A 144,179-nucleotide genomic window follows, 5' to 3' on the forward strand; every position below is an offset into this window, starting at 1 on the left:
ATTTGAAATATATTGAGAGTTAGAGTGAACGTCCATTGATGTCCGTTGTAACTTCCTGTTTTAGTTAATTGATATTAAAACAGCAACCTTTGCCATCTTCCTGAGTTGGCTTGATTATCTGGTGTCAAAGTTATTCTGCATCCCCATCCATTGCATGCATGATACCCAAAGGGCTCTGCGCTCACTATTCCCACCCCTTCCCTCCTACTGACACAAAATACCTTTGGATATGCAGCACCCTGGTGTGAGGCTACGCCTCTTGAATGGGTGTGCTCATTTGATACCTGTGCACAGGTCAGCTGCCTGCTGTGTGGCTGTTTCTGGAGGAGGGGTTTACCAGCCCTCACAAAGAGAATCAAAGTGAGGCTGGGTCCTCTGGATTTCTGGCCTGCCATTTGGCAGTATTGGCTCGTCTGAACCAAATACACATTCCCTTCCACAGCAGAGCTGACTCATAAGTATCACCATGCACTATGCCTAAACTCAGGCATAGCTTATTCTTAGATATTATCCGGTGACCGGCATAGGGCACTCATGATCATCGTAGTTTGGGTACAGAGGTCATATCTTAAATGTCATCCCTGTGCTGCATTGACTTTGCTGTCACTGCAGCAGTCTAGTGGGCATCTTGTGACCTTTGAACCTGCACTGTGCCACAAGCCGAGCTGCTGCTACCGATCAGGCTACTGATGCAGCAGTGCACAAGTGCACTATTCTTTTGACATGGAGTTGCAACAAAGGGGAATCTGGTTAGCAGATTACTCCATGGAGAAGGAATCCCCTGCATCATTTTATGTACTAATAACAATAAAAAAGCCATGGCTTTGCACCCTTGCCAGATGGCAATTCCTCACATTGGCCCATTAACTATATGGAAGTAGGACTAAAAATGGCACAAACTAGAGATAATTTGATTCAGAACATTTCAGTCGTGCTTAGAGAAAGATGGATTGGAAAAGAGTAATCATTGTTCACAGAAGAAAGATGAGTTTTCAACAGATTACCTAGATATTTTGAAAATTGTATTTGCACAGCATTCTGGCCTAAACAAGACTTCTGAGTCACCACTGGAAGCTTTAGTGCTGCTTTTGTTTAAGGGCTACTGCCAAAGATTGAGCCGCAGCTGAAGCTGTGTGTCAATATGTGTGGGGTGGGGAAAGAAACCCATTGCAAAACTGGTGGTGGTGGTAAATGACATTGTTTATTGTTATGTTATCTTATGTTATGCTAAAGGATATTTATACCATGCACTATCACCACTGAGTGGTCCCCTGGTGCTCTGATGGATCTTAAAAGCAAGAGAGTAGGGTAAGCAAGTCGGATTGATCGTAAAAAAGCACAAGAGAGCTGTGATGTGCTGTTAGCAGTTTCAGCTCAGTTTACACCATTCGCTGAGCGTAGGTGTGGTTTTTTAGTCGATAGATGTCATGTGCTGTTGTGCAAGGCTATGTGTGGTTGGTTTCGTTGTTGCAGTCTAGTGAAGTGTGTACGGTTTGTTGTGCTGTATAGGTATGGTTGTGTTTTGTCAAGAACAAAAGACAGAAATTATTCAATGTAAAATAATGACTCTTCAACTGAAGTAGCAGTGGAGTGGTGAGGTGGTGTACTTGAATGTTAGAGGCAGGAGCAAGCAGACGAGAGGAGAAATGACTGTGGCACAGGAGGACGTATGGGGTTGAGTAGGTGGTGCCCATCACCAAAAAAGTATACAGAATTAATGTGTGAAGAATAACACTCTGTGCCGATATTGAGAACAGGAAGAGAAATGTGCACAAGTGAATAGCTTTGACTCAAACAGCATAAACTCAGGAACCAATACACATCTATAGATATAAAAGTCAAAATGTATCTGTGGGTTTGTGGCAGAATTTATGGGTTTGTGGCTTGGCAAAGCATTTTTCCTAATACAATTCCACACTGTTTCACCAATCCGCACCACATGTGGCTAAGTTAGCTGTTAGGACCCTTTTGACAATACTGGCTACATGACATTTGTACACCCTACCCCATTCCCCAGATTTCAGCATAAGTCAAAATGTGTTGGTTGGTTTGTGGCTTGGTGAAGCGTTGTTCCTTATACAATTCCACTTCCAATTTAGCATAGTTACCTGTTAGGACCATTCAGACATGTCTGGTATATGACATTTGGACACACCACTCCTTTCCCTGGATTTCATCAAAAGTTGAAATGTTTCGGGTTTTTGGCTTGGCGAAGCGTTGTACCTTATACAATTCAACACCGTTTCACCAATCTGCACCAAATTTATCATAGTTACCTGTTAGGACCTTTCGGACATTACTGGCTAAAGACATTTGGACAACCCACCTATTTTCACACATTTCAGAAAAAGTTAAAATGTGTTTGTGTTTTTGTGACTTGCCGATGAAGCCGTAAACGATTTCCACTGGGAAGGGAAACAAAAAATGTATGAGAGGCGAATGGACCTGAAGCAAAGGTGAAGGCAGGTAGCATTCAGAGTCAGACTGGCCTATAGGGCAATAGGCCCATGGCCAAACCAAAAACACAAAATGCTGGTGTGGGCCAGTTTTTTGGTCAAAGTGGGCCACCTTTCTGGCCAGTTTGATGAGTTACTTCACTATGCGGCTAGTAGTTTTGACCAGTGTTACTGAATAAATATTCTTTAACATGCACAATTTGCATCAGATTTTATCAAAAACCACTCCCTTGGTTACTACTCAATCAGCCTGTCGCCAAAGGAATGAATTGCCATTTGCAACTGTGGGCCACTTTTTCATTGGTGCCCGATACAATTGTATGGCCCAGTCTGACCCTGGTAGCATTCCAGGAGCTTCCAAGTTTTTGCTGCATCAAGTGAAGGCACTTTTCCAGGGATTTTTGTGAGATGGTGCGTGCCAGCGAAGCCATAAACCATGTTCAACGGGAAGGGAAACAAACTATGTTTGGGGACAATGCTGGGCGCTGATGCTGGCCATGTCTGCACACTGCTCCACTCAGCCTGCATGACATTGCTGACCATTCCCTGCTGTAATAACCATCAGGGTGGGTTCACAACAGGACAGTCACAAGCCAGCAGCCCCAACACAGGGGCTAGGTCAGTGGAAAGGCTAATATTGAAGAGGAGTTCCTGTCATGGATGACAACCTATTTAAGACAATCTTGCTGCAGTGTTTGATAGGCAAGTTCATCAGTTAAGTAATGATTGTGTCTGCATTTGTCCATCAATCTACCACAAGAGGAAAGCATACTTGTTCTTTTTTTCTATAGATACTTAACATGTTCCACTTGCCACCAATTGGATCAGAGAAAAAAGTTAATGATGATGTATTTTAAAGAAACACTTAAACATTTAGTATATTTCAAGACACAACTAATATGTTTGGTACAGTGGATCTATCTCCCTCAAATAACCAGTGGCCGTTGCAGCCTTAACTACAAATATGTTGACATAGTATGGACCAGCCATGAGTAATGTCACCTGTGGGCGCGGAGTTGCCCACCCCAATGTGTAACAAGCGTGCTAGAAAATATTTGGGCCCTGGCACTTATTTTTTTACAAATTAAACTATGAGTGTAATTAAATTAAAATTCCTCTCTGTCCTCATGGAATTGACAACACTTTCAATGTTGACCATGTAAATTATTAATTGCAATTTCACACCCTGGTAAACTGTCTCAGAAAGTTGCCTAAATCCTATGTGGATATCACTGAGGATTTTGTTTTCTATCCATTCTGTTAATCTTTCACAGATAATTTTCATGCCCCAGACAAAAAGGCAATCAGTCTGTATGAAACCGTAAATTTCCTGTCACCTTTTGTATGCATAATGACAACAATCCCCATCCTCCAGGTCAGAGTGTTGTTGCCAATGGTTATAATTGCATTAAACATCAGTGTAATAAGAGCTGTCTATAACAGTGGACCTGTTGTGTTAATGGCAATGGGTACCCCACCTTTACCAGGAGCCTTGAACCACTGCCTGCATGAAAGGGTCCCATCAACTTCTTTCCACGTGATGGGTGATATATCAACATACTGCTCTCTTCTTATTACCCTCATCTCCCTCTTCCCCAGTTCAAGTAGGATGACTCACATCAGAAGGATCCATGACATTATGCAACCCAGAATCTCGAGATGTATAGTGCTAAGAGGAAATCTCCCCCCAAATGTAACTAAACACAGAGGTATATCCACAGTTATCAACACAGTTTATTGCTACTCTTCTCTGTGATTATTTTCCAAAACTTAGTGGAGTCCTTTCATTTAGTTGCCTCAAGGAAATCTAGCCATAACATCTCATTTAGGGTTTCCCTTTTTTGTTGGAGTGCGTTTTCACAGCCAACTCTAGCTTGACAAGCTTTTTCATAGTCCACAGTCATTTGTTTTACAGATTCTAATAATCCTTTCTTCTTTGCCATGCACATTGGGTCTAGGCAGGAACCCGTCCCCTTTGAACATGTTGGCTCACCCGCTCTCAGTAATAACTTTGTAAATGGGATCATTAGTAGATCGCCCAAGGTCTTGGGTCTATCCCTGTAAGCCTTGCCTTCCTCTTCTCAGCCCTTACTATAGCTACATTAGTGTATAGTACAGATTGCATCTCCAGAGACCAGTGACATCTTCTATGATTGTTGCTTAGCTTTTATTGCTTCATGCAACCCACCAGATCCTCAAACTTAATCTGGGCTACATCCAAAGAAAGAAATACTGGACTGCGATTGCTTTTAGAGTGGGTATGATTTCAAAGGCTTGAATTCTACGCCAGTGATTCAGTAAGAAAACCATATAGGCTGTGGTAAAATTGTTATCTGCCATTGTTAAATGTGAAATGTATGGACATAACAGGTCAGCCATGTACTGCTCTTCAGCTAAATTCCACGAACAGCACCCAGACCATAACTACACATGGCCCTCATTATGACTTTGCAGGTGCAGAAACAATGCCAGAAAAATTGACGGTAATTCCGGCACCACCATTTTTTCCAGACCAGCAAAACACAAGTTTGCCGGTGGGGTTCACATATTTCCCAGCAGGCCTGACCTGCTGGTAGATCAAGCCCCTATCGGCAAAGAAATGCCTGAATCACCAGCACCAGTAATATGGAAACTCCATGAAATGGGAACTTACTGTCATCTCTACCGCCTGCATTATCCCGGTAATGCAGGGATATCGGGCGGCGGAGACGGTAGGGCCAGTCTGCTGCTACCCCACTGGAATTACCAAAAGGGTACCTGCAAGCTCATAGTAAATGGTAATAGACTCATCCTTATAGAAATCGAAAGGGAGATACAATCCATCCCCAAATTTCATGTTAAAATCCCCATCTATCTCAGAAACAATGTTTCTGGTTATAAACTGATCCACAAGTAGAAGAATATTTTCTACTTTATCTTTATTGTAGTCAAATATTTTTTTTATCAAAAATAACGAGTGCAAATTAAACATTATCTTCTGTCATCAGAACTGTCAGTTGAACATGTTTAAATATTGTATCTTATAGGTACATTTTTAAATTAAATATTGTCAATACATACGTAGCAAGAGCCCAAGATGCAACCAACTCCCCGCCCCCCCCCACAGTTTCTTTAGAGACCCGACTTTTAAGTTGGTGCACACCATGGGTTCTAATTCTGTCACATGTTTTTTGAAGTAATAAAAGAGGATCTTATCATTTCTGACAAAACTTAACCACTCGTCATCACTATTTACTATTTTACCAATATAAGAATTTGATTTTCTGAGCTCTGTAATGGATTTCTATAGATATAGCATCATCTTTCACCTGAGTGTTCTCAGGGTAGGCAGCATACCTGCCGCAATGCTGAGCAACAGCAGAGGCAATGACACTGAATACATCCATCTACTGTGTCATCCTTGGAGTCACTTTCCTCATTGCCGGCTGCATGGAACTACGCCCCTCATCCATTTAGTGAACTCCTGTAAGATCATCAAGATCCCGACCCTGAACTGCAGAATGGTGTTATCCCTCAGGCTTTCCTAGGGAGCAAAAGCATTTGCATATGTGGGTGCAATGCAGACTCCTCCTTGACTGCACCCATATATTCATCCTCTCAGCAAGTTAGTCATTGAAGGTTGCGCTAAATAATTGTCCTCTATTACAATAATTCAAAGAAGAGGTATTTAAAAGAAACCCAATGGCAAAAGGCCAATGGTTGATATGTTGTCCCTAGAGGGTCCAAAGGAACAAAACGTTCCACCACAATGCCAGAGGCTTGCAATGTCAGCATGTCAGTGTCACCAGAATATTGCTCCTGCCCCGAATTCACCCAACCTGAGCATTTCACCATCAACTTATCTTTGTTAAAATGCCCCGTACCATTGCACCTATCCATAATCAGGTGTAAAGTTTTATTCATTAATCAAACAGTATCTTCAATTTAGAAATCTCTAAAAGGAATAACATGAACCAATATGGCTGTTAAAGGGCTTGGGGTAGCTGTAATCTAATGATCTTCGAAATAATCCCCTCAGTAACATCAAGGGTGGTTTTTATTCCCACTCTTCTCGTTTCTCTCCATGGGGCCAACTCTGGGGGGCAAATTAATTATCTCTGGTAACATGGAAATAGTCCAAGTCCCATTCTTCAAAAAAGGCACCATCAAAATCAGGACCTGCTATGCTTTGCATATTATTACCATCTATGATGTATTATTGATCCCCCTTATTTCGGGAACTGTGGGTATGTTACTATTTACCCATGGTTGCCTTGCATATATTTCATCCCTCGCCTCCAATTCCTTTATTTTGACTTCCATTCTAGATAGTTGTTCCTTGATTTTAAAGATTAGGTTCTCAATAGTAGCTAATAATAGTATGTACTTTGGATAAGTCTCCATTGGGACACTTGCCTTTTTTCTCCAGGTTATCTGCCAGGCGCCTGAGAGTCTTGGGAGATTTTGCTCACTCAACAACCTTAGGCTTGTTCTTAATCAAACCCCTTATTATCAAATGGGTTCAAATAGTATTACCTGCTACCATGATCCAAGTACTTAGCTGCCCCCCAGGCTCCTCAGGGCCTCATCAGAGCACGTATCTCCTGCAATTAATTGATTTCCTTTTTCTGAGGAAGAATGCGATCATTTGCAAGATCTTCAGAGGGATTACTCAACCCTCAGGATTCAGTCTTCTAAATCAGCAACATGCCTTTTAAGATATATTTTACTCTCTCCAAATTGTTTTATTTTGCTTCTTACCACACTACCTGAGTCACACTCTACTGCCTTCCTCCTAGTCATTACGAAAAGATAATTAAATACATAACATGCTTGATAACTCAATGGGTCCAACTGGAACTCAATATTCCATCAATCAGACCAACTTAAACAAAGAAGATCTTTACAAAACATAGTTAATTCAAGTCGTGGATTAAACCAGCAAACAAGCATGCAGTGCACACAGACCTACTACCATCCTCCAATGTCTTAAAAACATATGATATCTATGCATGTAGGTATGTATGTATGTGTGGGATTTACAAAGTTACAGAGTAAACACCTATCTGGGAAGCAATGGAGCACTGTGCAAAGGGACCCATGGAGGAGCTACAAGTAGGATGCAGTGGTAGCAGAGGAGCTGAGATGGTTAGGGGAACTAGGAAAGTGCAAACTCCAGAGGAGGTGAATGGGTTGAGGGGAGCAATCAGTGATTGGCAAGATGTTCTTAGGAGAGTAGGGTCCTCTGAAGTGTAAGATGGAGGGTCTGTTTTCTCTGCATTGGTAACCTGTTACAGAGACAGGGTGCATAGTAGTAAAAGGCCTCTTTCCCAGTGTTTTCCCCCTTGCAGTCCTTGGTTTCCAGCATACTGTAAGTCGTTGAAATTACTCTCACCCCTGCTATGTGTAGCCCCAGGCAGGCACCTGTACTTGCAAAGAAGGAACCAGGCAGAATCATGCTGATAGCATACAAGGCCCAATCCATCAAGTGAAAGCCCTAGCATCCACATGATGAGACCGTGAGCAATTCACCAAACATCTTCCAGTCAGGATCCAAGTCAAGAGAAAATCCCTTGGCCCCTGGTTAGGAGGAGTTCAAAGGAGGCAGGCTCCAATACGAACCACAAACCACAGACGCCCAACCTGCTCACCACTCCCACGGTCTGTCCAACACTTTGGCCTCATTAAGAGATTGGAGGGATTTCAGAGGTAAATCATCTGTGATACCACCAAACAGATTTACAGTTACCACCACTTGGTCCCGTGCATTTACCACAGGATTAGAAGTGGTGGTAGGTCCATAGGACTCCGTTGGGGATGTTTGACATAGTTACCACTGGTGGAATTATGAGTGATAATTCCGCCGATTTTTGGGAGGAAAAGTGGAGGCTTCACCTTCAGCATCATGCTGGAGGTACACCCTCCACTTTTCTTTCAAAGAATCAGCGTAATTACCACTTGTAATTCCATCGGTGGTAATTCTGCCAAAACTGGTAATTTGGTGGTGCAGGAAAAATTGACATAACAGAATTACCTCCACTTTTTTACTGCATCACCAAACTTGTAATGAGGCCCTTTGTCCATGACAATGTAAGACATATAAATTAGATATATCATGAATAGGTGATTCCAAAGTTTCTCCACACGTTACGACTTTTGCCAAAGGGTTATACCACCAAAGCGTGTAAGGCATGTTCACATTAGCCGATGTGCTCACCATTACAGGATCCACATATGTACCAATGCTCCTGCGCTCATGAGCTCCTCAACACAATAGGGCTTTCTGTGTGCTACCATAGATTGTACTCTTGTGAACTTCATGCACTTTGCTAGGAAAGCAGTTTTTAAAGATCCTGGCTAAACTCCAGACTCTGGTAGCCCAAAATCGCGGCTTTCCCTGAGTCAAAAGACTTTTTTGTTGGGACAAACTCTCATTTGATAGACTTCACTTGCAGGCACTTTGTGTGCTTCCCTTGAAAACATTTTTTAAAGATGCTAGCTAAACGTCAGACTGTGCCAGCCCAGCTACCAGCTTTCCTTGCGTTCAAATACCACATTGCAGGAGCATACTTCCTTCTGCAGACTGCACTTATGTTCACTTCATGCATTTCCATAAGAAAGCAATTTTTAAAAACACTGTCTACACGTCAGACACTGGCAGCCTGGCAGCTCGGCAACCCATGGGTTCAATGACCTGTGTTTTGGACAAACTCCTTTATTGCATACTGTACTTGGGTGCATGTAGGACTAAACGCGAGACCCGGCAATGCCGAGATCTCGCAAGATTAGAAGCGAGAGGTGTGGAAGGCTGCAGGGAGAAGCATCCGCTTTAAGGAAGGATAGAGAGCCACGGAGCAGCAGTAGCTCCCAGCATTCCTCCTACATGAGGAGTCAGAGACTTGCCTCAGCTCCAAAGACTATGAGGAAGTCCAGAGACTTGGACATTACAATGCAGTGACTTTAACTGTGCTTTGCAACTACCTTTATTTATGCTGCCATCTTTTGCTGTTCAATAATTTCAAGGTCGCAACAACAATGAAGGTTTGCAGTTTTATACAACATAATTGGCGACAAGGATGGGATGGACAGCCCGCAACCCACCCTTGCCTTTTCTGCAAACTCCAGGTAGGCTTTCAATTTCATAGCCTCAATGGGAGCCTTTATTTACAACGTATGTGGATGCACTGGGAGGTACGGAATACTCGACTGCAAGGTGCAGGGCAATGCTTCTAAATGCATTAAGAGTATCAGGACAAAGAGTGTTTGCCAGTCTCACACCAGAAGCGGTGGCAGGAGATGATGATGTGTACAGGGAAGCAGTGAGGAGGAATGTAAGAGGATTCGCCAGCAAAGGAAATACAGTATTACATAGAATTAGGTTCTATGGTCACATTAAGAGGCTTTGGAACCTGTGGATGGTTACGTCACAAATCTATGTCAGTTGGCGGTCATGTGCAACTTTGGGAATAATGCTGAAAGCATGGTCTGCAACGTGTTGGCGGTACACAGAAATAGCTGGAAGGTGCATGACAAGTTCATCATGGAGAAAGAATTCAAGCTGGACAAGGCCATTGAAATCTCGAGAGCCGTTGAAGAAATGGCAGGCAGTTGCAAAGAGTTGTATCATAGCTTGAACACGCCAGAAGTCCAGGTCCTAACATTTAGAGGGAAAAAAGAGAGGAAACGAGCTGAACCAAGGAAAGGAAGCTGGGAGGAAGGGACCCTTCAAATGTCTTAGATCTACCAGCACAAAGCACTTGGCAAATGACAGGGAATGTCCCTCGAGGGACAAAAAATGCTCTGCTTGCAAAAGAATCTGGCATTTTGCGATTGCATGCAGGTGGCGCAACAAAAATTGAACACCGTACAGGCAAAGAAAGGTGAATAAGGAGACGCGTTGTCCGAAGAGGAAGGCAGACCCACTGTTATAATGTTCAGGCTCTGATTTAACAATACTCCCCATACACACGTAAAAAGAGATGATGGGAGGCGATAAAGTAGAAATACTCAGCACCAAACACAACCCCACGTTATTTGAGGGTGCCACAGGAAGTTTGTTGGGATACATCAACAGCGACTTCAAGTTCAAAGGAAGGGAGGCCAAGTCCAGAGTATATTTGACCAGGGAAGGTCCAGCTGTCCTAGGCTGGGACGATCAAGCCAATTTAATGATTAAGTTGGATCCCAGTATGGATGATCAAGTGTTAGCAGTCAATGCAGGAAGAGTGCTGGTGTCGAAAGAAGACTTCCCCAAACTGTTTTCCGAAGGGCCGGGAAAAATCAGAGGATAATGCTAAAAACCAACGCAGTCCCTGTGAAGCAAAAAGTAAGTCCTGTGCCAGCTATGGCTACAAACATACTAAAATTGAAATTGGAAGAAATTGTGAAAGAAGGCACCATCGAAGAAGTGGAAGCATCGGATTTGCTAAGCCTGATGGTGCTGATCAAAAAACAGAAATCAGAGGACCTGAGAGTGTGTGTAGAACTCTGTAGCTTAAACCTAGAGGTCATTACAAACAGCTATCCCCTCCCAAGTATAAATGAACTCATACTAATGATGAGGGAATGCCAATGCCAAGGTATTTTCTAAGCTGGATATGAGGGATGCCTATGACCAGATACATTTACATAAGGAATCTGCCCCTTACCGCATTCATCACCCCATTCGACACCTATCAGTTCACCAAGATGCCATTCGGCCTATTGTCAGCAGCCTCCACCTTCCAACGGATGATGGATTTGCTGCTGCTCGAGGTGAGCAATGTCTTGTATTTTCAAGACTGTATATTAGTCTGCGTTGAAGATGAGCATACGCATGACAGAATACTAAGAGAGGTTCTCCGCAAGCTATAAGAAGCTGGCATCAAGCTCAGGTACGGCAAGTGCGTGGAAGTCAAATATTTAGGATACAAGATATTCAGTCAGGGAATTAGTCCCAAGCAAAACCTGGTACAGGCCATTGTAAAAGCTCCAGAACCCACCATCAAGGACAAGTTAAGATGCTTTTTGGGTCTGGTGGAATACTACGCAAAGTTTATTCACAACTTTTCAGAGGACACAGCACCATTAAAATATCTACTCAAAAAAGGAGCCGAGTTTCCATGGTCCCAGGTGCAGAAGGAAGCTGTTTAAGCAAAAAAGGAAAGGATTGTGAAAGCCCTGTTCTTTCAACCATTCAATCCCAAGTGGGACACGATTGTCACCACTGATGCCAGTGCGTATGGTTTGGGAGCGGTGCTGACTCAGAAGAGAGGGGATGCAGAACACGTAGTAGTGTTTGCATTGAAGGCATTATACAAATCCGAAAGAAATTACTCGACAGTGGAAAAGGAGATGTAGGCCTGTGCATGGGTGGTGGAGTACTTCAGGACCTACATCTGGGGCACAAAATTCAAGCTGTTCACCGATCATAAATCCTTGGCCCACATTTTAAGCCCTGGAGGGACAAAAATGTCCATGCCACGGCAAGCGCGCATTGCAGCAAACCTCCAGGAGTACACAGTTGACATAGCGAACATAGCTGGGGGGAAGAACGCCCAACTGGACTGCCTGTCCAGGATACCAGGAAACAGTAAAAGGAAACCACGTTCTTAGAAGATGAATGCGTGCTAGCATCCATTCAGGATGTGAGTAGTGCTGAATTTCTTGAAATTAACAAGGACCACTGGAACGAGGAAGCCTGCAAAGACCCCATAATGGTGAGACTCAGAGAATGGGTCAGGAACGGGAAGCCCAAAGAAAGAGCCACTCCAGAAGCATGAGGCCTTATTGGAAAGTATCAGAGGAATTATTTGAAGCAGAACGACTGATCATCAAGGGCGATCAGGTGATTCCACCAGTGGGCATGAGGAAAGTCATCCTGTGTAGGGCCCACTAAGGACATTTAGGAAACACCATGATGCAACATCGAGTGAGAGTGGCCTACTGGTGGCCGGCCATGGATCAGGACATCCACATGATGATCAATAGATGTCATGAGTGCTTGAACATCGATGAGTGGTTAAAGACGAGACAGGCGCCACTCATACACACAGAAGTCCTGGAAGGAGTGTGGCAGAAGATAGGACTAGATTTTATTGGTCCCCTGGAGGTGATGTCTGCCGAGCACCGCTACGGTGTGTTCATGGTTGACTATTTGTCAAAGTGGGGGGAAGATGAATTTGTATCAAATATCAACACAGCAACTGTCATGAATGTTTTGACAAACATGTTACAGAGAGAGTGGCTACCCAAGGACATCATCACCAACAACGGAGTCCAATTAGTCTCTCAAGAAATGTAGAATTTCTTGAAGAGGAGGCACAACATACGACAAGTCAAAGCTGAGCTGTACCACCCCCCAGGCAAATGGGCTGGTGGAATGAGCTAATCAGTCATCAAGGGAGCAATAAAGCTGGCCACCGCATCCGGAATGGATCCCCTGAAAACAGTCAAGGTCCCCTGGAGGTGTTGTCTGCCGAACACCACTACGGTGTGTTCATGGTTGACTATTTATCAAAGTGGGAGGAAGACAAATTCGTATCAAATTCCACCACAGCAACTGTCATGAATGTTTTGACAAACATGTTCCAGAGAGAGGGGCTACCCAAGGACATCATCAACGACAATGGAGTCCAATTAGTCTCACAAGAAATGTAGACTTTCTTGAAAAGGCACAAAATACGACTAATCAAAGCTGCGCTGTACCACCCCCAGGCAAATGGGCTGGTGGAATGAGCTAATCGGTTCATCAAGGGAGCAATACAGCTGGCCACTGCGTCCGGATGGATCCTCTGAAAACAGTCAAAGCAGCCTTAGCAGCTCACAGCCTGACCCTGAACGGCTTCACACAAGTGTCATCCTTCCGCATGCTGAGGGGAAGGAGAGCAGCATCCACTTTGGTATCCCCATGGTTGGCTAGCGTGCGGGAAGATGAAGAAGTTAATATGGAAGATGTGGTATATTGGATAAAGAACAGTAAGGACCAAATGAAGAAATGGAATGATCAGAGGAGATCTGTCCAAAGACGAGAAGTCAGTGAAGGGTACTGGATCAAAATTCACCTACCAATTAAAGATCAAGTGATGGGATCTAAGTTCAGTCAGCCAATCAATGTAGGACACAAAGGCACCAACCAGGTTTGCACCCAGGACGGCTGCACTTGGAACATGGAACGTGTGGCATTGTTTGAGAGGCATCAGCCAGTGGAGAGGGCAAGCAAAGAGTCAAGCAGGCGAGAGCACCAAGAACAGGAGGCAGCAGAGGTGGAGGCACAGAGGGCCCCCATAGCGAGAGTGAGACAGAAAAATGAGCTACCAGAGATGACCTACGAAACTATCCACATGCCGGTCAGTGAATGCAAGAAGGAGGATCGGCCAAGGAGAGAGCACAGAAGACTGGTGAAGTATGATGACTATATTATGAAATAAAACTTTAATTGTGTTATCAAAGGAAGGTATGTAGGACTTCTCGCGATACGCCGAGATCTCACAATATTAGAAGCAAGAGGCGCGGAAGGTTGCAGGGAGCTGTATCCACTTTAAGGAAGGCTAGAGAGCCACAGAGCAGCAGCAGCTACCGGCGTTCCTCCTGTATGACGAGTCGTAAAGATTATGAGGAAGCCCAGAGACTTGGACATTACAATGCAGTGAATTTAATTGTGCTTTCCAACTACCTTTATTTATGCTGCCATCTTTTGCTGTTCAATAAATCCAAGGTCACAGCACTACTGAAGGTCTAAAGTTTTATACAACAGTGCAGTTTTAAGATTTCATGTATACATATTTCATATTTCATATTTCATATGTACCCAGTAGAACCAAATACACGGATATACATGTGGATGCCAATAATGCAAAACACATGTACCACCAGCATCATGATATGCGCGAACATGGTCACGAGTATGAATAGTGGGGAATTTTCTTAAGCACATGCAAACATCTACACTATTAAGGATGATGCATGCTCAAAACACACACACAGCACCAACAACCAGATTTGGCAAGAGTTGGCCAGAGATATGGATAATGCATGTGAACACACACAAGGTTTCAACCCAACTGGATTCTTCCAACATGTCCATGGATACCAATAAAAGACAGAGGGCCCATCCTGAGTTGGGCAGTATCTAGGAGCTAATTGCGTGGGGTGCCGCCAAACGCTATTAGCGCTACTGCAACTCGGTCCGGTGCAATTTGCACCAGATCCCGAGTTGAGGTGGGGAGGTAAATCCCCATTCGGTCCAGACGACCCAATGTCGGATTCTTGGCACTATTAGCACCTGTGCAATTAGCGCCACGCAAATAGCACCGAAAACAGGCAGAAAGGGGAGATTTTTACCTCCAGCAAAAAGATGGAGGTAAAACTCCTACTTTCCACCAAACTCGAGATTGGGTGCAGCGGAAAATGCAGCGGTAATAGCATTACCTATGCATTTTACCGCTCTGCCCAACTCAGGCTGAGGACCACAGTCATGATGAAAACTATGGACATAGGGAACAACCACAGATATTACACACTAACAAAAAATAAATAAGAGAGGAAATTAATTAAAAATAAATCTTTTTACAAGGTATTAAAACTCCAACTTAAAAACGTAAGTCTCCACACGTTGTAAATGCCAAAATAAAGATGAATACAAACACTCAGGGCTCCTTCTGAGGTGAGGATTAGTATTGTTTAAGCAGTAGAGTTTAGGAACATTGTGTTATGCCTCGATTGTGATGATGCCATTCGAATGAGCTCTTATTTGACTAGCATTTGTGTTATTTTACTCCACACCCTGAATTTTGCTCTACATTCTACAAATAACGAAAATGCTACTGGTGGTTCAGTCATTCAAAAACATTACAAAAAAGCATAAGCGTTAGCTCTTCTGTACACTACTTAAACTGCGGCATAAAATGCATTTAAGACATGCAACAAAAATACAACACAGGAAAGGTAGTGCTTGTTGAAACTGCAGGTTTGGTCAGTCATCGCTACCTGCCATGATTTTTCAAGAATGTACATGGGCCTGATGCATGGAATGTTTTCCTATGGGATTGCGCCATTATAAAACACTTCCATGAATCAGGCCCTAAATGTATACATGTAAGATGCCTGGTATCAGAGCAGACTAGTGTCTGAACATTCATCAAACAAACTTCTCGATTGCTATGTGCATTTTCAAACCGTAAAGTTCGCTACGCACAAAGATATTCACTTGTGCGAAAATTGAGGTAAAGAATATTAACTTCCTTTTACGCTCATGCTTAGATTAAGTGGGATATGCAAAACGTGTTGCACCTTACAACCACACTTCACATTTGCATACGGCTGTTGTCCAATTTAGGATGCAGTTGTGCACCAATTTTGATGCTGCTATTAAAGTCGGAGAAAGAGCTCGTGCTATAAATGGTGCAAACATTTTCTAAATGTGCTTTGCTGGTGTTGCTTGAAGAAAGTAGTGTCAATACTTTCGAAAATGTTAGAGAAATGTCAACAGTGATGTACCTATGTACCATCCAACTGCAGCAAAATAAAATACAATGGGCCTCATTACGACTCAGGCGGTAAGGGGTTTACGGCGGCGTAAACAGCGCCGACCCTTACCGCTTGATTCCGAGGTCCCTTAGCGCCATGGAGGTTTTAACACCTGCTTTTAGCAGTTGTTAAAATCCATGGCGCTAAGGGACCTTGATGTTAATTACGCCACCGTAATTTACGGTGGCGTAATTAACGCCTTCCCCACTCCCATTATGCCCTATGGGGCAAAAATGGGAATGGGGAAGGGTAAATGGGGATTGGGGACTTACCGCCCCGCCTTCCTCGGAATGGGGCGGTAAGTCCGCCAACCACCATGGCGTAAACATAGTTTACGCCATGGTGGTAAAGGTACGACCCAGGCGGTAACTTACCGCCTGGGTCGTAATGAAGCCCAATGACAATATAGAGCACAAGAATAATATGCAATACTTATTGGAACTGTGGTTTGGTCCTCCACTGTCACCTGCCCGGTGGTATGATCTTTTCACATATTTTAAGTGTGTGTTAAAAACGCAGTATGTGAGAACCGTGTTGGAACATTCTCTGATTAATTGGCTCAGATGAGGTCATTGAGTAGGAAACTTTAATTGCATTCGGGTATCCACTAATGTTTGCACTTACATGCTGTGAGGACCGTTGCAGGCAATTTTGAATTTTTGCAAGGCGTAGTGCAAAAGTGAAGAGTAAATATAGGCAATATCACCCTTACTCCTCATCTTAATTCGTGAATTAATCTTTTATAACACACTAATACCAGAGACCAGTCTCTATGCAGGGGACCAAGATTCTAACCTGTGCTGCTCTGCGTTGTCTTGCTTCGTTGCCACACAGCTACCCTTCTGGTCTTGTGAAACAAAATGATGCCTGCAAATTGCGCTTCACAGGCGGCATTAACCAATGGGTTCCTATGGAATCTGCCTGCTTTCAGCAAGTGCTAAATGTAAACGGATTCTATAGGAATCCATTTGTTTTACGCCAGCCTGAAAATCTAAAATGCTGGTGTCAAATTAATTAATTGATATTTGAAGGCAGAGGAGGAAAGCACAGCAGAGATCTCATGGTCCATGGGGGATCTTCAATTTTTCCCCAAAATTGGGGTAAATCATACGTATCCTCTTTTTCTCTTATAATTAGAATTGGCAGAATATGTGAAACTGCTGTATTACCCCAAGATCTTTCAATGTTTGTACTAACTCATATCTGGGCACGCAGTTGTGGTCATTTTGCAGTAAATGAAAATTGCATGGAGAGGACCACCAACATTTGCATTTAAGTGTTGTTGGATTCCCTGCATGCAATTTTCATCATTTGCAAAGTGTAGTGCAAGAGTGAAACCAGGCGAAATCACCTTTACTCTGCACTTTTACTCTACTTTGTACAAAATAGAATTCCTCCTGCAAATAATGCTTTGCAGGGGGTGTTTCGTTATGGATTCCTATGGAATCCCCCCTGTCTTTGTCAGGTGCTAAACCAAGGTATATTCCACAGAAAGCCTCTGGTGATATGCTCTTGTGCAAATATCCTGCTGGAGTAAAACTGAGTGCTTCTCCAAGACAGAGGAGGAAAGCTAAGGGCAGATGCAAACTCCACTTTATTGCAGTTTTATGCCTTTGAACGCCACACAAATGAGCGTGAGGAAAAAGCAAGTGTAAAAGCAATACGGTTCCATGGGCCTCATTACACGGTAGGAGGTAACCATGCCGCTATTAGCGGCATGGCTACTCCCTTACCGGGTACCGGGTACCGGGTACCGGGTCCAGGTAGGCGGTATGGGGACTTACCGGGCCATTCCGACCCTGGAGGACCCGATAAGTCCCCATTCCAAATACCATTTCCCATTCCCATTTGAGCCCCCATAGGGCTCAATGGGAATGGGGAAGGAGCTAATAACGGTACCGCAATTTGCGGTACCGTTATTAGCTCTGAAGTCCCTCAGCGGGTCCCGTCCTTCGTAGTAGGGCGCCAAGGGATTACCGGCACCGGTGACTTTACCGGTGCTGGTAATCCCTTAGCGCCTACCGTGTAATGAAATACAAACATAACTAAAACCTTTTCAGTGGAATTATTTTTCTCTTTTTTAATTTGGAGATCTCCCCAAACCCCCTGTCTACCCAGTTGTATTACCCACCCACCAACACCCCCACCCTTTTTAATCCCTCATCCCACCCCCATATATACTTTTACAAAAAATGTGACCTTCTTTCGTTATTTATGTTTCACTGAAAAAGCTATTTGTTATTTTTGTTTTCATTATAAACACTGTATACCAAGCAATCCGCCTCTCCTATACAAATTCATGTTCCACTCTGCTCGTTCTAAAATGCACTGCAGTGTTTGTATTAACTTCAACATTTCAGTAGTGTCCTTAATTCCTTGTGATTTAAAACAAAAATCTCTTTGGATATATATATTTAAAAAAAACTTTGCAATTGAAAGGAAACAGTGTAGCTCATAAGTGGTTTGGTTGCAATGCAAATCCTAAACAGCACAGAAATGTGCCAGTTATGGTAAACAATGCAGACAGACATGCCCCCCCACCATGCACTGCTCATGGCATCACATGCAACAACCCGAGTGGCCTTAACAGACCATACATATTCATTTCAAGAGACCATTTTCTTTGTGAGCTAGCACTACATGGAATGTTTACTGCACTAGATCGGAATGCTATTAAATCCTCTAAATGTAACTCTATATATAGGAATCGTGGGGGGGTGCTCGTATGCACCAGGTATGAATCTTTGCTCCAATGACAGCCTGTGGTACTGTGCCCTCGGAAAGGGCCATGGCCAGTATGCACTGTTCGTACACTCACTGGGCCTCATTACGACCCTGGCGCTAAGTGAAAAACGATGGCGGTAAATGGTTACCGCCATCGTTTTCCGCCAGGTCCGATCATGACCCGTGACCGTTAACTACGATGCCATTAGCGGCATCGTAGTTAACGCTGGCGCTAACTGCGCCAAGGGTGCGCGCACGCGACCGGCCACACCGTACTTAACGCCATGGCGGAAAGGTACGCAAATGCCGACCCAAGCGGACATGCACCTAACGCCATCACCCAGCCCGTTAAGTACCTTACCGCCATGGTGCAAATAACGCCATCGCGAACCAACCGTAAAGGGCCATGTTAAGTGAATGCAGCTGCCACAGGTGCACAGAAACAGCACAGGTGAAGGCAATACAGACTCAGGGAAGCACAAAAAGAGCACACCCCACCCCTTCCCACACCCAGTCACACTCCACAATGATGCCAATACGACTAGCAATGTTGGGGCTGGAGGACCTGATAGCAATGCATGTGCTACAACAGCAACAACAACAACAACAACAACAACAGGCAGCACAGAGGAGACGCAGGAGGAGAAGGAGGGCAAGGCAGGCCCAGCAAGCCCCACCAGCACAGCCAGTGCCACCACGCAGGCAGCCCCCAATCCCACGCATCAGAGCCAATCCATTCAACCTCACTGCTGAGCAGATCCACACCCTGTACCGTTTGGACCGGGACACCATCACCGCCATCGTAGACATGACACACAACGACATCGTCAGCATGATAGAAAGTCCAACCGCCATCCCCCCCCTACTGAAGGTAGTGTCTGTACTCCACTTCCTGGCCACAGGCACCTACCAGCACACAGTGGGGCACCTGCATGGCATTTCACAACCATTATTCTCACGAACACTCATCCAAGTGCTCGATGCCCTCCTCAAGCACACAGACGACCACATCTCATTACCACGGACTGCCCAGGAGATTGCAAACACCAAAGTGGGTTTCCATGCACTAGCCGGCATACCCGGTTGCATTGGTGCCATCGACTGCACCCATGTGGAATTGGTGGTTCCACGTGCCATGGAGGTACCGTACCGCAACCGGAAACAGTTCCACTCAATCAACGTGCAAATGGTCTGTGACTCCAACAAGATCATCACACATTGTTGTGCCCGATTCCCCGGATCAACCCATGATTCAATGGTCCTGAGGAACTCCACAATACCACGCTACATGGAGCGACATGCAGGCCCAAGATCCTGGCTACTCGGTGAGTCCAATGTCATGGAAGTGGGGAGGTGAATGACGTACCGATGCATACTCCACCTGGCAGAAAGGGGGGGGGGATGATGCATACTCCACCTGGCAGTAAGGGGGGGGGATGATGCATACTCCACCTGGCAGAAAGGGGGGGGGATGATGCATACTCCACCTGGCAGAAAGGGGGGGGATGATGCATACTCCACCTGGCTGTGAGTAACACAGAGAACGGAGACAGCGGATGGGCACTCACAATGCACACAACCCCTCTGCATACATTGGGTGATGGCATGCAAAACAAGCCATGGGAGCCATGAGAATATACTGGTTGCATTGTGTGAATCAATCAGTGCATGTAGAAGTGAGCCAAAGTAACAGTTGGATGCGAGCCATGGCGGAACATCATGTTCCTGATCAGACGTCATGACTGACACATACATTCTCACCTACATACAGGTGATGCAGGCTATCCCCTGAAGAGGTGGCTCCTTACACCAGTCCGGAACCCGCAGAACCAGCACGAGGAGGACTTCAACCGTGCACATACACGTACTCGTGCGGTCATAGAGCAGACATTCGGACTATTGAAGGCACGGTTCCGAAGCCTCAGCAGGTCTGGTGGCGCACTCCTGTATGGCCATGAGAAGGTGGCAAAGATCGTCATGGCATGTGTCATGCTACACAATATGTGCGTCAGACGGAATGTGCCCCTGCCCCCTGACGCAGAACTGCAACCACCTGACGATGAGGATGAGGAGGGTGCAGATGGGGCGGCACCCCATGGACGAGGCGATGCACAGGAGGGGCGTGCAATGCGCCAAAGTATCATCGACCACTGCTTCTAGCACACACGGCTGGTGTTTATCACATGGAGACTGCACTTGGGGCACTGTGTGTCTCTGGGACATGCACACTGTGGACTGTACACCAATAAAGCACACATACGCAATGAAAATGTCCACACATTACTTTTTTTGAAAGAATAAAGTGTATTGAAACTATGAAATGTCGTGTCACACCCCCTCCCACCTCCCCCCTGCACACCCCAACACACCCCCTTCCACCTCCCCCCTGCACACCCCAACACACCCCCTCCCACCTCCCCCCTGCACACCCCAACACACCCCCTCCCAACTCCCCCCTGCACACCCCAACACACACCCTCTAGGTGTCAACAGATGCCTGTGACAGTGGCCACAGGCTGTTACAAGCCCCCTCTCCCGGCCCCCGGGGCACCCCTGGCTGTGGAGCGCAGGTTACGACCGGAACGTCGCACGGGGCTGCTCTGCGCAGAACTGGCAGTGGAGGATGTCCCTGGCTGCCCCTGTGCATGCACGTCCTGTCGTGTGTGGGTGAGGCCAGTGACCGCACGACGCAAGGCCGCAAGTTCTGCACAGATGTCCCTGGACATGGCCTGCATGGCATCCCTCAGGGTGGCAGTGCTCTGCGCCACTTCCGCCCTTAGTGTCTCCGTGGCCTGTTCAATGCTAGACCTAGCCCCCACACATTCCGCGGCATGCTCATCCAGCATTGCGGACAGTTGATGCTGCCGTTGAGTGATGTCCTGGAGGGACTGCTGGCCATGCTGGCCCATGGCCAGTGCTGGTGGAGTGATGGAGGGGCTGCTCCCCTCCTGTGGAGTGTGGACAGGGCATGGGGTGGATGGCCACTCCTCTACCTCTGTGTGCCCCTGTGTGTGACCCTCATGGGGGCTGGCGTCTGAGAAACAGGGGGAATGTAGTAGGTCAGTGGGGCTTCTGACCTCGTGCTCCATGTCCGAGTGTGAACATGCAGCTGTTGCAGCTGTCTCCCCGATGTTGCTGCTGGCCGCTGACCCCCTGCCTCCTGTGGCAGGCAATGTCGGTGGAGGTGGAGCAGCTGCTGCTGGCCTGCTGCCAACAGGGGTGCTTGCCGGTGGGACCTCCGGTATGCCTGCAGTGGGACCTGCTTGTTGTGGGGTCTGCCTCACTGCAGCTGAGGTTGAGGGTGCAGGGCCGTTGTTGATGGCCTTCTTGGCTCTCTTTGGCGCAGGGGTGTCCTGGTCCTCTGGGTGTGAATCTGTGCCTGTGGTGGAGCAAAGGAGGGAGGGCGTTATTGATGGGTCTGCGTACTTTGGAATGAAATGTTTGACATTATTGTGGTCAGTGGATGAGGAAGATTTAAGGCAGTGCCATGCAGGTTGTCTCCTTTTGGTGTGGAATGTGGATGCAGGTATGCGGGTGCCAGCAGTGTATGCAGGGTGGTGCTCGCATGTGGCTATGGGCAGTGTTGATATGTGTTGCATTTACACTCTAGGGCAACCTTGTGCTACACATGATTGGACTGCTGTGACTATGGCATGTCTTGTTTGAGGCACCTACCTTCATCGCCTGATGTCGGAGCTCCCCTTTCCATCCCTCCGACGCCTTCAATGGATTCCATGCCAATCGTGGTTGCACAGATCTCCTCCCACGGTTGGAGTTTCAGGGGGGATTCCGACCCTCCACCGGTACCCATGGCAAGGTTGCGGTTTGCTGAGATGACGGCTCTGACCCGTATGCGTAGGTCATCCCAGCGCTTCCTGCACTGCTGTGGTGTGCGGGGTACGGTCCCCACCGTGCTGACGCGCTCAGCCACCAGGGCCCAGATGGCCTTCTTTTTCCCGATCGCTGTCCTGGTCATGTCCGGGGAGAAAACGACACCTGCGTTGTCTTGCAGGGTCTCCGCAAGCATGCAGAGTTCCTCCCGGCTGAATCTCTCCTGGCGCTGGCGGTCACATGCCTTTTTCACAGATTTAGGCATTTTCGGGTACTTGGATGGGTGGGTGGTTGGTTGGGACAGGTGTCAGGGTTGGGTCTGGTGTTGTTTGGTAGGATGGCGATGGATTGTGTTTTTCAAGATGGCCGACGGGCTGTTTCCCGTTCCGGCGCGATGACGCTATTTCCGGTTCGACTTTTTACGGCCGCCGCTAATTACGGCCGCCGCTACTTACGGTGGCCGCTACTTACGGTGGCCGCTACTTACGGTGGCGGAAGTGCACCTTGCTCGCTTAACGATGCCGGTAGGGGCCTTTTGCGCCATGGCGTTAATTGCATTACCGCCATGGCGTAATGCTTGTGCGCGATGGGTCGTAATGTGGCGCTCTTTACGCCATCGTCCCACGGCGTAAACGCTCATTACGCCATGGCGGTAATGATGGGCGATTAGCGCCAGGGTCGTAATGAGGCCCACTGTGCCTGGGGAATGGTTGAAATGTCCAGGCATTGCCACAGGCCATGCCCAGCAGACACAGCTGGAATGGGCACTGAGGCTGGAGCTTGGTCAAAATCCATGCTTCGGGCACAGTGTTTGTGCAGCAATAACCAGGGGGCACAAGTGGCATGCTTACTGTGCCTGAGTATGGCCGAAGAGCATATAAGACACTGGTGTTGTGCCGGTATGTTCATTGTACCAGGGTTATAGCCAAGACAACCCACTAGTGGATACGATGGGTGTGCCAGTCTGCTTGTTGTTCCTAAGGCATTGCCAATGGCCCTGCCTACGGCACAGTGACCGCTGGGCATGGTCACCCAGGCCCGTGGGCACTGCATGCACGATCCCTGTGCCTGATCTATCATTTCAAAATCCATGAACTACCACTAATAGAAGAATCAGGCAGAGGCCGCCAAAAAACATTCTTTGAAGGAGCAATATGGCTAAAATAAAAAAAAACCTAATACACACTAAAAGTCACAAGTCAAAGTTACAAAGCAACTACTCGCTCCCTGCCATGGGGTGCTTATACCATCACACATGACCTCAAAGACGACAGGGGCATCACAAAATGCACCACTAATGACATTATTGGAGACATCTTTACTTCTATTCACAATATGAGAAACATTATTTGTTTACAGGTATTTAAGGTTATTACCTACTAATACTAAAGTCTACAAACATTGATCATGCCAATGTTAAGAATACTACAGTCAGACCAAATGAAAATGTAATTTCACAGGTTTGCAAAATAGAACATTAACCCTTATGTTTGCATTACATGTTTGTACATTTTGTTTTTATATGTTATCAATATGTGTCAAGGCCCTGCAGCCACTGTGATTAGGCTTTGGCCTTTGAACATGCCACAGGCACAGGGACCCACCCCGAATTGCCCTCTGGAAACGGCCTGCAGCCCTCCCCATCAATCAATGTCACTGGGAAATGGCCATGGCTGTATCCCGGGCACAGCGATCCCCTCCCTACCACCCACAGGGCATGCCCCGCAGCCATGCCAGTCATCACTGTGTCTTGGTCATGCATAGCCTGTCATTAGGCCTGGATTAAATAGCTCAGACATACACTGAATCACCAGAATTGTGCGCATTTTTCATAATTGAGTTGTTACGAATATAATCAGTGGTTTGTGAAGTATGGTGCACATCATCCTTTAGGATGGGGAAGCGCCTGCGTGGGTCGGCCCATGCCTCCGAAGAAAGAAAGAAAGAAAGAAAGAAAGAAAGAAAGAAAGAAAGAAAGAAAGAAAGAAAGAAAGAAAGAAAGAAAGCTTTGTGAAATATTATTCAGATGGTTCACACTTCAATAATACACACATTGGCAAAGCCAACAGTTTTAGCTTTTGTGAAAGCATGGGATATGCATTTGCCATGCAATGCTGTAAGGGTTACTATCTGTCCATAAGTGGTCAGCAATTGGAAAATGGAGAGAGTGCCCTGATATTTGATATAGATGTTATGTTATGATATGTTACTTTGCATTTCTATAGCGCCTTATGTGCCATTAGTATGGTCTGAAGGCGCTGGTAGGTTGAACGCCCTTGGGAACCGAAGTTCAAGTCAGTAGAGAGAGTAGAGAGAGTCAAAGGTGCGTGTGAGCACCGGATATGTGTGCAGCTGGTGTGGCATTCGTGTAATAGCTGCTTCTTAGCGGTAGGTATGGTGGTTGAGAGGTCAAGAGTATGTGTTTGTTCTGGCAGGATTTATCCAGAACGATAGTGTGTGCGTTAGGCCTGAGGAGAACGCCTGGCTGGGGGGTGTGTAACCAGCAATGTTTAGTTAGAGTGATGGGGAGTATGAGGCAGATGTTGGTATGAGAACAGCTATCCCGAATGGTGTCATAGTATCGCTCTGTTCTATTTTAGTTGTGGTGTAAAGAAGAGAGTAAGCGTGGAGATGTGAATATGGTGGTTTACTTTAGGTGCTTGAGATCGCGTCCACTCCAATAGTTCCATGAACTTCATCCGTTCCATGTACTCCGACTGTTCTGTGCATTACGACTGTTTCAGGCACTCAGACCGTTCCTTTCAATGCTCTTTCGACGTTCCATGCCCTCCAAACCATTCCATGTACGTCACGCCATTCTGTGCACTCCCACCCGTTCCATGCACTCCCACCCGTTCCATGCACTCCCATCTGTTCCATGCACTCCCATCCGTTCCATCCACTCCCATCCATTCCATGTACTTTAACCATTTTATGCACTCCACCATTGTATGCACTACTCCTTTCATTCATTCTACCCACGTTATCCTTTCTCCATGCATCATCCATACACATGCATCATCCATACACATACACATCTTTACACTGATCCTTTCATTTGTTCTACCCATGTTATCCTTACTCCATGCATCATCCATCCACATGTCATCTTCACACGTTCCATTCACTTAACTAATTCCACCCATTTCACTCGTTCCATCCACTTCACTAGTTCCGCCCACTTCACCGGTTCGAAGCACATCACCCGATCATTCACCTACTTCATCCGTTCTACCATTTCACCCATTCCACCCACTTCACCCATTCTACATCAGTTCATCCGTTACATCCTCATACTTCACCTGTTCCATTGACATACTTCACCCGTTCCATCCACACACTTCACCCGTTCCATCCACACACTTCACCCGTTCCATCCAGATACTTCACGTGTTCCATCTACATACTACACCCTTTCCGTCCACATACTTCACCCATTCCATCCAAATACTTAACCCATTCCATCCAAATACTTCACCCATTCCATCCACATACTTTACCCGATATAGGGCATCAACTTCACCCGCTCACCCGATATAGGGCAGAATTTCTAGACTTTAGCACAGTGACGTTATTAGGGACACTGTCAAATTCCGCTATGCCAGAGTGGTGTTGTTATATACACTTCTAGAATCAGCTTTGTACCAAGAGGATATTAGACACACTTCTAAAATCAGCCAAGGCACGCTAATAGGTACACTTCTAAATTCAACCAGGGAACGCTATTAGGCACCCTTATAAAATTCAACTTTGCACAGAGAGGATATTAAGCGCACTTCTAAATTCAACCAAGGCACACTAATAGGTACACTCCTAAATTCAACTTTGCACAGAGAGGATATTAGGCAACCCAATTCAACTCTGCACAGAGAAGATATCAGGCACACTTCTAAATTCAACTAGGGCGCGTTATTTTGCACACTTCTAAATTCCTGGCAAATGCCTGGCAAGTGCCTATCTAAAGCCTCTATATAAGGAAAAACTGTATGCTTTTCCAAAGATGGCAAAAGCTGGAAAATGATGTCAGTTCTTGGTCATAGGATGGCTGTTCCTGCCAAATGCCTAGCTAATACCTATATGGACGCTATACCTTTTGGATTTGCCAATGCTTGTTTTTACATGACTTAAGTGCAAGAAACAGAAGTGAGGCCACACATATTGCTTATAAATAAAGTGGCTGGAGGCAAAATGGGTCACAACATTCTATCGCACCAGGAGAACATTTATAGTGGCAAGTAAGCTATTAACTCCCTAAAGGCTGCTCCGAAATCAAACTGGCAGGCACAATACAACACATAGTTTCAGGTAATTACAAGAGAGTCTTAGATCAAAGAGATCCCAGGAGTTTGTGTTTTCAGTGGGGAAATGGCAGGTAATGGATATCAACCACGCCATCCTCATAAAAAGGCTCCACGATACCCTCTCAGAGCGGACACTGGACTGGCTGACCTCCTTCCTCACTGAATGCCCTCCTAGGTTCTTCTGGGTTTTTCTCCTCTCCCGCCCCTATCTCCAACTGTGGTGTTCCCCAGGCCTCCAACCTTTCTCCCTGGCTCTTTAACATCTATCTTCCTCCACTTACACACCTAATTTCCATTTTCTCCCTTTACTTCCAGTGTTATGCAGATGACACACAACTCTTCTTCAAACTTCCCTCTGATCCTCTCCTTAATCAACCCCCATCATTCCTGACTGCCTATCTGCCATACAGTCCAGGTGTGCCACCAATTATCTCTGCCTCAACACCAGCAAGACTGATATCCTTGGGACTCTGGTACTCTCCAGACTGGACTACTGCAACAGCCTCTTCGTTAATCTACCATCCTCTTCTCTACGCCTCCCCCAGCTTATCCAGAATAGGGCTGCAAGATTTATCGTTGGCCTCAGGTCCAGGGACTGCATCTCTCCAGCCCTAAAATCTCTCCACTGTGTCCCGGTTGCTGTAACGATCACATTTAAATCCCTCTGCATCATCCATAAGGCTGTCTGGGGCTAGGGATGCCACTATCTACAACTGGCTCTCACCAAATACTCTCCCTCCAGATCTTTATGCTCCTCCGGTGCCAACTTCTGCGTGTCAAGCGCTTCTCCAAACAGCAAGCTGGTGGCTGCTTTCTTTCCTCGGCAGGCTCCCTCCTTTGGAACAGCCTCTCCCTTCCTCTCTGTTTTGAGCCGGATCTTCTCAAATTCTGCAAGCTCCTCAAGACTTTCCTTTTCACCTCCTCCTTCCTTCTTGAATTACCTTGCTAAATCCCACAGTTGCTGAGATGTGTGACCAGGGCACTTATGTGTCCTTATGGGTCCTGGCCTCTCCCCCCCCAATCGCCTTTAGCTTCCACCCACTCCCAGCACTTGCCTTGGGCACCCACTGGCCTGTGCTGTCTCACAGGCCTGCACTTATTGTATTGGCAGATGACCTCTCTTACCTAGTGATCTCTGATGGGTCTTATCAGCTGCTTGCAACTTACTCCCTAGCACTTCCCTCAATGGAACTCCTTGCACTTAATCCCCTACCCCGCCCATTCTCTCACTCGGCACTTGCACGTTCTGAATGCTCACAAGACCTAGTAGGACCGCCTCTTTCTGTCTCCTCATTCTTATTGTATTTGCCTTTCATTCCCTTGTTCCCTCCCTGCAGCCCTATGGGCGCTTTGAAACACAATTTACTTGCTGTAGAAGCAGCTTACAAATGCACAATAAATAAATAAAATAAATAAATGGTTACGGGGATTAGCATGGCTAAGGACAGACAAGGATTAAATAATGAAACAACGTCTGCAGACTGCATCATCCTGTCTCCAACCTATCTGTACTTGAGTGCAATATTTCTTGGTATAAGTACCACCTAGTTGCCAAAACTAATGCTTCGGAAGGTGTGGTTCAATTTTGGGTTCAGTCTTGTTAGGCAGAGGTTGAGGCAGGAGGTTGCCACATCAGTTGGGGAAATAGGGATTCAGGTTCCATTACCAGCACCGTGAACCCAGGTGAGCTGCAGGGACCCACTACCCCATTTCTTGCACCATGTAGCCTCGGACCCCCCCCCAACCCCCTCAGCCTGCTCTGATCCCATTCCCCGTGGCTTCCCCTTCCCCTCCCTCCGCCCGCCTCCCAGACCTCCCTCCCCTGTGATTGGCTGACTGTCTGGTCTTAATTGACCCAACCAAGGCAGACCTCTGCCTGGCAGCCCTGTGGCTAAGGGCCCTAAGGCAAAGGACGGCTCCTGCACGTATGGCTCCAAGATGTCTGCCGGTATCCACAGGGGAAGCAATGGAAGCCAGCAGCTAACAGACACCAACAAAACTGTAAGTGTGGCATGGGTGGGGGGTAGAGCAATCACTCTACTCCAGAAATCCTGTGCCACTCTACCTACCACTCCATAACGTTGACTATCATAAATGTTGCACTACACTATGCACTAATATACTGGCATTTGTATAGCGCTTTGTATATCATTGAAAGGTTTGCACAGCCAATGTTATCTAGTGCCAATGTTTACTAACCTATGGAGAACAGTCAAGATCAGCCTATGTCACCTTTGACAGGTGTGATAACGTTAGCATGCGCCACATCTAGATAAAATTGTAAATGTCAGCATATGCCGCACTTAGTTGGAATCTTCAACGTAGCCTGCCTCGCATCTTGATAAAATTGTGAATGTTAGCATATGCCGCACTTAGAGGGAACTCCTAAGCTTAGCATGCACCACATCTAGATAGAATTGTAAATGTCAGCATATGCCGCACTTAGTTGGAATCCTCAACGTAGCCTGCATCGCATCTAGATAGAATTGTGAATGTTGGCATGTGCACACACAGAGGGAACTCCTAAGCTTAGCATGCACCACATCTAGATAGATTTGTAAATGTCAGCATATGCCGCACTTAGTTGGAATCCTCAACCTGCCTTGCATCTAGATAGAATTGTAATTGTTAGCATATGCTGCACTTAGTTTGAATCCTCAACGTAGCCTGCTTCGCATCTAGATAGAATTGTGAATGTTAGCATGTGCACAAATAGAGGGAACTTCTAAGCTTATCATGCACCACATCTAGATAGAATTGTAAATGTCAGCATATGCCGCACTTAGTTGGAATCCTCAACGTAGCCTGCCTCAGATCTAGATAGAATTGTAAATGTTAGCATGTGCACACATAGAGGGAACTCCTAAACTCAGCATGTGCCACATCTAGATAGAATTGTGAATGTCAGCATATGCCGCACTTAGTTGGAATCCTCAACATAGCCTGCATCTCATCTATATAGAGATGTTATTCAATGATTGATATACGACTCTCCTGCCAAGCCTGGACCAAGTGTGCAATCATGAATCAATAACCAACCCACTAACAATTTCACTCCTCTGCATACACCTCTCAAACTCAAACCAAACACAACCACAAGCCTTAAAAGCAGCAAACCGCACAAACTTCACTACACTGCAACAACAAAACAAACCACACATAGACTTGCACAACAGCACACGATGACTAACAACCGAAAAACACCCCAAGCCCAGCCAACGGACCCACCGGGCTGATGCTGCCAACAGCACATCACTGCTATTGTGCACTTTTCCAGCTCATTTCACTAACTCACCCTCCACCTCCCTTTTTCAGAGCCGCCAGAACGCCAGAGGACCACTCCGGTGGTGATAGTGCGCAGCACAAATATCTTTTAACATTATTATTAACATTAACATAAGGGAGAGGTAGGAAAGATATGGGATTTAGTTGAGGGACAGGTAGGAAGCTGACATAGTATAGGCCATCTTTTGTCAGTTCATTACTAATAATGCATCTACATACTGTAATCAGTTCACCTTGCTTGAGATTTGAGACATTGAACAGGTTTCAGTGTAGGAAAGTCCACTTCGAAACGGATATGTGGACAAGTGACCAAAGCACTGATTAGATGGCTCCAATGACACGGTGGGTCACCTTTCCCTCTAATGGCGACACTGGCGAAAATGAAAGGTCATTACAAGAACAGCGTGTCATCCACCAACAAGCCATTTTGAGCATGCAAGGTTGTCATGCCATAAGCCATAGACATCTAAGATGAAATGATCCGGGTTGTGACAGAGTGGCTAACTCTTAGCTCTCTTTGGGCTGTGTGGCACTGGTAAATGGCCCCAATGTATTTTCTGTCTGAAGGCCGGGGAAACAATGCATGTGCCATGCTTTCTATATGATCCCTTTGTGATGACTCATTTTGTCAGCAATATTTCCCTTGTCCATGACATGCTCATCTATATACTTTTTGGAAGTGAACATGTCCAAGAAGGCAATGAAACATGAAAGCAGGGGCAAGTCTGACATTGTGCAGCTGGTGAGACAACTAATGTCAATATTTCTTGATATCCCACACATACTATGCATGTAGAGAAAACTGAATATCTGTTGGCATATTTCCTTGACCCCCTGATACCCATTAAGGTAAAAGTTGCTGATATCCATATTGTGGAAAGGAGTATGAACATCAAGAAGCCACAACTGAAATATTCAAGTTTGCACTTGAGAGGCATTTACAACAGCCAACAATTGCTTTCAGAGCAGAGGTACATAGGGCAGACAACAGCTGAGCATCCACATGAGCAAGCTTGAAGTCTGTCATTTGGTTGTCCCCTTTAGGGATGTGAGTGCAACATCCCAAACATGGAAAGAGGTTTAAATAGAGTGCATTCGATTAGCCTAGAGAGATGGTCATTTAGTATCAGCATGTTTGCCATTTGGTTTAGCATTTTCACACCCGTGCTAATTGTAGTTTGCTTCAAAACACTTTAGAGAGCACCACACAGTAAAAGGAGGAGCAGCAACAATGTTGCTCATCATGTTTAGAGTTTAGGCCCACGATAATGTAAGGGCATTGTAACTAGCATTAGTGAATTATGCTGTGTTTTGTTTGTATTTAGGGGAACTCAGAATATGTTGCTTTGGTAGTTGCTGAAAGGGTGGCTGAGGTGCCACGGAGTGCAACATTTAGAAGAATAGATGCATATGTTTAGCAACATGAAGGCTGTGGGCTGTGTTAGCACGAGTTCTGCCATTTTTAATTAGCCCCTGTTACAGTTTGAACCAGTAGTGTGGTGATAGTAGTGAGGTGAAGCTTCCATGTCACTGGGAAAGATGACATCATAAGTAGTAGTAAAGGGGTAGTATTGATTTGTGCTATCTCATCTTAGAATAGGAAAGACAGCACAGTAGTGTACGTGATGGTCCTGTATGGAAAGGACCCGGTATCCCTGTGTCATAGAGCGGAAGAGGCGTGAGGAGGGTTGAGTCCCCTCGTCTCAAGAGAAGGAGGCAGAGGAAGGGTCTATTCCATTGTGTATATACATGTGTTTTTATTATTGTTTTATGGTAACAGTTGTCGATATAGCAGTGTTTGGTGTGGGGCACTGGCAGCCCATTTGGTGGATATGGATTTTTGTGGTGGTTGTATTAATAGAAGTGTGTGTGAGGGGAGGCAGTGTGATTATTGATGGGGTAATGGTCAACTGGTTTTGTTAGTGTGTTCATTTGTTGAGGTAAGCTGCGGTGGGACCAGTGTTTGTGAGATTGTTTGATTTAAATAAAGTAGAATTTTAGAGGGAGTATGTGTACTCCGTTAGAACACATTTCCAAGGCACTCCCAGAGTATCGGGAGAAAATAAGTACCATCGCAAGTGTGTACAGGAGACTGAAGGCACAATGTTTAAAACTTGCCCAGAAAAAGACACAAATGATAAGGCTATATACATATTTGGCATCTACTTATAAAGGGAAAAAGTTAAAGACTAGGCACAGTATTCTTAAATTGTGGAAAATGTTTTTTTTTAAAACCTTTATTTTTGTTTTTGTAAAACAGAATACAACTACACACCCACATTAGGGTGGACTTAACTGCGCCGTGTCCCACTTTCCTTCCCTCCCCCTCTCCCTCCCTCCATTTCCCCTTTCAGTTTTATGACCTCATTTGTTTGTGCTGCCCTGTTCCAGTCCATTGCGTCATGGAGGTGATGAAGCCTTTCTTCTGTGTCTGAGGCCTTTCTTCTGTGTCTGAGGTGTCTGGTGGGTTGGAAGGAGCCTCCCCTGCTTCATTTAGCAAGAATATTACTAGTGGGCCCCAGATATCTGGTGGACGGGCATGTAAGGGTAGTAGTTTGACAAAGTCTGTTTCAACATCCTGGCAATAAAGAATGTCCTTGCGCCAGGCAGCGATTGCTGGGGGGGGGGGCCTCGGCCCCAAGTCATGGCCACTCTCCTACGGGCCAATGTCAACAGGAGTCCTACCAGTTTCCTTATCGGGGCAGGGAGTAGTTTTGTCATACCAAGTAGGGCTGCTATTTGGCTCGGCTGTATCGCTTCTCCAACTATTGCCGCGGTTGTCTCCAAGACCTGGTTCCAGAACGGTGTTATTTCGGGGCAGTCCCATGCGAGACGGACAAAGTCTGCTGAATGTGCCCCACATCTTTTGCATTTTGCCGCTGCCTCAGGGTGATGCTTGTTAGCTTTCGCTGGTGTGTGTTAGGTCGGGTGAAGGAAGTTGAAGTGGATTAGTTTAAAGCGTGAGTTGAGGGCGATTTTTTGTGTCTGTTTCAGGATGTAGGTCCAGTCTCCTTCTGATATGGTCATGTGTAGGGACTTTTCCCATCTGGTCTTTGCATGGTTGAGGTTGGGGGTCATGTCAGCGATGATAGATTTGTAGATTTGCGACACCAGCCTGCCTTCGCCTTGTGCCAGTATGGTGTTGTGCAGCAGTCGCCAGGTTGGGGGCTGACGTGGGAAGTCTGGCAGGAGTGCTTGCAGAGTGTACCGGGTCCTGAAATAGATGAATACGTCGAGTGCGGTATTGCAGCCTTTCAATTTTGCCTGTTGCGGCGTTATGAAGCCATCCTCAGTGTAGAGGTCTCCCAGGGTCTCTATGTGCAGCTTATCAGTCCATTGGTGGAATACTTTCTCGGACGTCAGCGGAACCCCTGGTATGAACTTGACGGGCAGAAGGGGGGAGTATCGCGTTTGTACCCCGTACCTTTGAGCAAGTTTCTTCCAGACTTTGTACGTCGAGAGCATTACATTCATGGTGGAGTTGGGGACGGGGGTTTGACTGAAAATGACGGCAGTTAGCAGGTTAGGTGTTGCCAGGGTGTAACGCTCACCTGGCTCCCATGGAGGCGCTGGTCTGGTCTGGGTTTCTGTGGCCTCTTCAAGCGTGATGCGCAGAATTTGGACCACCGATTGAACAGGACCCCCAAATCTTGCTTGTCTCGCCCGTAGGAATATCCTTCTGCAGATGAGAAAGGGGATTAACTGTCTGTTGAATATTGTGCTTGCTCCCCCCTTTTCCCTCTTCGTTCTCCTCTGACTTCCTCCAAAACCCCCGGTTTAAGCTCACCTTATGGTTTGGAAGGATGAACTCTCCATCCTGCTTCTGGTGCAGGGGCGTGCGTTCGTCCAGTTACTTCACTGGTATTCAGAATGGCGCTGGCAAATCCACTTGACTTTACTGAGCAATACGCCGTAAGTATGAAGATGCAAAAGTTCAAGTGTGAGCCTCCTTTTATGTTGTCTTTTTCTGTCCTTTATTTCAGGTGCAGAACAAAGGCGATGCGTTGAGGGGTTAAGTTGCCGGGGTAAAATCAGGTGAGTTAGTGATGAGGGCGACCCCTCTAAATGTCTTTATAATTCCCCATTAATGTCTTTTGTCCTTTTCCCATAGGGGCCGGGGTGCGGTACCTGCCAGAGATGTGGCGCCGAACCGAAATGTGGAATGGTTCACCAAGAATAGCCGGTAAGTAATATGGCTGAAAATCCGGCTTTCCTCTTGTGTTCCCTTGCTCACCTTTTGTCTCTTCTTCTCTCCCTTAGGTGCGGTGCAGAGATGTGGCGACCGGCGGTGAGATCCGCGATGGAGCCGGGCGGCGTCTCGGGAACAGGTGAGTGAAGCGCGGTGCTGCAGCGAGCAGCGCGGTGCTTTTAAATGGAAGTCTTCCTTCAGGAATGCTGGCGTGAAGATTCCGGATGTAGGTAAGAAGGTTGAAATAGTTCTTGGTTTTCACCTTTCTCTTCTCTTATTCCCTTACAGGTGTTCCAGGTTCGAGGAGGGCTTGGCTGGAGTCCAGGTGCAGGAGCAGACACGGTGAGCGTTCAGCTGCTGGGATGCAGAACAACGCGAAGCACGTGTGGCTGTCCGGGTGTGGCTTAAATAGCCTTGGAAGAAGTTCCAGGTGAGTATTCTTCCACAGCCCCACCCAAGTAACAAAATAGTTCCTTCAGAAAAATAGTCCCTCCTAACCCTCATTTGGCTTGGTTCTTCATGCAGCATGGTCTGCATCAGGTGAGTGTGCAGCATGGTCTGCTTCAGGTAAGTGCACCAAACACTTCCCCTTATGAGCCTGGCGCCTATGGCGCCAGGACTGATGTCCAACATGAGCCTGGCGCCAACGGCGCCAGGCAGAGTCCAAAAAGCCCCTATAAAGGGCCGCTGGGCTTTTACCCGGGGGCGTGATGCCTGCTCCCGGGGGTGCTGGGCCTGGCCTGGTGCTCCGGGGGTAGGCATCATGACAGCACTCCCCCCCAAGGCCCCTCCCAAGGCCGTTTCCCCAGGAGGTTTCGGTTTGTTCGGGAAATTCCAAAGGAACCTTTTTACTAGCTGAGGTGCATGTACGTGGTTGCTGGGTTCCCAAGATCTTTCCTGAGGCCTGTACCCCTTCCAATCAATTAGATAGAAAAGTTTTGATTTTGAGATCTTAGAGTCCAAAATGTTCTTCACCTCGAATTGAGGCTCCCCATCTATCTGGATTGGTTCTGGTGGCTTTATTAATCTGGTTCCTGGTTGCACTGGTTTCAAAAGCGACACATGAAAGACGGGATGAATCCGCATGTTAGCTGGTAGATCTAGCTTGACTGCCACTGGGTTAATTATAGCTTTGATTGAGTAAGGGCCTAAATACCTTGGATTAAAAGTCTGAGGTCCCTTGAGCGATAAGTGTTTGGTAGCCAACCATACTTGATCCCCTATTTGGTATGGAGGCGCCTCCTTGCGATGCAGATCCGCATTCTTTTTGTATTTCCCTTTCGCATGTTGTAAGTGTGCAGTAGCATCCTTGAAGGCTTGAGTAATCGTAGAATGCAAATGGTCCACTGTGGGCATTTCGAGGCTCAAAGGTGAGTCCAGGTCTGAAGTACGAGGGTGATGTCCATATAGGGTATAAAAGGGACTCTGACCAGTTCCAGAGTGTATTGAGTTATTGTATGCATATTCAGCCACCCATAAAATGTCCTTCCAATTACCCTCCGATTGGTGCAACATACAACGTAGATATTGTTCAAGGGTCTGGTTCGTTCTCTCCATCTGACCATCGGTCTGTGGGTGGTGACTGGTTGAGAGTCTTATGTCGATTTGTGCCAGTTAACAACACTTTTTCCAAAAACGAGAAACAAACTGGCTTCCCCGATCGGAGATTAGTATGGACGGGAATCCATGCAGACGGATGACATTTTCGAGGAATTCCTTGGCAAGAACAAAAGCTGAAGGTAATCCTTTCAACGGAATAAAATGGGCCATCTTGGAAAATAAATCCACCACAACCAGAATAGTATTGTATCCATTACAAGAGCGCAGGTCCGTGATACAATCTAGTGACAAGGTGTGCCAAGGTGCTGGTGGAATGTCTAAGGGTTGAAGTAGACCGGCGGGTTTTGTTTTTTTACCTTTGTTTTGGGCGCAAACTCCACAGGACATCACGAAAGATTTAACATCCTTTCGCCAGGACGGCCACCAGAATTGTCGTTTAATTTTTTCCTCTGTTTTGGCAATGCCAGGATGTCCTTCCATCAGAGTATCGTGATGACGGGAAATAACCAGTTCTTGCAATTCCTTTTCTGGCAAAAATAAACGTCCTTGGAAGTAAGGTAAGCCATCGTTGATTGAAAAGGCAGACCCCCTTTTGATCCAATCCTGCAAGGCTGAAGAGTCCAGGAATAGTTTTACCCATGCTTGAATGTCTTCAAGGGTTTGTAAAGTGGTTATCCCCAAGATTCTTTGTTCGGGAATTATCGGCACAGGTTCTGAGTTTGTGTCCATTTCTCCCATTCCAATTCGAGATAGCGCGTCCGCTTTGCCATTCTTACAGCCAGGACGGTAGGTGATTACAAAATCGAACTCAGTAAAGAATAAAGCCCATCGGAGCTGTCGTGACGACTGAGCCCTGGCAGTTTTTAAATATTGTAAATTTCGGTGATCAGTGATCAGGGTGATGGTATGCCTGGCGCCAAGAAGATAATGCCGCCAAGCCTTAAAGGCGGACTTAATGGCTAATAATTCCTTATCAGTGATTGCATAATTTATCTCCGGCGGCGAGAACTTTCTGGACCAAAATGCTACGGGGTGCAGTTGGTTGGTTTCAGGGTCTCTCTGAGACAGGACAGCTCCCATGGCTAAGCTGGATGCATCGGTTTCGACTATATATGGGAGATCAGGACGCGGATGTTTCAAAATAGGTGCGGGCGTAAATTTAGCTTTTAATTCCTGAAAGGCCTGTTCAGCTTCCTTGGTCCATTCAAAATGTTTATTCTTCTGCAAGAGTGTAGTGATGGGTTGCACCACCCGTGAAAATTCTGGGATAAACCTGCGATAAAAATTGGCAAAACCAAGCATGCTTTGGACACCTTTCACCGAACTAGGTGATGGCCATTTGAGGATGGCATCCACTTTCCGTGAGTCCATTCGGACCCCTTTAGGTGTCAGGATAAATCCGAGAAATTCAACCTCGGTGGTATGGAAAACGCATTTTTCCAGCTTTGCAAACAGTTTATGCTGGCGCAATTTCTCAAGGACGGCCCTGACATGTTTTCTGTGATCAGATTCCGAAGAGGAGTACACCAGAATGTCATCGATATACACGACAACACAGACGTCTATGAGTTCCCGAAGGACATCGTTCATGAAGAATTGGAAGGCAGCAGACGCGTTGCACAACCCGAAAGGCATCACCTGGTATTCGAATAGTCCATATTTTGTACGGAAGGCCGTTTTCCATTCGTCGCCTTCTTTAACTCATACCAGATGATAAGCCCCCGGAGATCTAACTTGGTGTATATGCAAGCGTCCTTCACCTGGTCAAGGAGTTCAGGGATCAAAGGCAGAGGGTAACGATTTTTAACAGTTATCTGGTTCAATGCGCGGTAATTGATACAAGTTCTAAGGTCGCTTTCTTTTTTTGGCACGAAGAACAAAGCCGAGGATGCCGGAGACTTTGACGGGCGAATGAAACCATTGGCTAGGTATTGATCTAAATATTGTCTCAAATGCAGATTCTCCGGCTCAGTAAGGGCATAAATCCTGCTACAAGGGGGTTGTGCACCGGGCACCAGATCGATTTGGCAATCGTACGATCTGTGAGGAGGTAACGTGTTGGCCTGTTCCTTTTGGAAGACGTCCTGAAAGTCTTGGTATTCCGGAGGTAGTTGCATGGAGACAGAGGTTACTGATGCTAGACTGACCTTCAGATTTTCTGGGTAGCAGGTTCGTGCACACTCTGGAAAGGTTATTCTCTTCGCTCGCCAATCAATTAGAGGATTATGTGTCTATGTGTCTCTAACCAAGGGATTCTGAGTATAACCTGAAACTGTGGAGCCTTGATTAAATCAAACACAACTGCCTCCCGATGGCCGTCCGGACCTACAAGTGTTACCTCAGCTGTGGAATGTGTTACCGGTCCCGAGGCAATTTCGGTTCCATCGACTGTGGTGATGACATCTTTGCTGGTTTTAGGACGCAGGGGGAGGTTAATCCTGGAGACCAATTCACGATCCACGCAGTTTCCTATAGCCCCACTATCGATGTATGCCTTTATTGCATGCAACCGCTTAGGCTGTTCCGGATCTACGAGGACCATTAGCACAGTGAAATGCGAGGTCTGAGAGTTCGTTTTCAAGCTCGGCAAACGGACCCCTACGCTTGTCGGGCGGGGTCGTTTCCCGATACAGAGGTTTCATGGATTTTTTCAGCGGCTCCTACCACCTTCCTGGGCGGCCTTGCCGGGCAATCTCGTAGAAAGTGTCCAGAGGATCCACAATAAAGACATAAGTGCATCTGCCGTCTTCTTTCATGTTCCTTTTGCGTTAAAGGTCCTTTAACTCCTCCGATTTGCATTGGCTCTGAGGCTTCAGCCCCCTTGAGATTAGCGTGGGTCTTGACTAACACCCGGGTCTCAAACTTGGACCGATCTGCTTTTCTGTTTTGCAGTCTGTGATCCAATTGGACCACTAAGTCTATATATTCTGAGCACTCTTGGGGCGGATTTACAACTTGGGCCAGGACATCTTTAAGTTCTCCGCGTAGACCTCGATAAAATAACGTGATTCTTTTATCCTTTGGCCACCCAGTTTCCACAATTAGTCTATTAAAGGTTGCAATGTAGGAAAGGAGGTCTTGATTGCCCTGTCGCAGAGATAGAAGTTCGTCATCTAGAGCCTGCCCCTGGGAGTGACGAGCAAACAACCTTTCCATTCTTGCTTGAAATCTTTGAAAATCACGAAGAATCGGGTCATCTTGAGTTACCAGTGGAACTGACCAATCGGCAGCACTGCCGCTGAGATATGACAATACAAAGGCTACTTTGGTCTGGTCATTAGGGAAGGCCCCAGGTCTGCACAGGAAATGCAAACGACACTGATTCATGAATACGGCGAATCGTTTGGGGTCCCCAGCAAAGCGTTCGGGTGGGGCCAGCGGCATGTTTCCAGGTAGATTAATCTGCACCGGGTTACTGGAAAGCACAGGAGCGGGGTTCCCTCCGGAACCGGGTAAAGGAGTTTGTCCAGCTTGACCTTGCAAAAGTTGTCTAGCCAGGTCATCAGCTCTTTCCTTTGTTACAATCACTTCCCTCCTGAGAGCATTAGTCTCTTGACGAGCGGCGTGTACTTCGGCCAGTAATTCCCCCAGTAGTTGGGCCAACTGGTCAGTCTCGGAAGTTTCCATAGCGCCTGGGTGGGAATTTGTAGGAAGGCTTTGCGTTCTGTAACGCTCACCTGGCTCCCACGGAGGCGCTGGTCTGGTCTGGGTTGCTGTGGCCTCTTCAAGCGTGATGCGCAGAATTTGGACCACCGATTGAACAGGACCCCCAAATCTTGCTTGTCTGGCCCGTAGGAATAGCCTTCTGCAGATGAGAAAGGGGATTAACTGTCTGCTGAATAATGTGCTTGCTCCCCCCTTTTCTCCCTTCGTTCTCCTCTGACTTCCTCCAAAACCCCCGGTTTAAGCTCACCTTATGGTTTGGAAGGATGAACTCTCCATCCTGCTTCTGGCGCAGGGGCGCGCGTTCGTCCAGTTACTTCACTGGTATTCAGAATGGCGCTGGCAAATCCACTTGACTTTACTGAGCGATACGCCGTAAGTATGAAGATGCAAAAGTTCAAGTGTGAGCCTCCTTTTATGTTGTCTTTTTCTGTCCTTTATTTCAGGTGCAGAACAAAGGCGATGCGTTGAGGGGTTAAGTTGCCGGGGTAAAATCAGGTGAGTTAGTGATGAGAGTGACCCCTCTAAATGTCTTTATAATTCCCCAGTAATGTCTTTTGTCCTTTCCCCATAGGGGCCGGGGTGCGGTACCTGCCAGAGATGTGGCGCCGACCCGAAATGTGGAATGGTTCACCAAGAATAGCCGGTAAGTAATATGGCTGAAAATCCGGCTTTCCTCTTGTGTTCCCTTGCTCACCTTTTGTCTCTTCTTCTCTCCCTTAGGTGCGGTGCAGAGATGTGGCGACCGGCGGTGAGAGCCGCGATGGAGCCGGGCAGCGTCTCGGGAACAGGTGAGTGAAGCGCGGCGCTGCAGCGAGCAACGCGGTGCTTTTAAATGGAAGTCTTCCTTCAGGAATGCTGGCGTGAAGATTCCGGATGCAGGTAAGAAGGTTGAAATAGTTCTTGGTTTTCACCTTTCTCTTCTCTTATTCCCTTGCAGGTGTTCCAGGTTCGAGGCGGGGGTGGCTGGAGTCCAGGTGCAGGAGCAGACACGGTGAGCGTTCAGCTGCTGGGATGCAGAACAACTTGAAGCACGTGTGGCTGTCCGGGTGTGGCTTAAATAGCCTTGGAAGAAGTTCCAGGTGAGTATTCTTCCACAGCCCCACCCAAGTAACAAAATAGTTCCTTCAGAAAAATAGTCCCTCCTAAGCCTCATTTGGCTTGTTTCTTCATGCAGCATGGTCTGCATCAGGTGAGTGTGCTGCATGGTCTGCTTCAAGTGCACCAAACACTTCCCCTTATGAGCCTGGCGCCTATGGCGCCAGGACTGATGTCCAACATGAGCCTGGTGCCAACGGCGCCAGGACAGAGTCAAAAGAGCCCCTATAAAGGGCCGCTGGGCTTTTACCCGGGGGCGTGATGCCTGCTCCCGGGGGTGCTGGGCCTGGCCTGGTGCTGCGGGGGTAGGCATCATGACACAGGGCTCGTTCCACTTGTACGTGAGGTCTGATTGTGTGAGTGGCGTACCAGTGACTGAGGAATTGTGCTTGCACCGCCCAAAAGTAGTTCTCCGGGTCTGGAAGGGCGAGACCTCCGCTCGTTACTGGGAGTGTTAGTGTTGCGTGCGCCACTCTAGCCGGTTTGCCCGCCCATAGTAGCTCGAGGACCAAGCTTTTCAGTCTTTTCAGAAAGGTTTGGGGTAGCAGTATCGGAATGTTGGTGAACAGGTATAGTAATTTTGGTAAGATCACCATCTTGACCAGGGAAGCTGTCCCCCAGAGTGTTAATGGTAGGGTCTTCCACCGTGTCAATTTTTCCTAGAGGGATTTGACCACCTCTTCGAAGTTATCTCGGAACACCTTGTGGTAGTTCAGAGACATTTGGATTCCCAGGTATCAGACTTTGGACGTTTTCCATGTGAGCTGGAAGTCGTCTGCAAATGGTTTGGTGGCTGGGGTCAGCGGGAATATGACGGATTTTGATTGGTTAATTTTCAGTCCGGAGGCCGTTCCAAATTTAATAACTTCCCTCATGACCGGGTTCAGATTGTCTTCAGGATCGGGTATGAACAGCACTATGTCGTCCGCGTATAGGGATATAATAAGCTTGTGTGGTCCTATAATGAGTCCTCTTCGTTGTCGTTGTTCTCTTAGATTGGAGGCCAGTGGTTCCATTACCAGAGCGAAGATCAGTGCCGAGAGCGGGCAGCCTTGTCTGGTGCCTCGTTGGAGTTCTATGGGAGCCGATTTTGCCGTGCCTACAATGATGTTGGATCCTGGCTTGTTGTAGAGTAAAGATACGAGTTTGACAAAGCGGGCACTTAGCCCCAACCTGGTAAGTACAGCGAACAGGAACGGCCATTCCACCGAGTCAAATGCCTTTTCGACGTCGAGAAGGACTGCGATTGCTTGATTTGAGGGGTCAAGTGCTTTGATGATGCTGAGCAGCCTCCTGATGCCGAAGGTCGTGTTGCGGCCTGGTATGAAACCAGCTTGGTCTGCTAGCACCAGGGCGGGCATCAGTGGCAGCAACCTGTTAGAGAGTACCTTTGCAAGTATTTTGTTGTCGAGGTTAAGGAGGGAGATGGGTCTATAGGATGCACAGTCCTCCGGTGGCTTGCCAGGTTTGTGTAAAAGGATTACGTTGGCTTCACAGGAGGAATGGGGGAGGTTCCCCTTTTCCAGAGCCTCTTCATATACTGCCACCAGGAGAGGGCCAGGGTGGTTTGGAAAGCTTTGTAGAATTCTCCCGTTAAGCCATCTTGACCAGGGGCTTTGGAGTTAGGGAGGGTCTTGATGGCCTCTATGATCTCCTCTTGTGTGATTAGTTCATTCAATGGTTCACGCAGGGGGTGCTCGACCCAGTACAACTCTGTGTCTTCAAGGTACTCTAATGGAGCGTTTGGGTCTCCGTTGTGATTAGCGCTGTAGAGATCCTGATAGAAGAGCCTGATTTCTTCTGCTATACCTTCGTCAGTTTGGACCAACTGTCCCTGCTTGGTTCAAATCCCTTCTATTGGAGACAGTTTGCTGTCAGCCTTAATCAGATTCGCCAGGAGAGCGCCGGGTTTTTGGCCTTCGCCATACTGTCTGACTTGACTGTTGCGATTTAAAAATTTAATTTCGTGATCAGCTGCAATGCTGAATTTTCGTAGCTCTTCCTACAGGGCGGCTGGTATTCTTGGATCGGTTGTGCTAGTGCGCTGGAGTTCTAGCTGTTTTAGCTTCTCTTCGCAGGTTGTCAGCTCCCGCCGAATGAGTTTGAGTATGCCGTTCTCTTTGGCGTGGCAGACCCCTTTGATAAAACACTTTAGGGTTTCCCAGAGTGTGCTGGCTGAGGAAACCGACCCTGTATTGGCTTCGAGGAACACGGAGATCTCCTCTCTCAGCTCGGAAGCAAACACCTCATCTAGCATCGAGCCAGTCTTGAAACGCCACCGTTGTAGTGGGGGTTTGGGATTGGATGGGTTGAGAACGAGAAATATTGGGGAGTGATCGGAGAGAGTTCTTGGTTGGATGTCACACGGGCCACTTGTCCATGGGCCGTTCGCTGAGGTGAAGAGGTAGTCGATCCTGGAACTCGTGTTGTGTACCGCGGAGTGCGTGTATTCCCGCTGCTCCCCTTTGGATGCTCTCCATGTGTCTTTCAGGTTCAATGCTTTGCAAATTTCTTTTATTTGGAGGCAGGCTTTGGATGGGGGTTGTGGGATGGATCGGGATCGGTCCCTCACTGGGTCTAGCACTGTGTTCATGTCTCCCCCCCAGATTATGGTTGCGGGGTCTCGGGATGAAAGATGGGATAGTACCCAGCTGAAGTTGTCGGGGCTGTTTACTTTTGGTGCATAGGAGTTGACAAAAGTAATTTTCTGGCCCGCTATGATGCCACTTACTAGGCCTCTTCTCCCTTCGGAGTCTTTTGCTGTGTGGACAAGTCGGAAGCTGATCCTCCTGTGTATAAGGATCGTGACTCCTCTGGAGAAGGATGAGTAAGAGGAGAAGTATCCCGGGAGTAGGTGCATTTCTTGGAGCATAGCTACGTCCACTTCATGTCTTCTTAGGTATTGAATCATTTTCTTGGTTTTAACTGGGATATTGCCTCCTCTAATGTTCCAGGTTATGATGTTGAATGGAGCAACTTAGGGATTATGTTTGTCCGCATTTTGTTTTCTCTGCTCGATAATGTTATAGTTAGGTTTGACCTGGTGTTGTGGTCGGTGCCTGGAGGGCTGTTGGCTGAGTGGTGCAGCAGCGTTGCTGGTGATCCGGGGGATGGATGGACAGAGGGTGGCGTGGAACAAGTGGCGCAGAACCTTCCTGGTTCCCTTGGTGGGTACTGTTCACGGGCAATCCCCAACTGGCCCTTATCGTTTCCCTCCCTTGGGTGGGCAACCCCCAACTGGCCCACAAAGAGGTCCTTTGTCAACAAAAAGGAACAAGAGGCGGTCCATGGAGTTGCCATGCCACCGGGTGTATCCCAACTCATTAACTCAACTTGTAAAACAAACAGGTGCTGTGCTAGGGGCACTTGGGGCTTCCCAAGTATCCCAGCCCCGCTTTGACTTCATAGTGGTTGTTCTGGTGTTTGTCGGCGAGGTGAGTGCACAAGTTGCTCAGTTCTGAACGCTACTGGCTGTGACAGCTACTCGTAGTTTCTGGTTCCGGTGATATTTGCCGGTGATAGTCAGCTGCTGTATAAGACAGATTAATGAGGTTAAGGAGGATTCCTGTTATTTCTGTCTCTCTGAGGTCTGGGCGGTTGGGGTTTTGATCTGGGCAGCCTATCTGATCCAGGAATAAGCTTGCCTCGTCGGGAGACTGGAAGAAGTGGACCCTCTCGCCGTGCTGTACTCTTAGTCGTGCCGGGAAAATCATCGAGTAGGTCATTTGGTTGGCTCTGAGTCTCTGCTTTACGGTGGTGAATGATTTCCTCTGCAATTGTACCGCAGGAGAGAAATCAGGATAGAAGTGTATTTTATCTCCGTCATGTAAGAGGTCCCCTTTTTCTCTGGCCAGTCGCAGGATGGTGTCGCAGTCCCTGTAATTAAGCAGTCTTGCGGTGATTGGCCTGGGTGGAGTACCAGGAGCTGGTCTGGCTGCTGGTATCCTGTGTGCTCTTTCTATGATGAAGAGTTGAGATAAGGCGTCACGGCCAAAAAGGGTAATGCAGAGGGACTCTACATAGTCCTCCATTTTCGCCTGCGTCTGATGTTCTCTAACTCCGACTATGCGAATATTATTTCTTCTCGATCGGCCTTCAAGGTCTTCGCACTTGGCTAGGGTTGATTTAATTTGGGATTCTAGTTGAGAGACTTTGCCTGACAGGGTTGTTGTGGTATCATCCAGATTGGATACTCTCTGCTCGACTTCGTCTAGGCGCTCAGTGTGGGTGTCTATGCGGTGTTGGAGGAGATCGACCTTGGAGGCTAGCCCGTCCATCTTGTTGTTCAAACTGCCTATGCCGTCTTTTAGCTCAAGAAGGATTTCTTTGATCTCGGATGGGTTGTCGCTTGTTCCCGTCTGCTGTGAACCACCCGACCCGGGCGTCTGGTCCTCCTGCTGTTGGGGTACTCTGGGGGTTGTGCCACTCTCAAAGTTCAGTTTCTTTTGGTTTTTATCCAGTTTCCCCATCGTAATTGAGAGTTGCGATGAAGTATGGAGGCTCAGGAGTCTAGACTGCACTGTCCAAGGTACACCAGGGGCTCACCGGTAAGGTAGGGGGGTCCCCCGGCTGGCAAAGCGAGTGTGACTGCTGTTGCGTGGATGGGAGGCTTTCCCGCGGAGCGTGATGTGGTGGCTTCGCCTGCAAGGCGAATTCTGTTTGCCGTGTGAGCCTGCGCCACGTGTGGTCAGGCCCCTGAGAGCCCCTCTCTCGCCAGGACGGGGGAGCAACCCAGCAGATAGACAGTGGGCTGTCGTTTGGTGGTAGGTGTTAGTGGCGCTGGACTCTGGGAGTTTTATTTTCCCCCGTAGGAGGCAGTTTTTACAGGCTCCCTGTGAGGCCGGCCAATGTGGAGGAGTCTTGTGGTTAACAGTCGGAAGGGTAGGGTTTCTTGTATGGCAGGGTCAACCGCTTCTATTGTGTATGTTGTGTTGAAGCTGCGGGTGATCTGGTCTCTCAGCGTAGAGTGGTATGCAGAGAGCGTGGGACAGCTCGCTGAGGGAGTGCCACGATAAGCCTACATGTAAGGCTGAGGGTGACCGCTGTTAGATCCTTGTTGACTGCAGCTCCAGGCGGCCCGCTGACCATACCCGACCGCGTGGGAGGGAGGGGGTGTGAGGGCCGACTACGATGTCACTGAGCAGCACCTGCTCCCACCCCCTCCTTACCTCCTCGCGCGGCCGACCGCGGTCTCTGTCTCCTCGGCGAGCGGGGAACTCCTCCGGCAGGGGCCGCTCCGCGTCTCAGGGCTCCACACGGAGCTTCAGCTCCCAGCTCTGCTAACGGGCCGCAGGGGTCCGCAGCAGGCAGGGCGGACGCGACGGGGGAGGGGAGCCGCTCGTCGGCCCCCAAGTCGCCCCGGCCCCCGGAAGCTTCTTCTGGTTGGTGGCGGCTGGGTCCACTCCACTTGTCGGCCCAGGCTCGGGGGGGGGATTACACCTGGTCCACCAGTCGCCAATCCTCGCCTCGGGATCGACGCCCGCTCCGCCGCAGGAACCGCCAGGTGCTTTGGAGTACAGCCGGCCGGGTTCCGTCTGGGGGCGGGGGGCAGATTGGCACCTCGCTCGGTGATCCACCCAAAGCGTGGCACCCAGGCCGCGCTGGCTGTTCTCAGGCAGGGGAAGGTTGTTTTAACCCCAGTTTTCAGGAGCTTGTAGTAGGTAGTGCCACGACCCAGGAATCAGGAAGTTAGATTAGCAGATCTACTGGGAACAGCAGGATTGTTCAGGATTAATGCGGGGCTTGTACGGGAGCTCAGCCCAAGGCAGCCATCTTGGATGGCCCTCTAGCGCCTTCTAAATTGTGGAAAATGTTTGACGATGTAGAAAATGCCCCTGAAGACAGCACAGAGGGAACCAATCAGACACCCTCACATGCCACCGTCGCCTCCTTATGGGTGCTTTCCTTTGCAGCCCTCCAAGGGTTACACCAACCCCCGGTTTTCGGCCACCCACAGAACCAAAGAAGGGGACACCGGAAGAACATGAAGATAAACCACAAGACAGATTGGGTATGGAAGTGGAGACCAAGGCACGTAGGGAACTAGAAGCACTGTTAAATAAATCAGAGGAGGAGCTAGCAAAGGTGACACAGGGACAAGGGGAGGAACAGAGCACGGCAATCGGCAATCACCACAGATGAGTTGAGGGCGGGACAGATACTTTTTAAGATAGTACGGTTATTAAAGTTGGTAAGGTGTATTTGAGCAGGGAGTACCAGATTCACGGGGAAATACAGAGGTTTTACAGTGGAGGGCTGAGCACCGTCATAGTGTAGACTCTGTATGCATCGAGAGGGAAGCAGAGGGAACAGAAGAAGATTGGGAGATGGATGAAGAACAGAGGGAAATAAGGGCATGTGGCGGAAGGCTTAGACCACGTCCAGGTCGGATAGCATTGGCAAAAGATAGGAAAAGGGAAGGACACCCAAGGTTGGGAACAAGCAAACACAGCTCCCCTTTTTTTTGCAGAAGGGAGTAGGGATGACCCGCTACGTGCCCTCGCCCCATATGGATAGGAACAACCTAATGAAGATGCTGCCCGCCATTAGAGCAGGAGCAGGCAAAGGGGTGTATGCCTTTGAAAAACTGACAACATGGATCTTGTTAACTGTAGGAGACATGAAGAGTTTGGTTGCTGCACTGTTAGGGGAGTAGACGAAGGAAATATGGAAGAAGGCGGGATATCGAGGGGTGCAGCTGATCAGTGACACTCACAATGGTGCATCATTTAATAACCGTCAAGCGCACATATGAAAATATTTGAGGGACACATACCAAGACAAACCTGGCATCAATTACATTGTAGCCCACATAATGAAGGCAGATGAAGATCCTGCACTCTATATCCATCAGATTCAGGAGATGTGGTGAGCGGAGACAGGGGGGCAGTTGGACAAGAATATTGGTGTATTTTATCACATGTTGTGCAAGGGACTTCCCAGGGAAGTGCAAAATGATGTAGGTAAAGTACTTGGTATTGAGGTGAAGGGATGGGCTGAAATGCAGGTCCACATAGTGCATTATTGTAGAAGGAGAGAAGCAAGGGAGAAACAGATAGCGGACCCGATGCAGAGGGCAGAAGCAAAACTGGTATAGACAAGTTAGTTAAATTGAGCATAGAATGAGCAATGATCACTAGCAAAACAGAAGGGCAGCCTGACCATAGACAGACTCAGGGATGGGCCGAGGGGTACGCAGATGACAGAAGAGAGGTGAGAAGTGTGAAGGCATCATGAAGTAAGATACAAACAACAGATTCACTTTTCTAAATAAAATGGTTTATTTTTCTTAATTGTCAAGATGGAGTAAGGCCTAACTTGCCCTATGCTAAGGTGGGATTTCCCTACCTAAAGAAACTAAGGAGAATCTGTGTCAATAAGTTCAGCTCACAAGTCTGTCTATATCCAAAAACCTATACTTGCCCTTACAACTAAAGATATACAATGTGTAGGGATGTCAGCAACAAAAGAAACGGGGCCTCATTCTGAGGTTGGAGGTAGCCATGGTGCTATTAGCACCATGGCTACACCCTTACCGCTTACCGGCTCTGGGTTGCCTGAATGGGGAATTACCAGGCCATTCCAACCTTGGAGGACCTGGTATTTCCCCATTCAGGGAACCCATCCCCATTCCCATTCGAGCCCCCATAGGGCTCAATGGGAATGGGGACCATGCTAACAACGGGCCCGTTAATAACGGGCCCGTTGTTAGCATGCTGGTCCTTTAGCGGCTCCCACTAAGGGCACCTGGTAAAACCAGCCCCCCTTAGCGGGACACACTAAAGGACCTCGTAATGCAGCAGTAAGGTGTTAACGGCACCGGCACCCTTACCGGAGCCGTTAACCCTTTACCGCCCACCAATGAGGCCCACAGTGTTCCAAATAAAGTTCTGAGCTTCCTCCAGCTCCTGGCTTACTTTCCAGCTTCCCCTTTCCAAGTTTAAAACAGCTCCAAAAGGCCCCTGGGTTCCCTTCCCCAAGAGTTCAATACAATTCACAAGGTTTTGTGGTTCCCTCCCCCAAGAAGTCAACTCTTCCAGCTTCAAAACTACAATTAGTTCAAATCTTTTGGCTTTCAATAACAATTCCAGTTCAACTTTGTAACCATCCAGACATTTCAATAATTCACTGAGGTTGTTCTTTTCTTCAATCACTTCAGCACTTACACGAAACAGCTTCTGTATATTGACTTTCCTTGGTTCTTTTCAAAGAGGGGCTACTTGGTCTAGGTGCAGTTGTTAGACCACACGGTCCACCCATTACAGGTCAAGCAGCCTATAACCTGTGGCACTTTGGTATACTTATATGTTCTCTTTTGACTTTCTTGCCAACACAGGCTTTCTCTCTGAACCTGTAAAATAAGTCAACATTCAATTATGTCCCTCCTTGGCAGTCTCTTGGCTTTGCCGCAATGTGTATTTCACACAACTCACTCCATGGCATTCATCCTTTTCCACCACCTTGCTTTCACATTGTCTGTTAGTGCTCATCACTTGCTTTATGCTTGGTTCATAAGTGCTTATTATTGGCTTTCACTTTGTTCATAAATGTTCATTCATCGTCTTCCCTGTGTTCATAAATGCACATCACTTGCTTTTCACTCGTGCTGTACTTTCATATACTGTTCATATCTTTTCTTTAGTTCGGTATTCAATAATACTTGAGGCATTCATAAAAGTACTTTGCAGCTTGTTCAGTATTAAGAATTGCTCAATTTTGTCTCCAAACCCAACTATTATAAGTTTCAGTTAATTCAACATTTTCATATGCCCATTTCCAGCCCTTGTAGTGCCCCAGTATGAATGTACGCTTTCTTACACTCACCGGTCTATGCAGCCACTCCTCTAGGTGTCTTCTTTCTCCTCTCGGGCTTCCTTTCGCTCCACTTGTGCTTTTCAGGAGCTGCAGCGAGCAGCGCTCGCCACCTTCGAACGTTGCTGCAGTGGCCTGCGGCAATCTGGAGTCTTCAGTGTCCCACAGCTCTGGCTGTGGACACACAGCACAGGGGAATGCAGGTATCTTGACCCTCTTGTGGCCCGTTCAGGCCCTGCCGTCTCTCTCACCCTTGTGCAAATCATAGCATCCTTCCCCGGCCCCTTTCCAGCCTACTCTGCATCTGGCAGCCGTGTCCTTCTTGCCAGATGGGTTTCTCTCCTCCTTCTTCCTTTGTCGGTCTCCGATTTTAGACACCTGTTGCCCCTTAACTGGTTGCAGGTGCAAGTCCTTTCCCTGACCATAGTTGAATCTATTAGTGGGACATGCCTGGCTATTGCAATGCTACTCCTCCACAGTCCCCTTCATCATTTCAGTACTGAAGTGGTGTGAATTAATGGAAGTGTGAATAGCTCCCAGTTGCCTCTTCCTCGTCCCAGTCTTAAAGGAGTATGATTTTGGGCCATTTTGTGTGCAGTAAAGAGGTAAAGACTGAATGGAAGGGTGCATAATTCCCAGTTTTTTCTTCCTTGTCTTGTTATAGATCTGATATTCCTCTGTATTAACAGACGGATGTGTGTTTAACCTGCCCACATAAGGAGGTGTCCTCCTAGTTGATCTCTTCGTTGTCCTAAAGGAAGGAAAGGGGAAGGTTTGACAATAACCTATAAAGGCTTCTGGGACTGAAGGTTCATTTTGAAAAGGCAATGGGGGGTACCATGTCTTACCTAAGGACATCCCTTCTCCATTCCCCAAGTCTCCTCCACCCAGGTGATCCTGCCTCGCATACACACCCACAGGGCCTGTATCCAAAAGCTATGGCTTTTCCCTGGTCACCTGAGCAGAGGATGTTGGGGAAAAGGAAGTGAGGACACCCTCAAATTTATAGAAGTTATCAGAGGTCAAGAGGAGGTTTTCAGCAAGCAAAAGGGTGTAGATTTGGAGGGATGAGGTCGAGGTCTGGATGACAGTGTTGGTCTTCTGGGAAGATAGGGCATTTTGAGTGAGAATGTAGAATCAGACCACATTTTTTGTATAACAATGCCTGTGGTCCAGTGTTTCAGACCACCTACCAACCACCATCTCAAATGCACCCCCTGGTTATCCCACATACTCCAAACTCTGTGTATGCCCCATGTCCCATTCACACCCTGGCCCCATACTGACAAAACCGTCCAAGTACACAACACCAAATGTCATACCGACACAAATGTAGGAGCCATCAACACAGACCTCAGCACAGCTATTGGATACAAAATCCCCTGCCATAAGGCACAGCAATGCATTACACAGTAGCAAGCACTTTAGGGGACAATACCTTCCCACTTCCAGGCAAAAACGCTTATCCCTAATAGGACATCCCACAGAGAGCTCTGACATGCCGAGTTGTGTCAGTCACTGCGGTCCCAGAGGAGGAACCCCAGGTAGGACTGAAGATAGGAGATTGAAAAGTCATGTTTATGGTTGACACAGTGGCTACAAAGTACTGTATTAGGGAAGGAAGGTTTCCCATGTCAGATAAAATAATGGACACACAGGGATTCTCTGGGGCAATTATATTGGTACCTTCCAGTGAACATTTGCCTATCACTGTAGGTACACAGGATTTGTCAGCACCTTTATTGTATTCTGAAGATAACCCGGGTAACTTTCTGGGCGGGGATCTCTTGAGTAATCTGAACATAACCATTTCATTCACAGAGGAAGGTATAATGTGTTCAACACAAGGCATATACCATGCTAGGGCTGCAGCCATAACACACAGACTTTGCAGTGACAGTGCCAAACGAGGAGTGCACCTACTTCCAGATTTCATTCCCTCTGGGGTAACAGTTTTGCTTGTATGGGTACCCATGATTAAATATAGGACACTGCATGTGTCCGCCAGGTTTTTGTTCAGGTCAGCTGTTCCCCAGCAAAAGGCACCAGGCATGATTATTACATTAGAGTTCAAAGCAGTAATTACACAAAAGTGCAAGATAATTCTGCCTGGCACAGATGAGGAAGGTGAGGAATGGTGCACAGTTCTGTGCATAGACCCAACACGGCCAATGAGGGCGGGGGGGTCCGATGAACAGCGGTTGGAGGACACAGGAGTAAAGGTGCTTGAAATGAGCACACCCTGGCAAATAATGATACAACACAGAAAAGTACCTCACACTTTGCTTATTGCTGAAATGAAATGAAATCATATTTTATTTATATCGCGCTCATACACATGTGTCTCAGAGTGCGAGACATTACCATCACATTGCTTAGACATTACCATTATAGGTGGAGAAGGATTTGGATAAGGTACCCGCCCACTTATTGACTAGCAACCCCCATGATGTAGGATTATTGACGAGCAGAGGGGCAGTTTGCATCAAACTGAAACTAGGTAACCAGGTGCAGTGTTACCCTGAGTAAGACACTACACCATGTCTGACGAAGTAGTTGAAGGGATCTATGCCACCATCGTAGAATTATGACAAAAAGGATAATGCAACCATTAGAATCCCCATGCAACACAGCTATATACCCTGTGAAATAAGTGAAGGGTTCAAGTTGGAGGATGGTTCAGGATTTACGTTTGTTGAATAATATTGTAGAAACAGAATTTCCAGGTGTACCCAATCCCACCACCATGCTTTGCAATATTCCCCCGAGACAACCCACTTCACAGTAATAGATCTCAAGAATGCATTTTTCTCTGTCCCATTGCACCCTGACTCCCAATACCTCACAACGTTACCTACGAGGGCAGAGATTCCAACATGCAAGATTTCCTCAAGGCTACTGTGAGTCCCCTAGCATTTTTAATAGAGTATTGCAAATGGACTTAGGAAAAGTACGAGTACAGAGCACAGTGATTCAATATGTACATGACCTTTCGCTCTGCAACCCAACAGAAGAGCAATGCAGAGAAGACTCAGTAACACTTTTAACTTTAATAGTGGAGAACGACTACAAGATAGATAAAGAGAAATTGCAGTGTTGTCAGAAAGAGGTAGTATTGCTAGGGCAAATAATATCATCAGCAGGAAGGAGAGTAATACCAGTACGGGAAACAACAGTACAGAACACGCCACAACCAACCACAGTGAAACAAATCAAATCATTTGTAGGATTATTGTGAGAAACCTGAGGGTATTCTCACTATTACTCCCCTGGATCTCTCTTCTCAGGTGGCCAGGGAAAGGCCATCACTTTTGTATCCTGACCCTTGGGGTGGAGAAGTGAGAGAGGATCACCTAGGTGGATGGTCCTTGGGGTTTGGGAGTGTGGTACTTACAGGCGAGATATGGTATCCCCCTGTTCCCTCTGAAAACCTACCTGACCCTCCCCCAGCATTTATGGGCTATTTTAAGACATCTCTCTTCATTTTACCTCTCACAGTACTCACCCAAAGAAAATGTGGCTTGGAGTAGTGAACACCAATAGGTATTTTTACCATTCTGGTGCTGAAACGAAGACTGTAAAGGCATACCATTGGGGAAGACAGGCATGTCCCACTAATAAGACTAGAGGTCCCTTTATACTCCTAGGGAGTGTAAGAGGTGGGGATGTACACCATGGAGAGAGGCCTGTCGGAGTCCAGAGACATGTGGAAGTCCAGAGACATGTGTGAGGCCAGAGACCTGTGTATGAGAAGGGAGATCAGGGGACTGGGAGCAGTGTGAGTCCGGAGAAGGAGAGAGATGCTGAGGCCGAATGTGGGCTGTGAGAGGGTCTAAATCTCAGGCTAAGCCAATAGCAACAGCAGGAGGCTGTACTCAGCCTGAAGCCAACAGCCACCATGGCAAGCGGGAGAGTGATGCAAGCTCTTGGTGGCTGCCATGAGGGAGACAATGCTCTGTGAGGGAATTGTGAGAAACCTGAAGGCGTCTTACCCGCTAGTCCCCGGGGATCTGTCATACAGGTTATGGCCATTGCTTTTGGATCCAGTTCCTGGGGTGGACAAGTGCAGGAGGATCACCTGGGTGGGGGGTCTTTGGGGAGTGGGACATCGGATGGCGAGATGCAGTATCCACTTGCCCATAACACCTTAGGATAGGATACTTATGATAATTAGGAACTCAACTCCCCCCCTTTTCCAACATGAACACTTTCTCATGGAGAGCTCACTATGAGGGAAAACGGACTAACACCTGAGCTGTATGCCTGACATGTCCCAATACAATGGTCAAGCAGGGTCAGGCAATTACTGATTATTACACATGCCTGACTTCCATCACACTTCCCCAAACAGATAAAAGGCAGAGCACGAAAGCACACTCTGAGCGAGGGAAAACACACAAGGAAACAGCAGTTCCAAGAAGGCAGTTTAATACAAGTCGAAAGAAGGCAAACCCGAAGAGGATTGCAAGGAGGGAAGTGCCCTTGACCTTTTCAAAGACCAGGAATCAAGACTGAAGAATAATGCACTGTGTGTCAGAGGTACCCGGTGCTCTCCCATGCCGATAGTCAAGGCGGGGAGAATCGTTTGCTGCTGTGGTACTGTCATTGGCTCCTACAAAAAAGCAGCACCAATGAAGTCAGCACAGTCGATGAGTTGGGGAGACTGATATCAGACCAATGTTTGTTGAAGCCAAGGTTGCCAGCGGCAATATTGTATAGTGAAGACTGAAGAGAACAGTGTATAAAACTTATGTGGAAAGCGAGGCAAGCATAATTAAACAGCCGATGAGTGATTGAACTTTGAAGCCAAGATATGATACCGTAGACAGAGTTGTCCAGTACCACGTGGGTGCTCAATCAAAAATCTCTGTTAGGTATCCAGCTGAAAGGTGGCAAATGGGAAAAGTGATAAAGAATTGTGAAATTGAAGTGGTCCTGCAACGGGTCAAGCAAAACCCTGTGCACATTCGAAAATCTTTGATAATTGACAAAAAAGTATTTGGAGTTGATCTGAGCCGACTGAGGGGGATCCAGGGTGAACAGAGACAGCAGAGATTGAAAGCATTGTGATGCGAGAAGGATCTGAGCCCGGATGAGGGGGATCCAAGGTGAAGAGCATTGTGTTGAGAGGAACTGAGTCCGGCTGAGGGGGATCCGAGGTGACTAGTGAATCGCCTAAGAAATTGAGTACTTGTGAAAACCTGAAAGAGGACAATAACTTATTGTTTATTTGGTCTATCAGGCCCTCTGAATGAAGAAACGTTGAAAGACAAAGAGACTTGGGCACAGAAGGCCCTGTTGATAATGATTGAACTGTATCCTCGTGCTAGAGAAGCTAGAGACTGTGCTAAACTTGAGTGTACCACCTTATCCCATGCTGAAAACATGGCAAAGGGAGACCAATGGCATGAACATCATGACATATCATTTTGTGAACACTTCTTTCTTTTTCGTAACATTTATTCCCAAACTATTTATATTTAGTGGCAAGGATTTGCAATAGGTTTATTAGTATAGGGCCTTTTATATTAACAAGACACCACTAGGACTGCGTTATTATTATTTGATGGTTGTAGCTTGCTCCCATATGTAGATTTAGGATGAGATTGGCATTTTTCAAACCCTTTTTAAGTTCAATCAACACCCTTGAACTGTGGCGACTTGTGTCTGTCTTACTGTTGATACCATACCTTCCTTAATGAGGCTAGGCTTGTGGATCCAGGAGGATCGCAGAAGGAGAACCTGCAAAGCTGCAGAGAGCGGGCGCGTATCACTCGTGAGTGTAATCAAAGCAACACTCTGTCCGGAGCGCTAATGCTGCCTTGAATTCTGAGAATGACAAACAAACTGAAATAGAAAGCTATAAATGCCAAATGATTTAAAAGTAATTGAGCCGAAGGTGAAAATTGTTTTAATATTAAACAGGTAGCAAACACTTGAAAAGGGAATATTAATCAAATATTGAAAACCAAACTGAATGAAAACATTTTGGGCAAAGCTGCAAGATGATCACAGGCAAACAGGAATGTGCCCATTGAAAAGTGTGCAAATGTGAAAGCGCCTAACAGAAAGGTGGGGAATAAATAAGTCCACCAAAAAGTGAATTGGCAAAGTCAAGTGAACTTTATGAATAACTACCATGTGGCAAGGCCAAAGACTGGCAGAAGTTGCATGACACATTGTGGCAAAGCCAGGAGGCTAATCAGGAGAAGCCAAGAGACTGTAAACCGGCAGATAGAGCCAAGAGGCCTACAAGGAGAATCTAAGTGAATGTGAATCTGCGCACAGGGGCAAATATAGAAGAACCTGAGTGGGCGTAAGAGCCTAGGGGTTCTGGTTGCGTGACCTGTGATGGGTGGACAGTGTGGTCTGACAACTGCGCCTAGAACAGAGAACCCTCAAGGGTGGAAGATAAAGGCACTGTGAAACAAACCTAGAAAGAGCATTTTATGTGAACTGTTAAAGCAATCCAGAAAGAGTGTCAAGTTGACCTGGGGTTGTGTTGAACGTCGGAAGTTTGAAACCAAGTATACGTTGATGCATTGGAGTCTTGGGGAAGGGAACGGTGAGGCTTATGAATTGCAATGTTGTCTTGAGAACGGAATCCTAGGACCTCTTTTCTTTGGAAATATGCTGCCTTAAACTTGGGAAAGGAAACCCAAAGGGCCTGTGTGAACTTGGCAAAGGTAATCTCAAGACTTTTGTGGAACTTTCTTGAACTTAGGGAAGGGGAGCTGAAGACATTGTTTAGCTTTAGTTGTGAGGGCAAGGATACGATTTGGACACAGACAGACATTTAACTTAAACTTTTTGACTCAGACTTTCCTTAGTTGTGTTCAGGTAGGGAAATCCCACCTTAGCATATGGTAAGTTAGGCCTTCAACCATCCTAGCAAATCATTTAATAAACAATTTTATTTTGAACCTCAAGTCTGTTGTCTGTTTCTTGCTTCATGATGCCTTCACAAAATGTAACTATTGTAGTTCTTGCATATTTGATTATTCCAGCTACACCAAACCCCTGTTGAAGGGCTAAAGGAAGCACAGAAAAGAAAGGGACCAATTATATAGACATAAGAAATGACCAAATATTATCAGGAACTCAAAGATGCAGTCAGTAATGCACCGGTTTTAGATACACCCAATTATAGAAGAACAATAATTTCTATTCCCACAATCAAATGGTCAGGTGATGACGGCTGTCCTCACACAGCAGACATCAATGGGACACAAGCCTTTGGCTTACTACAGTGGCCATTTAGATCCAGTAATGCTGGGTCATTTTCCATGCAAGCAGGCTCTCGGTGCAGCAGCTTTTTTTTTTTGAAATACAGAAAAAATGGGATGCCCAGTAACATTATATCTCGAAAAACACAGGTTTTTCCATTTTATAGAAATCCAAATCTACCTTCACTACACAGAGAGCTTTGTGCTATGAACCAAATCTGTCGAACTCCTCCATTCACACAGTAAGATGTCACACAATCAACCCTGCAACATTCTTTGAAGAGCCTGTACAACTGGAGGATTCAGTACATGAGTGTGCAACATATGAAGGGGATCTAGATGAGGGTACCGCTGTCAGGGAGGATGGACTGGAGGAAGGGGAAGTGCTCTTCGTTGATGGGTCACTGACTATTGATCAGGTACACGGGTGCAGCAGTGGTGAGCTTTGAAGATGGGAAGTATGAGGTTATGATCAAAAAGAGTTGCCTTCACACTATTCCGTTCAAGGGGCAGAACTTGTAGCACTGCAAATGTCTAAACGGTGTTACATTAACCATTTATTCAGACGCAGCATATGTCACTTCTACTGTGCACTCCTGGTTATCAAGATGATACAGGAGAGGGTTCATAAAATCAGATGGTTCACCAGTGCAGCATGCAGCTTTACTGTCTAGATTAATTGACATACTGGTACTTCCCTCAAAGGTTTCCGTGGTGAAGTATGCAGCCAATACAAACAATACAGACCCAACAGTTTATGGTAATAATGCAGTGGACAGAGCAGCCAATGAAGCAGCATACCTGGAAGTACCAGAGGCCAAGAGAGCACCAAACCTAGCATTGCAGCAGGTGCAACTGCCAGCCCCATACAATGCAATATCCATGACACCGACTATTACACTACAGGGATGCGCATCACAACAAGAGAAGTATTTATGGATCAAAAGAGGGGGTTCCCTATCCCCCAAAGATTTAGCAACAATGCCCCAGGAATTGATTACAGACGGCCTTCGGGCAATTGTGCTACTGTACACATAAAACTAATCAGTCCATTGCAGTAGACATACAAGAGGACTGGTTTGCCCCCAATCTCCAGGAAAATGTAGATAATTGTATTTATGAACTGTAACACTTGCCAAATATATAGTACAGGCCAAACCCTTAAAACGTTAAAAGGAACATTGCCCCGCCTTTCAGGGCCCTTCCAAGAACTCTACATTGACTATGTCAACATGGTTAACAGGCAAAGTAACCCCCGTTATTTAATTGTTGTGGTGTGTCCATTCTGTCATTGGTTTGAAACTGGTCCATGTGTCCAAACTGTTGCCAACTTGGCAGCTACATTTTAGGTGCATGAGCTATTTCCTCTCTGGGGAATATGTGCTGGTCCAAAATCTGACAATGGGGCAGACTTTTATAATCAACCCTTTAAAGAAATAGCCTCCCTACCAGGAATGAAACACAAACTGTGCCTAGTACCACCTGCAAGTCAATGGGATTGCAGAGTGCTTTAATGGACTATTGAAGCAGTGTTTAGCTAAAATCTGCCATTTCATAAGCAAGAATTGGCCACACTGCCTTCCCATAGCTTTATTTAGCTTTAGGAATCAGCCAGGAAAAGACTACCATTTAACACCTCACAAGATTCTGACGGGCAGGAGGAGGCACACACCACTCACAGCCACACACACAGCCTCCAATGCTCACAAAACAGCAGATGTCTTAGAGGATGAGTATCAGGGATATCCTAGGCATCTAACCTAATGTGGTAAAGTTATATCTCAACAGCTTGGAGTGCATCCACAATAGCCGACAGCATCGCAGATCGACAACACATCATCTCTGCAGAAACCACAGCTCTTCCCAGCTGATTCAGTGCTCATCAGATAATTCATCAGAAAATGGAATGAGACACGTTTCCAACGACCAAACAAGGTTGTCTATGCCACACCCACTGCTGTGAACGTTAAAGGACACAAGACCTGGATACACCTCATGGAAGTCCGAAAGGACACCAGTTCCAACTCCCATCCCCAGGAGCAGGACATAAAAGTGGGAGAGCCCTAAAGATATATATTTTAATATATCAATGACATTTCTGATATCAGTGCATCCTTTTGGATGAGCAAACATGAACTCTTTTTCACAGTCTCCAGGAGCAGTGGATAATAGTAGAAAGATTATGCTGTCTATTGGTTGTTTGCTTTTCTCTCTTTTTCTTTCCTTTCTTATTACAAGGTTTATTGGGTGGGAGGTTTGAAAGGGGGAACATAATGATACTGAAATAGCATTTGGGTTAGCAAGTGGTAGCATATCTGTGAACAGAATCAAAAGGTACATGGTGTATCAGGTGGATCTGGATCAGGGGTTCTTTTTGACAGTATTTCAGATGTGCATCACCCCAACACAGATAATTTATGGTACAATGACATGCAGGAGGTGGGAAGAGAGAAGTCAAATTATTCATGTTTTATCTGTTCCTTAATCTGTTGTTATATCTGTGTTCGATGCAACTGGCACGCCGAGGCTGTTTGTACCCCAAGAGATGCCACCTCAAATAGCACAATGTTTAGTGCACCTGGCCCTATGTAGGGTATGTGGGTTGTTCCAGGGGCACATGTTTCAAGCAACCATGTTAGAAGCAGACAACAGTTAATGCTCTGAGAATAATGGGAGGGGCCATTTGTGATGCAGCATAAGACCTCAATTCCAGCTTGAGGGCATCATTTTCAACAACAATAAATGGGTCAAATGTCTGATGGGGTGCAGAGCAAGAGGACTGGTTGGCTTTTAAAAGGAAATAGTGCCAGACATCAATGAGACATGTTATGCTGTGCGGGGCTGATATATAGAAATACTGACCTGGATCAAGCAGTGTGAATGTCCCAATAAAATACTGATACTTAGACCATTATCCTTGTGATTTGGGGCCAACGGCAGCATGCCTGTAATCACAAATGAATGATGCAACAGAACATTTTATATTCCAGACCTCAATGGAGGAGCTTAAGCACTCATGGACATTTTCTGGGCTTGTAGAAGCTTTGCACACCTTCAGCTCCCAGTGTTCTGCAAAGGGGTTTGTGCCCTCACAAATGTACATTCCTCTGTTCTTATAGTGCCAGAGGCCCAGGTCACCATACTAAATGTGCCCCCATCCCTCAGTAACACCTTTGCCCCATATCCACCAGCAGGCCCACCGATCAATGGGCCTCCACCACCATATACATTTGAGCTGTTTCTCAGAGGACTCTACTGAAAAGCTTAAAGCTATTCCCAAACAATACTGGTTGTTTAGCAAGATTGAAACTTTTTTCACATCCCTGCTCGCTCCAGGAATACAGACAGCTGCCAATTCCAAATGTTTACAGATCGTCCCCTGGGATCTCATAAAGATCGCGAATGACACTGAGCATGGCCTGAATGCTATCAAAGAGGAGGTGAGAGCCATAAGATTCATGTCACTCCAGAACCGCAATATATTGGACCTTCCCACTGCCATGAAGGATGGCATATGTGCCAAAATAGTCAGTTCTTGTTGCACCTATGGGCTACCCCAGGGATTTGGCCAATGAGTCCCTGGCACACGCCACTGGGGCCCTACACAATATACATGCTGCAATGGAAAAGGAAGGTGGGGTGGTGGAAGAAAATTGGCTCACTGCCATGTTTTCATGGGTTCCTTCCTGGATGAGCATAGCCATAAAAGTGCCAGTTCACTTTGTTGTCCTATTACTTGTCATAATTTGCTCCTGAAAGGTGGTCATAAGGTGCTGCACGAAGATGATGTCCTGATGTCCCTAGTGCTTAAAACTGGTGAGGCCACTCCTCTCTTGAAATGTGTACCCACACAGAGAGACAAATGGAATTGCGAGATTGAGCATTGAATGGTAAGGATATCAAACCTAATTGGTCCCCCAGGTTCACTTTGATATCCCTCACTTGATCCCGAGAATTATAGTGCACATTGAGCTGATTGTGCTGCAGATGGGGATTGTGCTTTTTTAATGTGCACCCCATAAGGTATTTGCTCAGAGGGGAGAGAGCTTGCGTCATGTGGTTAAGTATGGGTGTCCAAGGATGATTAGGACAGGGAGAGGGAAGCAAGATTAGTTAAGGATTTACCTGAAGGGGGGATGTAGGCATGAAAGTGCAATGGCCCAACTGTTGAAAGACGTTTAGATTGCATACATTTTATTAGCATAGAGAGCTGGTCATTTAGTGTCATAATTTTTGCAGTTTGCTTTAGCATTTCCACACACGTGCTATTTGTAGTTAGCTTCAACACACTTTTGAGAGCACCACATGGTGAAAGGAGGAGCAGCAGCAATATTGCTCATCATGTTTAGAATTTAGGCCTGCTATCATTTAAGGGCTTTGTAGCTAGCGTTAGCAAATGATGTTGTGCTTTCTTTGCATTTGGGGGAACTGAGAATATGTTGCTTTGGTAATTGTTGAAAGGGTGGCTGAGGTGCCACGTAGTGCAACATTTAGTAGAATAGTTGCATATGTTGAGTAACATGAGGGCTGTCATCTGTGTTTGCAAGAGTTCGTTTGGATTAGGCCTGTTACAGGTTGCAGATTGTGTCAGTAAAGATTATTAGGCTGCATCTTAGAATTTTTGTTTTGCTTTATTTATGCTTCCCCCAGCCAGTGCCCAGGAAGCCAATGTCCTTGGAAAGAGAGGAAAGCGCTATGCAAATAGCAATTAATGGTACCAGGCTGAGCGGTCCACAGGAGCTGGGAACGGAGTACATTACATCAGTTTTGATCCTGATGATTAGATTAGTACAGCTACAGTGAAGGACACAATTTACTGAGAACAAGGCCTAGGGTTGAGACATTGTCAATGCATGGAAATAGGTTGGGCTTATACTTCCCCATTGTGAAGAGGCAACAGCATTGGAACTGCAGCGACACACAGAATAGAGCAAATACATCAGAGAAATGTATTGCCAAGTGCAGTGTCTTGGCTGCATTTTTTATTAAGCCACCTGGTTCCCAAGAAAGATGGGGATGGATGTTTCAAGATGGGAGTAGAGGTGTTGCCAAAAGGTGCAGCTGCAAGCTTGGAAGAGTTGTTTGGGGTTGCCAAGTTGTCTGGTCTCATATGAAAGTCCATTTAATTGCCTCAGGGTGTTGACTTAACTGAATGTAAAGGAGCAATCGGATCAAAGTATTGTTCTGCTGACTATACAATTAGGTCATTTGCAGGGGGCTGGATTAATGTCTTTCGTTATTGGCCAATGGGGTAGTCAAATATAGGTGATGTTAAGATTTTTCTATTGGGGATAACCAATAGGAAATGTGAGTTTGACCTGTAATTGATCAATGTTGCATATGTAGGCATGTGCTTTCATTGTTGAAATGTTTTTTCCTCAGGTGTATTGACACACTTAATAGGTTTTGGCAACCATCTTCCGCTTATTATAGGATTTGTGTTCTAGAAGCCATTAGCCCACATCCCATGTACTTTGAACTGTCTATGCCACAACAACACATAGCCAAGGTAGGTGTATATTCCTTTCCCTTGCTCTCTGCCATCGCCTTTTGTATGGATGATGGCAATTTGGCGTCCAGCTCTGACTTTGTCATTCATCCTTTCCCTACCAGGATTTCTCTGAACTCTACAGGCAAGCCTTTGCCCCTCTTAATTCCACTGTACCCAGCTAGATGGAGTTCAACCACCTTTTAGGTGAGGCCTCTGTTTTCACACTAGTTCTCATGCTCGTTTTTACTTTTCCATTTTCCAGTTGGAAACTCTTTTGCTGCTTGGCCACATCTGACTCCTTTTCAAAAATATTCTGTCTACTCTTTGCATACGGTCCTCATCATTAGAAACCTGGTCCTGAGGAAGGCGCATAATAGATTGGTGCCAACATTTCCTAAACGTCGACCCATCTCTCACTCCACTTTGGCAGAACTTAGTTTGCCTATCTCCACTCAAATTGATTTCAGCAGAGAATGTTTTCTTTTAGTGCCAGAGACAATTGAGCACCGGGACCTACAACTGTATTTTTGAGTCTTGTTACTCTATGTAGGACTTTTACGTCTCTTGTATATCCAATTAGTACACGTGTTAAATGTTAAAATTGCTTTGCATTTACCTGTTGGTATATTAGCTAAATATTTGTTTGAAGGTAAACTGGGTCTCATTACGAGTTAGCTGGCATCCCAGCAGTAAATCCACTGAGCCACCACCAAACTGTATTAAAGTTACTGCTTTTGATCTGGCGGTATTAATGCTGGATTACAAGTAGCAGTGTTAGTCCCCATTAATTGGAGTCCATAGGACTCCAGGGGGATTTCAGCAGTGATTCCACCTTTGGTAATACTGCTGAATTTACCTTTTTTGGGTGGTAAGGTGGAAGAAATACCTCCAGCTTTCTGCTGGGGGGATTCCTCCACTGTGGCCCCAAACACATAGTTAGGCAGTGCAGCAATGCAGTGGTAAATGGTATTACTGGCACATTTTACCCCACTTCCCAACTTATAAGGAGGCCCCCTGTTTCAACCAATACCATCTGTAAATATGTACACTTACCTTATTATGAATGTCCGGAAGGTATAAGTTCACTAATGTCAATACTCATTCTTGGCACATGCATATTGTCTGAATACTTGCTTTACAATTGTTTAACCATGTTTGCACTTTTTAATCGATTGACAGAATATATCCTTTTATTAAATTGACATGGAGTATGCACTTTTTTAAATGCACTTATTTATTTATTTATATACAGGAGGAACAATATTGTTTTGATCACAAATGAACACACGATAGATAAGAAATTAGGTTTGACGCTAAGCGGTGAACTGGAGTGAGTTTGGGGGACATTCTGACCAGGTTGTGGAGTGGAGTAAATGGAACAGTCATCGGAGACAATACATAAGTAGACATACATTGATTAAGGACAATAAATATTGGACATTTTTAAGTGCAAGTAGGCGGTACAGACAGCTGTGGTTGGGATGTGACCATGATGGGTGATGTGCTAGAGTGGAGGTGGAGTAAGTGAGGAACAGAGGCAGGTTAGAGGCAACGGGAAAATATTAGCTAGCAGCAGAAGAGAGGAAAGTTAAGAGGGTAACTCTGAGGTGAGGAATTAGGCTTTTAGTTTGGTTTTGAACAAATGTGTGTGGACTGTTTATCGGATGTCTGGGGGAAGAGAATTCCATGCAAATGGAGCAAGAAGAGAGAAGGAGTGGAAGCGAGAGGAAGCACAGGGAGGGCGAGAAGCCACAAGGGAAGTCGAGGAGGCAGAGCAGGGATTACGAGAAGGATTGTAGAATGGGATAGAGGAGTATAGATACAGTGGTGCCTTACCGTGGATAGATTTGTCAACCAGGAGAAGAAATTTAAATCTGGACGTATTTTGCACCGTCAGCCATCCAGCCTGGTGACAGTATAAGGAAGTAGGTGTGAAGTGAGGGAGTTCAAACAGAGTCCTGGTAGCTAAGTTAATGATCTTGTTGAGAGGATATAAAGTATAGTTGGGAAGACCAAAGAGGGTGGTGGCACAGTCGTCTAGTTTAGAGAAGACAAGAGTGGTTAAGAGATGCTTCGTGTGTTGAAAGGAAGGAAGTGCCTGATTTTCCTCATATTTACGAGGTTGAGGCGAGCTGATGTTCCAGTTTTGGAGATAAAAGTGGAGAAGCTGTGAGAAGAGTCATAGATGATGCTGTGATTTCCAGCTGAAGGAAAGCAGGGAGAGTGTCAGGTGGGAACTGGATAGGCAGAGGAGGAGATGAGAGAGACCTTTTGGCAGGGAAGAAGAACACCTCTTTTTTGGTAGAGTTTAACATCAGAGAGTTCAATGCCATCTGATATTTAATGACAGAGAGACAGTTGGAAATTGTGATAGAGAAATCAGAGGAGAGTTCAGGAAAAGAGAAGAAGATTTGGTACGAGAACCCAAAGGATGCGATTAGTGCCCCAAGAGCAAACGTGTAGGGTTTAAAGAGGAGCAGAACCAAGACCGAGCCTTGTTGAACACCAGCAGTTAGAGAAGTAATTTGAGTGGCGTTGTTGCTCCAGGAGACAGAGAATTGGCGAGTTGCAAGGAAGGATTCAATCCAGGAAAGGGCTCAATCGCAAATCCCAAGAAGAAAGAAAGTATTACGGAGATTAGAGTAATCGACAGTGTCAAAGGCAGCAGACAGGTCAAGGAGAATTAGGATAGAGGATAGATTGGAGTGCTTAGCAGAGGTAATGAAGTTGGACACATTCATTTGAGCAGTTTCTGTGGAGGGACAGGAGCGGAAACCTGCTTGTAGGGTGTCTCAAAGGTTGTGGATGTCTAAATATTGGTATGACGGTTGAACACAACCCTTTCAAGCACTTTAGAGTAGTGCAGAAGGAGAAACACATGGTGAACATTAGCCGGTAGGTTTGGGTCAGCCCCTTGCTTTTGTAGCAGAGAGATGACAGTGGCTGTTTTGAAAACAGAGGGAAAGCAAGCAGAGTCAAAGTACAGGTTGAAGAGTTCAGCTAGGTGAGACGCCACTAAAGGAGAAATAGGTTTGACTAGCTCATGAGCAAGAGGGTCTGGTGGGGCAAAGAGAGGTTAGCCTTCATCAGTAGAAATAGCACCTTGTCAGTAATAGTATGACTAAACTGTGAGATGACGGCAGAGGATGATGGTAGTGTAGGTGAAGTGTAAAAAGTAGGAGTAGCGAGTGTTATGAAGGTCAGGAAAGAGTCTCTAATTTTGGAAATGTTTGCAGCAAAGTATTCTGCTAGCTTACTAGCTGTGAGAGTGGAGTTGATAGTCTTAGACTTAGGCAGAGTGAGGAGTGGGTTTAGGGTGCCCTGTAGCCGGTTAGAATGGTTGGAGCGAGAGTCAATGAGGATTAGATATAATTCTCTTTTCGCTCTATTAAGAGTGGACTTGAGAGAGTTCGGGGCAGAGAGGTAGAGTTGCAGGTCCTCATGCAGGTGGGTTTGCCTCCATTTGCACAGCAACTGACACATGTCTGTGCAGAGAGAGCGTATGAATGTGGTAACCCATGGCTGAGGATGCTGAGACTTATCGGTGAAAGTAAGCAGTGCAAAGTGAGAGGGGAATGAGCCATATAGTAGGGATTGGAAGCTGGAGAAGGCCCTGTTGGTGGAACAGGCATTAGGTGTGAAGGTTAAGAGTAAGAGCTGTAGGTTGGAGAGAAAGGGGAATGGCAGAAAGTTTACATTTTCTTTTAGTAATAGGCGAAGCAAGTGGTGAGGAAAGGTCAGAGGATGGAAAGGAGATTATGGTGGAAACAATTGAGTGATCAGATATGGACGGTGTAACCGTAGTATTAGTGGCTGAGAGAGAGGTGGAGATTAATAAGAGATACAAAGAGTTACCCTCTCTGTGGGTAGGTAAACTATGGATAGAGTGTAAATCATGGTTACTAAGAAAAGACTGAAGTCCAGATTTCTGAGACGTGATTTGAGAGGAAGGGTTAAAGTCACCTAAGGGAATGAGGTGATGTTTTGTGGAAATGTGGAAAGAGAAAAAAGGAGTTTCCCAAGATCAACAAAGAATGGTCCAGTGAGACCAGGTGGGCGCTAGATGGAGATGATGTAAACTGAGTAATCAGAGCAATAGTAGAGATTGTGAATTCGGAAGAGGTAGGAGAGGACATGGCATTGGAGATTAGTGAGGCATTGAGGTGGGAAGAGAGTAGTAGTCCAATGCCTCAGCCTATCCAAGTCAGTCGAGGAGAGTGAATGAAGGATAGTTTGGAGTCATGTAGGTCCACCAGAGTGGCAGTGTCAGATGAGTGTCAGATGAGAAATCCAGTTTCAGTGAAAGCAAGAAGGTCTAGCGCAGGAGAGCTGGACTGAAAGTAGTCAGTGATAAAGGAGCTATTGTTGTATACAAACTGAGCACTCCAGAGTGCAATGTTCAGTTGATGAGGTAAGGAAGAGTATAGAAGTTGAGTCTCAGAGGAAGAGAGGTGAGGTGGATAAGTGTTAGAGAGGTATGGTTAGCTTGTTGGCTTTGTTTGTTGGAAGGAGGTGGAAGCGAGATGGAGCAGTAGGGGTTTTGAATTGTGAGTATTATAATAGGGATAGGAAAGGAGAAGGTTGTAGCGTGATTGGAGAAAGTGCAGGGAGAGATGTGTAGGAGGAGCAGCAGAAGGAGCAGGAATTAATGCATTATAGGTATGTAGCACAGTGTGGAGAGATAGTGCAGTAATTGGGAAGGTGGAGGTATTCAAAGGTGCAGGTGTACGCAATTAGTTGTTTTAGTGGAGTGCTGTGTTGGAGTTAGATTTGAATGTTGTTTGTGTGCTGTATGCAAGGCATTTTTGTGGCAATCTGTAGCAAACAGGGGATAACAGGGAACACAGAATGAAATAGAGAAGGATATAGTAGCAACCCATGGCTATGTCTTCCCTTTGCAGCGGACGCCAAGGTGAATGGACACCCAGAGGTCATTGCTTATATACCCAAAGCAACCTGAAAGTAACTTTGTCAGAGGTTGCAGGGACAGTCGGCCTTTTGAGGGGTTCACACTGTGTCCCAGAGGACTGCAGAAGTAAGCTGATAGGGGAGACTCAACACCAGAGACATTCAGCCAATCCCTGGATGTGAATATGAACTGCGGGGGCGGGGGTGTTGTTTGTATATTGTCAGGTTGAGAAGAAATAAGAGATTGAGAAAAAGAGATCGCTTCCAACATGGGTTGGGAAAGATCCTGTGGTAAGCCTTGATACAGGGCAGTAATAAAGAGACGGATCCCTCAGAGAGAGTGAGAAGACATGGGGCCACATTCTGAGTTTTCCAGTATCCTGCCAGTAGAGCTGCCAGGATACCGGCACATGTTGATACCATTTCTAGCACTCGGTCCGGCGCCATTGCTGCCGGATTTTGAGTGCCGGAGTGACAGTGTAAATCCCCATTCATGGAGTCCAAAAGGACTCCATGAGGGGATTTGCCGTCGTTACCAGAAATGCTGGTTGGGCGCCTGCCTTACCTCCTGCTAAACCTCCAGCTTTTAGCTGGAGGTAAGGCAGGTGCCCCACTGGCAAACCCATAGTCTGGTAAAGTGCCAGTATCCACAAATATCAGCACTTTTTTACCGGACCGGCTGACTTAGAATGAGGCCAATGGTTTTCTTTAAATTTGTGGAGAACGTGAAGTGGTGGTGTGGACCAAGAAGGGTGGTCCGGTGCGGGAGCAATGACATGGTACTGCTTGGGCGTGAGTGGAATTTGTGGTGCTGCTTGTTTATGTCCTGGCCACAAGAAGGCATTCATTCAAAAACGGTTTTGCAACACAAATAGAAAAACTTGGGGGGATAACTGGCGTGGTGCGCTCAACTTTCTGTAGCCCTGTCTGAGTGCAGCAGAAAGTACACAGAAGGTTTCCCTCAGAACCTCCAAAGTGATGAATACTAAAAGGTATGGAGTGTACTTAAAATGCGCACGGCGACCTTCATTGCAGTAGATAATGCATGAGTTATCAATTCAGAATTCTTGACAACATAGAAAAATATACATGGATAAGGCCACTGGATATATGTGAAAAGATTTTAATCCAAGCACAGCCGACACGTGTTTCGACTACTAGGTCGTTATCAAAGCAAACTGGTAATGCTGAGCAAGATCCCCATTGGGTTATTAGTCCTTGAATCGAATTGCTGAGTACTGCGTTGCAGGGATATATCCTCAGTCAAAGATACCCTTGTAATAGGTCATCTGAATTAGTGGCATAGGTGCCTGATTGAGAGTATGTAGTAGGCACAATGGCCAGTAAGATCGTTTCAAGCTCACTTAATTGAAGAGGTATCTTAAGTGAAGATAAAATAAGCAAGTAAAGACTGTTGTGCACACACATAGAATATGACGAACACCACAGCTTGCAAGCAAAATTAACACTTGTGTATAGTCATGTTATAAATGCTATATCATATCATATCATATCATATCATAACAGAAGCAGAGAACAAAGTGCAGAGAGAGAGAGAGGCAAGATGACAGGGCTGAGACAGCAATTGTGCCAAACAAATGGATAAGAGAGCAAACAATACTCAAATTTGATGGAAAGGGCATTGACGATTCTAGCGAGTAGGCAAGGGAAGGTGGAAGAAGAGGGGGAACTGTAAAAATGAATGAAGAGAGTTGAAGGAGAGGGAGAGGAGACAAGAGGAGGATAAGGAACGAGAGAAGAAAAGGGACAAAGATAGAAGTTCACAAAGATGTTGCAGTGAAATTGATGAGATCATGAGGAAACACACAGGAGCAGAAAAAGGAGAGGAAGACGTTAGGAGAAAAAAGAGTAATGGTCTACCAGGAAACAGAGGGGATAACACCAATATGAGTGGAAGTTGGGGAACATAACACCAAGAGGGAAGCAGTGATGTATTAGAAGAGGTAATTTATTTATTTATGTATTACATTTATATAGAGCACCTAACCCTTAGGCATCTGGGCGCTTGTGCTTAAGAATGCGGTTACATTGCAAAAGCTTGATTATACAATTACATAGCTGATTACAAGTATAGTATCTATACATGCTTGTTCAGTTCCATTACCGTAAGTGATTACAAATTACATCTCAAGCTTAGTCAGTTTCAATACATTCTTACATTTACAGAATACATTTGACTAATTCCACTATGCAGGCCTTGTGGGACATATAGGATAGATCCCCTTGGAAGATTAAATTTTGAGGACAGGGAGGACTAAGAGGATGAAAACAGTAAAGACATAATGTTGGAAGATGAAGAGGATGAGGAAAGCAGGGAAGAGAAGGCTATATGGGCCCCATCTGCGGTCATGAGTGTATGGAGAGAGGTGGGTTGGTCAAAATAGGAGGAGCCAGAGATAAGGCCAGAATCATTTTTCTCAAACAATCTTATTTTTCTGATCTACTTCACTCACAGGCCTCTCATCCTAAACTGTCTCTTTCAAATTCTTTCTCGACTGCTTTCATCTCCTATTCCAGATCCTTCAATTAACTCTGCTCTCACTGCTACAGATGTTGCACTTTATTTCACTTCTAAAGTTTCTTCTTTTCGATCAGTTATTGAATCGTCTCGCACTCAGGTCAGCTCTATGTTTTCTGCTTCTCCTCTGGAGTCTCCTAAACAAATGTTTAAACAGTCTTCTCTTCTTATACTTCGGGAACTTTCTGCCGCGTTCAGTACTGTTGATCACACACTCTTACTGTCTGCTCTTTCTTCTTTTGGTTTTTCTGGTACCACTTTAGCCTGGATTGACTCATATATATCCCAGATAACCTTTTCAGTTTCCTGGTTGGGGGTTTCCTCTTAAACATATTCACTTACTTGTGGTGTTCCTCAAGATTCAGTCCTTGGTGCTTTTATTTTCTCTCTCTATACTTCCTTGTTATCTGGGCTTATTTCTCTTTTGGGTTCTCGCATCACTTTTACGCTGACGACACACAGCTTTTTATTTCATTTCCATATTTCACCGATTACATTCATCAGAAACTTAATTGGATGTCAGATCACTTCTTAGTTCACAATGCTGCTCAAACTGAGATTATTTTCTTTCCTTCTATTACTATTTCGTCTCCCCTTTTACCCTCTTCTATTTCATTTCTTAGGCCCAGTTACCCATTTCAGCAGTGGGCCATACCCTAGGTATTTTCTTTGACTCAGATATTTCTTTCAGTCATCATATTTCACTATCTGCTCGTTCCTGTTGATTTCATCTGTACAACATTCAGAAAGCCTGTCTGTTTATGACTTAAAGCCACAAAGTTACTGGTGTCTTCTTTAATCTTTTCAGGGCTTTTCTACTGCTCCTCTGCACTCTTTGGACTTCCCATATCTTGTTTAGCTCTGCTGAAATCTGTATGCAATGCTTCTATAATCTGTATGCAATGCTTTTATTCGTGTTCTTTGTTGGCACCTCGTGATTCTATTTCCTCTTCTTTGGCTCAACTTGGATGGCCCTCTTTTCATAACTGTTTAAAAATACATTTTTTATGTTTCGGTTTTAAAGCTCTCTATGGTCTTGCTCCTCCCTATCTTTCTTTGCCTGTTTCATTCTATCTTCCCTCTCGCTCGCTTCGGTCCGCTTCTCACTACCTTCTTGTAGTCCCCCGTCGTCCCTGTACTCAATCTCGCTTTCAGTCTTTTTCTCTTCTAGCACCCTTAAACTGGACTACACTCCCTCTCTCTCTTCATCCCATTACTGTCTATTCATCCTTTCTGCTCTCTCTACAATCCTACCCTCTCGTATCTGGTTAATGAGGATTTTTTGCAATTGTGTAATACTCTTAGATATTGATTTCAATGTTTTACTGTTTTCTGTTCTTATGTACAGTGCTGTAGTGTAATGCGCTATATATAATACAAATACAAATACAAACCAACCAAATATCTGTGGCTCCCAGAGATGAGCCCAAGTGGTGGAGTGGGGGGGGACTCCATACATAAATAGACTATGGGCCTCATTACGACCCAGGCGGTAAGTTACCGCCTGGGCCGTGACTTTACCACCATGGCGTAAACTACGTTTACGCCATGGTGGTTGGCGGACTTACCGCCCCATTCCGACCTTGGCGGGGCGGTAAGTCCCCAATCCCCATTTACCCTTCCCCATTCCCATTTTTGCCCCATAGGGCATAATGGGAGTGGGGAAGGCGTTAATTACGCCACCGTAAATTACGGTGGCGTAATTAACTCCATGGTCCCTGAGCGCCATGGATTTTAACACCTGCTAAAAGCAGGTGTTAAAAGCGCCATGGCGCTAAGGGACCTCGTACTCAGGCGGTAAGGGTCGGCGCTGTTAACGCTGCCGTAAACCCCTTACCGCCTGGGTCGTAATGAGGCCCTATGAGATTTGCTGGGTTGAATAAAAGCTAACCTAACGGAAGCACCAAAAATAAAGAAGGGTGTGACAACACCCTTACATAACACCAGATTGACACAATTTCCTTTATTACAGAAAGGACGAGGACTAGCACAGTGCATACTGTGGCCTGAGACAGATAAAAATAATTTGATTTACAAGTTACCATGGCTTACAGCAGGAGCAGCAAAGTGGATCTATGAATTAGAAAGTGAGCTGACTGGCATTACATTAGATGTGGGGACATAAAAAGCTTGTTTGCTGCAATATTGGGAGAACAATCAGATGACATTTGGAAATTAGCAGGGTATACTGGGGTGACGCCCCAAAATAGCCATGACAGGACATCTTGTAATAATTGTCAAGCAGATGTGTGGAAGACACTTAGAATACAATTCCCATGATGAAGCGAACAATGGGATCAGCTGACAACCCTTACAACCCTGCTGCGTATGTACAGGGGATTCAGGAGGAATGGTGTCTAGAGAGAAGGAAAACATGGAACAAAAAAATATAACTATTTTCTATCACATTCTATGTCAGGGCCTTCCTGAAGGAGAACAGAGAAAGTTAAACAAAATTGTGGGAATTAAAGCAAAACCATGGATTGAGATACAATTAACAATTGTCCACCATTGTAGATTAAAAGAATAAAATCATAGAAAGAAGGTTGAGGACAGGAAGACAGATGAAGCAAAGTTGTTTCAAAAGAAATTATCAAAATTGGAAGGTGCCATGTTAACAAATAGTGGGGGAAACCGCAACATGCAGGACATACAGCGGATGCAGCTGAGGGTCGAATGAGACTTTTGCAGGAGGAGGGGATTTTAATGATTACCCCCTAGGGAGAGGGGGCACGCAGAGGGTTTAGGTTTCATACCCCACAAGGATTGGTGGTTTAATGCGGGACAGACATCTTTTGGAGGGTCTCCAACAAAATGTGGGACATGCAAGAAGATAGGACACATTCCATGGGTATGTAGAAGTATGGGAGGGATACAAAAAAGTTGAAAATCATTTGGACCAAGAGCGGGGCCAGCACAACCCACCACATAGTCCGGAACCACAAGATTATTATGTCCAAGATTACACACAGTATCAGACACAAACACCACAAATTCAACAGACACAACGGGAGATGCAGCTTCAGCCACAGCAAGCATCAATACAGGCACATGCACCAATACAACAGAATGCAGTGATGCCATGAAATACAGACATATTGCTTCAGGCACCTACACCGAGAATAGGGGGTGTGACAGTAGTGAGAGGAAATCCTTTTACCGGCACGGGACTGAATATGTACCCATAATAGGACAGTCCACAGAAAAAACTTGATGTGTTCCATCCTATCGATTACACCAGGCCCACAAGATGACCTGGTGGTGACCATAGGCGACAAAGCATTTTCCTTCCTGGTAGTTACGGGGGTGACTTGATCCTGTGTTATAGAGGCAAAGTTTCCAATGTCAGGTATTTCCATGGACGTGCAAGCGTTTTCTGGGGCAAAGACAACAGTTTGTTTTACAGCTAACTTACCCATAACCATAGGAGAGCATGACATTGCTATGTCATTGTTTTATTCTCGCAAGAGAGCAGTCAACATATTGGGAAGTGATTTAATGAGCAAGTTAAGCATGACAATCTTGTTTACTGAAAAGGCGATGATATGTTCGACACCAGGGATCCATTATGTGAATGCACAAGAATTCATAACGGCATTCTATGGCCAAAAAGTATCAAGAGGGGTGCCACTAAACCTAGAAGTATTCCATTATTGAGTACACATGTTGTTAGCATGTCTTCCAAGAATACTAGACAAATTATTGAGGTTATCCGCAGAGTTTCTGTTTAGACCAGAAGTACCCATGGACGTAGCAGAAGGGCAGATCATTATAATTGAGCTACAAGCAGCCAACATGTCCCCTTTGTTGAGGCAACTTCATTGGCTCCCAGTTGAAAGCCATATTCTTTTTAAGTCTATATGTATTGTGCATCACGCCATTTATGGCCTGGGGCAGAATACTTGTAGGAGATATTTGTACCTTATGCACCTATGCGCTCTGTGTGCTCTCAATCCGCTCTTCTGGTGGTGGTCCCCTGGATTAGACTTTCATGGACAGGTGGGCGTGCTTTTTCGGTTACTGCCACTTAAGCCTGGAATGATCTGCCCCTTGCCCTGCGTGGGACTGCTGATCATCTTACCTTCTGTCACCTATTGAAAAGTTTACTTTTCTAGTCATCAATCAAATAATGGAAATTCCTTCACGCAAATAGTGCCAAGATGCCTCTGGGCGTGCGTGCGCTCAATAAATTTACATAACATAACATAACAATAGTAAGCGAGGGCAGGGTAATCTTACCTAGAGTAGACGATGAAGGGGTATATTGGTGCACAGTAATAGCACTTGACTCAGTACATATACTCAGTGGCTTGACAGATGAAGAATTGTTTACAGATGGGGACTCAGATGATGAAGTGATATTTAGCATCAGTCTTGCATATGAGTTGCAAATTGAGGACAGGGGGATTCACCAGAGAATGTCATTGGTGAGAAAAATACCATTCTTTCTTCAAGAATATTTGACACATGTACAAAGCTCACTATGGACCAGCAGTCCATATGATGTTGGTTTATTAAAAGGAGTAGGAGCAGTCAAGATTAAACTGAACAAAGGAGCAATTTTACCACCAGTAAAACAGTATCCCATGTCAAAAGAAGCTGATGAAGATAGCTATGAAACTATTGCTGTCTTAGTGTGACCGGGGATATTAGTGCCTTCAGAATCACCATGTAACAGAGGAGTGTACCCGAATAAAAAGATGACAGGGTGGTTGTGGAGGTTTATACAGTCTCAGGAGGATAGCTCAGGGGCAACGTGCTTGCCTTGGAAGCAAGAGGACACCGAGCAACACAGGTTCGATTCCACGGTCCGCGTTTAGAAGCCTCTGGCTATTAAGCGGTATTAAGCGTGTTATAAATAACCAATTATAATTATTATAATTTGCGCCCCTTGACTAATATTGTTGAGGCATAGATTCCATTGATGCCATCAGCCATGATATTATGTAATGTGCTGTCTAAAGCCAAATGCTTTAAAGTGATATCTTTTTTTTAAAAAAAGCCTTCTTTTCAATTCCCTTGCATGAAGATTCACAATATTTAACAGCATTCACTTATCATGGAATCTGATTTCAACATTCTGGTTTACCCCAGGTACTGTGAATCACCCTCAGTCTTCAACAGGGTCTTGCAGAAAGATTTAGGAAATGTACAACTTGACAGTGCAGTCATCCAATGTGTGGATGACATCTTGGTCTGTAGCACCACAGAGGAGGAGTGCAGGGAAGACTCATTGACAATATTGACAGTATTGGCAGAAAAAGGGTACAAAGTGGACAGAGAGAAATTACAATATTGTCAGGAGGCAGTTCTATGCATAGGCCAGCTAATATCAAACGAAGGGCGGAAGGTGACACCTCAAAGAGAAGAAGCAATCATCAAAATGTGCAGGCCAAAGACAGTGAAAGAATTACAGCAATTTAAAGACCTTTGCAATTATTGTAGGAAATGGGTCTTTGACTACAGCACATATATCAGGCCACTTTTAAGAGGACTGAAAGAAGCACCGAAAGACAAAAGTACCATAGCCTGGACAGGTGAGATGATAGATGCCGTCGAAGAGTTGAAGCTAGTAAATTAGCACAGCTCCAGTGTTAGGAATGCCAGATTACAATGAAGACTTTTTTCTATTTGCCCATCCAACTGGAGTAGTGATGATGGCTGTCCTTGCACAGACCATTTCTATGGGATATACACCATTAGCAATCTACAGTGGGATCTTTGACCAGTAATGAGAGGCCATTACCCATGTGAGCAAGCATTGGCTGCAGCATATTTTGCAATTGAGAAATCAGCAAGCATATCTATGGGTTGTTCAGTTACATTATATGTTGGACATGCTCTGTGTGCCATCTTTGAATACCCCAAAAGTACATTGATGACACTAAAAGCCTAAGGCTATGAAATGATTATATCAAATACATTGATCAAAATTGTCAGGTTTCGCGTAGTGAACCCAGCCAGATTCATAGCAGAAGAAGTAAAGGAGGCAGACCATGTTCATGATTTTACTACCTACACTGATTATTATGATGATGTACATTAAGTCAAAGAAAATGCCCTAGGAGGGGGGATAATTATCTTCATTGATGAGTCATTGATGAATGATCAGAGTTCTGGAGATAGGCACAGTAGAACATCAGGAGAGAATGAGAGTTTTCAAATAGTAACAAGCACAAGATTGTCACTGCATTGTTCATTGCAAGCGGCAGAGTTGGTATCTTTGATGTTGACACTTGAAAAGCATAAGGATGAGGCAGTAATGGTGTATTCCGACTCACCTACTTGATGTCAAAAGTACAAGTAGAACTGCCACGTTTGAAAAGGAGGGGCGTCCAGCATGCAGATGGCATACCAGTATAGCATCAGCTATCTAGAGCTTCAAAGTCCTCTTTTTAGGGGCTGTGTGGGTGAGGACAACTAAACACAAAATATACAATAGCCCACAGAACAGCTTCCTTCTCTTTCTGTTTTAGGTGAGTTTTTTGATGCCTACGGGCCTAGTCATGTTCACCCCTTCACTATCAAAAAGGGCGGATGACCATGTTTTATCCAAAAATATACATATTTTAATATTTATCAAAAAAATCATCACAATTAACAATATTGTTTAAAAATAACAACATAATCAACATTCCTTCTCACAATGACATCTACACATATACATATAACTCATATGGCAAAAAGACATACACATTAAGCCCTTTTGTGCCTGGGTGGAGAGCTAACTAATATCTCTGCCGTTACTTTTTCTGCTAATACCCCCTTTACTTATGAGGGCAAGAAAATGTGCCAACGGTAGAGATATTAGTTAGCTCTCCACGCAGGCACAAAAGGGCTTAATGTGTATGTCTTTTTGCCATATGAGTTATATGTATATGTGTAGATGTCATTGTGAGAAGGAATATTGATTATGTTGTTATTTTTAAACAATATTGTTAATTGTGATGATTTTTTTGATAAATATTAAAATATGTATATTTTTGGACAAACCATGGTCATCAGCCCTTTTTGATGGTGAAGGGGTGAACATGACTAGGCCCGTAGGCATCAACAAACTCACCTAAAACAGATAGAGAGGGAAGCTGTTCTGTGGGCTATTGTATATTTTGTGATACCAGTATAGCATGCACCATTACTAGAAAGGCTCAGAACCTGCATTGGCTATCGCTGTAGTGAAATGTGCACTGCACAGCAGAGATGCAGACCTGATTTCCCACAGCAATGAAGCCACTAATTTTAGAAGCAAAAAGGGCAGCATGTTTCAAAGAAGTACCTGACATTACAACTGCCCCAAACAAATACACATGTGTACGGAACATGGTGATAAAGGAAGGGTTCAATGCACTAGCAATAGCACAGATTATAGAATTGGACCGACGTGCACCACCTGAAGAGCAGGAATTGTGGAAGAGGAGGGGATGCTCTGTCCCCCACAGAAGCAATGTGGCGGCAGAATAGCACTGGAAAGCCTGTTATGCCCCTAGGGATGTTACAGTAGCATTAGAACAACCAAACTACCCCACACACATAACAAGGCATTGTCTTGGAGTACTCATTCAGAGGAGTATTGTCCATAATTTGAATGAGTACATTGCAAATTTCATTATTGTCTAGTTTGTCAGAAGTTCACTGCTGGCCACACACTGAGAATGGTGAGAGGAGCAATACCCCATCCTACAGGACCCTTTCAGCATGTGCATATTGACTATGTGGATATGCTGCAAATTTGTAATGGTTATAAGTATATGATAGTAATTGTATCCCGCTGGATCATAGCAGGTCCATGTACACATATTGATGCCACATCTGCTGCACATTTCCTCGTAAGTGAGGTATTTCCAAGGTGGGGAGTGCTTGAAGTGCTATGTTCTGACAAACAACAACACTTTGTAAATGAGGTGTTTGAGCACATTACTATCTTTTTGGGAATAAAGCATACATTCTCGTCCGCCTATCATCCACAAGCAAACAGCTTTTGTGAGCACCTAAAACACTGCTTAAAAGAACATGTTGCCAAAATAAAGGACACTCTTAAAAAGAGCTGTCTTCACTGCCTTCATTTAGCACTATTTGCCTTATATAATCAGCCAGGCTCAGAGTATCACCTACCTACCTCCACATGAGCTGGTGACGGGATGCCAAATGTATACTCCCATTGCTCCTCTCCCACAGGCTTGTACTGATGCTGAAAATGTTTCTTGGACAGGAAATACATGACTATTTGACAGTTATGATGGAATCTCTTAAATGTATGTCTTGGCAGGTGTAGACATGGCAGGGGGCTCGAAAAACCCTGAAGAAGTACATGAATCAACTACCAGGACAACTTGCTGAAACCCCTTTTATGGTATCCAAGGGATAGAGTGCTGTGCTGTAATTTCACTCGCAGGTGGCACTAGACCAGTTTCCAAGGACCTTATATTGTGAAAGCTGTCACACCATCTGCCGTCAAAGTTGAAGGTAAAAGAGCATGGATGCATTTCACTGACAGCATACCATATCGAGGTGAGACCCCCCTGTCTCCAAATATTGAGCTTAAAATCAAAGACAGTGTGAAAGGATCCCAAATGAGATCGGTGCCCAGAGCCAATCAGCAGCAAGAGGAGCAGTAGCGAGAAGAATAAAGACGCACTGTATTTTTTCCAAGAACTGTTTTTTCAACATCCCCTATAAACACTTATCTAAAACAGAATTTGGCAATTCCAAAGTAAAAGAGAAATAGCAAATGTTCCCCATAGCCATCCTATTTTACCTGGTCTTGTCATTCTTCATGAACAGTTATTCCTTTTTAGGAACGTGGAACATTTGCTTAGCAGTGTTGTTATATAATATGAAAATGTATATTGTTCTTGAAAGAAATTTTAACTCACTTTTAACTAGGTTTTTCTTGTAAACCTGTGATCTTAAAAAATTGCAGGTTTGGCGGAACGGTTAGTGCCCATTCCCCATTGGGCCCATTCGGGAATTCCTCATTCCCCATTGGGCGCAATGGGGAAAATGTGCGCTATTACCACTGACGGATTTCCCGCTGGCGGTAATAGCACCTAAAATCGGCAAATTTGCCACTGATTTCCCCCCAGCTCAGAGCTTGGGGGGAAATCCGCCAAAGCCAGATCTGGCAGACCCTTAAATGCAGCGGTAATAGCGCTACCGCCGCAATTAAGGGTTACCGGCAGACTCGTGGTGAGGCCCTGTATACCCACAGGTATCTGCAAAAGGCAGACACACAGACAGTTACGATCGAAGCAGCATTTTTCTCTTTCGTGTGTCTGTACTTTATTGTTTCGCAGTACAATACTACAGCATGTACAGCAAGGCAAGGCTAGCATTCCATATTATCCATTCCAGTTCAATACATGTAAAAATGCCAAATGAAACATCCCCTGAAAAATATCCTAAACATAGAACTCCAGGGAAAAGGGCAAAACAAAATGTAATTGATGATCAACACTTCATAAAACAAAAATTGGATAATATTCCTCATGTCTCCAATAATATGTGGTATAGTCACATTAGCTGAGTGGCGAGAGAGACGTTTGATGAGAGCGGTCTTGTCGATTCCCTCAATCTGTACGTCATGCGTGCCTCCAGAATATTTATAGCCACCAAGGTACATGCACACGTATCACACTGCTGATGCACCTCGCATAATGCATGAACAGAGGGCAATTTTATGGCTCAATTGCCTCTATGCACTGGGTAACAAAGGTAGATTCTCCACGTGAGGATCATTTCATAGAAGAAGTTCCTTGATGAGCGATGTTGAATCACAGCATGAGGTAATACATTACATATTGTCTGGCACGAGAAGAGGGGTATTAATAACAGACCACCAATTTCTTCTATGCACTGACAAACTGGGCAAATGCATTCCTGGCTGTTGGGAGAGCGGTGTCTGCCTCTCCCCTGCACCAATACTGCAAAGGTGAGAGACATTACTCCCTGAGACAGCCATTGGGTCCTTCTCCCGCACTGATACCTCAGGGCTTGGCGACAGTGTGAGCTGAAAATGACAAAAGCATTCAAACTAACGTTGTAACAGTAAAATTAGCATGCATTAGACACAAAGCAAACATGTACTCTACATGAAGAACATGAACAATAGGTAAAATATGCATTTACACATGAAGAATACTACCTAGTATCCACAGACATGAAGAACACTAACATGACCAATGAATAAGGTGAATGTAACATGAACAACACGTGAATATACTTTGCTAACATAGAAACAAGTAGTTCGTCAGGCAACTTGTTAAAGATAGAGGCCACAGAACGTCTCAGAAATAGCAAAGACCTCAAGGCTTCATCGAAAAGCTCAAGAGGCTGAATTCACAAAAACACATATCAGTACAGAGCTCAGACAGTAGCTGCCAACAAGTGCCAAAGCTAGAGGAAATAAGGGAGGATGTGTATGGCCGAACGAAGGCACGAGATAGTAATTCCCAAGAGACAAGTAGTATACTCCCAGGTTAATTAAGGTTTTATAAGAGCACAAACACTCTTTGTTAGCCAGGTACAGGAAAACAGTAAACCAAAGGACTCCATGAAGAATAACTCAAGAGTGACCCAAGCGGCAGAAGAAAACACGACAGACATGTTAATAGGAGCTGAAATCTTAATAAACTGAAGGTCAATTTCATGCATGGTCCCTTAGCATGTGACCTAGACCTGGAAAACACTGACCGTTCATTATAAGCCAACACAGATATGGCACCTGCGATACTCCCTAAATGCACTCATAGACACAAGGCCAAGTACAAAAGTATTGCTCAGGCCCATGGCCTGAGAATGAGGGATGGTAACTTTTAATTGGAAGAAGAATGGTCGATGAGTATCTCGCTCCCTACTCTATGTGTGGTTCATATCTTGAAGACCAGTCAAGTGTATATGGTTGGTTAGTAAAGAGCCAACCTATCATAATCCTTGCTATAACACCACCCATGAAGTAGTATACCAACCAACCACCTGTCGCATAGGTGATGTATTTTAACCTTTAGCAACATAGGGGTGGTTCCAGGTGGAGTCATCAGATACTTGTAACTCAATGAAATGTTAAACCCCTATGGGATCTATAAGTAACCTACCCCACTAGCTTATCCCCATTGCACATATGTTTTGGGAACTGATATCATGCTGTGACGTCTTTGATAATGCATTTTTAATACACATGCAATTGTTTTTGATTAACATGTTAAGAGCATCGAGATCTGAACATTTGTAAACTGTTCCTGCTTTGTGTTGTTGTGAATAAATCTTGGTTTTGCTATGCACTGTGTCTACTCCGTCACTGAGTCTTGTTTGGACTGAGCTCGATACCTCAGAGCCAATCTAGGATTTCAAGGCCACCTTGTCCAGAATAGCAAGCATTATGGATAAAGAAACTTTACAGTTTCAGGATTCTACAACGTTTGGAAATTTGCTTATTGAAATAAAACTTGTGCACGAATCAGTTTTTTTTTTTTTTTATGGCAAGACAAAAAGAATCATTACCTACCGTTTGTGCACCCTTCCCATGCGGACCCTAAACGGATACAATAGGAATTATTTGAAGCTTCTGATCTGAATGGAATATATTACTAACACCGTTTTCAACATGGAGGTTTGGCGATGTGGGGCCCTGACAAAGTGCCTTCAGATTGCAAATGGTGGTTGCATTCATTTGTCAGCAAGGAGAGAAAGGCGCAGTTGCCTCACAAGCAGAGAGAACCTTGGTCCGTTCAGTAGATATATTGAAATGACAAAAAATGGAACCATTTAAATACAAACGATCAAGAGAAAGAAACAGAAAGGGAGAAAGAGTGGGGGTAAGGGGAATCTAGCGTATTTTATTACAGCCACCCTAGTGCTCCCGACAACAGGTAGGCCCTATTACATATTCCCTTTCCACTTTAAAGCACTTGTAATTTCCTCCTTCGTGTCAGGCCTATTTTATTCATTGTTTCCCTACAGCAATGATTGATGCTCGGCGCTGCTAATCTCTCTGAGTGATAACTATTTTCATGTAAGTCCATGAGTCTATGACACGGGCTGCCCGGCCAGGGCTACTGCTGACTACTTATTCCGGCCTCATTTACATTTCAATCTCAGGCTCATGAATGTATAACCCTGCCTGCAAATTAATAACGGGGAGAATATTAGAGCCCTCCGCGGTAGTAGCGGCGGGGGCAGCGTGGAGCGCACGCCGGGCAGACAATGCAGGAGCACCCTGAGCACGCGCCGGGCGGCCGCCATTGTGCTCTGCCAGGGCTCCGTTTATTGGCCAGCCGTGAATGACTTTACAGAGAATGGCACATCCAGAGTGACACAAATTTATTTCTGTTCCCGGTGTCGCAGTATATTTTCATAGAATCAGGAGGCCACTTGTCTGGGGACAATTTAGTTTCGGTGAAAAATTTAAATGGTTTCTGTGGAGATGGCGGCGTGAAATTTAATTTGTTTCTCATTTGCTAGGGCAGGTATGAAAAGGAGAAAAATTGGACGCCTGATGGGCTGATATTGGCGCTGTCCCTCTGCTCTATCCCCCAATGGCCTGTGGGGCTACGTTACGCCACAGACAGTGAGCAGCACTTTGACAAGCTCCCCCTGCCCACACTCCACTACCCTGGGGGCACTGCTCCCCCCACCCCCCACCTTCCAAGAGGGACTGGTAACCTTAAACCAACTTACAGAAAACCTTTGGGGAGGCTGCCAATCACGGTGAAAACAACATTTCCATCGATCCTCTGTCTGTGTGATTTATGGCTTCATTTTACGGTAATTGAGAATTAGGGAGAAGATTAGCAAGGCTCAACACTTCGCCTTGATATGCACACTAAGCACCGTCATTTGTCACTATGGGATGTCGGACACTTTTTTTAGTTACACGGGGCTCCTATCTAATTGAATTTGGAGATAACATGGAAATTAATTTGACACAGGGAAATTTGAATACAGCCGTCGCGGCCATTGTGAATGCACAAAGCAGCGGCTCGCATGCAGGCCCGGTATATTGATCCCGGTCGCTTTCGATTGTGTCCGGCTGAAGGATGCTATTCGCTAAATCGTGTTTAAGCCTCATATGAAAGCAGTTCATCTGCCGCAATCTGCGGCAGATGAGGAATACCGTCTCTCATTTTGCCTGACTGCATCAAGATGAAGTTTTGAAAATGTACTTCTCGCAGCAAATGTAGCGAATGTCCTGAGAGTCGGCGTCGACAATTCAATTACCAGCCAGCTCTGGTGGGCTGTGTACAGTGTAATCCGCTACTTAGGCAGCAAATGAAAACACTAACTAAAGCCGGTGCCGAGCATGAAGGGGTAACTGCAAACCACACAAGAGAGATAGCACCCCTCCGCCCCCCCACCCCCCCCCCCCCGCCCCACCGCAACTGGAGCCTCTGAGGCAATCACACACGTTGTCATTCTATTCGGGTTGAAATGCCATACATCACGAAAATGATTGCAAGAGCAATTACCAGGGCAACCTATTGGCCTCTTACTGGGTACAAAAAATAAAATGGCGTCCGATAAAACGCAACTTAAAATGGGTTGTATTGTACATTTTCATTTCATCTGGGAGGCCCCTGTTTCTCTAGCAACTTTAATATCGAGTCTCGTACATTCTAAGAGGAAACCATATGTCCTTGATTTTGATAATAGCACCCAATCAAATGGATTCAATCTATATTCCAAAAAATAATGGCCCCGATGGATAAAAACAATTAAGCATTGTGAGCTACTAACACTGCAAGTTATCTGCTGCTGGTGTGCTCTGAATGGTACTTTGGAGGGGCCCTTTTTACATGTACACACACTGTCGGTAAGTAGCGCTCCACAGAGCTTAGCTGTTGTGGCTGACAAATAAAAAGCAAGTATTGTTTTCTGGTGGGCCGCAGTGCAAGCACAGCTGTACAAACATATATTTCTAGCAATCCTTTTATTTTGGCGATATTTTGCTTTGCGTTTATGGTGCTCGCTGTTTTCTTTTTTTTCTGTAGTATCCTCTGGGGTTTGCTTCGATTATATGTATATATTTTTAAATTGGCAGACTTAGCGAAATTAATAAACCCACCCACTTTACTTCAGTTAATGTCATTGGTTCACCTAGCATGCATTGTCCACACACATGTTGTTCTTCAATGTAGCAGCTTAAATGTGTACAAGGAGTAGAATTTTCGAAAATGCTCACACATTGTAAACAATTCATAAAAAAAAATATATATAACGAACATATTCAGACAGAAGAAATCTTGTATCAAAAGCAGACTCAGAGTCAACACATAATAGGTTACTGATAGTGATTAAAAACAGGCAATTTGAGAAAGAGCACAACATGCCAAGGCTTTGCATTGCTGATGTATAGAATAGTTGCATAGCAATGAAGAGGTGCCAAGAACTGGAGAGATACCCATATGATACCACCATTTTGGTAACAATGTTTCAGCTGAAAAGTTCTTTAAACAGCCCTTCTTCGGGACAGGAATAAACCAGTTTAAATGTTGATAAAGGCATATCCTGAAATGTGTGAATATCATGTAGCTTACATATATTCAAATATGTTAATTCAAAAGCAGCCTCGCGCGAAGATGAGCAGATCAATAAACAGACCAGATACCCGCAGATCCAAAATATTCAGTGAAGATTGCATGGGAAAGAAGGCGCTGTTTCACATACTCATATGACACTCAGCTCATTTTCAGGCTACCCTCAGCCACCTCTCCTCCTTCACTCAGCTCTGACTGTCTGCTATCCAGGACTGGTGTGCAGCCAATGATCTCTGCCTTAATGCAAGCAAGACTGAGATTCTCCTCATCGGCACACCTGCTCCCTCCTTTCCTGCCACTCTCTGGCCGGCCACTCTTGGCCAACCTCCTGCCTCCACCTGCAAGGCTAAAAACCTTGTGGTCATCTTCGACTCCACACTCTCCTTCTCTACACACATCTCTGACGTCTCTAAGAAGTCACACTACCTGCTGCACCTCCTCAGAGGTATTCTTCCTTTCCTCTCTTTCCCCCAGAAGCTCACTGTCTCTAGAGCTCTGGTTCTCTCTAGGTTGGACTATTGCAACAGCCTCTTTCTAAATCTGCCTGCTTCTACTCTCTGCCCTCTGCAACTCATCCAGAACAGGACTGCGAGACTTGTCCTTGGCCTCAAGCCCAGGGATCGTATCTCTCCAGGACTGAAATCTCCACACTGGCTCCTAGTGACTGCAATGATTAAGATCTAAACCCTCTGCATTGTCCACAAGGCCTTGTGGGGTCTGGGGCCTCAATACCTTCAACTCTCTCTTCCTAAATATCTTCCTCCTCAAGCTCTTCGCTCATCCACCTCCAACTCCCTCAGGGTCAGCCGCTTCTCCAAGCAACAACTTGGTGGTAGATCTCTCTCTTTGGCAGGGTATTCTTCCTTTCCGCTCTTTCCCTCAGAAGCTCACTGTCTCTAGAGCTCTGGTTCTCTCTAGGTTGGACTATTGCAACAGCCTCTTTCTAAATCTGTCTGCTTCTGCTCTCTGCCCTCTGCAACTCATCCAGAACAGGACTGCAAGACTTTGTCCTTGGCCTGAAGCCCAGGGATTGTATCTCTCCAGGACTGAAATCTCTGCACTGGCTCACAGTGACTGCGAGGATTAAGTTCAAAACCCTCTGCATTGTCCATGAGGCCTTGTGGGGCCTGGGGCCTCAATACCTTCAACTGTCTCTTCCTAAATATCTTCCTCCTCGAGCTCTTCGCTCATCCACCTCCAACTCCCTCAGGGTCAGCCGCTTCTCCAAGCAACGAGTTGGTGGTAGATCTCTCTCTTCGGCGGGGGCATCCCTCTGGAACAGCCTCCCAGCCTCCCTGAAACTTGAGGAGAACCATCTCTGGTTCCAGAAGCACCTTAAAACCTTCCTCTTTGCTTCTGCTTTCTCTCCCCATCGCCCCTGCTGAATTCTTGGTTGAAACTGAGATTGCACTGGGTACCTGTCCATCCTTCTGATCTTGGGCCCTGGCCTCGCCAGTTGCACACCTGCACTACCTTCCTGGCAACCACTGCTCTTGGTGACTGTTTCTGTATCCCTACAGTCCCCCAACCAGCACTTATGTCTGCACTTACCTTGCACTTGCCCCTGCTGGCCGTATTTGTATTTCTCTATTTATTCTTGTATCCCATGTACTGCACTGTCCCCTCCCATTTCCCCCTCGCTCTTTTCCCCTTCCCCCTTCCTATGCACTTGCGCAATCTGAATGACACTGGGCCTAGTAAGATCGTTTTCTGTCTTCCCTCTGTTCCCCCTCCCTTTCCCCGTTGCGTCTTGAAACACTTGTGTATAGGCGCGTTATGAATGCCATATCATATCATATCATATCATATCATATCATATCATATCATGTCATACAATTTCCCTCAGTTGCATGCACCAAGTGAGCATAATATGATATCATATGGCATTTATAACATGCCTTTACAAAAGTGTTTCATGGAAGTCCGGACAAACCCCTGCAAGAATCCTGATTCACAAAAGGGATTTGACCCTGCACGCAGAATCAGCAGTGAGGTGGATGCCAATGAAGGGACAGACACACATGAAAGTGAATCCTGGATTCGCAAAGCAATGCCTTTTCATGTGAGCCAGACCCTGCAGCTGTTTCCCATGCACATGGTCTCATTCTTAGGCATTTTGGCACCAGGGAACGGACAGTACTGACACAGACCTTTCTCCCTTTGGCAGTTTTGACGTACCTTAGATGGAAAACACAAGTGACTACATATTTTATTTTTTACATTTCCACATTTGATCAGAAGTGGAAACATAAAAACTACAATTGCAGTGAAAGGCCATTTAAGGCCCATCACTGTTCTTGTGTTCACTGATCAACAGGTGTGGGCAAGTTGCCCAATGCCTATCTAGGTGTTACCAACGTGCAGAAAAGGTAAGTATGCAGAGGGGTTGGCTGCAGGTCACTTACGGCCGCAGCCAGTGCAATCCAGTGCACACAAATGGAGCCACAGAATGCAAATGGCAATGTGCTTTCTGCAGCTGAGGGGAATTGTGAATTTGTTTTTATTGGGCCTTAAAACAGATAAAGTATAAATAACACATTTTTTACCACCTGCCACATTATCATGATATTTACTGTAAGCAGTAGCCTCTGTAAATATCAACAGTGGTAAATTGTTCCTTATTTAAGTTAGAAAAACACATGAAAAGACCACAAATTTGTTCTCTATCCAAGAGGACGAGGTAAACGTTGTAGATGATTGAGTGAAGCTGTTGCAGTTTTTGTTCCTGTTATTAAGGATATCACATGAGTGTCACTTTATTGCAAAAGAATAACTTTTACATGGTGAACTCCAAATTGAGGGAAAAGGTGGGCTTCACTGATGCCCTCCTTCTCAGTGTCTTTAACATAATACAGAAAATGATCAATGATGATACTTCTCTGCATCATAAAAAAATTTAGCAGCATTATGAGGCCCATCATATATTTCCTATTAGCAGATGGACATCGTTATTGACCTCCTCTCCGCCAATCAGAATGTTTTGAGCGCTGACAATAACAGCTGGTATTGACTGCATTGTGAACAGGCTGTCTTCAGAAGTGTAAAAGTATAATTTACATACTACTGCCTGATATTAAACGCTGGCCTAAGCTTATTCACATCATACTGCAAATCGCATTTCAATGAACCTGAAAACAGGCTTACTACGCCGCCATCTTAAGTTATCCACCATTTTGATTAACTCCTGCTTTCCATCCCATGTAAGAATTTGTGTTTTCGGCTCCAGCAGAGCAAAATGAACTTTGTACTATGTAAACGTAGATAAACTGCTAAGCTGCTAAGGTGGATTGTTTGTCCTGCACTAAGAGATCTTGGCGCTAAACAAGAGACGTATTTGATCAGTAATTTAGATGCCGTCTGTACCAACAAACAGGCCGATTCATGGAATAATTAGCGCGGCGCAAGTGGCCAAAAACATGCGATTCGCAGTGGAATAGCGAAAATCGCAGTGCAAGTGCGAAAATCGCACGAAAAGCAGCGCACATCGATTCATGGAAGGGCGTGCGCGAGAAAACCATCGGATGTGCGCTAAAAAAGTGTGCGGCGCACGTTGGCGCACAGGCCATCTAACGGCGTGCGCCAGGTCACAGCGAAAATCGCACAGGCCACAGCGAAAATCGCACATAGCGCGGCGCACACAACAAAAGTAGGCGGAACACGGGGCTTAACACTCGGAATGGGGAACAACTTGCCAAAATGTGGGCGTCACGGGGGAAGTACAGGGTGCAAGTGTGCGGAACGCCCACACGCTCGCCTACAACACGTATTCATGGAATCGAATAGGGCAAAAAAGCGCACGGTCAAACCAGCGCACAGGCACAAACATAACCGCCACAAGAAAGCAGGCGGTAGCGTCTCTGCGCCTGCAATAAATGTGCGCCAAAAGGTGCGCCAACAAATAGCACCTATATACAGCTATGATGAATGTCCTATACTGTGGCCCTCCCGGACAAATGACGTGCAAAGGGGTACCCACAAACACGGACACCCGCTGACTGAAAAATAACGTGTGCGTGTATTGCGGGGTGCGCGGGAACTTTCACACGCGATTAGGCAGGGTACGTGGATTTCAGGGGTGCACGGGAAGTTCCACATGCGATTTGGCCGGGTACATGCGTGGGAATTTCCACACGCGACTTGGCTGGGTACGTGGATCTCAGGGGTGCGCAGGAAGTCTCACACGCGATTTGGCAGGGTACGTGGATTTCAGGGGTACGCGGGAAGTTCCACACGCGATTTGGGCGTGTACCTGCGCGGGAATTTCCGCACGTGACTTGGCTGGGTACGTGGATCTCAGGGGTGCGCGGGAAGCCTCACACGCGATTTGGCAGGGTACGTGGATTTCAGGGGTGCGCGGGAAGTTGCACACGCGATTTGGCCGGGTACGTGCGCGGGAATTTCCACACGCGATTTGGCTGGGTACGTGGATCTCAGGGGTGCGCGGGAAGACCCACACGTGATTTGGCAGGGTACGTGGATTTCAGGGGTGCGCGGGAAGTTGCACACGCGATTTGGCCGGGTACGTGCGCGGGAATTTCCACATGCGATTTGGCTGGGTACGTGGATCTCAGGGGTGCGCGGGAAGTCCCACACGCGATTTGGCAGGGTACATGGATTTCAGGGGTGCGCGGGTAGTTGCACACGCGATTTGGCCGGGTACGTGCGCAGGAATTTCCACACGCGATTTGGCTGGTTACGTGGATCTCAGGGGTGCGCGGGAAGTCTCACACGTGATTTGGAAGCGTACGTGGATTTCAGGGGTGCGCGGGAAGTTCCACACGCGATTTGGCCGGGTACGTGCGCGGGAATTTCCACACGCGACTTGGCTGGGTACGTGGATCTCAGGGGTGCGCGGGAAGTCTCACACGCGATTTGGAAGCGTACGTGGATTTCAGGGGTGCGCGGGAAGTTCCACACGCGATTTGGCCGGGTACGTGCGCGGGAATTTCCATACGCGACTTGGCTGGGTACGTGGATCTCAGGGGTGCGCGGGAAGTCCCACACACGATTTGGCCGGGTACGTGCGCAGGAATTTCCACACGCGATTTGGCTGGGTACGTGTATTTCAGGGGTACGCGGGAAATTCTACACGCGATTTGGCTGTGTGCTCCCAGGTATTCCCTGTACACCCTCCACGGCCCCTGCAGGCAGCCGACACCACAGGGGACTACCCTGCACACCTGCTCATGTCACCCAGCACCCCCACCCCCCAGCAGTGTGGGGCACCCTCCACCAGGCCCCCACTCATGTCCCCTATCACCCCCACCCCCCAGCATCCACGGGCACCCTCCACCAGGCCCCCTCTCATGGCCCCCTGCACCCCCACCCCCCAGCAGTGCAGGGCACCCTCCACCAGGCCCCCACTCATGTCCAACTCATGTATCCCACCACCCCCACCCCTCAGCAGTGCAGGGGCACCCTCCACCAGGGCCCCACTCATGTCCCCCTGCACCCCCACCCCCCAGCCACCATGGGCATCCCCCACCAGGCCCCCACTCATGTCCCCCTGCACCCCCACCCCCCAGCATCCAGGGGCAGCCTCCACCAGGCCCCCACTCATGTCTCCCACCACCCCAACCCCCCCAGCAGTGTGGGGCACCCTTCACCAGGCCCCCACCCATGTCTCCCACCACCCCCACCCCCCAGCCACCATGGGCAGCCCCCACCAGGCCCCCACTCATGTCTCCCACCCACCCCCACCTCCCAGCCACCATGGGCAGCCCCCACCAGGCCCCCACTCATGTCTCCCACCCACCCCCAGCCCCCAGCCACCATGGGCAGCCCCCAATAGGCCCCCACTCATGTCTCCCACCCACCCCCCCAGCCACCATGGGCAGCCCCCACCCGGCCCCCACTCATGTCCCCCTATCACCCCCACCCCCCAGCCACCATGGGCAGCCCCCACCAGGCCCCCACTCATGTCTCCCACCCACCCCCCCAGCCACCATGGGCAGCCCCCACCAGGCTCCCACCCATGTCCCCTATCACCCTCACCCCCCAGCAGTGCAGGGGCAGCCTCCACCAGGCCCCCACTCATGTCTCCCACCCACCCCCACCCCCCAGCCACCATGGGCAGCCCCCACCAGGCCCCCACTCATGTCCCCTATCACCCCCACCCCCCTGCCACCATGGACAACCCCCACCAGGCTCCCACCCATGTCCCCTATCACCCCCACCCCCCAGCAGTGCAGGGGCAGCCTCCACCAGGCCCCCACTCATGTCTCCCACCCCCCCCACCCCCCCAGCAGTGTGGGGCACCCTCCACCAGGCCCCCACCCATGTCTCCCACCACCCCCACCCCCCAGCCACCATGGGCATCCCCCACCAGGCCCCCACTCATGTCCCTATCACCCCCACCCCCCAGCAGTGCAGGGGCAGCCTCCACCAGGCCCCCACTCATGTCTCCCACCACCCGCACCCCCAGCCAGCAGGGGCAGCCTCCACCAGGCCCCCACTCATGTCTCCCACCCACCCCCCAGCCACCATGGGCAGCCCCCACCAGGCTCCCACCCATGTCCCCTATAACCCCCACCTCCCAGCAGTGCAGGGGCAGCCTCCACCAGGCCCCCACTCATGTTTCCCACCACCCCCACCCCCCAGCCACCATGGGCAGCCTCCACCAGGCCCCCACTCATGTCTCCCACCCACCCCCAACACCCAGCCACCATGGGCAGCCTCCACCAGGCCCCCACTCATGTCTCCCACCACCCCCACCCCCCAGCCACCATGGGCAGCCTCCACCAGGCCCCATTCATGTCTCCCACCCACCCCCACCCCCCAGCCACCATGGGCAGCCTCCACCAGGCCCCCACTCATGTCTCCCACCACCCCCACCCACCAGCCGCCATGGGCAGCCCCCACCAGGCCCCCACTCATGTCCCCTATCACCCCCACCCCCCAGCCACCATGGGCAGCCCCCACAAGGCCCCCACTCATGTCTCCCACCCACCCCCCCAGCCACCATGGGCAGCCCCCACCAGGCTCACACCCGTGTCCCCTATCACCCCCACCCCCCAGCAGTGCAGGGGCAGCCTCCACCAGGCCCCCACTCATGTCTCCCACCCACCCCCACCCCCCAGCCACCATGGGCAGCCCCCACCAGGCTCCCACCCATGTCCCCTATCACCCCCACCCCCCAGCAGTGCAGGGCAGCCTATGCCAGGTGCCCCCACTCATGTCTCCCACCACCCCCACCCCCCCCAGCAGTGTGGGGCACCCTCCACCAGGCACCCACCCATGTCTCCCACCACCCCCACCCTCCAGCCACCATGGGCATCCCCCACCAGGCCCCCACTCATGTCTCCCACCCACCCCCACCCCCCAGCCACCATGGGCAGCGCCCACCAGGCCCCCACTCATGTTCCCTATCACCCCACCCCCCAGCCACCATGGGCAGCCCCCACCAGGCCCCCACTCATGTCTCCCACCCACCCCCCCAGCCACCATGGGCAGCCCCCACCAGGCTCCCACCCATCTCCCCTATCACCCCCACCCCCCAGCAGTGCAGGGGCAGCCTCCACCAGGCCCCCACTCATGTCTCCCACCCACCTCCACCCCCCAGCCACCATGGGAAGCCCCCACCAGGCCCCCACTCATGTCCGCTATCACCCCCACCCCCCAGCCACCATGGGCAGCCCCCACCAGACTCCCACCCATGTCCCCTATCACCCCCACCCCCCAGCAGTGCAGGGGCACCCTCCACTCGGCCCCCACCCATGTCTCCCACCACCCCCCAGCCACCATGGGCATCCCCCACCAGGCCCCCACTCATGTCTCCCACCCACCCCCACCCCCCAGCCACCATGGGCAGCCCAAACCAGGCCCCCACTCATGTCCCCTCTCACCCCCACCCCCCAGCCACCATGGGCAGCCCCCACCAGTCCCCCACTCATGTCTCCCGCCCACCCCCCCAGCCACCATGGGCAGCCCCCACCAAGCTCCCACCCATGTCCCCTATCACCCCCACCCCCCAGCAGTGCAAGGGCAGCCTCCACCAGGCCACCACTCATGTCTCCCACCCACCCCCACCCCCAACCACCATGGGCAGCCCCCACCAGGCCCCCACTCATGTCCTCTATCACCCCCACACCCGCCAGCCACCATGGGCAGCCCCCACCAGGCTCCCAAACATGTCCCCTATCACCCCCACCCCCCAGCAGTGCAGGGACAGCCTCCACCAGGCCCCCACTCATGTCTCCCACAACCCCCACCCTCCCAGCAGTGTGGGGCACCCTCCACCAGGCCCCCACCCATGTCTCCCACCACCTCCACCCCCCAGCCACCATGGGCATCCCCCACCAGGCCCCCACTCATGTTCCCTATCACCCCCACCCCCCAGCAGTGCAGGGGCAGCCTCCACCAGGCCCCCAATCATGTCTCCCACCCACCCCCACCCCCAACCACCATGGGCAGCCCCCACCAGGCCCCCACTCATGTCCTCTATCACCCCCACACACGCCAGCCACCATGGGCAGCCCCCACCAGGCTCCCAAACATGTCCCCTATCACCCCCACCCCCCAGCAGTGCAGGGACAGCCTCCACCAGGCCCCCACTCATGTCTCCCACCACCCCCACCCCCCCCAGCAGTGTGGGGCACCCTCCACCAGGCACCCACCCATGTCTCCCACCACCCCCACCCTCCAGCCACCATGGGCATCCCCCACCAGGCCCCCACTCATGTCTCCCACCCACCCCCACCCCCCAGCCACCATGGGCAGCGCCCACCAGGCCCCCACTCATGTTCCCTATCACCCCACCCCCCAGCCACCATGGGCAGCCCCCACCAGGCCCCCACTCATGTCTCCCACCCACCCCCCCAGCCACCATGGGCAGCCCCCACCAGGCTCCCACCCATCTCCCCTATCACCCCCACCCCCCAGCAGTGCAGGGGCAGCCTCCACCAGGCCCCCACTCATGTCTCCCACCCACCTCCACCCCCCAGCCACCATGGGAAGCCCCCACCAGGCCCCCACTCATGTCCGCTATCACCCCCACCCCCCAGCCACCATGGGCAGCCCCCACCAGACTCCCACCCATGTCCCCTATCACCCCCACCCCCCAGCAGTGCAGGGGCACCCTCCACTCGGCCCCCACCCATGTCTCCCACCACCCCCCAGCCACCATGGGCATCCCCCACCAGGCCCCCACTCATGTCTCCCACCCACCCCCACCCCCCAGCCACCATGGGCAGCCCAAACCAGGCCCCCACTCATGTCCCCTCTCACCCCCACCCCCCAGCCACCATGGGCAGCCCCCACCAGTCCCCCACTCATGTCTCCCACCCACCCCCCCAGCCACCATGGGCAGCCCCCACCAAGCTCCCACCCATGTCCCCTATCACCCCCACCCCCCAGCAGTGCAAGGGCAGCCTCCACCAGGCCACCACTCATGTCTCCCACCCACCCCCACCCCCAACCACCATGGGCAGCCCCCACCAGGCCCCCACTCATGTCCTCTATCACCCCCACACCCGCCAGCCACCATGGGCAGCCCCCACCAGGCTCCCAAACATGTCCCCTATCACCCCCACCCCCCAGCAGTGCAGGGACAGCCTCCACCAGGCCCCCACTCATGTCTCCCACAACCCCCACCCTCCCAGCAGTGTGGGGCACCCTCCACCAGGCCCCCACCCATGTCTCCCACCACCTCCACCCCCCAGCCACCATGGGCATCCCCCACCAGGCCCCCACTCATGTTCCCTATCACCCCCACCCCCCAGCAGTGCAGGGGCAGCCTCCACCAGGCCCCCAATCATGTCTCCCACCCACCCCACCCCCCAGCCACCATGGGCAGCCCCCACCAGGCCCCCACTCATGTCTCCCACCCACCCGCATCCCCCAGCCACCATGGGCAGCCCCCTACAGGCCCCCACTCATGTCTCCCACCCACCCCCCCAGCCACCACGGGCAGCCCCCACCAGGCCCCCACTCATGTCCCCTATCACCCCAACCCCCAGCCACCATGGGCAGCCTCCACCAGGCCCCCACTCATGTCTAACCCAGCCACCATGGGCAGCCCCCACCCGACTCCCACCCATGTCCCATATCACCCCCAGCCCCCAGCCACCATGGGCAGCCCCCACCAGGCCCCCACTCATGTCTCCCACCCACCCCCACCCCCCAGCCACCATGGGCAGCCCCCACCAGGCCCCCACTCATGTCTCCCACCCACCCCCACCCCCCAGCCACCATGGGCAGCCCCCAACAGGCTCCCACTCTTGTCTCCCACCCACCCCCCCCAGCCACCATGGGCAGCCCCCACCAGGCCCCCACTCATGTCCCCTATCACCCCCAGCCACCATGGGCAGCCCCCACCAGGCCCCCACTCATGTCTCCCACCCCCCCAGCCACCATGGGCAGCCCCCACCAGGCTCCCACCCATGTCCCCTATCACCCCCACCCCCCAGCAGTGCAGGGGCAGCCTCCACCAGGCCCCCACTCATGTCTCCCACCACCCCCACCCCCCAGCCACCATGGGCAGCCCCCACCAGGCCCCCACTCATGTCCCCTATCACCCCCACCGCCCAGCCACCATGGGCAGCCCCCACCAGGCCCCCACTCATGTTTCCCACCACCCCCACCTACCAGCCACCATGGGCAGGCCCCCACTCATGTCCAAAGTCACATTAAAAATAAAATCAATCTGAGAGAGAAAAATAAATGCAAAGACCATTGCTCCATGGTGAATAAATAAAAAAATAAAAAAATAAAACAATCCAATGAAGAACTATGTACAAAACATCCAAGGGTCCATGAGCCCAACTGAACAAAGGAAACCTACAAAAAAACCTAACTAAAATGCAACTATATTCAAAAAGTGGAGCAGTGTCCGTCGACTCCAAATCATAAGAAGAAACAAAGGAAACCTAAAACTAAAGAACTATATACAAAGGCGGCGGGCAAGTCCAGCGGCTCACTCCGTGGTGTTCCGGGCCAGGGCATCATCAAACTCCTCGTCTTAGTCCCAGAGGCAGTCCTGTTCCATGGCCCCGAGGGTCCGCAGGGACGACGCCATCTGCTCCTCCAACTCCCTGCGGATTGCCTCGAGGCACTCGGCCCACCTCAGGGCCCTCCGCATGGAGTTCTCCGCCCTGACCATCGTGAGCCGCGCCTCTTCCGCCCGCCGCCGATCCGCACCTATCTGCTGGCCCAACTGCAGCCACACGGAAGACACTTCCTGTCCTGGGTCCTCCTGCCCTCCGGGCGATGCCTGCCCCTCCGATGTTGATGGCCCCGAGCCATGATGCCTCCCACGTTGACTCTGCTGCTGCCTCCAACGCAACTGCCTCTGCCAGCACGACAGCATCCAGGCTGATGGAATCCACCGACGCCGTCGTGCACGTGCCCTGCCTGATGATGCCGGCACATCCTCCATCTGCTGGGGTACAGTTGCTGTGGTGTCCACCCCTGCTGGACCTCCGACTCCCGACGGTGGCAGGGATGGGATCCCCACCAAGTTGGGTGCATTGGTCAGGGCAGGTCCACAGGGGGCCCTGGTGGCATCTGGGCCGGAAGATGGCAAGGAGAACGACCGGCTTATAGCCTCCACAGAGGAGGAGAGGGCCGCCAGATTGGCCGACACATGCAGAAAACCCCCGAACATGGAAGATCCCAATTGGGCCACGTCGGCACGGTGCTCTTCGTGATGACGTGCGTGCTCCTCCCGGGAAGCACGCACGTCATCATGAATTGCACCCGCGCGCATCGCGACCCCAATCAGGACCTTCTCCATACGGCCACGGGTCCCTTCGTCCACAGGTGGAGGGGAGTCAGGTGACATGGACATCCCCTCTACCTGCGGACGGGCCTGGGACGGGGCATCCCTGCTGGTGCATGGTGGTGCACTCACAGGGTCAGGGACAGCGACATGCACAGGCCCCTCCACGGTGACCTGTGCTGCCTCCTGCCCCTGCCCCTGGACTGCACCACTTGCACCAGCAGGGATGCCCCCACCAGGCCCCATGTGTGCCTCAGTGGCGGCCTCCTCCTCCTCTGTGGAAACCACCAACCTGGATGGCTCCTCACCGTCTTCCACCGTAGCAGGCCCCTGTGGGGGCTCACCCACCCCTTCCGCTGCAGCCGTGGGGGCATCCCCGCCGCCTTGCTCCACAGCGCCGTCTCCGCCCTCTTCTTCACTAGCTGCTGCGTAGAGGGAGACATAGAACACAAGCATCAGGGTACTGTACAATGGTCCCCTAGACAGGAAGCAATAGCAGATGAGTACCACTGTCAAAGTACACTTCCATCATGTCCCTCCACAACACGGGTCAGTCCAGGCAAAACACACACGGTAACAGGCATGGTGCATGCCATGGACATTTCCATATATGTCCAATGGACTCTTGAAACATACAATGATATGGAACTCACATGCATCATGGGTCATGCCGATCACATGCACACACTTCACCTCAGTCACATCCATCTGGCCTCATACACCCCAAACACAGCGGATACAAGGTAACTAGGCTGCATCAGTGAATCTGTGCATTGCCACACACATGTGGCATGCATCCATGGCATTCACAAGTCACAGACACGCAGGTCAGGCACACAGACATGGCTACCATATATGTACCTGGCATCAGCACCCATCCCTCATCCCCACCCATGTCCAGGAACAGAGACTGGCATGCTCTCATGTGTAAAATCTGCATAGGGCTCCCCATGTCGCATTTAAACACATGCAACAACCATGTGGTTCACACAACACTGGTCGCACATGCATTACCATGATGTCCCTGCACACATACATGCATACATGGCCTATGTCACACATACAGGCAAGTATCAGACAACCAGCACACCGCAACATGCCCTGTCTCACCCAGCAATGCTTGGCCACTTACCGCTCAACTCCAGACGGGTCTCCCTCTCAAGGATCTGGGCGTGGAGCGCTGGGCGTATGTGTTCCAGGACCCTCGTCTGGATGGAACTCATGCGGCCCCGGCCCCCCTCCATGAGGCGCCGGGCCTTCACGAGGGTCCTGGACATCAAGTCCTCCCAGCGCTTCTTGATCTTCTGGACGTCGCAGGTTGCCACCCCCTCCGCGTTGATGGCAACCACACAGTCGGCCCAGATCCTCTCCTGTCCTTCCTTGCTGGTGCGGGACGATCCAAAGAGGGCATCATACTGCCCCAGGACATGCTCCACCAGGACACTAACTTCGGTGGCAGTGAAGCTGGTGCCCCTCTGCCCCTCTGGCCTGGGGTTGCCACTGGTGCCAGATGTTGAAGTGCCCGACATGGCAACCCCAGAGGCAGGAGTGGGTGGGCAACTGGGTCCTGCGGATGGGCTGTGGAGCAATGTTATCCCAGTCGGGAGACTTCTGTTCCAGCAGGGGTGGACACAGCAACTGGACCCCTGCAGATGGCTGATGTGCAGGCACCAAATGGCAGGGCACGGTGGCAGCAGGCAGGCAGGCAGGCAGGCAGCAGCAGATGGCACGTGGGAGGCTGCTCGGGGCACTGGGGGGCAGTAATTCGGCCTTCTGGGCAGGAGCATGGTCTTCCGTGTGTTTTCGCGTGGCCAGCTTGATACGGAGTGATTTGGCACGTGAAAATCCTGCACGTCAGCGTGAAATTCGAGGAAAGGCCCTTAGCGCGTAAGCGCGTCAGCACGCATACGCGATTCTATTGGACCAAAGGCCCTCAGCGCGTAAGCGCGTCAGCACGCATACGCGATTCTATTGGACCAAAGGCCCTCAGCGCGTAAGCGCGTCTGTGACGTGACCCGCACGGGTGTTTCCCTCATAGCACGTGATGCTGGAGCACACGTGGAAAGGCTGCACGTCAGAGTGTCATCGCGTGTAATTGGACAAAAGTGCGCGTACACGCGATTGGCCTATGCACGTGTATTTCAGGGGTGCGCGGGCACTTACACACGTGAGTACATCAGCACACGTGTATTCCGGGGTGCGCGGAAATTTCCACACGCTATTGGCCTGGGTACTGGATTGCAGGGGTGCGCGGGAAGTTTCACACGCTCGCCTACAACACGCGCAAAGAAACACGTACGCCAGTAGGAAGCAGGCATACGTCGACCCGCGATGCATACATTTGCGCGCAAAAAACTAACAAGCTCAGACGCCAGGATGAATATACCGTTCCTAGCAGCAGTGGCCATGGGCTACCAAAGGAGGAGGAGGATAGTCAGGGCCAGAATTTTCACACCCAGAACCAGCCTTTTCGGGATGCCTGATGACCAGGTGTATGGGAGATACAGGTTTCCACCACACATAATACTGGACCTGGTGAGTGAGTGGGAGGATGACCTCACATCACCCACCCTGTGCTCCCAAGCACTCAGCCCCCTGGAGAAGGTCCTCAATGTACTGCACTTCTTAGCCACTGAATCATTTCAGCGGACAAGTGCCATAGTGGGTGGGGTGTCACAGGCCATGCAGTCACGCTGCCTACACCAGGTCTTGAACGTCATCACTGCACGCCCATCAGTCCGCAGGCACATATACCTGCCCAGAACACCTGCAGAAAGGCATGCTGCCGCCCTGGATTTTTACGGTGTGGCACGATTCTCCAAAGTGCTAGGTGCCATCGACTGCACCCATGTGGCTCTACGTCCCCCCAGGGCATCTGAGCACATCTATAGGAACCGCAAGCACTGGCATTCCATCAACGTGCAGGTAGTATGTAATGCCAAGGGAATCATCACCTCAGTATATGCCAACTATCCCGGGTCCACCCACGACAGCTTCATTTACCGAATGTCCACCCTAAGCCGGGACCTAGAAGCTGGGCGGCATGGCGATACATGGCTGCTTGGTGAGTATGAATGCCACTGCACATGCATGCATGTCAGATACTGAGCAAGGTCACAACCCCACCAATGATACCCATCACCACCTCCACAGGGGACAGTGCCTACCCTCTCAGCCCTCACATGATGACGCCAATTCGGAACCCCACCACGCCACCCGAGGTAAGATATAACACAGCCCACATTGCAACCCGGGGCATAGTGGAGCGCACATTCGGAGTGCTTAAGTCACGCTTTCGCTCCCTTGACCGTTTTGGCGGGCAGCTGTTATACGCTCCCCCAGTAGTGTGCAGGATCATAGTGCCAGCATGTGTCCTGCACAACGTTGCAACACACCGGGGCCTGGCCGTGGACATGGTGGTGCCCCCACATCCCCAACCACATGCACGCCCGCTGCGCATGGGAGGGGAAAGGGCACGGGGGAGGCAGCCCGTACACAGCTAGTGGCTAATTACTTCACATAGAAATCACACCCCTGTTGAGTGCACACTGCCCTGGCACATACCATCTTACAATCAATGATGACTCAACCTGACACTGATCCTGAATGTCTGGAGAATCAACCATCAAAACCATATCAGCCAGAGATTGTTCACCTGGAAGTGTTACAATGTGTGCATCCCTACCTACACAGACACCACCAATGCAGTTTCATGAAAAAACACATTCATGCAGCTAAAATGAATACCCACTTGCAAAATGCAACATGAGGACAGTGCCATGTCACCCAACCCATCCCCAGCACCGCCACACGACACACCGTGCCATGTCATGCTATGTGCAGGTAAACAAAGTAATCCCCACAACATGACACAAGTGTCACAAAGTACAGTGTCCGTAATTGAAACTCGCTACACCTGAAATGCTCACAGTAATGCAGTACCAACAACACACTTGAGCAGGTATTTAGCAATAACACTTATCAGCTACTGACCCTCAGAACTACCATTAACATGACATTACAAATGTAAGGAATCAGTAGTCTCACCACCTGGAAATGCCTGCACTCCCACCACTTCCAACTGTACAGTGTTGCCGCCATGTAGAGTTGTCGGTGCACTGCTGCCAACATGGACCCCATCTCCAAAGTAGAGGGCCTTGTGTAGACATGAGGAAAGGACCTGCATATTAGGAGGTAGACATGGATGATGAGTTACACATCAATGCAACATGCAGTGTACAACACAACAGCAATATGCACTAGGAATGTATACACAGTATTTACTAGACTACCCACACATGTAGTGGGAGTCCAATGTCACCATGTACGTCAATGTCACTTGGGCACACCCTTTGCAAGCCCTTGGAAACGGGAAGCAGGAGGGGTGTGTGTGACAAAAACCCAAGCATCTGAACCAAATACATGACAAGCCTGCATGTGCCCAGCCACAATGCAGCGTATGCCCACGGGAGCCACACAAGGCAACACACTGTCCCAAAAATAAATAAATAAATAAATAAATAAAAAAAAAAAAAAATGGCCATTAATGGGCCCCGGGGGGTTGGGGAGGCCACCCAGGAGGTCCGAGGACAGGGTGCACACCAAAACCCACCTGTGTGGATCTTGCGAGAAAAAAAACACCTCCATGGGCTCATGGCCCACACGGCTACCCTATTGTGGGAGTATCACTGCTGTCGCTATTATCACCCTGTGCAGCTGCATCCGGAGGTGGTGGCACTATGGGAGGCAGCCCACGCAAGGCCCTAGTCTGTTCCTCCATGGCTGCAAGCATGCGGGTGTGGTAGGTCTCGTTCTGGAGGATGAGTGTGCGGAGGTCCCCATGCAACAACTCACAGGATGCCCGGACCTCCGCCCTAGTTGCCTGCATCTCAGCTGAGAGCGTACGGGTGAGACGCTCCAGCTGCTGTTCTGTCCTTCGGTTTGTTGAAGCCTCAAGCTCAACAAGAGTCGTCCTGAGGTGAAGGAGTTCCAGCCTCAGGGCTTCCCTGAGGCCCTGGGACTCTATGGAGATGGCTTCCTGCAGAGTCGCCAGTGCCGCCCGCCTATCCCTGTTGGACGCCAACATGTCCTCCCTGTGTGACTGGCAGATGGAGTCGGTTGCCTGCTGTAGTCGCTCCATCAGCCTTTCGGAGGGGACAATGGAAGTGGCCACCCTATCCATGGCCTGAGCCATCATCTCTGATGATGCTGCCTTTTGGGTTGCCATACCGTAAATGGATTGCTCCCATGCGGTATTGCCAGGTGGCATACGGCCACCACGTCGGCGGGCACCACACCTGTCTGGGGCAAGGCGAACTGCGCCTTGCCGTGCCGGCACTGCCTGAGGCTGCAGGACTGCATTCCCCCTCTGATCTGCTGGCCCAGGAACAGGATCAGATGTCGCAGAGTGTGACCCTGCATCCGTAACCACCAAAGGCGTAGCTGCCAACACTGACATCCCCATTGAGGGTTCTGACCCTGGTGCAGGTGGGTGGGACAGAACAGAATCCCTCCCAGGAACACTCACCTCCGACGGCACGTAGGTCTCATCATCCGAATCAACACCTGAGTACAGCTCGGGGGAGGTGCAGCCAGAGACACCCCTTGAGAGCACGACCTGCAGCAGTTGTGGATTCTCACCCACCACCACACCACGTCCCTCACTGGTGGTCGGTCGGCCCTCAGACCCCTCCTGGGTGTGCACCATCTCCACAACCCCAGCAGTATCAGGTGTGTCTTCCCCTGCAAATCCATAAAAGCAAACAAATGGAAACATGCATTAGCACCATGGCACACAATGAGGGCTGAGAAGCAACAGAACCAGTACTTGATTGACACATGTCCCACATGACTAAAACCCTCCCATGCATGCACCCTCACTGCGTATGAAGGGTAGGCAAATGGCACACACTGATGACACCAAGATGGAAGATGAACAAATTTTCTGCATGCTGCCTGGCAGTGGCATCACACATTGGCCTGTGATTGCCAGGTGAAATACACATGCCATCCCACAGATGGCATGTACCATTGCGATTGAGTGAAGATGGAGAGGAGGGCAGCACTTATTCATTCAGTCCAGTTCCCTCATGTAATAGCTTTTCTAATTCAAACAGGTCTGATTTTTCACCTGGAGCTGCCAGTCCAAAATGGTCCGATTGCACAGGGACATGTCTAAACAAATGATATCCAGGTAACAAAGTCACTCCACTTTACCATAGCCATGTCAGACATGTGACTAGAGGACTGAGAAATGCCTAGTAAAAGTGGTGGAATGCAAACAATATGCCTGAATGAACAGAGAAAAATAAGCAACAATGTTGTGGCAAGGTGACACTTCAAGGGCAACTGGCGTGCTGTTGGGCTAGATGTCTACTGTTGGCAGATGGGATACTGCTATGGCCAAATGCTGCTGCGCAGAATGCATTGCATGAAGCACATGGGTGACCCAAACGACTCAGGCGCACACACCCTCACCTGGCACACAAACAGAAGCCCTCACACACACACCATGCACATGGATGACACACACATGCATGTGCACTCATCGGACAATGCCTCATAATCAGGCAGATCTCCCACGCCTTGGATCTGTTCTTCCGTGACTTAGGTCCCAGCGACTGACTCATGTGGGGTGAGTTCCATGTCTTCTACTGGAGACCCACCTCCAGTCACTAGAGTTGCGGCATGACTTGAGGCCAGCTTATTCTTTGCCCTGCGCTTTAGGTCATTCCAGCGCTTATAGCAATCATTGGCTGTGCGCCTCACGATTCCAAGGGCACTTACGATGTCCACAACGGTCTGCCAGTGTGCCTGGCATTGTGCAGGTGTGGTCTTGGATCCTGCAACAATGACCATTTCGTTATCATGTGCGGACACATACTCGACAAGTGCATTCAGTTCGGCATCCGTGAAGCTGGGCTTCCTCGACGGGCCGGACTGTGTAGCCGTGTCTGGGGCATCAGCCTGTGCCGGACGAGCACTCTTCCTCTTCCGCTTGGAAGGTGGTGGGGATCCTGAGTGTCCTTCACCGCTCTGGACACTAGGGACAGGAGCCCTGGTGGACTCTGTATCAGGAGTGTGGGATTGCACACTCAGCATGGGAGTTGGTGCAGGCATTGGCTCAAGTGTAATGGTGTCAGGGGGAATGTCAGCAGGATGGACTAGGACCGACACTGTCCTGGCTGGGTGTGTGAGAGCTGGGGTGGATGGAGCCGCAGCTGCCCCTGCAGCCTCTCCACCCTGCCTACTTGGGGCAGCAGATGACCTTGCTGCCCCTGATCCACGTGGCCGGATGACATCAACGTGCACCAGCGCACGTGTCATAGGCCTGCTGACCTGGAAGTCAGCCATGGAGTCAGCCAGGTCTGGTGCCACAATGGGCTGGTCCAACAAGGGCTGAGCATGGATGGTGTCAGCCACATCAGCCTCAACCAGGGGGGGGGGATTATGGGTGCCCTTGACTGGTCCTCCACACATGGGGGGACAGGGTCACCCTGCAAGTAATGACCACGTCCCCTACCGGATCCACCACGACCACCACTTGTGGCTCGTCCACCTTTGCCACCCTTACGGATTCCTCGCCTCCCAACCATGGCACTGATGTTAATGTGCGTATGGGAGTGGCTGTAAACTATTGTCCTGGGCAATTGGGGGTCAAAGGGGTTGGGTACCAGATGGTAATTGTACCCTAGTGCTCTAGCAAGGCTGAATGTGACCCCTGGGGAAAGATGACGGGTCACGCAACGCACAGGAAGCCCAAAAAAGGGAGATGACGTGCACGCAACCCCTCCTAGACCACGTGTGCGGAAAAAAATACCTGCACTACGCTGTGGCACCCAGTAACACAAGAATGAACGTATGCGTGTCACACGCAGCCTAGATTGACCTCTGAAGGGGTAGGCTACACACGGGGCATGCACAGATGTTAGATACGTGCGTGACTCACCGTCTGCCAGGAAAAAGAGTGTGAAAAAGAAGCGCGTGTGCGCGTTGGCAACACCCCCGCCAAAAGTAGAATTGTACTCTGTCTGAGGAGACAGGACAACAGTAGAAGGGAACCCTGTTTGAGGGAACAGGCCCAGGAAAACCAGAAAAAGAGAAGAAAGAGAAAAAGCTGTCAGAGGTAACAGGGAGTACGAACTTGAAACATTGTGAAGTAAATCGCGTGTGAAACGACAAGAAGTACGGATTTCACCCACTCGCTCTCCACGAAAAGCACGTACAAGGAAATGGTGTTCTACACGTACCTTTTATGCAGGCCCACACGTCCAGCGTCACTTCCGCGTGTACGCGCTAGGTCCAGTTCCACCAGTTACACGCTTTGTCACTTCCGCGTGTACGTGCTAAGGCCATTTCCACCAATTACACGCTTTGACACTCGGACGTGTCTTCCATTTTTTTTACACGCAACATTTCAAACGTGTGCCATATTCAACGTGCAAGTGACTTCATAGACGCGCATACGCTGGTGGCCTTTGGGCCAATGAATGTACAGACGTGTGCTGACGCGCTTACGCGCTAAGGGCCTTTCCTTGAATTACACGCAGACGTGCTGGATTTTCACGTGTAAAATCACTCTGTCTCAAACTGGCCACACGTTCACACACGGAAGACCACGCTCCTGCCCCGAAGGCCGAATTACTGCCCCCCAGAGCCCTGAGCACGCTCCCATCTGCCATCTGCTGCTGCCTGACTGCCTGCTGCCCACGTGCCCTGCCATTTGCTGCCTGCACATCAGCCAGGGGTGCTGTTGCTGTGACCACCCCTGCTGGAACCGAAGACTCCCGACTGCTTTTCCATCACCCCACAGCCCAGCCCCAGGACCCAGGTGCCCTCCCACTCCTGCCTCTGGGGTTGCCATGTCGGGCACTGCAACATCTGGCACCAGTGGCAACCCCCGGCCAAGGAGGCAGGGGGTCACCAGCTTCACTGCCACCGAGGTTGGTGTCCTGGTGGAGCATGTCCTGGCGCAGTATGATGCCCTCTTCGGAAGGTTGCGCGCCGACAAGGAAGGACGGACTCGGATCTGGATGGACATCGTGACTGCCATCAACGCGGAGGAGGTGTCAGTCCGCGACTACGAATGTGTCAGGAAGCGCTGGGAGGACTTCAGGTCCAGTACCCTCAACAAGGCCCGGCGCCTCCTGAAGGCAGCGGATGCTAAGGGGCGCCGGGGCCACTTGTCGGAAGATCAGATGAGGGTCCTGGAACGCATATCCCCAGCGCTCCACGTCCAGGTCCTTGAGAGGCAGACCCGTCTGGAGTCGAGCGGTAAGTGTACATGCATACTGATTGTAAGCTGTGCGTGTGATGTGCCAGGAGTGTGCAGGTTGAACATGTATTTTTATGTGGGCAAGTAGGGGGGGGTGTACAGGGCCGTGAGGGTGACACATGCGAGGGGTCTCATGTGTGACACATGGATGGTGCTTGTGTGTGTGGGCTTGCATGGCACAGGATGTGGAGGAATGATTGTCAGGTGTGACATGGATGTCGATCGGAACACTGCGACAGTTGGCGGAGGTGTACACATGCATGCAAGTTTGGTGGTGTGTGTGCATGTGTAGTGTACTCCCTATGTTGCATGTGATGTGTGGATGACCTTTGGCTGCTCATGCTGTTGTATGTGAATGGATGGTGCTGGCTGTTGCAATATGGCTGTGGTATGGCTCATGTGTGCAAGTTGAAATGACATGTGTGTTGGGGATTGGGATGCCATGTCTGAGGTTTACCAATGCCACTCATGTATCACTGTCATGTGTGTATGAGTCCATTGGACAGTGCCCTGATGCCTGTGTTTTCTTTCTCCCTGTCTGCAGCGTCAACTGATGAAGAGGGCGGAGAAGGTGCTGTGGAGCACAGCGGCAGAGGTCGCACCACCAGCCGGAGACGCAAGGCCCGGATCCCCTCCCAGGTTCTGATCTCGTCGGGGAGTGAGGAGTCCGGTGCCGTGTCCCAGGCCGCAGCTGCTGAGGGGAGGTCCAAGAGGCAGAGGTTGGAGTTGGACTCCTCGGCAGCAGAAGGGGCAGCTGGGACCCCAGAGGGCCCAACGGAGGAAGATGGCACGGAGTCATCCAGGTTGGTGGGGGGTTTGGAGGAGGAGGAGGCCGTGCAAGCGACAGAGGCGGGGTCTGGAGGTGGGGATTCCAGGGGTGCTAGTGGTGCAGTGCAGGATCTGGGACAAGAGGCAGCACAGGCCGCCGCGGAGGTGCCTGTGTGCAATCCTGTCCCTGCTCCTGTCACTGCATCATCTTGCACCAGCGGGGATGCCTACCTCCAGACCCGTTCTCAGGGAGGGGATTGGCTTACAACACCTGGCCTTCCTCTCCCTGCCGATGTGGCTATCCTGCACCAGGTTGAGCCTGTCCAGGGTGGGGTGGTGTTGCGTCAACGGGCCATGCGAGCTGACCTGCAGTCTTTTCATGATGAGTCTGCACGTCCTCTCGCATGGCTCGTTGACTGCGTTGACCCACTGGGACAGCTCACCAGGGCTGGATTCCTCCGTTTCCTGGACCTTGTTCCGACCCCCTCCTCCACGGAACCCCCTATGCCCCAGTCGTCCTCCATGCCATCTTCCCACCCATGTGTCACCTGGGTGCCCTGTGGAGCTGCCTCCGACCGTGCGGCCAGGCCGGTGGACAACAGATCCCTGCCACAGTCGGGAGTCGGACGTCCAGCATGGGTGGCCACATCAACGACTGCACCCCAGCTGGAGGAGGATGTGCAGGCACCATCGGACAGGGCACATGGACAGCAGCAGCCGCAGCAGCAGGAGGCTGTAGGTGGGAGCCACGATAGCTCGGGGCCTTCAACATCGGAGGGGCAGGCATCGGCCGGAGGGCAGGAGGACCCTGGATGGGAAGTGTCTTCTGTGTGGCAGCGGTTGGGCCACGCCATAGATGCGGAGCGGCGGCGGGCGGAAGAGGCGCGGCTCACGATGGTCAGGGCAGAGAACTCCATGCGGAGGGCCCTGAGGCGGGCCGAGTGCCTCGAGGCAATCCGCAGGGAGTTGGAGGTGAACATGTCGGCGTCCCTGCGGACCCTCGGGGCCATGGAACAGGACCGCCTCCGGGACATAGACAAGGAGTTTGATGATGCCCTGGCCCGGAACACCACTAAGTGAGTCGCTGGACTGGCCCGCCGCCATTGTATATAGTTATTTAGTGATGGGTTTCCTTTATAGTTTATTTTTATTCGGAGTCGACGGACACTGCTCCACCTTTTGTATATAGTCCCATTTTAGATAGGTTTTTTGGTAGGTTTCATTTCTTCTCTTGGGATGATGGACCCTGAATACTTTGTACATAGTTGGACTTTGGATTTGGAAATTTTTTTTACTATGAATATTTTTTCCCATGGAGCAGTGGTTTTCTATTTCTTTTTTCCCTTCATTTCCTTTTTATGGAGTTGAACTTTGGAAGACATTTTTTTGGATTGTCATTTATTGATTTTAATTTGAAAAGGGACAGCCAGCTTAATTTTGTTTTTTTTTACTTGTGTATTTTGTTTAATTTTGTTTGCCATTACTGTTGTTATTAATACATTATTTGGATTTTTTAATTCTTCGATGTGTGGTTTCATCTCATTGTTTTCATGCATGTCATAATATGGGTTTTCAGGTTCTCTTGCAACCATTGTGTGTGTGTGTGACACATGTGTTGATTTACATTGTTTACATTGGAGTAGTATCATGGGCGCATGTAATACTTGGCTGTGTCTTTGGGCTGTGGTGGCTGGCCATGAGGCCCATGCTTGAGGATTGTCAGGGCCTGTGGGTAGGGGGACATGAGTGGGGGCCTGGTGGAGGCTGCCCATGGTGGCTGGGGGGTGGGGGTGGGTGGGAGACATGAGTGGGGGCGTGGTGGAGGCTGACCATGGTGGCTGGGGGGTGGGGGTGGTGGGAGACATGAGTGGGGGCCTGGTGGAGGCTGCCCCTGCACTGCTGGGGGGTGGGGGTGATAGGGGACATGGGTGGGAGCCTGGTGGGGCTGCCCATGGTGGCTGGGGGGTGGGGGTGGTGGGAGACATGGGTGGGGGCCTGGTGGAGGCTGCCCCTGAACTGCTGGGGGGTGGGGGTGAGTGGGGACATGAGTGTGGGCCTGGTGGGGGCTGCCCATGGTGGCTGGGGGGTGGGGGTGATAGGGGACATGAGTGGGGGCCTGGTGGGGGCTGCCCATGGTGGCTGGGGGGTGGGGGTGGGTGGGAGACATGAGTGGGGGCCTGGTGGAGGCTGCCCATGGTGGCTGGGGGGTGGGGGTGGTGGGAGACATGAGTGGGGGCCTGGTGGAGGCTGCCCATGCACTGCTGGGGGGTGGGGGTGATAGGGGACATGAGTGGGGGCCTGGTGGGGGCTGCCCATGGTGGCTGGGGGGTGGGGGTGATAGGGGACATGAGTGAGGGCCTGGTGGAGGCTGCCCATGGTGGCTGGGGGGTGGGGGTGGTGGGAGACATGAGTGGGGGACTGGTGGAGGCTGCCCCTGCACTGCTGGGGGGTGGGGGTGATAGGGGACATGGGTGGGAGCCTGGTGGGGGCTGCCCATGGTGGCTGGGGGTGGGGGTGGGTGGGAGACATGAGTGGGGGCCTGGTGGAGGCTGCCCCTGGTGGCTGGGGGGTGGGGGTGGTGGGAGACATGAGTGGGGGCCTGGTGGAGGCTGCCCCTGCACTGCTGGGGGGTGGGGGTGATAGGGAACATGAGTGGGGGCCTGGTGGGGGATGCCCATGGTGGCTGGGGGGTGGGGGTGGTGGGAGACATGGATGGGGGCCTGGTGGAGGGTGCCCCACACTGCTGGGGGAGTGGGGGTGGTGGGAGACATGAGTGGGGGCCTGGTGGGGGCTGCCCATGGTGGCTGGGGGGTGGGGGTGGGTGGGAGACATGAGTGGGGGCCTGGTGGGGGCTGCCCATGGTGGCTGGGGGGTGGGGGTGATAGGGGACATGAGTGGGGGCCTGGTGGGGGCTGCCCATGGTGGCTGGTGGGTGGGGGTGGTGGGAGACATGAGTGGGGGCCTGATGGAGGCTGCCCATAGTGGCTGGGGGGTGGGGGTGGGTGGGAGACATGAATGGGGGCCTGGTGGAGGCTGCCCATGGTGGCTGGGGGGTGGGGGTGGTGGGAGACATGAGTGGGGGCCTGGTGGAGGCTGCAAATGGTGGCTGGGGGGTGGGGGTGGGTGGGAGACATGAGTGGGGGCCTGGTGGAGGCTGCCCATGGTGGCTGGGGGGTGGGGGTGGTGGGAGACATGAGTGGGGGCCTGGTGGAGGCTGCCCCTGCACTGCTGGGGGGTGGGGGTGATAGGGGACATGGGTGGGAGCCTGGTGGGGGCTGCCCATGGTGGCTGGGGGGGGTGGGAGACATGAGTGGGGGCCTGGTGGGGGCTGCCCATGGTGGCTGGGGGGTGGGGGTGATAGGGGACATGAGTGGGGGCCTGGTGGGGGCTGCCCATGGTGGCTGGGGGGGGGTGGGAGACATGAGTGGGGCCTGGTGGGGGATGCCCATGGTGGCTGGGGGGTGGGGGTGATAGGGGACATGAGTGGGGGCCTGGTGGAGGCTGCCCCTGGTGGCTGGGGGTGGGGGTGGTGGGAGACATGAGTGGGGGCCTGGTGGAGGCTGCCCCTGCACTGCTGGGGGGTGGGGGTGATAGGGGACATGGGTGGGAGCCTGGTGGGGGCTGCCCATGGTGGCTGGGGGGGTTGGTGGGACACATGAGTGGGGGCCTGGTGGGGGCTGCCCATGGTGGCTGGGGGGTGGGGGTGATAGGGGACATGAGTGGGGGCCTAGTGGGGGCTGCCCATGGTGGCTGGGGGGTGGGGGTGGGTGGGAGACATGAGTGGGGGCCTGGTGGGGGATGCCCATGGTGGCTGGGGGGTGGGGGTGGTGGGAGACATGAGTGGGGGCCTGGTGGAGGGTGCCCCACACTGCAGGGGGAGTGGGGGTGGTGGGAGACATGAGTGGGGGCCTGGTGGAGGCTGCCCCTGCACTGCTGGGGGGTGGGGGTGATAGGGGACATGGGTGGGGGCCTTGTGGGGGATGCCCATGGTGGCCGGGGGGTGGGGGTGGTGGGAGACATGGATGGGGGCCTGGTGGAGGGTGCCCCACACTGCTGGGGGAGTGGGGGTGGTGGGAGACATGAGTGGGGGCCTGGTGGGGGCTGCCCATGGTGGCTGGGGGGTGGGGGTGATATGGGACATGAGTGGGGGCCTGGTGGGGGCTGTCATGGTGGCTGGGGGGTGGGGGTGATAGGGGACATGAGTGGGGGCCCGGTGGGGGCAGCCCATGGTGGCTGGGGGGTGGGGGTGGGTGGAAGACATGAGTGGGGGCCTGGTGGGGGCTGGCCATGGTGGCTGGGGGTGATAGGGGACATGAGTGGGGGCCTGGTGGGGGCTGCCCATGGTGGCTGGGGGTGGGTGGGAGACATGAGTGGGGGCCTGGTGGAGGATGCCTATGGTGGCTGGGGGGTGGGGGTGGTGGGAGACATGAGTGGGGGCCTGGTGGAGGCTGCCCCTGCACTGCTGGGGGATGGGGGTGATAGGGGACATGGGTGGGAGCCTGGTGGGGGCTGCCCATGGTGGCTGGCATGACATGAGTGGGGGCCTGGTGGGGGCTGCCCATGGTGGCTGGGGGGTGGGGGTGATAGGGGACATGGGTGGGAGCCTGGTGGGGGCTGCCCATGGTGGCTGGGGGGGTTGGTGGGACACATGAGTGGGGGCCTGGTGGGGGCTGCCCATGGTGGCTGGGGGGTGGGGGTGATAGGAGACATGAGTGGGGGCCTGGTGGGGGCTGCCCATGGTGGCTGGGGGGTGGGGGTGGGTGGGAGACATGAGTGGGGGCCTGGTGGGGGATGCCCATGGTGGCTGGGGGGTGGGGGTGGTGGGAGACATGGGTGGGGGCCTGGTGGAGGGTGCCCCACACTGCTGGGGGAGTGGGGGTGGTGGGAGACATGAGTGGGGGCCTGGTGGAGGCTGCCCCTGCACTGCTGGGGGGTGGGGGTGATAGGGGACATGGGTGGGGGCCTTGTGGGGGATGCCCATGGTGGCTGGGGGGTGGGGGTGGTGGGAGACATGGATGGGGGCCTGGTGGAGGGTGCCCCACACTGCTGGGGAGTGGGGGTGGTGGGAGACATGAGTGGGGGCCTGGTGGGGGCTGCCCATGGTGGCTGGGGGGTGGGGGTGATATGGGACATGAGTGGGGGCCTGGTGGGGCTGTCATGGTGGCTGGGGGGTGGGGGTGATAGGGGACATGAGTGGGGGCCCAGTGGGGGCTGCCCATGGTGGCTGGGGAATGGGGGTGGGTGGGAGACATGAGTGGGGGCCAGGTGGGGGATGCCCATGGTGGCTGGGGGGTGGGGGTGATAGGGGACATGAGTGGGGGCCTGGTGGAGGCTGCCCCTGGTGGCTGGGGGTGGGGGTGGTGGGAGACATGAGTGGGGGCCTGGTGGAGGCTGCCCCTGCACTGCTGGGGGGTGGGGGTGATAGGGGACATGGGTGGGAGCCTGGTGGGGGCTGCCCATGGTGGCGGGGGGGTTGGTGGGACACATGAGTGGGGGCCTGGTGGGGGCTGCCCATGGTGGCTGGGGGGTGGGGGTGATAGGGGACATGAATGGGGGCCTGGTGGGGGCTGCCCATGGTGGCTGGGGGGTGGGGGCCGGTGGGAGACATGAGTGGGGGCCTGGTAGGGGATGCCCATGGTGGCTGGGGTGTGGGGTGGTGGGAGACATGGGTGGGGGCCTGGTGGGGGCTGCCCATGGTGGCTGGGGGGTGGGGGTAATAGGGGACATGAGTGGGGGCCTGGTGGGGGCTGCCCGTGGTGGCTGGTGGGTGGGGGTGGTGGGAGACATGAGTGGGGGCCTGGTGGAGGCTGCCCATGGTGGCTGGGGGGTGGGGGTGGGTGGGAGACATGAGTGGGGGCCTGGTGGAGGCTGACCATGGTGGCTGGGGGGTGGGGGTGGTGGGAGACATGAGTGGGGGCCTGGTGGAAGCTGCCCATGGTGGCTGGGGGGTGGGGGTGGGTGGGGGCCTGGTGGAGGCTGCCCATGGTGTCTGGGGGGTGGGGTGGTGGGAGACATGAGTGGGGGCCTGGTGGAGGCTGCCCCTGCACTGCTGGGGGGTGGGGGTGATAGGGGACATGAGTGGGGGCCTGGTGGGGGCTGCCCATGGTGGCTGGCGGGTGGGGGTGATAGGGGACATGAGTGGGGGCCTGGTGGAGGCTGCCCATGGTGGCTGGGGGGTGGGGGTGGTGGGAGACATGAGTGGGGGCCTGGTGGAGGCTGCCCATGGTGGCTGGGGGGTGGGGGTGGGTGGGAGACATGAGTGGGGGCCTGGTGGAGGCTGCCCCTGGTGGCTGGGGGGTGGGGGTGGTGGGAGACATGAGTGGGGGCCTGGTGGAGGCTGCCCCTGCACTGCTGGGGGGTGGGGGTGATAGGGGACATGGGTGGGAGCCTTGGGGGGGCTGCTCATGGTGGCTGGGGGGTGGGGGTGATAGGGGACATGAGTGAGGGCCTGGTGGAGGCTGCCCATGGTGGCTGGGGGGTGGGGGTGGTGGGAGACATGAGTGGGGGCCTGGTGGAGGCTGCCCCTGCACTGCTGGGGGGTGGGGGTGATAGGGGACATGGGTGGGAGCCTGGTGGGGGCTGCCCATGGTGGCTGGGGGGTGGGGGTGGGTGGGAGACATGAGTGGGGGCCTGGTGGAGGCTGCCCCTGGTGGCTGGGGGGTGGGGGTGGTGGGAGACATGAGTGGGGGCCTGGTGGAGGCTGCCCCTGCACTGCTGGGGGGTGGGGGTGATAGGGAACATGAGTGGGGGCCTGGTGGGGGATGCCCATGGTGGCTGGGGGGTGGGGGTGGTGGGAGACATGGATGGGGGCCTGGTGGAGGGTGCCCCACACTGCTGGGGGAGTGGGGGTGGTGGGAGACATGAGTGGGGGCCTGGTGGGGGCTGCCCATGGTGGCTGGAGGGTGGGGGTGGGTGGGAGACATGAGTGGGGGCCTGGTGGGGGCTGCCCATGGTGGCTGGGGGGTGGGGGTGATAGGGGACATGAGTGGGGGCCTGGTGGGGGCTGCCCATGGTGGCTGGTGGGTGGGGGTGGTGGGAGACATGAGTGGGGGCCTGATGGAGGCTGCCCATAGTGGCTGGGGGGTGGGGGTGGGTGGGAGACATGAATGGGGGCCTGGTGGAGGCTGCCCATGGTGGCTGGGGGGTGGGGGTGGTGGGAGACATGAGTGGGGGCCTGGTGGAGGCTGCAAATGGTGGCTGGGGGGTGGGGGTGGGTGCGAGACATGAGTGGGGGCCTGGTGGAGGCTGCCCATGGTGGCTGGGGGGTGGGGGTGGTGGGAGACATGAGTGGGGGCCTGGTGGAGGCTGCCCCTGCACTGCTGGGGGGTGGGGGTGATAGGGGACATGGGTGGGAGCCTGGTGGGGGCTGCCCATGGTGGCTGGGGGGGGGTGGGAGACATGAGTGGGGGCCTGGTGGGGGCTGCCCATGGTGGCTGGGGGTGGGGGTGATAGGGGACATGAGTGGGGGCCTGGTGGGGGCTGCCCATGGTGGCTGGGGGGGTGGGAGACATGAGTGGGGCCTGGTGGGGGATGCCCATGGTGGCTGGGGGGTGGGGGTGATAGGGGACATGAGTGGGGGCCTGGTGGAGGCTGCCCCTGGTGGCTGGGGGTGGGGGTGGTGGGAGACATGAGTGGGGGCCTGGTGGAGGCTGCCCCTGCACTGCTGGGGGGTGGGGGTGATAGGGGACATGGGTGGGAGCCTGGTGGGGGCTGCCCATGGTGGCTGGGGGGGTTGGTGGGACACATGAGCGGGGGCCTGGTGGGGGCTGCCCATGGTGGCTGGGGGGTGGGGGTGATAGGGGACATGAGTGGGGGCCTAGTGGGGGCTGCCCATGGTGGCTGGGGGGTGGGGGTGGGTGGGAGACATGAGTGGGGGCCTGGTGGGGGATGCCCATGGTGGCTGGGGGGTGGGGGTGGTGGGAGACATGAGTGGGGGCCTGGTGGAGGGTGCCCCACACTGCAGGGGGAGTGGGGGGTGGTGGGAGACATGAGTGGGGGCCTGGTGGAGGCTGCCCCTGTACTGCTGGGGGGTGGGGGTGATAGGGGACAAGGGTGGGGGCCTTGTGGGGATGCCCATGGTGGCTGTGGGGTGGGGGTGGTGGGAGACATGGATGGTGGCCTGGTGGAGGGTGCCCCACACTGCTGGGGGAGTGGGGGTGGTGGGAGACATGAGTGGGGGCCTGGTGGGGGCTGCCCATGGTGGCTGGTGGGTGGGGGTGGTGGGAGACATGAGTGGGGGCCTGATGGAGGCTGCCCATAGTGGCTGGGGGGTGGGGGTGGGTGGGAGACATGAATGGGGGCCTGGTGGAGGCTGCCCATGGTGGCTGGGGGGTGGGGGTGGTGGGAGACATGAGTGGGGGCCTGGTGGAGGCTGCAAATGGTGGCTGGGGGGTGGGGGTGGGTGGGAGACATGAGTGGGGGCCTGGTGGAGGCTGCCCATGGTGGCTGGGGGGTGGGGATGGTGGGAGACATGAGTGGGGGCCTGGTGGAGGCTGCCCCTGCACTGCTGGGGGGTGGGGGTGATAGGGGACATGGGTGGGAGCCTGGTGGGGGCTGCCCATGGTGGCTGGGGGGGGTGGGAGACATGAGTGGGGGCCTGGTGGGGGCTGCCCATGGTGGCTGGGGGGTGGGGGTGATAGGGGACATGAGTGGGGGCCTGGTGGGGGCTGCCCATGGTGGCTGGGGGGGGGTGGGAGACATGAGTGGGGCCTGGTGGGGGATGCCCATGGTGGCTGGGGGGTGGGGGTGATAGGGGACATGAGTGGGGGCCTGGTGGAGGCTGCCCCTGGTGGCTGGGGGTGGGGGTGGTGGGAGACATGAGTGGGGGCCTGGTGGAGGCTGCCCCTGCACTGCTGGGGGGTGGGGGTGATAGGGGACATGGGTGGGAGCCTGGTGGGGGCTGCCCATGGTGGCTGGGGGGGTTGGTGGGACACATGAGTGGGGGCCTGGTGGGGGCTGCCCATGGTGGCTGGGGGGTGGGGGTGATAGGGGACATGAGTGGGGGCCTAGTGGGGGCTGCCCATGGTGGCTGGGGGGTGGGGGTGGGTGGGAGACATGAGTGGGGGCCTGGTGGGGGATGCCCATGGTGGCTGGGGGGTGGGGGTGGTGGGAGACATGAGTGGGGGCCTGGTGGAGGGTGCCCCACACTGCAGGGGGAGTGGGGGTGGTGGGAGACATGAGTGGGGGCCTGGTGGAGGCTGCCCCTGCACTGCTGGGGGGTGGGGGTGATAGGGGACATGGGTGGGGGCCTTGTGGGGGATGCCCATGGTGGCCGGGGGGTGGGGGTGGTGGGAGACATGGATGGGGGCCTGGTGGAGGGTGCCCCACACTGCTGGGGGAGTGGGGGTGGTGGGAGACATGAGTGGGGGCCTGGTGGGGGCTGCCCATGGTGGCTGGGGGGTGGGGGTGATATGGGACATGAGTGGGGGCCTGGTGGGGGCTGTCATGGTGGCTGGGGGGTGGGGGTGATAGGGGACATGAGTGGGGGCCCGGTGGGGGCAGCCCATGGTGGCTGGGGGGTGGGGGTGGGTGGAAGACATGAGTGGGGGCCTGGTGGGGGCTGGCCATGGTGGCTGGGGGTGATAGGGGACATGAGTGGGGGCCTGGTGGGGGCTGCCCATGGTGGCTGGGGGTGGGTGGGAGACATGAGTGGGGGCCTGGTGGAGGCTGCCTATGGTGGCTGGGGGGTGGGGGTGGTGGGAGACATGAGTGGGGGCCTGGTGGAGGCTGCCCCTGCACTGCTGGGGGATGGGGGTGATAGGGGACATGGGTGGGAGCCTGGTGGGGGCTGCCCATGGTGGCTGGCATGACATGAGTGGGGGCCTGGTGGGGGCTGCCCATGGTGGCTGGGGGGTGGGGGTGATAGGGGACATGGGTGGGAGCCTGGTGGGGGCTGCCCATGGTGGCTGGGGGGGTTGGTGGGACACATGAGTGGGGGCCTGGTGGGGGCTGCCCATGGTGGCTGGGGGGTGGGGGTGATAGGAGACATGAGTGGGGGCCTGGTGGGGGCTGCCCATGGTGGCTGGGGGGTGGGGGTGGGTGGGAGACATGAGTGGGGGCCTGGTGGGGGATGCCCATGGTGGCTGGGGGGTGGGGGTGGTGGGAGACATGGGTGGGGGCCTGGTGGAGGGTGCCCCACACTGCTGGGGGAGTGGGGGTGGTGGGAGACATGAGTGGGGGCCTGGTGGAGGCTGCCCCTGCACTGCTGGGGGGTGGGGGTGATAGGGGACATGGGTGGGGGCCTTGTGGGGGATGCCCATGGTGGCTGGGGGGTGGGGGTGGTGGGAGACATGGATGGGGGCCTGGTGGAGGGTGCCCCACACTGCTGGGGAGTGGGGGTGGTGGGAGACATGAGTGGGGGCCTGGTGGGGGCTGCCCATGGTGGCTGGGGGGTGGGGGTGATATGGGACATGAGTGGGGGCCTGGTGGGGCTGTCATGGTGGCTGGGGGGTGGGGGTGATAGGGGACATGAGTGGGGGCCCAGTGGGGGCTGCCCATGGTGGCTGGGGAATGGGGGTGGGTGGGAGACATGAGTGGGGGCCAGGTGGGGGATGCCCATGGTGGCTGGGGGGTGGGGGTGATAGGGGACATGAGTGGGGGCCTGGTGGAGGCTGCCCCTGGTGGCTGGGGGTGGGGGTGGTGGGAGACATGAGTGGGGGCCTGGTGGAGGCTGCCCCTGCACTGCTGGGGGGTGGGGGTGATAGGGGACATGGGTGGGAGCCTGGTGGGGGCTGCCCATGGTGGCGGGGGGGTTGGTGGGACACATGAGTGGGGGCCTGGTGGGGGCTGCCCATGGTGGCTGGGGGGTGGGGGTGATAGGGGACATGAATGGGGGCCTGGTGGGGGCTGCCCATGGTGGCTGGGGGGTGGGGGCCGGTGGGAGACATGAGTGGGGGCCTGGTAGGGGATGCCCATGGTGGCTGGGGTGTGGGGTGGTGGGAGACATGGGTGGGGGCCTGGTGGGGGCTGCCCATGGTGGCTGGGGGGTGGGGGTAATAGGGGACATGAGTGGGGGCCTGGTGGGGGCTGCCCGTGGTGGCTGGTGGGTGGGGGTGGTGGGAGACATGAGTGGGGGCCTGGTGGAGGCTGCCCATGGTGGCTGGGGGGTGGGGGTGGGTGGGAGACATGAGTGGGGGCCTGGTGGAGGCTGACCATGGTGGCTGGGGGGTGGGGGTGGTGGGAGACATGAGTGGGGGCCTGGTGGAAGCTGCCCATGGTGGCTGGGGGGTGGGGGTGGGTGGGGGCCTGGTGGAGGCTGCCCATGGTGTCTGGGGGGTGGGGTGGTGGGAGACATGAGTGGGGGCCTGGTGGAGGCTGCCCCTGCACTGCTGGGGGGTGGGGGTGATAGGGGACATGAGTGGGGGCCTGGTGGGGGCTGCCCATGGTGGCTGGCGGGTGGGGGTGATAGGGGACATGAGTGGGGGCCTGGTGGAGGCTGCCCATGGTGGCTGGGGGGTGGGGGTGGTGGGAGACATGAGTGGGGGCCTGGTGGAGGCTGCCCATGGTGGCTGGGGGGTGGGGGTGGGTGGGAGACATGAGTGGGGGCCTGGTGGAGGCTGCCCCTGGTGGCTGGGGGGTGGGGGTGGTGGGAGACATGAGTGGGGGCCTGGTGGAGGCTGCCCCTGCACTGCTGGGGGGTGGGGGTGATAGGGGACATGGGTGGGAGCCTTGGGGGGGCTGCTCATGGTGGCTGGGGGGTGGGGGTGATAGGGGACATGAGTGAGGGCCTGGTGGAGGCTGCCCATGGTGGCTGGGGGGTGGGGGTGGTGGGAGACATGAGTGGGGGCCTGGTGGAGGCTGCCCCTGCACTGCTGGGGGGTGGGGGTGATAGGGGACATGGGTGGGAGCCTGGTGGGGGCTGCCCATGGTGGCTGGGGGGTGGGGGTGGGTGGGAGACATGAGTGGGGGCCTGGTGGAGGCTGCCCCTGGTGGCTGGGGGGTGGGGGTGGTGGGAGACATGAGTGGGGGCCTGGTGGAGGCTGCCCCTGCACTGCTGGGGGGTGGGGGTGATAGGGAACATGAGTGGGGGCCTGGTGGGGGATGCCCATGGTGGCTGGGGGGTGGGGGTGGTGGGAGACATGGATGGGGGCCTGGTGGAGGGTGCCCCACACTGCTGGGGGAGTGGGGGTGGTGGGAGACATGAGTGGGGGCCTGGTGGGGGCTGCCCATGGTGGCTGGAGGGTGGGGGTGGGTGGGAGACATGAGTGGGGGCCTGGTGGGGGCTGCCCATGGTGGCTGGGGGGTGGGGGTGATAGGGGACATGAGTGGGGGCCTGGTGGGGGCTGCCCATGGTGGCTGGTGGGTGGGGGTGGTGGGAGACATGAGTGGGGGCCTGATGGAGGCTGCCCATAGTGGCTGGGGGGTGGGGGTGGGTGGGAGACATGAATGGGGGCCTGGTGGAGGCTGCCCATGGTGGCTGGGGGGTGGGGGTGGTGGGAGACATGAGTGGGGGCCTGGTGGAGGCTGCAAATGGTGGCTGGGGGGTGGGGGTGGGTGCGAGACATGAGTGGGGGCCTGGTGGAGGCTGCCCATGGTGGCTGGGGGGTGGGGGTGGTGGGAGACATGAGTGGGGGCCTGGTGGAGGCTGCCCCTGCACTGCTGGGGGGTGGGGGTGATAGGGGACATGGGTGGGAGCCTGGTGGGGGCTGCCCATGGTGGCTGGGGGGGGGGTGGGAGACATGAGTGGGGGCCTGGTGGGGGATGCCCATGGTGGCTGGGGGTGGGGGTGATAGGGGACATGAGTGGGGGCCTGGTGGGGGCTGCCCATGGTGGCTGGGGGGGTGGGAGACATGAGTGGGGCCTGGTGGGGGATGCCCATGGTGGCTGGGGGGTGGGGGTGATAGGGGACATGAGTGGGGGCCTGGTGGAGGCTGCCCCTGGTGGCTGGGGGTGGGGGTGGTGGGAGACATGAGTGGGGGCCTGGTGGAGGCTGCCCCTGCACTGCTGGGGGGTGGGGGTGATAGGGGACATGGGTGGGAGCCTGGTGGGGGCTGCCCATGGTGGCTGGGGGGGTTGGTGGGACACATGAGTGGGGGCCTGGTGGGGGCTGCCCATGGTGGCTGGGGGGTGGGGGTGATAGGGGACATGAGTGGGGGCCTAGTGGGGGCTGCCCATGGTGGCTGGGGGGTGGGGGTGGGTGGGAGACATGAGTGGGGGCCTGGTGGGGGATGCCCATGGTGGCTGGGGGGTGGGGGTGGTGGGAGACATGAGTGGGGGCCTGGTGGAGGGTGCCCCACACTGCAGGGGGAGTGGGGGGTGGTGGGAGACATGAGTGGGGGCCTGGTGGAGGCTGCCCCTGTACTGCTGGGGGGTGGGGGTGATAGGGGACAAGGGTGGGGGCCTTGTGGGGATGCCCATGGTGGCTGTGGGGTGGGGGTGGTGGGAGACATGGATGGTGGCCTGGTGGAGGGTGCCCCACACTGCTGGGGGAGTGGGGGTGGTGGGAGACATGAGTGGGGGCCTGGTGGGGGCTGCCCATGGTGGCTGGGGGGTGGGGGTGATATGGGACATGAGTGGGGGCCTGGTGGGGGCTGTCATGGTGGCTGGGGGGTGGGGGTGATAGGGGACATGAGTGGGGGCCCGGTGGGGGCTGCCCATGGTGGCTGGGGGGTGGGGGTGGGTGGAAGACATGAGTGGGGGCCTGGTGGGGGCTGGCCATGGTGGCTGGGGGTGATAGGGGACATGAGTGGGGGCCTGGTGGGGGCTGCCCATGGTGGATGGTGGGTGGGGGTGGTGGGAGACATGAGTGGGCCTGATGGAGGCTGTCCATAGTGGCTGGGGGGTGGGGGTGGGTGGGAGACATGAGTGGGGGCCTGGTGGAGGCTGCCTATGGTGGCTGGGGGGTGGGGGTGGTGGGAGACATGAGTGGGGGCCTGGTGGAGGCTGCCCCTGCACTGCTGGGGGGTGGGGGTGATAGGGGACATGGTTGGGAGCCTGGTGGGGGCTGCCCATGGTGGCTGGCATGACATGAGTGGGGGCCTGGTGGGGGCTGACCATGGTGGCTGGGGGGTGGGGGTGATAGGGGACATGGGTGGGAGCCTGGTGGGGGCTGCCCATGGTGGCTGGGGGGGTTGGTGGGACACATGAGTGGGGGCCTGGTGGGGGCTGCCCATGGTGGCTGGGGGGTGGGGGTGATAGGAGACATGAGTGGGGGCCTGGTGGAGGCTGCCCATGGTGGCTGGGGGGTGGGGGTGGGTGGGAGGCATGAGTGGGGGCCTGGTGGAGGCTGCCCCTGGTGGCTGGGGGGTGGGGGTGGTGGGAGACATGAGTGGGGGCCTGGTGGAGGCTGCCCCTGCACTGCTGGGGGGTGGGGGTGATAGGGGACATGGGTGGGAGCCTTGGGGGGGCTGCTCATGGTGGCTGGGGGGTGGGGGTGATAGGGGACATGAGTGAGGGCCTGGTGGAGGCTGCCCATGGTGGCTGGGGGGTGGGGGTGGTGGGAGACATGAGTGGGGGCCTGGTGGAGGCTGCCCCTGCACTGCTGGGGGGTGGGGGTGATAGGGGACATGGGTGGGAGCCTGGTGGGGGCTGCCCATGGTGGCTGGGGGGTGGGGGTGGGTGGGAGACATGAGTGGGGGCCTGGTGGAGGCTGCCCCTGGTGGCTGGGGGGTGGGGGTGGTGGGAGACATGAGTGGGGGCCTGGTGGAGGCTGCCCCTGCACTGCTGGGGGGTGGGGGTGATAGGGAACATGAGTGGGGGCCTGGTGGGGGATGCCCATGGTGGCTGGGGGGTGGGGGTGGTGGGAGACATGGATGGGGGCCTGGTGGAGGGTGCCCCACACTGCTGGGGGAGTGGGGGTGGTGGGAGACATGAGTGGGGGCCTGGTGGGGGCTGCCCATGGTGGCTGGAGGGTGGGGGTGGGTGGGAGACATGAGTGGGGGCCTGGTGGGGGCTGCCCATGGTGGCTGGGGGGTGGGGGTGATAGGGGACATGAGTGGGGGCCTGGTGGGGGCTGCCCATGGTGGCTGGTGGGTGGGGGTGGTGGGAGACATGAGTGGGGGCCTGATGGAGGCTGCCCATAGTGGCTGGGGGGTGGGGGTGGGTGGGAGACATGAATGGGGGCCTGGTGGAGGCTGCCCATGGTGGCTGGGGGGTGGGGGTGGTGGGAGACATGAGTGGGGGCCTGGTGGAGGCTGCAAATGGTGGCTGGGGGGTGGGGGTGGGTGCGAGACATGAGTGGGGGCCTGGTGGAGGCTGCCCATGGTGGCTGGGGGGTGGGGGTGGTGGGAGACATGAGTGGGGGCCTGGTGGAGGCTGCCCCTGCACTGCTGGGGGGTGGGGGTGATAGGGGACATGGGTGGGAGCCTGGTGGGGGCTGCCCATGGTGGCTGGGGGGGGGGGGTGGGAGACATGAGTGGGGGCCTGGTGGGGGCTGCCCATGGTGGCTGGGGGTGGGGGTGATAGGGGACATGAGTGGGGGCCTGGTGGGGGCTGCCCATGGTGGCTGGGGGGGGGTGGGAGACATGAGTGGGGCCTGGTGGGGGATGCCCATGGTGGCTGGGGGGTGGGGGTGATAGGGGACATGCGTGGGGGCCTGGTGGAGGCTGCCCCTGGTGGCTGGGGGTGGGGGTGGTGGGAGACATGAGTGGGGGCCTGGTGGAGGCTGCCCCTGCACTGCTGGGGGTTGGGGGTGATAGGGGACATGGGTGGGAGCCTGGTGGGGGCTGCCCATGGTGGCTGGGGGGGTTGGTGGGACACATGAGTGGGGGCCTGGTGGGGGCTGCCCATGGTGGCTGGGGGGTGGGGGTGATAGGGGACATGAGTGGGGGCCTAGTGGGGGCTGCCCATGGTGGCTGGGGGGTGGGGGTGGGTGGGAGACATGAGTGGGGGCCTGGTGGGGGATGCCCATGGTGGCTGGGGGGTGGGGGTGGTGGGAGACATGAGTGGGGGCCTGGTGGAGGGTGCCCCACACTGCAGGGGGAGTGGGGGTGGTGGGAGACATGAGTGGGGGCCTGGTGGAGGCTGCCCCTGTACTGCTGGGGGGTGGGGGTGATAGGGGACATGGGTGGGGGCCTTGTGGGGGATGCCCATGGTGGCTGTGGGGTGGGGGTGGTGGGAGACATGGATGGGGGCCTGGTGGAGGGTGCCCCACACTGCTGGGGGAGTGGGGGTGGTGGGAGACATGAGTGGGGGCCTGGTGGGGGCTGCCCATGGTGGCTGGGGGGTGGGGGTGATATGGGACATGAGTGGGGGCCTGGTGGGGGCTGTCATGGTGGCTGGGGGGTGGGGGTGATAGGGGACATGAGTGGGGGCCCGGTGGGGGCTGCCCATGGTGGCTGGGGGGTGGGGGTGGGTGGAAGACATGAGTGGGGGCCTGGTGGGGGCTGGCCATGGTGGCTGGGGGTGATAGGGGACATGAGTGGGGGCCTGGTGGGGGCTGCCCATGGTGGATGGTGGGTGGGGGTGGTGGGAGACATGAGTGGGCCTGATGGAGGCTGTCCATAGTGGCTGGGGGGTGGGGGTGGGTGGGAGACATGAGTGGGGGCCTGGTGGAGGCTGCCTATGGTGGCTGGGGGGTGGGGGTGGTGGGAGACATGAGTGGGGGCCTGGTGGAGGCTGCCCCTGCACTGCTGGGGGGTGGGGGTGATAGGGGACATGGGTGGGAGCCTGGTGGGGGCTGCCCATGGTGGCTGGCATGACATGAGTGGGGGCCTGGTGGGGGCTGACCATGGTGGCTGGGGGGTGGGGGTGATAGGGGACATGGGTGGGAGCCTGGTGGGGGCTGCCCATGGTGGCTGGGGGGGTTGGTGGGACACATGAGTGGGGGCCTGGTGGGGGCTGCCCATGGTGGCTGGGGGGTGGGGGTGATAGGAGACATGAGTGGGGGGCTGGTGGGGGCTGCCCATGGTGGCTGGGGGGTGGGGGTGGGTGGGAGACATGAGTGGGGGCCTGGTGGGGGATGCCCATGGTGGCTGGGGGGTGGGGGTGGTGGGAGACATGGGTGGGGGCCTGGTGGAGGGTGCCCCACACTGCTGGGGGAGTGGGGGTGGTGGGAGACATGAGTGGGGGCCTGGTGGAGGCTGCCCCTGCACTGCTGGGGGGTGGGGGTGATAGGGGACATGGGTGGGAGCCTGGTGGGGGCTGCCCATGGTGGCTGGGGGGTGGGGGTGGGTGGGAGACATGAGTGGGGGCCTGGTGGAGGCTGCCCCTGGTGGCTGGGGGGTGGGGGTGGTGGGAGACATGAGTGGGGGCCTGGTGGAGGCTGCCCCTGCACTGCTGGGGGGTGGGGGTGATAGGGAACATGAGTGGGGGCCTGGTGGGGGATGCCCATGGTGGCTGGGGGGGTGGGGGTGGTGGGAGACATGGATGGGGGCCTGGTGGAGGGTGCCCCACACTGCTGGGGGAGTGGGGGTGGTGGGAGACATGAGTGGGGGCCTGGTGGGGGCTGCCCATGGTGGCTGGAGGGTGGGGGTGGGTGGGAGACATGAGTGGGGGCCTGGTGGGGGCTGCCCATGGTGGCTGGGGGGTGGGGGTGATAGGGGACATGAGTGGGGGCCTGGTGGGGGCTGCCCATGGTGGCTGGTGGGTGGGGGTGGTGGGAGACATGAGTGGGGGCCTGATGGAGGCTGCCCATAGTGGCTGGGGGGTGGGGGTGGGTGGGAGACATGAATGGGGGCCTGGTGGAGGCTGCCCATGGTGGCTGGGGGGTGGGGGTGGTGGGAGACATGAGTGGGGGCCTGGTGGAGGCTGCAAATGGTGGCTGGGGGGTGGGGGTGGGTGCGAGACATGAGTGGGGGCCTGGTGGAGGCTGCCCATGGTGGCTGGGGGGTGGGGGTGGTGGGAGACATGAGTGGGGGCCTGGTGGAGGCTGCCCCTGCACTGCTGGGGGGTGGGGGTGATAGGGGACATGGGTGGGAGCCTGGTGGGGGCTGCCCATGGTGGCTGGGGGGGGGGTGGGAGACATGAGTGGGGGCCTGGTGGGGGCTGCCCATGGTGGCTGGGGGTGGGGGTGATAGGGGACATGAGTGGGGGCCTGGTGGGGGCTGCCCGTGGTGGCTGGGGGGGGTGGGAGACATGAGTGGGGCCTGGTGGGGGATGCCCATGGTGGCTGGGGGGTGGGGGTGATAGGGGACATGCGTGGGGGCCTGGTGGAGGCTGCCCCTGGTGGCTGGGGGTGGGGGTGGTGGGAGACATGAGTGGGGGCCTGGTGGAGGCTGCCCCTGCACTGCTGGGGGGTGGGGGTGATAGGGGACATGGGTGGGAGCCTGGTGGGGGCTGCCCATGGTGGCTGGGGGGGTTGGTGGGACACATGAGTGGGGGCCTGGTGGGGGCTGCCCATGGTGGCTGGGGGGTGGGGGTGATAGGGGACATGAGTGGGGGCCTAGTGGGGGCTGCCCATGGTGGCTGGGGGGTGGGGGTGGGTGGGAGACATGAGTGGGGGCCTGGTGGGGGATGCCCATGGTGGCTGGGGGGTGGGGGTGGTGGGAGACATGAGTGGGGGCCTGGTGGAGGGTGCCCCACACTGCAGGGGGAGTGGGGGTGGTGGGAGACATGAGTGGGGGCCTGGTGGAGGCTGCCCCTGTACTGCTGGGGGGTGGGGGTGATAGGGGACATGGGTGGGGGCCTTGTGGGGGATGCCCATGGTGGCTGTGGGGTGGGGGTGGTGGGAGACATGGATGGGGGCCTGGTGGAGGGTGCCCCACACTGCTGGGGGAGTGGGGGTGGTGGGAGACATGAGTGGGGGCCTGGTGGGGGCTGCCCATGGTGGCTGGGGGGTGGGGGTGATATGGGACATGGGTGGGGGCCTGGTGGGGGCTGTCATGGTGGCTGGGGGTGGGGGTGATAGGGGACATGAGTGGGGGCCCGGTGGGGGCTGCCCATGGTGGCTGGGGGGTGGGGGTGGGTGGAAGACATGAGTGGGGGCCTGGTGGGGGCTGGCCATGGTGGCTGGGGGTGATAGGGGACATGAGTGGGGGCCTGGTGGGGGCTGCCCATGGTGGATGGTGGGTGGGGGTGGTGGGAGACATGAGTGGGCCTGATGGAGGCTGTCCATAGTGGCTGGGGGGTGGGGGTGGGTGGGAGACATGAGTGGGGGCCTGGTGGAGGCTGCCTATGGTGGCTGGGGGGTGGGGGTGGTGGGAGACATGAGTGGGGGCCTGGTGGAGGCTGCCCCTGCACTGCTGGGGGGTGGGGGTGATAGGGGACATGGGTGGGAGCCTGGTGGGGGCTGCCCATGGTGGCTGGCATGACATGAGTGGGGGCCTGGTGGGGGCTGACCATGGTGGCTGGGGGGTGGGGGTGATAGGGGACATGGGTGGGTGCCTGGTGGGGGCTGCCCATGGTGGCTGGGGGGGTTGGTGGGACACATGAGTGGGGGCCTGGTGGGGGCTGCCCATGGTGGCTGGGGGGTGGGGGTGATAGGAGACATGAGTGGGGGCCTGGTGGGGGCTGCCCATGGTGGCTGGGGGGTGGGGGTGGGTGGGAGACATGAGTGGGGGCCTGGTGGGGGATGCCCATGGTGGCTGGGGGGTGGGGGTGGTGGGAGACATGGGTGGGGGCCTGGTGGAGGGTGCCCCACACTGCTGGGGGAGTGGGGGTGGTGGGAGACATGAGTGGGGGCCTGGTGGAGGCTGCCCCTGCACTGCTGGGGGGTGGGGGTGATAGGGGACATGGGTGGGGGCCTTGTGGGGGATGCCCATGGTGGCTGGGGGGTGGGGGTGGTGGGAGACATGGATGGGGGCCTGGTGGAGGGTGCCCCACACTGCTGGGGAGTGGGGGTGGTGGGAGACATGAGTGGGGGCCTGGTGGGGGCTGCCCATGGTGGCTGGGGGGTGGGGGTGATATGGGACATGAGTGGGGGCCTGGTGGGGCTGTCATGGTGGCTGGGGGGTGGGGGTGATAGGGGACATGAGTGGGGGCCCAGTGGGGGCTGCCCATGGTGGCTGGGGGATGGGGGTGGGTGGGAGACATGAGTGGGGGCCAGGTGGGGGATGCCCATGGTGGCTGGGGGGTGGGGGTGATAGGGGACATGAGTGGGGGCCTGGTGTAGGCTGCCCCTGGTGGCTGGGGGTGGGGGTGGTGGGAGACATGAGTGGGGGCCTGGTGGAGGCTGCCCCTGCACTGCTGGGGGTGGGGGTGATAGGGGACATGGGTGGGGGCCTTGTGGGGGATGCCCATGGTGGCTGGGGGATGGGGGTGGTGGGAGACATGGATGGGGGCCTGGTGGAGGGTGCCCCACACTGCTGGGGAGTGGGGGTGGTGGGAGACATGAGTGGGGGCCTGGTGGGGGCTGCCCATGGTGGCTGGGGGGTGGGGGTGATATGGGACATGAGTGGGGGCCTGGTGGGGCTGTCATGGTGGCTGGGGGGTGGGGGTGATAGGGGACATGAGTGGGGGCCCAGTGGGGGCTGCCCATGGTGGCTGGGGGATGGGGGTGGGTGGGAGACATGAGTGGGGGCCAGGTGGGGGCTGCCCATGGTGGCTGGGGGGTGGGGGTGATATGGGACATGAGTGGGGGCCTGGTGGGGCTGTCATGGTGGCTGGGGGGTGGGGGTGATAGGGGACATGAGTGGGGGCCCAGTGGGGGCTGCCCATGGTGGCTGGGGGATGGGGGTGGGTGGGAGACATGAGTGGGGGCCAGGTGGGGGATGCCCATGGTGGCTGGGGGGTGGGGGTGATAGGGGACATGAGTGGGGGCCTGGTGGAGGCTGCCCCTGGTGGCTGGGGGTGGTGGTGGTGGGAGACATGAGTGGGGGCCTGGTGGAGGCTGCCCCTGCACTGCTGGGGGGTGGGGGTGATAGGGGACATGGGTGGGAGCCTGGTGGGGGCTGCCCATGGTGGCGGGGGGGTTGGTGGGACACATGAGTGGGGGCCTGGTGGGGGCTGCCCATGGTGGCTGGGGGGTGGGGGTGATAGGGGACATGAATGGGGGCCTGGTGGGGGCTGCCCATGGTGGCTGGGGGGTGGGGGCCGGTGGGAGACATGAGTGGGGGCCTGGTAGGGGATGCCCAGGGTGGCTGGGGTGTGGGGTGGTGGGAGACATGGGTGGGGGCCTGGTGGGGGCTGCCCATGGTGGCTGGGGGGTGGGGGTAATAGGGGACATGAGTGGGGGCCTGGTGGGGGCTGCCCATGGTGGCTGGTGGGTGGGGGTGGTGGGAGACATGAGTGGGGGCCTGGTGGAGGCTGCCCATGGTGGCTGGGGGGTGGGGGTGGGTGGGAGACATGAGTGGGGGCCTGGTGGAGGCTGACCATGGTGGCTGGGGGGTGGGGGTGGTGGGAGACATGAGTGGGGGCCTGGTGGAAGCTGCCCATGGTGGCTGGGGGGTGGGGGTGGGTGGGGGCCTGGTGGAGGCTGCCCATGGTGTCTGGGGGGTGGGGTGGTGGGAGACATGAGTGGGGGCCTGGTGGAGGCTGCCCCTGCACTGCTGGGGGGTGGGGGTGATAGGGGACATGAGTGGGGGCCTGGTGGGGGCTGCCCATGGTGGCTGGCGGGTGGGGGTGATAGGGGACATGAGTGGGGGCCTGGTGGAGGCTGCCCATGGTGGCTGGGGGGTGGGGGTGGTGGGAGACATGAGTGGGGGCCTGGTGGAGGCTACCCATGGTGGCTGGGGGGTGGGGGTGGGTGGGAGACATGAGTGGGGGCCTGGTGGAGGCTGCCCCTGGTGGCTGGGGGGTGGGGGTGGTGGGAGACATGAGTGGGGGCCTGGTGGAGGCTGCCCCTGCACTGCTGGGGGGTGGGGGTGATAGGGGACATGGGTGGGAGCCTTGGGGGGGCTGCTCATGGTGGCTGGGGGGTGGGGGTGGTGGAAGACATGAGTGGGGGCCTGGTGGAGGCTGCCCCTGGTGGCTGGGGGGTGGGGGTGGTGGGGGACATGAGTGGGGGCCTGGTGGAGGCTGCCCCTGCACTGCTGGAGGGTGTGGGTGATAGGGGACATGAGTGGGGGCCTGGTGGGGGATGCCCATGGTGGCTGGGGGGTGGGGGTGGTGGGAGACATGAGTGGGGGCCTGGTGGAGGCTGCTCTGCACTGCTGGGGGGTGGGGTGATAGGGGTCATGGGTGGGAGCCTGGTGGGGGCTGCCCATGGTGGCTGGGGGGTGGGGGTGATAGGGGACATGAGTGGGGGCCTGGTGGGGGCTGCCCATGGTGGCTGGGGGGTGGGGGTGGGTGGGAGACATGAGTGGGGGCCTGGTGGGGGATGCCCATGGTGGCCTGGGGGTGGGGTGGTGGGAGACATGGGTGGGGGCCTGGTGGAGGGTGCCCCACACTGCTGGGGGAGTGGGGGTGGTGGGAGACATGAGTGGGGGCCTGGTGGAGGCTGCTCCTGCACTGCTGGGGGGTGGGGGTGATAGGGGACATGGGTGGGAGCCTGGTGGGGGCTGCCCATGGTGGCTGGGGGGTGGGGGTGATAGGGGACATGAGTGGGGGCCTGGTGGAGGCTGCCCCTGCAATGCTGGGGGGTGGGGGTGATAGGGGACATGGGTGGGAGCCTGGTGGGGGCAGCCCATGGTGGCTGGGGGGGGTGGGTGGGAGACATGAGTGGGGGCCTGGTGGGGGCTGCCCATGGTGGCTGGGGGGTGGGGGTGATAGGGGACATGAGTGGGGGCCTGGTGGGGGCTGCCCATGGTGGCTGGTGGGTGGGGGTGGTGGGAGACATGAGTGGGGGCCTGGTGGAGGCTGCCCATGGTGGCTGGGGGCTGGGGGTGGGTGGGAGACATGAGTGGGGGCCTGGTGGAGGCTGCCCATGGTGGCTGGGGGGTGGGGGTGGTGGGAGACATGAGTGGGGGCCTGGTGGAGGCTGCCCATGGTGGCTGGGGGGTGGGGGTGGGTGGGAGACATGAGTGGGGGCCTGGTGGAGGCTGCCCATGGTGGCTGGGGGGTGGGGGTGGTGGGAGAAATGAGTGGGGGCCTGGTGGTGGCTGGCCCTGCACTGCTGGGGGGTGGGTGGGAGACATGAGAGGGGGCCTGGTGCGGGCTGCCCATGGTGGCTGGGGTGTGGGGGTGGTGGGAGACATGAGTGGGGGCCTGGCGGAGGGTGCCCCATACTGCTGAGGGGGTGGGGGTGGTGGGAGACATGAGTGGGGGCCTGGTGGAGGCTGCCCCTGGTGGCTGGGGGGTGGGGGTGGTGGGAGACATGAGTGGGGGCCTGGTGGAGGTTGCCCCTGCACTGCTGGAGGGTGGGGGCGATAGGGGACATGAGTGGGGGCCTGGTGGGGGATGCCCATGGTGGCTGGGGGTGGTGGGAGACATGGGTGGGGGCCTGGCGGAGGGTGCCCCATACTGCTGAGGGGGTGGGGGTGGTGGGAGACATGAGTGGGGGCCTGGTGGAGGCTGCCCTGCACTGCTGGGGGGTAGGGGTGATAGGGGACATGGGTGGGAGCCTGGTGGGGGCTGCCCATGGTGGCAGGGGGGTGGGTGGGAGACATGAGTGGGGGCCTGGTGGGGGCTGCCCATGGTGGCTGGGGGGTGGGGGTGATATAGGGGACATGAGTGGGGGCCTGGTGGGGGCTACCCATGGTGGCTGGGGGGTGGGGGTGGGTGGGAGACATGAGTAGGGGTCTGGTGGGGGCTGCCCATGGTGGCTGGGAGGTGGGGGTGATAGGGGACATGAGTGGGGGCCTGGTGGGGGCTGCCCATGGTGGCTTGGGGGTGGGGGTGGGTGGGAGACATGAGTGGGGGCCTGGTGGGGGATGCCCATGGTGGCTGGGGGTGGGGGTGATAGGGGACATGAGTGGGGGCCTGGTGGAGGCTGCCCCTGGTGGCTGGGGGTGGGGGTGGTGGGAGACATGAGTGGGAGCCTGGTGGAGGCTGCCCCTGCACTGCTGGGGGGTGGGGGTGATAGGGGACATGGGTGGGAGCCTGGTGGGGGCTGCCCATGGTGGCTGGGGGGGGTTGGTGGGACACATGAGTGGGGGCCTGGCGGGGGCTGCCCATGGTGGCTGGGGGGTGGGGGTGATAGGGGACATGAATGGGGGCCTGGTGGAGGCTGCCCCTGCAATGCTGGGGGGTGGGGGTGATAGGGGACATGGGTGGGAGCCTGGTGGGGGCAGCCCATGGTGGCTGGGGGGGGTGGGAGACATGAGTGGGGGCCTGGTGGGGGCTGCCCATGGTGGCTGGGGGGTGGGGGTGATAGGGGACATGAGTGGGGGCCTGGTGGGGGCTGCCCATGGTGGCTGGTGGGTGGGGGTGGTGGGAGACATGAGTGGGGGCCTGGTGGAGGCTGCCCATGGTGGCTGGGGGCTGGGGGTGGGTGGGAGACATGAGTGGGGGCCTGGTGGAGGCTGCCCATGGTGGCTGGGGGGTGGGGGTGGTGGGAGACATGAGTGGGGGCCTGGTGGAGGCTGCCCATGGTGGCTGGGGGGTGGGGGTGGGTGGGAGACATGAGTGGGGGCCTGGTGGAGGCTGCCCATGGTGGCTGGGGGGTGGGGGTGGTGGGAGAAATGAGTGGGGGCCTGGTGGAGGCTGGCCCTGCACTGCTGGGGGGTGGGTGGGAGACATGAGAGGGGGCCTGGTGGGGGCTGCCCATGGTGGCTGGGGGGTGGGGGTGGTGGGAGACATGAGTGGGGGCCTGGTGGAGGCTGCCCCTGCACTGCTGGGGGGTAGGGGTGATAGGGGACATGGGTGGGAGCCTGGTGGGGGCTGCCCATGGTGGCAGGGGGGGTGGGTGGGAGACATGAGTGGGGGCCTGGTGGGGGCTGCCCATGGTGGCTGGGGGGTGGGGGTGATATAGGGGACATGAGTGGGGACCTGGTGGGGGCTGCCCATGGTGGCTGGGGGGTGGGGGTGGGTGGGAGACATGAGTAGTGGTCTGGTGGGGGCTGCCCATGGTGGCTGGGAGGTGGGGGTGATAGGGGACATGAGTGGGGGCCTGGTGGGGGCTGCCCATGGTGGCTTGGGGGTGGGGGTGGGTGGTAGACATGAGTGGGGGCCTGGTGGGGGATGCCCATGGTGGCTGGGGGTGGGGGTGATAGGGGACATGAGTGGGGGCCTGGTGGAGGCTGCCCCTGGTGGCTGGGGGTGGGGGTGGTGGGAGACATGAGTGGGAGCCTGGTGGAGGCTGCCCCTGCACTGCTGGGGGGTGGGGGTGATAGGGGACATGGGTGGGAGCCTGGTGGGGGCTGCCCATGGTGGCTGGGGGGGGTTGGTGGGACACATGAGTGGGGGCCTGGCGGGGGCTGCCCATGGTGGCTGGGGGGTGGGGGTGATAGGGGACATGAATGGGGGCCTGGTGGGGGCTGCCCATGTTGGCTGGGGGGTGGGGGTGGGTGGGAGACATGAGTGGGGGCCTGGTGGGGGATGCCCATTGTGGCTGGGGGGGTGGGGTGGTGGGAGACATGGGTGGGGGCCTGGCGGAGGGTGCCCCACACTGCTGGGGGAGTGGGGGTGGTGGGAGACATGAGTGGGGGCCTGGTGGAGGCTGCCCCTGCACTGCTGGGGGGTGGGGGTGATAGGGGACATGGGTGGGAGCCTGGTGGGGGCTGCCCATGGTGGCTGGGGGGTGGGGGTGATAGGGGACATGGGTGGGAGCCTGGTGGGGGCAGCCCATGGTGGCTGGGGGGGTGGGTGGGAGACATGAGTGGGGGCCTGGGGGGGGGCTGCCCATGGTGGCTGGGGGGTGGGGGTGATAGGGGACATGAGTGGGGGCCTGGTGGGGGCTGCCCATGGTGGCTGGTGGGTTGGGGTGGTGGGAGACATGAGTGGGGGCCTGGTGGAGGCTGCCCCTGCACTGCTGGGGGGTGGGGGTGATAGGGGACATGGGTGGGAGCCTGGTGGGGGCAGCCCATGGTGGCTGGGGGGGTGGGTGGGAGACATGAGTGGGGGCCTGGTGGAGGCTGCCCATGGTATCTGGGGGGTGGGGGTGATAGGGGACATGAGTGGGGGCCTGGTGGAGGCTGCCCCTGCACTGCTGGGGGGTGGGGGTGATAGGGTACATGAGTGGGGGCCTGGTGGGGGCTGCCCATGGTGGCTGGCGGGTGGGGGTGATAGGGGACATGAGTGTGGGCCTGGTGGAGGCTGACCATGGTGGCTGGGGGGGTGGGGGTGGTGGGAGACATGAGTGGGGGCCTGGTGGAGGATGCCCATGGTGGCTGGGGGGTGGGGGTGGGTGGGAGACATGAGTGGGGGCCTGGTGGAGGCTGCCCCTGGTGGCTGGGGGGTGGGGGTGGTGGGAGACATGAGTGGGGGCCTGGTGGAGGCTGCCCCTGCACTGCTGGGGGGTGGGGGTGATAGGGGACATGGGTGGGAGCCTGGGGGGGCTGCTCATGGTGGCTGGGGGGTGGGGGTGGTGGGAGACATGAGTGGGGGCCTGGTGGAGGCTGCCCATGGTGGCTGGGGGGTGGGGGTGGTGGGAGACATGAGTGGGGGCCTGGTGGAGGTTGCCCCTGCACTGCTGGAGGGTGGGGGTGATAGGGGACATGAGTGGGGGCCTGGTGGGGGATGCCCATGGTGGCTGGGGGGTGGGGGTGGTGGGAGACATGGGTGGGGGCCTGGCGGAGGGTGCCCCATACTGCTGAGGGGGTGGGGGTGGTGGGAGACATGAGTGGGGGCCTGGTGGAGGCTGCCCTGCACTGCTGGGGGGTGGGGTGATAGGGGACATGGGTGGGAGCCTGGTGGGGGCTGCCCATGGTGGCTGGGCATTGGGGGTGATAGGGGACATGAGTGGGGGCCTGGTGGGGGCTGCCCATGGTGGCTGGGGGGTGGGGGTGACAGGGGACATGAGTGGGGGCCTGGTGGGGGCTGCCCATGGTGGCTGGGGGGTGGGGGTGGGTGGGAGACATGAGTGGGGGCCTGGTGGGGGCTGCCCATGGTGGCTGGGGGTTGGGGGTGATAGGGGACATGAGTGGGGGCCTGGTGGGGGCTGCCCATGGTGGCTGGTGGGTGGGGGTGGTGGGAGACATGAGTGGGGGCCTGGTGGAGGCTGCCCATGGTGGCTGGGGGGTGGGGGTTGGTGGGAGACATGAGTGGGGGCCTGGTGGAGGCTTCCCATGGTGGCTGGGGGGTGGGGGTGGTGGGAGACATGAGTGGGAGCCTGGTGGAGGCTGCCCATGGTGGCTGGGGGGTGGGGGTGGATGGGAGACATGAGTGGGGGCCTGGTGGAGGCTGCCCATGGTGGCTGGGGGGTTGGGGTGGTGGGAGACATGAGTGGGGGCCTGGTGGAGGCTGCCCCTGCACTGCTGGGGGGTGGGTGGGAGACATGAGAGGGGGCCTGGTGGGGGCTGCCCATGGTGGCTGGGGGGTGGGGGTGGTGGGAGACATGAGTGGGGGCCTGGTGGAGGCTGCCCCTGCACTGCTGGGGGGGTAGGGGTGATAGGGGACATGGGTGGGAGCCTGGTGGGGGCTGCCCATGGTGGCTGGGGGGGTGGGTGGGAGACATGAGTGGGGGCCTGGTGGGGGCTGCCCATGGTGGCTGGGGGGTGGGGGTGATAGGGGACATGAGTGGGGACCTGGTGGGGGCTGCCCATGGTGGCTGGGGGGTGGGGGTGGGTGGGAGACATGAGTGGGGGCCTGGTGGGGGATGCCCATGGTGGCTGGGGGGTGGGGGTGATAGGGGACATGAGTGGGGGCCTGGTGGAGGCTGCCCCTGGTGGCTGGGGGTGGGGGTGGTGGGAGACATGAGTGGGGGCCTGGTGGAGGCTGCCCCTGCACTGCTGGGGGGTGGGGGTGATAGGGGACATGGGTGGGAGCCTGGTGGGGGCTGCCCATGGTGGCTGGGGGGTTGGTGGGACACATGAGTGGGGGCCTGGTGGGGGCTGCCCATGGTGGCTGGGGGGTGGGGGTGATAGGGGACATGAGTGGGGGCCTGGTGGGGGCTGCCCATGGTGGCTGGGGGGTGGGGGTGGGTGGGAGACATGAGTGGGGGCCTGGTGGGGATGCCCATGGTGGCTGGGGGTTGGGGGGGGTGGGAGACATGAGTGGGGGCCTGGTGGGGGCTGCCCATGGTGGCTGGGGGGTGGGGGTGATAGGGGACATGAGTGGGGGCCTGGTGGGGGCTGCCCATGGTGGCTGGTGGGTGGGGGTGGTGGGAGACATGAGTGGGGGCCTGGTGGAGGCTGCCCATGGTGGCTGGGGGGTGGGGGTGGGTGGGAGACATGAGTGGGGGCCTAGTGGAGGCTGCCCATGGTGGCTGGGGGGTGGGGGTGGTGGGAGACATGAGTGGGGGCCTGGTGGAGGCTGCCCATGGTGGCTGTGGGGTGGGGGTGGGTGGGAGACATGAGTGGGGGCCTGGTGGAGGCTGCCCATGGTGGCTGGGGGGTGGTGGGAGACATGAGTGGGGGCCTGGTGGAGGGTGCCCCTGCACTGCTGGGGGGTGGGGGTGATAGGGGACATAAGTGGGGGCCTGGTGGGGGCTGCCCATGGTGGCTGGCGGGTGAGGGTGATAGGGGACATGAGTGGGGGCCTGGTGGAGGCTGCCCATGGTGGCTGGCGGGTGGGGGTGATAGGGGACATGAGTGGGGGCCTGGTGGAGGCTGCCCATGGTGGCTGGGAGGTGGGGGTGGTGGGAAACATGAGTGGGGGCCTGGTGGAGGCTGCCCCTGCACTGCTGGGGGGTGGGGGTGATAGGGGACATAAGTGGGGGCCTGGTGGGGGCTGCCCATGGTGGCTGGCGGGTGAGGGTGATAGGGGACATGAGTGGGGGCCTGGTGGAGGCTGCCCATGGTGGCTGGGGGGTGGGGGTGGTGGGAGACATGAGTGGGGGCCTGGTGGAGGCTGCCCATGGTGGCTGGGGGGTGGGGGTGGGTGGGAGACATGAGTGGGGGCCTGGTGGAGGCTGCCCCTGGTGGCTGGGGGGTGGGGGTGGTGGGAGACAGGAGTGGGGGCCTGGTGGAGGCTGCCCCTGCACTGCTGGGGGGTGGGGGTGATAGGGGACATGGGTGGGAGCCTGGTGGGGGCTGCCCATGGTGGCTGGGGGGTGGGGGTGGTGGGATACATGATAGGGGGCCTGGTGGAGGCTGCCCCTGGTGGCTGGGGGGTGGGGGTGGTGGGAGACATGAGTGGGGGCCTGGTGGAGGCTGCCCCTGCACTGCTGGGGGCGGGGGTGATAGGGGACATGAGTGGGGGCCTGGTGGGGGATGCCCATGGTGGCTGGGGGGTGGGGGTGGTGGGAGACTTGGGTTCGGGCCTGGTGGAGGGTGCCCCACACTGCTGGGGGGGTTGGGGTGGTGGGAGACATGAGTGGGGGCCTGGTGGAGGCTGCCCCTGCACTGCTGGGGGGTGGGGTGATAGGGGACATGGGTGGGAGCCTGGTGGGGGCTGCCCATGGTGGCTGGGGGGTTGGGGTGATAGGGGACATGAGTGGGGGCCTGGTGGAGGCTGCCCCTGCACTGCTGGGGGGTGGGGTGATAGGGGACATGGGTGGGAGCCTGGTGGGGGCTGCCCATGGTGGCTGGGGGGTTGGTGGGACACATGAGTGGGGGCCTGGTGGGGGCTGCCCATGGTGGCTGGGGGGTAGGGTGATAGGGCACTTGAGTGGGGGCCTGGTGGGGGCTGCCCATGGTGGCTGGGGGTGGGGGTGGGTGGGATACATGAGTGGGGGCCTGGTGGGGGCTGCCCATGGTGGCTGGGGGGTGGGGGTGGTGGGAGACATAAGTGGGGGCCTGGTGGAGGCTGCCCCTGCACTGCTGGGGGATGGGTGGGAGACATGAGTGGGGGCCTGGTGGGGGCAGCCCATGGTGGCTGGGGGGTAGGGGTGATAGGGGACATGGGTGGGAGCCTGGTGGGGGCTGCCCATGGTGGCTGGGGGGGTGGGTGGGAGACATGAGTGGGGGCCTGGTGGGGGCTGCCCATGGTGGCTGGGGGGTGGGGGTGATAGGGGACATGAGTGGGGGCCTGGTGGGGGCTGCCCATATTGGCTGGGGGGTGGGGGTGGGTGGGAGACATGAGTGGGGGCCTGGTGGGGGATGCCCATGGTGGCTGGGGGGTGGGGGTGATAGGGGACATGAGTGGGGGCCTGGTGGAGGCTGCCCCTGGTGACTGGGGGTGGGGGTGGTGGGAGACATGAGTGGGGGCCTGGTGGAGTCTGCCCCTGCACTGCTGGGGGGTGGGGGTGATAGGGGACATGGGTGGGAGCCTGGTGGGGGCTGCCCATGGTGGCTGGGGGGTTGGTGGGACACATGAGTGGGGGCCTGGTGGGGGCTGCCCATGGTGGCTGGGGGGTGGGGGTGATAGGGGACATGAGTGGTGGGCTGGTGGGGGCTGCCCATGGTGGCTGGAGGGTGGGGGTGGGTGGGAGACATGAGTGGGGGCCTGGTGGGGGATGTCCATGGTGGCTGGGGGTTGGGGGTGGTGGGAGACATGGGTGGGGGTCTGGTGGAGGGTGCCCCACACTGCTGGGGGGTGGGGGTGATAGGGGACATGGGTGGGAGCCTGGTGGGGGCTGCCCATGGTGGCTGGGGGGTGGGGTTGATAGGGGACATGAGTGGGGGCCTGGTGGGGGCTGGCCATGGTGGCTGGGGGTGGGTGGGAGACATGAGTGGGGGCCTGGTGGAGGCTGCCCCTGCACTGCTGGGGGGTGGGGTGATAGGGGACATGGGTGGGAGCCTGGTGGGGGCTGCCCATGGTGGCTGGGGGGTTGGTGGGACACATGAGTGGGGGCCTGGTGGGGGCTGCCCATGGTGGCTGGGGGGTAGGGTGATAGGGGACTTGAGTGGGGGCCTGGTGGGGGCTGCCCATGGTGGCTGGGGGGTGGGGGTGGGTGGGATACATGAGTGGGGGCCTGGTGGGGGCTGCCCATGGTGGCTGGGGGGTGGGGGTGATAGGGGACATGAGTGGGGGCCTGGTGGAGGCTACCCATGGTGGCTGGGGGGTGGGTGGGAGACATGAGTGGGGGCCTGGTGGAGGCTGCCCGTGGTGGCTGGGGGGTGGGGGTGGTGTTAGACATGAGTGGGGGCCTGGTGGAGGCTGCCCATGGTGGCTGGGGGTGGGGGTGGGTGGGAGACCTGAGTGGGGGCCTGGTGGAGGCTGCCCATGGTGGCTGGGGGGTGGGGGTGGTGGGAGACATGAGTGGGGGCCTGGTGGAGGCTGCCCCTGCACTGCTGGGGGGTGGGTGGGAGACATGAGTGGGGGCCTGGTGGGGGCTGCCCATGGTGGCTGGGGAGTGGGGGTGGTAGGGGACATGAGTGGGGGCCTGGTGGGGGATGCCCATGGTGGCTGCGGGGTGGGGGGGGTGGGAGACATGAGTGGGGGCCTGGTGGGGGCTGCCCATGGTGGCTGGAGGGTGGGGGTGGGTGGGAGACATGGGTGGGGGCCTGGTGGGGGATGCCCATGGTGGCTGGGGGGTGGGGGTGATAGGGGACATGAGTGGGGGCCTGGTGGGGGCTGCCCATGGTGGATGGTGGGTGGGGGTGGTGTTAGACATGAGTGGGGGCATGGTGGAGGCTGCCCATGGTGGCTGGGGGGTGGGGTGGGTGGGAGACATGAGTGGGGGCCTGGTGGAGGCTGCCCATGGTGGCTGGGGGGTGGGGGTGGTGGGAGACATAAGTGGGGGCCTGGTGGAGGCTGCCCCTGCACTGCTGGGGGATGGGTGGGAGACATGAGTGGGGGCCTGGTGGGGGCAGCCCATGGTGGCTGGGGGGTAGGGGTGATAGGGGACATGGGTGGGAGCCTGGTGGGGGCTGCCCATGGTGGCTGGGGGGGTGGGTGGGAGACATGAGTGGGGGCCTGGTGGGGGCTGCCCATGGTGGCTGGGGGGTGGGGGTGATAGGGGACATGAGTGGGGGCCTGGTGGGGGCTGCCCATATTGACTGGGGGGTGGGGGTGGGTGGGAGACATGAGTGGGGGCTGGTGGGGGATGCCCATGGTGGCTGGGGGGTGGGGGTGATAGGGGACATGAGTGGGGGCCTGGTGGAGGCTGCCCCTGGTGACTGGGGGTGGGGGTGGTGGGAGACATGAGTGGGGGCCTGGTGGAGTCTGCCCCTGCACTGCTGGGGGGTGGGGGTGATAGGGGACATGGGTGGGAGCCTGGTGGGGGCTGCCCATGGTGGCTGGGGGGTTGGTGGGACACATGAGTGGGGGCCTGGTGGGGGCTGCCCATGGTGGCTGGGGGGTGGGGGTGATAGGGGACATGAGTGGTGGGCTGGTGGGGGCTGCCCATGGTGGCTGGAGGGTGGGGGTGGGTGGGAGACATGAGTGGGGGCCTGGTGGGGGATGTCCATGGTGGCTGGGGGTTGGGGGTGGTGGGAGACATGGGTGGGGGTCTGGTGGAGGGTGCCCCACACTGCTGGGGGGTGGGGGTGATAGGGGACATGGGTGGGAGCCTGGTGGGGGCTGCCCATGGTGGCTGGGGGGTGGGGTTGATAGGGGACATGAGTGGGGGCCTGGTGGGGGCTGCCCATGGTGGCTGGGGGTGGGTGGGAGACATGAGTGGGGGCCTGGTGGAAGCTGCCCCTGCACTGCTGGGGGGTGGGGGTGATAGGGGAGATGGGTGGGAGCCTGGTGGGGGCAGCCCATGGTGGCTGGGGGGGGTGGGTGGGTGACATGAGTGGGGGCCTGGTGGGGGCTGCCCATGGTGGCTGGTGGCTGGGGGGGTGGGTGGGTGACATGAGTGGGGGCCTGGTGGAGGCTGCCCATGGTGGCTGGGTGGTGGGGGTGATAGGGGACATGAGTGGGGGCCTGGTGGGGGTTGCCCATGGTGGCTGGTGGGTGGGGGTGGTGGGAGACATGAGTGGGGGCCTGGTGGAGGCTGCCCATGGTGGCTGGGGGTTGGGGGTGGGTGGGAGACATAAGTGGGGGCCTGGTGGAGGCTGCCCATGGTGGCTGGGGGGTGGGGGTGGTGGGAGACATGAGTGGGGGCCTGGTGGAGGCTGCCCATGGTGGCTGGGGGGTGGGGGTGGGTGGGAGACATGAGTGGGGGCCTGGTGGAGGCTGCCCATGGTGGCTGGGAGGTGGGGGTGGTGAGAGACATGAGTGGGGGCCTGGTGGAGGCTGCCCCTGCACTGCTGGGTGGTGGGGGTGATAGGGGACATAAGTGGGGGCCTGGTGGGGGCTGCCCATGGTGGCTGGCGGGTGAGGGTGATAGGGGACATGAGTGGGGGCCTGGTGGAGGCTGCCCATGGTGGCTGGGGGGTGGGGGTGGTGGGAGACATGAGTGGGGGCCTGGTGGAGGCTGCCCATGGTGGCTGGGGGGTGGGGGTGGGTGGGAGACATGAGTGGGGGCCTGGTGGAGGCTGCCCCTGGTGGCTGGGGGGTGGGGGTGGTGGGAGACAGGAGTGGGGGCCTGGTGGAGGCTGCCCCTGCACTGCTGGGGGGTGGGGGTGATAGGGGACATGGGTGGGAGCCTGGTGGGGGCTGCCCATGGTGGCTGGGGGCGGGGTGGTGGGATACATGATAGGGGGCCTGGTGGAGGCTGCCCCTGGTGGCTGGGGGGTGGGGGTGGTGGGAGACATGAGTGGGGGCCTGGTGGAGGCTGCCCCTGCACTGCTGGGGGCGGGGGTGATAGGGGACATGAGTGGGGGCCTGGTGGGGGATGCCCATGGTGGCTGGAGGGTGAGGGTGGTGGGAGACATGGGTTTGGGCCTGGTGGAGGGTGCCCCACACTGCTGGGGGGTTGGGGTGGTGGGAGACATGAGTGGGGGCCTGGTGGAGGCTGCCCCTGCACTGCTGGGGGTGGGGTGATAGGGGACATGGGTGGGAGCCTGGTGGGGGCTGCCCATGGTGGCTGGGGGGTGGGGGTGGTGGGAGACATGTGTGGGGGCCTGGTGGAGGCTGCCCCTGGTGGCTGGGGGTGGGGGTGATAGGGGACATGAGTGGGGGCCTGGTGGGGGCTGCCCATGGTGGCTGGTGGGTGGGGGTGGTGGGAGACATGAGTGGGGGCCTGGTGGAGGCTGCCCATGGTGGCTGGGGGGTGGGTGGGAGACATGAGTGGGGGCCTGGTGGAGGCTGCCCGTGGTGGCTGGGGGGTGGGGGTGGTGTTAGACATGAGTGGGGGCCTGGTGGAGGCTGCCCATGGTGGCTGGGGTGTGGGGGTGGGTGGGAGACATGAGTGGGGGCCTGGTGGAGGCTGCCCATGGTGGCTGGGGCGTGGGGGTGGTGGGAGACATGAGTGGGGGCCTGGTGGAGGCTGCCCCTGCACTGCTGGGGGGTGGGTGGGAGACATGAGTGGGGGCCTGGTGGGGGCTGCCCATGGTGGCTGGGGAGTGGGGGAGGTAGGGGACATGAGTAGGGGCCTGGTGGGGGCTGCCCATGGTGGCTGCGGGGTGGGGGGGTGGGAGACATGAGTGGGGGCCTGGTGGGGGATGCCCATGGTGGCTGGGGGGTGGGGGTGGTGGGAGTCATGGGTGGGGGCCTGGTGGAGGGTGCCCCACACTGCTGGGGGGGGTGGGGGTGGTGGGAGACATGAGTGGGGGCCTGGTGGAGGCTGCCCCTGCACTTCTGGGGGGTGGGGGTGATAGGGGACATGGGTGGGAGCCTGGTGGGGGCTTCCCATGGTGGCTGGGGGTGGGGGTGATAGGGGACATGAGTGGGGGCCTGATGGGGGCTGCCCATGGTGGCTGGGGGATGGGGGTGGTTGGGAGACATGAGTGGGGGCCTGGTGGATGCTGCCCCTGCACTGCTGGGGGGTGGGGGTGATAGGGGACATGGGTGGGAGCCTGGTCGGGGCTGCCCATGGTGGCTGGGGGGGGTGGGTGGGAGACATGAGTGGGGGCCTGGTGGGGGCTGCCCATGGTGGCTGGGGGGTGGGGGTGATAGGGGACATGAGTGGGGGCCTGGTGGGGGCTGCCCATGGTGGATGGTGGGTGGGGGTGGTGGGAGACATGAGTGGGGGCATGGTGGAGGCTGCCCATGGTGGCTGGGGGGTGGGGTGGGTGGGAGACATGAGTGGGGGCCTGGTGGAGGCTGCCCATGGTGGCTGGGGGGTGGGGGTGGTGGGAGACATGAGTGGGGGCCTGGTGGGGGCTGCCCATGGTGGCTGCGGGGTGGGGGTGATAGGGGACATGAGTGGGGGCCTGGTGGAGGTTTCCCATGGTGTCTGGGGGGTGGGGGTGGTGGGAGACATGAGTGGGGGCCTGGTGGAGGCTGCCCATGGTGGCTGGGGGGTGGGGGTGGGTGGGAGACATGAGTGGGGACCTGGTGGAGGCTGCCCCTGGTGGCTGGGGGGTGGGGGTGGTGGGAGACATGAGTGGGGGCCTGGTGGAGGCTGCCCCTGCACTGCTGGGGGGTGGGGGTGATAGGGGACATGAGTGGGGGCCTGGTGGGGGATCCCCATGGTGGCTGGGGGGTGGGGGTGGTGGGAGACATGGGTGGGGGCCTGGTGGAGGGTGCCCCACACTGCTGGGGCGGGGTGGGGGGTGGGAGACATGAGCAGGTGTGCAGGGTAGTCCCCTGTTTTATGGACTGCCTGCAGGGGCCGTGGAGGGTGTACAGGGAACACCTGTGAGGACCCACCCAGCCTAATCGCGTGTGATTATTCCCGCACACCCCTGTAATACACGTACCCAGCCAAATCGCGTGTGATAATTCCCGCGCACCCCTGTAATACACGTACCCAGCCAAATCGCGTGTGATTATTCCCGCGCACCCCTGTAATACACGTACCCTGGCTAATCGCGTGTAAAACTTCATGCGTACCCCTGTCATACACGTACCCAGCCAAATCGCGTGTGAAAATTCCCACGTACCCTTGTAATACACGTACCCTGGCTAATCGCGTGTTTAACTTCACGCGTACCCCTGTCATACACGTACCCTGGCTAATCGCATGTAAAACTTCCCGCGTACCCCTGATATGTATGTTACCCGCTTTGCATTCCTTGTTTGGCAGCCCTGTAAACTCGTCCAGGGTTAGTGCAGCCCTTTGGGATGATTTAGCGATTTTGATGGCTTTTCCTTGCACGAGGGCGTTCTTGGGGGCGTTACTGGCGCTGCTGCAGGGTCGCTGCGATACTCTGTGCCACGGCTGGTTTGGGAGCCTAAAATCCATGAATACGCTGTGCGTGGAAATCGGTTTTGGCGCACGCGCCTGGCGCAGACAATCGCACGCGGACACTCTGCGCCAGCCGCTTGCGACACTTTTCTGCGAAATTCTATGAATTACCCTGAAAGTCTTTCCAGTTCAAATAGCGAAACAGAATATTGACTAGCTGAACATGTGCTTTTGCAGAAATCTTTGTTTTCGCGCCTTGAAACTAAGCTGACTTCAAACTCAAGAACACACGATAGGCAAACACAAATGAGTAAAGTAAAGAATCTTACCATTGTGTCTTATGTGCAAAAAAAATGTCTAGTGTTTGAGGAAAACATTGAACAATGTATAGTTGTTTGAATCTGTATTAGTTATGTGAAGTAGCTACGAACCCTAGTGAATGGATAACACGAAGAAGGACTGGATGATGTAACCGAGATTGTGGAAAATTGTATATAAACCTTTGTCTTTGTAATGTCCAGCTCTCTCTCATCTCACAGTGTCCGCTACCACACATTGCGAGGTGTTGAGAGACCAGACAGCTGTTCTGTGAAATAAAAGTGTACTTGTACCATTGTACTCGTGACTGGCGTATTTCTATTAAGTGCTATTAAGCCTGGATATTTCTTTAATCTTTCAGAAGTGGACAGGACAAAAGCAATGAAATTTCCAGGCATGACTTTGTTTCAACAAGGCACTTCCTCTATGGCAGGAACTTTTCCTTATAGAGAAACCATTTACTTTACATGGCACATAATGCATGCTCTCGTTTAACTGGTTCCAGTCCAACCAGGTTGCAATTAAAATGCTTAACTCATGAAAACAACCATGTTATTTAAATACTACAAAATGCCAGTACATTTAATTTACTAACTCAGTTTATCTGTTTACTTTACCCACTCTTAAAGCACTGTTTTTTACCTCACCACCAAAACACCAAAACATGTATTGTTACTACCACCATGAGCTGATAGCCTTGTAGAACTCGGCAAGGTTCATTATCGTTTGGAATACTTATCTTTCCCAAACGTATGGCCAAGTGGGTCATTATCCCACGGTAACAACTCCTTCCTCAGTCTATAAGGCTATGATGTTACTGAGCAACTGAATTATGCACTTTGTTCTCATGTGAACTTCGTCTTGTCCATACTGCTGAAGACACCATAATTGTTATGATCTGAGCCCCAACACTGAAGCAGTGCACACAAAGAGATGTACATGTACATGTACATTTTATTGGCATGCCACCCGTATGTTCCGATGGGACTTTTTGGTGCTTGGAAGTATGATAAAGAGGAGGACAGGATTAAAAACAAGAGTATAACCCACTAAGCACAAAAGTCAAAGGGGGAAACGATGTTACAAATGGATGGATGTCCAATGTGTTTTCAAGACCAAAGTCCTCACAGAAGAATGAAGTTCAGAACTGTGCATCAAGGGCCATCAGCAACCTAATCCTAAATGCAATTAGTAGTGAAGAATTAGATAAGTACTACATAAAGGGTAATCTCCCAATCCAAGTTGGCACACAGCTTGTTCAGCTCATCAGAGCAGCTATCAGGCCAGAAGGAGCCCCATTGGCAAAGGGTGGATGCGTTGGTGAAACATATTCCTCCATTGGAAGAGTGAGGAAGACAGGGGCCCTCAAAACATGTTTGATCCTCAAAGGTTACACTATGGTGCAGTTCACTTTGGGCCGCATCAATATCTGATCTGCTCCACAAAGTCCATGATATCCTTTATCCATGATTCAGCTCCCACCAGCATAAGCATCCAAAGCCACACTGATCACTTGCCAGTTACAGAGACTGTGCTGTCCAGCACAGCTGCTCTCATGCAAAGAGACACAGGGTCCATAAAGAACCCAGACCTTACCTCCATCCGACACCGAAATCTGAATGGGTCCCAAGCTAATCCGACCATGGGACACACTGCCAGAGATGGGTCTGATTCCCGGCAGCAGTGTAGGGTTCCTATGAGGTTAGTCTTTGGCAGCAGTCAACAAGTACAGTGATTGCCTAGCCAGCAAGCTGCCATAGGTCACATCCACTACATCAAGTTTCCTCCTCCTCCCTCCATCTCCTCTTCCAGTTACAATAGACCACTATAGAGCAGTTACTCTACAAATTGAGCACGTTAATATTCTTCCAGAAAAATGCCCTTAAACAGTTACTATATTGAGATATTATCATTGCACTAATCTTCAAAGTAAGACATATACAATTCTAAACAAAAGATACACATTTGTCAACAGTTGTAAATAACATTGAAGCAACAATCCTGAAGTTGTCCTCTGATTCCAGGACTAAACATGGCTACATGCCACTCAGTTATACACCCGACATCATCACGCATAGCGTGTGGCGTCAGATATCATCACAAACACATTTTCAACATCAAATAATATTATTACAGAAAATGCTGCATACTCATAATTAATCTAAACAATAATGGCAGCTTGTGGAAATCCATGCAGAAGCAAACAAACATACAGGT

Source organism: Ambystoma mexicanum, chromosome 7p, assembly GCF_040938575.1.
Source record: "Ambystoma mexicanum isolate Mex_15411 chromosome 7p, UKY_AmexF1_1, whole genome shotgun sequence".
In the NCBI taxonomy this organism is placed as follows: Eukaryota; Metazoa; Chordata; class Amphibia; order Caudata; family Ambystomatidae; genus Ambystoma; species Ambystoma mexicanum.